The sequence below is a fragment of the Ranitomeya variabilis genome, chromosome 1, assembly GCF_051348905.1.
Source record: "Ranitomeya variabilis isolate aRanVar5 chromosome 1, aRanVar5.hap1, whole genome shotgun sequence".
Lineage (NCBI taxonomy): Eukaryota > Metazoa > Chordata > Amphibia > Anura > Dendrobatidae > Ranitomeya > Ranitomeya variabilis.
Genome location: NC_135232.1, coordinates 668,708,617 through 668,831,977, shown reverse-complemented (window position 1 = coordinate 668,831,977; position 123,361 = coordinate 668,708,617). Strand labels below are relative to the sequence as shown.

The 123,361-nt window shown below is 44.9% G+C and overlaps 1 protein-coding gene across 6 annotated transcripts; it reads right to left on the bottom strand.

The window, feature by feature from the left end:
* Positions 1-6,079: 6,079 nt before the first annotated feature.
* Positions 6,080-99,330, bottom strand: DPH6 (diphthamine biosynthesis 6). Of its 6 annotated transcripts, XR_013215671.1 has the most exons (16): positions 98,465-98,656; positions 98,015-98,109; positions 90,331-90,518; positions 63,526-63,599; positions 63,167-63,285; positions 60,571-60,632; positions 53,688-53,782; positions 46,429-46,516; positions 44,735-44,864; positions 41,548-41,664; positions 34,202-34,331; positions 31,463-31,640; positions 23,577-23,813; positions 21,451-21,823; positions 6,791-7,268; positions 6,080-6,648 (listed from the first exon to the last, which is right to left on the bottom strand). XR_013215671.1 is itself a non-coding variant. In XM_077263885.1 (15 exons), the coding sequence occupies exons 2-15, from the start codon at positions 98,082-98,084 to the stop codon at positions 7,150-7,152; spliced, it is 1,980 nt and encodes a 659-aa protein (XP_077120000.1). In that variant the 5' UTR covers positions 98,085-98,109; positions 99,225-99,330; the 3' UTR covers positions 6,080-7,149. The 6 variants fall into 6 exon arrangements, 5 of the variants coding, with proteins under 5 accessions (XP_077120000.1, XP_077119979.1, XP_077120021.1 ...); XM_077263885.1 differs by lacking the exon at positions 98,465-98,656 and adding an exon at positions 99,225-99,330 and having other exon boundaries at positions 6,080-7,268; XM_077263864.1 differs by having other exon boundaries at positions 6,080-7,268.
* Positions 99,331-123,361: the final 24,031 nt, after the last annotated feature.

Here is a 123,361-nt window from a genome sequence, read left to right as displayed (position 1 = left end):
TCAGGGATAAAAATTACCATTCTGCCAAATGATGCGATTCCCAGTAGTCGGATCCCTGCTAATTGACAAGTTATTACTAGTGATGAGCGAAAATACTCGTTACTCGAGATTTCCGGAGCACGCTCGGGTGTCTTCCGAGTAGTATTTTTTAGTGCTCGGATTTTTAGTTTTTCTTGCCGCAGCTGAGTGATTTACATCTGTTAGCCAGCATAAGTACATGTGGGGGTTGCCTGGTTGCTAGGGAAGCCTTCCCAAATTTAAGATTTACTATCGTGGATGTCAGGGATTAAAATGACAGCTAAAGGCAATACTGGCGAGTGGATTGTGATAGATCTTAGGCCGGTGTATTTATTTTGAAAATCGATGTCACCTAGCCCGATAGCAGCAGGAGGGACGCTGAGGAGCTGTCAAAGATCTCACACTGCTCAGTACAAGCTGCAGCTATCGGTCAGGCTGGGTGGATGGAGCCTGAATACACTTGGACTCATGAGCTATTTCCGTATCTATAGCTAGACAGATCATGCTCTCGATACCAGGATTTTATAGCTATTCTAACATCAATTTTAAAAGTGCAGCAGCCTCATCAGCTCTAAGATCTAATACATCTTAGACCTCTTAAACGGGAATCTGCCAGCAGTTTTTGCTATGTAATCTGAGAGTACCATGAGGTAGGGGCTGAGATACTGATTTCAGCAATGTGTCACTTATTAGGCTGTGTGCTGCTGTTTCAATACAATCAATGTTTTATCACCAGGAGATCATCACCGCCTGGACTAAGTCCCAGTACATCCAGGGTCAACTCCGCCACCAGCAGTAATTAGCAGCTTAATGTGAATATACAATATACACAGAATGCGGTTGTGTGGGTGGGGTTAGTTTTATCAGCTCTGCTACATGCTACATCTAAAAACTGTCAGAACTGGTGCACCCAGTAAACTAAGCAACATACTTTGGAATCAGGGTCTCTTTTTCTACAATATACTGCTCTCAGATGGGGTAACAAAAATCTGGTGACATTCCGTTTAAATTACACAGGTCAACAAAAAAAAAATTTTTTTCTGGTGTCCAAAATATTTTAATGAATTTGGGGTATTTTTGGGGTGCTGATTCTGAATATGTCATCAGTTTTGCCAGATTGGCTCAAGTTTTTGACATTTTTGGCATCTTATTTATAGCACTTGTTGGTAAATGCGACGCATCATCTCATTAATTTCTTTGGATTAGTACTTGAACTGAGCAGTTCTCAATATAGTTTTGTGTTAATTAGTGTTCTAAAAGTTTGTTCATAGCTTGATTTTTGCACTAACTTTATGTTGTTGTCTGTTTTCCAGTGAAAAGCATGAACTCATCAAGAAGAAGTTGTCTTAACGATCCAGACTCATTCTGTTACATTTGTGGTGAATACACACTGCCAAAACATAGAAGAAACATAACAGACTTCGTAAAAAAAGTGTATTTTGCCTATTTTGGGGTTATGCTTGGGGACCAAGACAAGTTTTGGGCACCACACATAGTGTGCAAAGCATGTATCGAATTATTACGAAAATGGAGCAAAGGACAAAGAAAAAGCTTCAAATTTGGTGTTCTAATGGTGTGGAGAGAGCCAAAAAATCATCATGATGACTGTTATTTCTGTGCAGTGCAAGTGCAAGGATTCAATAAGCATAAGAAACGAAAATGGGAGTAACATGGAATCTGCAAGAAGGCCTGTCCCTCATTGTGAAGATGTGCCTGTACCTGTGTTTACCATAAATAACAGTCATCATGATGATTTTTTGGCTCTCTCCACACCATTGGAACACCAAATTTGAAGCTTTTTCTTTGTCCTTTGCTCCATTTTCGTAATAATTCGATACATGCTTTGCACACTATGTGTGGTGCCCAAAACTTGTCTTGGTCCCCAAGCATAACCCCAAAATAGGCAAAATACACTTTTTTTACGAAGTCTGTTATGTTTCTTCTATGTTTTGGCAGTGTGTATTCACCACAAATGTAACAGAATGAGTCTGGATCGTTAAGACAACTTCTTCTTGATGAGTTCATGCTTTTCACTGGAAAACAGACAACAACATAAAGTTAGTGCAAAAATCAAGCTATGAACAAACTTTTAGAACACTAATTAACACAAAACTATATTGAGAACTGCTCAGTTCAAGTACTAATCCAAAGAAATTAATGAGATGATGCGTCGCATTTACCAACAAGTGCTATAAATAAGATACCAAAAATGTCAAAAACTTGAGCCAATCTGGCAAAACTGATGACATATTCAGAATCAGCACCCCAAAAATACCCTAAATTCGATGAAATATCTTTGGCACCAAAAATGCTGTTGACCAGTGTTATTTTCTACCTGCCATTCATCTTGTTTACCACCGGAGGTCAGCAAAGATACATTAAATTACATTGGGAATGCAGAAAGTAGAGCCCAAAAAATAAGGGTAAAATATCAATGTAAAGAAATGTAACAATACGTGAGCACCTGACAGTGGCGATCGCCATCTGCTCCAAGTATGCAGTATAATGACAACTTATTGACCCTTCCTGGAAGATTTGTCTTGCACCACAAAACATGCAAATTTTCCAAAAAGACATTGACCGCACACTGCTCTGAATTCACCACTGGACATGGAGCAGGAGAGGGCCCACAGCGGTCAGGACCAATTTTGGTGGTGACCTTTCTCTTGGCTCCAGTAACGCTGTAAGTCAACACTGTGAGTAATGTGGACAGTCCTCAAGATGTAGACTGGGCAGTGTATTGGGATAATGCTGGATTATTTCTCGCCTTGTGGATTTAAATGGCACAAACAGTGCCGGTGCCGACCTACTGTCCGCCATGTTTACCTGCGTTAATTCAATGGGAATAGCCTTGATCCATCTCATCTAGGGCAGGATGCCTCCTTAGCTATATTATTTTAGGTCTTTCCCTTCCATTTACCGCACCCCATTACCAATAGGAAAGTAACATTAGCAGCCATTCCAAAGAACCTGCACCCCATTCACCACTTATACAAGCACAGGATGGAAAAGTCGTTTTACTGTCTCGCAATTTCTATTTTTGTTTTTCATTTGTACATAATCTGGAAAGTGACAAAATCACGTAAGTTTAGGCACAAATCTTTAAGTAAAGTTTTAAAAGAAATAATTGGATTCTAGCCTGTATCTGATCCATCTCCTACAGGGGGTAACCTGAACTTTTTCCACTTTTAATGTCACCCATCATCTGTACAAGTCAATTGAGAAACAAAAACTCATTTAAAAGGGGGAAATAAAATTAAAATAATGTTTTTGCATAAGTGTGAACACTCTCTGATAACTGGGGACTTGGTTGTGTTCAAAATTAGTCAATCACATCTGCCATTATTTACAGTGATTCTGAATAACCCTATATAAAGTTTGGCTGCTCTAGTAGGATTTTACTGACATTTTCTTAGTGGCATTTCATATGAAATCCATGGTCAGTAAACAGCTTACAAGACAGCAAAGGGATCACATTGTAGAAAGTTATCAGTCAAGAGAAGGGCACAAAAAAGCTCCAAGTCATTATATATACTATGTAACATTGTTAAGACGGTCATCAAGAAGTGACTTAAATTTGGCAAAACAGTGACATTACCTAGAACTGAAAGTCCCTCAAAACTTGATGAAAAGACAAGAAGAAAATTGGTCAATGAGACTGCCAAGAGGCCAATAGCGACAGTAAAGGAGCTGCAGGAATTTCTGGCAAGTAATGGTTGTGTACCGCATGTGACAATCTCTCATATTCTTCATGTCTGGCCTGTGGGGTAGGGTGGTAAGACAGAAGCCTCGTCTTACAAAGAAAGCTAGGTTTTGACAAAACTTACATCCAGTCTGCCATAGCATGTGGGAAAACCTGGTATGGTCGGATGAGACCAGGTTGAACTTCTTGGCCATAATTCCAAAAGGTACAATCAGTGCAAAGCTAACATTGCACATCATTAAAAGAAAACCATACCCACAGTGAGGCATGGTGGAGGCAGGATTATGCTTTGGGGCTGCTTTTTCAGCAGATGTAAATGTGGCTTTAATCAGAATGAAGAGAATTATGAAGAGTTCTAAATAACAATCAATTTTACATCAAAATCTTCAGACCTCCGCTAAAAAAATCTGAAGATGAATTTCATTTTCAATTACAACGACGACCCTAAGCATGCCTTCAAATTGGCAAAAGAACAGTTTAGCCTGAAGAATATTGAAGGTTTTGAACCAAACAGAGCCCAGACCTGAATCCAATTAAAAATCCGTTGGGGACCAAAAGAGAGCGCTGTACACAGGAGATACTCTTACAATCTAATAGATTTGGAGCTAATACAAGGAAGAGTAAAGGTACCGTCACACTAAGCGACGCTGCAGCGATAGCGACAGCGATGCCGATCGCTGCAGCGTCGCTGTGTGGTCGCTGGAGAGCTGTCACACAGACCGCTCTCCAGCGACCAACGATGCCGAGGTCCCCGGGTAACCAGGGTAAACATCGGGTTGCTAAGCGCAGGGCCGCGCTTAGTAACCCGATGTTTACCCTGGTTACCAGCGTAAAATGTAAGTACATACTTACATGCGTCCCCCGGCGTCCGCTTCCTGTAATGACTGAGCGCCGGCAGTAGCAGGGCACAGCGGTGACGTCACCGCTGTGCTGTGCTTTCACTTTCAATTTGCGGCGCTCAGTCAGTGTGGGAAGCGGACGCCGGGGGAAGCATGTGAGTATGTAGTGTTTGTTTTTTTTTACATTTTACGCTGGTAACCAGGGTAAACATCGGGTTACTAAGCGCGGCCCTGCGCTTAGTAACCCGATGTTTACCCTGGTTACCAGTGTAAAATATCGCTGGTATGGTTGCTTTTGCTGTCAAACACGGCGATACACGGCGACCTAGCGACCAAATAATGTGCAGACCTTCTAGCAGCGACCAGCAATTTCACAGCGGGATTCTGATCGCTGCTGCGTGTCAAATACAGCGATATCGCTCCCTAGGACGCTGCAACGTCACAGATCGCTGGCGACGTTGCTTAGTGTGACGGTACCTTAAAGAAGGATTGACAATTCTAGCTGCGCCATGCTGATAAACTCAGGCCCCAAAACACTGAATGCTGTCAGAAACGTAAAGGGTACTTCACAGTATTTGTTTAAGGGTGTGCATATTTATGCAACCATATTTATGCAACCTCATTATTTTAAGTTTTTCCCACCCAAAATGGTTTTAGTTTATTTTTCAACTGACTTGTACAGATTATGGGTGACAGTAAAGGTGGGAAAAAATTATTCTTCTTTGTAAGATTTTTTTTTTAACATGACATAGATCTGGCATTTAATAGGGGTGTGTAGATTTTTTATTTCCTATGTAAGTTTTCCCTGCACAGCTGAGTGCAGTTAGTCCTATTCAGTTGAATAGAGCCATGTTATAGTTCTCTGCACAGCGGGTAGCCGGGGGCTCTGTGCAGTAAAAGGATGCAGTGCTGCACTTGTGCTGTGTCCTAAGGGTTGGACCCCTACCAAAGTATTAGTACATCATAGTAATATGTGGATATCTTTCAATGCCTTAATAAAGCTGGACTAATGTGATATAAAGGTTTTATAGGGTAGTAGTTATAACACAAGTGGAAAGTGATTACTGCTGGAACGCTGGAGATGATAAATGCCCTATGTCCAACGTGCGGCTGCCTTACATACAGTATGTCCATCTTTACTTATTGCTGCCCTCATGTGGCCACATGCAGTCATTGCATATTGTAAGAGCACTGGCGCAGAATTTGTCTTGCACCTGTCGTGCTGTGACCGATAAGATACAAAGAGTGCGTTCTACCTTTAATTACATGTTTCTGTCTAGTACTTATCTATTGTACAAAGCGATTTCTCAGGAGACACAAACGATGTAGAAAAAAAAAATATTACCGGTACTTTATTATTTCTTTAAAAAAAATAGAATAAAAAAAATGGAGTTTCAGACACAAATATTGAGTTTAATTTGAAATGTAAAAAGTCACAAACCAATAGAAATGTCATTACAGTATGTACTTAATTATGGATCTACATTCTCTAAGAAATAAAGTGGGAGCAGAGACGACAAAGCCTTGAATTCATTTTATTTGATACACAGATAAATCTGGAATTTTGCAAATAAAAGGAAACTTCTTCTTAGAGATGTCACCACATAACACCTCCGGGTGGTGGCCCCTGTAAAAAAATATGGCTGACATATATGGCGCTACATGCTGCCTCCCCAATTCTTTATTATGTATGGCCCAATTCTAAGGGCATGCTCACATGGAGTACATTTCTGAAACAAAATCTGTACGCATTTTGCCTGTTGATACTTTGAAAATCTTAATAATGGGAAAAAAAGAGATCTGTCATTTACGGGAAGGTGCAGAAATTACGGGGGGTAGCCATATGCTCCACTGAAAAGGCGGCTCCGCATTCAGATTTGCTGCACATCTGCCAGTGCTCCCCCTTTTGTATATCCTTGTGCTCCATTTTGTATGCCTTCACGTTATGTTATCTTTTATGCGTGGCGTTTCTTTTGGAGTGACGGCCAGACTTTCGTCATTCTTGGTATAACATGTTCCTTTGAGAAATGGTGGTCGACATTCAAGGCTCCATATGCAGAGGGGAGGGGGGCAAAGATTGATCAGACTCTAGAGAGTTAAAAATAACAGATTCTGCATTTAAGTTGATTTGTTTGCATTCGCCCATTGTGAAATTAGCTATGCGACTTCTTAACAATGTAAGAGTGTGCAAATCGATACAGTTTGGAGAATTCCATCCCTTTATTCTTACACCTGACCCCTGTAATTGTGCGCGTCATCTCCACGTTACTTACAGGGAACAGACTGCTGAAGACAAGGAACATCAAAAACTTTAAATCTGGGACAGAAATCCAAAAAGTCAATGGATCTGCATTTATCACCCACTCCGGGTTTTGGCTTACAAGTCAAATACTGATGTAAAATACTGACCAAATACTGATGGTGTGAACGTGGCCTTACACATAGCAATGAGACAATGATACAGATGGAGCCGTGAAGAATATATATACTATCTATCCATCAATATATGATGATACCGATATGTTCCCAGTGCTTTCCACCTGCCCGGAGTCCAATACTGCGGACACTTCCATGTCCCTTCCCATAGGATCAGGAGCTAAACCACATAGACAGGTGCAGATGTTCTGAATTGGACAGTTCTACCACCGGCACCAAGGCCAGGCAGGGGGAATTCTCTCCCCAAACTTCTCTTAGGATTTCCGGCAACTCTGAAAATAAAGAAATATGATTAATTACAAACATTTCCATGTATTCGCAACAACTGGCATCATTTTTTTATATATATATTTTTTTTAAATAATCAATGAAAAGAGAATTTTCAAACCATACAATCGAAAATGACTGTAAATGTAATGGTTCCCGTCTTCTATTTACTCCTTTGTATACATACGAGCACGTGTTAGATGAAAGACCCCCAAAAGTACTGATTTCAGTGATGGGTGCTATCAGCTTATCAAGTCCCCAAACAACAACCTATCCATTACAGTAAATGGCTGCCCACTCTCCCCAGTCCCACAAGCTCGCTGCGTCGGGGTAATCCTTGACACTGATCTCTCCTTCAAACCACATATCCAAGCCCTTTCCACTTCCTGCCGCCTTCAACTCAAAAATATTTCACAGATCCGTACATTCCTAAACCAAGAATCTGCAAAAACCCTAGTCCATGCCCTCATCATCTCTCGCCTTGACTACTGTAACCTCCTGCTCTGTGGCCTCCCCTCGAACACTCTCGCACCCCTCCAATCTATTCTAAACTCTGCTGCCCGACTAATCCACCTGTCCCTCTCCCCTCTGTCAATCCCTTCACTGGCTCCCCATTGCCCAGTGACTCCAGTACAAACCCCTAACCATGACATACAAAGCCATCCACAACCTGTCTCCTCCATACATCTGTGACCTCTTCTCCCGGTACTTTCCTGCACGCAACCTCCAATCCTCACAAGATGTCCTCTACTCCCCTCTTATCTCCTCTTCCCACAATCGCATACAAGATTTCTCTCGCGTATCACCTCTACTCTGGAACCCTCTACCACAACACATCAGACTCTCGCCTACCAACGAAACCTTCAAAAAGAACCTGAAGACCCACCTCTTCCGACAAGCCTACAACCTGCAGTAACCACCGATCCACCAAACCGCTGCATGACCAGCTCTATCCTCACCTACTGTATCCTCACCCATCCCTTGTAGATTGTGAGTCCTCGTGGGCAGGGTCCTCTCTCCTCCTGTACCAGTTATGACTTGTATTGATTAAGATTATTGTACTTGTTTTTATTATGTATACCCCTCCTCACATGTAAAGCGCCAAGGAATAAATGGCGCTATAACAATAAATAATAATAATAATAATAACAGATGGGGAAAAAAAGAAAGATCAGGCATGATAAATCTCAACATGCCCAATCCTCTCCAGCTGCAGGAGATAAGCCGCTAGAGGTGTCTTGGCAACGGCTTATTTCTATCTGACCATTGAGAAAATATACACACCCGGCCAAACCAACCATGAACAGATATGGGGGTGATGGAAGAAATAATAGCTGCTGGCCAAGCTTTCTAGACTATATGGCTATAGTTAGATCAGTCTCTCAAGGAAATGGAAAGGAACAAATAAGCTCTAACAAAGGTCATCACCCAGCTTTCCTAACCCCCTGAACGACAAATCTGCCTGGTCTTCCAGCATTGTGGGAACTAGTGTAGACGTCTGTATAAATGGGCAAACTAGCGATCATGCAGTGGGATCACCCCACAAGGAAACTCTGCACAAATACATAGAACCCAAACAGCTAAATAGAATATTACAAGATTAATATACAGGTGTCTATAGCTATAGGTCATGGGAGCGCTGCAGCCTTCTCAATTCTGTCCATGCCGACGAAACAATGACAGTGCCCAGACCAGAGCAATGGCACTGATCCAGGAGCCAAGGAGAGAGGTTTTCTATTATTTCACTATAGGGCTATGCAGTAGTAAACAACCACTTTACCCGACCATTTCTATTATGTCATTTAGTCCGGCTTCATAAGTCGGATTACGGACCGCGATTTCTGAACTGTCCGCCTCTTCAGCAAATATGAGGTTGGTAAGTTTGTGTCAGAAGAACCATAGCCAGTCTGAAAATGGAGGTTCATACAAGGACCATGAGACTCGGAAGTGTGAATCTGGGTTACTCATCATCACTGTCCCCGATGGGGCTCACAATCTACAGTAGATTCCCTATCAGTATGTCTTTGGGGTGTGGGAGGAAACCGGAGAACCCGGAGGAAACCCACGCCAACACGAGGAGAACATACAAACTCCTTACAGAAATTGTCCTTGGTGGGGTTTGAACCCAGGACCCAAGTGTTGAAAAGCAACAGTGCTAACCACTGAGCCACCATGCTGCCATATATAGTACAGTGCTACTCACCGAGCCACCGTGCTGCCCTATATAGTACAGCGCTAACCACTGAGCCACCGTGCTGCCCTATATATAGTACAGTGCAACCCTCTTAGCCACCGTGCTGCCCTATATATAGTACAATGCTACCCACTTAGCCACCGTGCTGCCCTATATATAGTACAGTGCAACCCACTTAGCCACCGTGCTGCCCTATATATAGTACAGTGCTACCCACTTAGCCACCGTGCTGCCCTATATATAGTACAGTGCTACCCACTTAGCCACCGTGCTGCCCTATATATAGTACAATGCTACCCACTTAGCCACCGTGCTTCCCTATATATAGTACAGTGCAACCCACTTAGCCACCGTGCTGCCCTATATATAGTACAGTGCTACCCACTTAGCCACCGTGCTGCCCTATATATAGTACAGTGCAACCCTCTTAGCCACCGTGCTACCCTATATATAGTACAGTGCAACCCTCTTAGCCACCGTGCTGCCCTATATATAGTACAGTGCAACCCTCTTAGCCACCGTGCTGCCCTATATAGTACAGTGCAACCCTCTTAGCCACCGTGCTGCCCTATATATAGTACAGTGCAACCCTCTTAGCCACCGTGCTACCCTATATATAGTACAGAGCTACCCACTGACTCACCGTGCTGCCCTATATATAGTACAGTGCAACCCTCTTAGCCACCGTGCTGCCCTATATAGTACAGTGCTACCCACTTAGCCACCGTGCTGCCCTATATATAGTACAGTGCAACCCTCTTAGCCACCGTGCTGCCCTATATATAGTACAGTGCAACCCTCTTAGCCACCGTGCTGCCCTATATAGTACAGTGCTACCCACTTAGCCACCGCGCTACCCTATATATAGTACAGCGCAACCCTCTTAGCCACCGTGCTACCCTTATATATAGTACAGTGCAACCCTCTTAGCCACCGTGCTGCCCTATATATAGTACAGTGCAACCCTCTTAGCCACCGTGCTGCCCTATATAGTACAGTGCTACCCACTTAGCCACCGTGCTGCCCTATATATAGTACAGTGCAACCCTCTTAGCCACCGTGCTGCCCTATATATAGTACAGTGCAACCCTCTTAGCCACCGTGCTGCCCTATATATAGTACAATGCTACCCACTTAGCCACCGTGCTGCCCTATATATAGTACAGTGCTACCCACTTAGCCACCGTGCTGCCCTATATATAGTACAGTGCAACCCTCTTAGCCACCGTGCTGCCCTATATAGTACAGTGCTACCCACTTAGCCACCGTGCTGCCCTATATATAGTACAGTGCAACCCTCTTAGCCGCCCTATATATAGTACAGTGCTACCCACTTAGCCACCGTGCTGCCCTATATATAGTACAGTGCAACCCACTTAGCCGCCCTATATATAGTACAGTGCTACCCACTTAGCCACCGTGCTACCCTATATATAGTACAGTGCAACCCTCTTAGCCACCGTGCTGCCCTATATACACTCACCGGCCACTTTATTAGGTACACCTGTCCAACTTCTTGTTAACACTTAATTTCTAATCAGCCAATCACATGGCGGCAACTCAGTGCATTTAGGCATGTAGACATGGTCAAGACAATCTCCTGCAGTTCAAACCGAGCATCAGTATGGGGAAGAAAGGTGATTTGAGTGCCTTTGAACGTGGCATGGTTGTTGGTGCCAGAAGGGCTGGTCTGAGTATTTCAGAAACTGCTGATCTACTGGGATTTTCATGCACAACCATCTCTAGGGTTTACAGAGAATGGTCCGAAAAAGAAAAAAAATCCAGTGAGCGGCAGTTCTGTGGGCGGAAATGCCTTGTTGATGCCAGAGGTCAGAGGAGAATGGGCAGACTGGTTCGAGCTGATAGAAAGGCAACAGTGACTCAAATCGCCACCCGTTACAACCAAGGTAGGCCTAAGAGCTTCTCTGAACGCACAGTGCGTCGAACTTTGAGGCAGATGGGCTACAGCAGCAGAAGACCACACCGGGTACCACTCCTTTCAGCTAAGAACAGGAAACTGAGGCTACAGTTTGTACAAGCTCATCGAAATTGGACAGTAGAAGATTGGAAAAACGTTGCTTGGTCTGATGAGTCTCGATTTCTGCTGCGACATTCGGATGGTAGGGTCAGAATTTGGCGTAAACAACATGAAAGCATGGATCCATCCTGCCTTGTATGGAGCATCTTTGGGATGTGCAGCCGACAAATCTGCGGCAACTGTGTGATGCCATCATGTCAATATGGACCAAAATCTCTGAGGAATGCTTCCAGCACCTTGTTGAATCTATGCCACGAAGAATTGAGGCAGTTCTGAAGGCAAAAGGGGGTCCAACCCGTTACTAGCATGGTGTACCTAATAAAGTGGCCAGTGAGTGTACATACAGTACATACATACATATTGTAGAATACCCGCTGCGTTAATACAGGCCACGCAGTATATAACAGTGGCCACGCAGTATATAACAGTGGCCACGCAGTATATAACACAGCCCACGCATTATATAACACAGCCCACGTACTATATAACACAGCCCACACAGTATATAGCAGCCACGCAGTATATAACAAAGGCGACGTAGTATATAACACTGGCCACGTAATATATAGCACAGCCCACGCAGTATATAGCAGCCACACAGTATATAGCACAGCCCCCGCAGTATATAACACTGGCCACGTAATATATAGCACAGCCCACGCAGTACATAGCAGCCACGCAGTATATAGCACAGCCCCCCCCGCAGTATATAACACTGGCCACGTAATATATAACACAGCCCACGCAGTACATAGCAGCCACGCAGTATATAGCACAGCCCCCGCAGTATATAACACTGGCCACGTAATGTATAACACAGCCCACGCAGTATATAGCAGCCACGCAGTATACAGTATAACATAGCCACATTAGTATATAGCACAGAGATGTAGTATATAACAGAGCCCATGCAGTATGTAACACAGCCCACGTAGTATATAGCAATGTGAGCACTATATGCGTGGTTAAAAAAGACTTAAAATAAAAAATAAACGTATACTCACCTTCCGAAGGCCCCTTGAAGTCCTGGCGCCTGTGTGCGGTGCACGCGGCAGCTTCTGGTCCCAGGGTTGGTATAAGCACAGGACCTGTGATGACGTTGTGGTCACATGACCGTGACGTCATGGAAGGTCCTTCTTGCATAGCATCCTTGGCACCGGAACCTGCCGCTTGCACTGCCGAGGACAGCGGGTGACATCGGAGGGTGAGAAAAACCATTTTTTTTATTATTCTTATTTGTAACATTAGATCTTTTTACTATTGATGCTGCATACGCAGCATCAATAGTAAAAAGTTGGTAACACAGGGTTAATAGCTGCGTAACCGGAGTGCGTTACACCGCGCTCCGGTAACGCTGGCATTAACCCTGTGTGAGGGCTGACTGGATGACTGGAGGGGAGTATGGAACGGGCACTGACTGCGGAGAGGAAAGAGCGGCCATTTTGCCCCCGGACAGTGCCTGTCGCTGATTGGTCGTGGCAATGGTCGTGGGCGTTTTGCCACGACCAATCAGCGACTTGGATTTCCATGACAGACAGAGGCCACGACCAATGAATATCCGTGACAGACAGACAGACAGACAGAAGGACAGACAGAAAGACGGAAGTGACCCTTAGACAATTATATAGTAGACTAGATGGTGGCCTGATTCTAACGCATTGGGTATTCTAGAATATGCATGTCCACGTAGTATACAGCACAGCCCACGTAGTATATTGGCCAGTTACGTAGTATATTGCCCTCATTCCTCCTGGTATCTATTTTGAACTGTGATTTCTGTTATGCTGTAATGTCTATTGTCTGTACAAGTCCCCTCTATAAATTGTAAGGCGCTGCGGAATATGTTGGCGCTATATAAAAATTATTATTATTATTATTATTATATTGCCCAGCCACGTAGTATATTGCCCAGTCACGTAGTATAAAGCACAGAGCCACGTAGTATATTGCCCAGTCACGTAGTATATTGCCCAGCAACGTAGTATATTGCCCAGTCACGTAGTATATTGCCCAGCCACGTAGTATATTGGCCAGTTACGTAGTATATTGCCCTCATTCCTCCTAGTATCTATTTTGAACTGTGATTTCTGTTATGCTGTAATGTCTATTGTCTGTACAAGTCCCCTCTATAAGTTGTAAGGCGCTGCGGAATATGTTGGCGCTATATAAAAATTATTATTATTATTATATTGCCCAGCCACGTAGTATATTGCCCAGTCACGTAGTATAAAGCACAGAGCCACGTAGTATATTGCCCAGTCACGTAGTATATTGCCCAGCAACGTAGTATATTGCCCAGCCACGTAGTATATTGCCCAGCCACGTAGTATATTGCCCAGCCATGTAGTATGTAGTATGTAGTATATTGCCCAGCCACGTAGTATATTGCCCAGCCACGTAGCATATTGCCCAGCCACGTAGTATACAGCACAGAGCCACGTACTATATTGCCCAGCCACGTAGTATGTAGTATATTGCCCAGCCACGTAGTATATTGCCCAGTCACGTAGTATATTGCCCAGCCACGCAGTATATAGCACAGCCCATGTAGTATATTGCCCAGCCACGTAGTATATAGCACAGCCCATGTAGTATATTGTCCAGCCACGTAGCATATAGCACAGCCCATGTAGTATATTGCCCAGCCACGTAGTATATAGCACAGCCCATGTAGTATATTGCACAGCCCATGTAGTATATAGCACAGCCCATGTAGTATATTGTCCAGCCACGTAGCATATAGCACAGCCCATGTAGTATATTGCCCAGCCACGTAGTATATAGCACAGCCCATGTAGTATATTGCACAGCCCATGTAGTATATTGCCCAGCCCATGTAGTATATTGCCCAGCCCACGTAGTATACAGCAATGTGGGCATCATATCCCTGTTAAAAAAAAGAAATAAAATAAAAAATAGTTATATACTCACCTTCCGGAGCCCCCGCATCCAAGTGAAGAGGTTACCGACGCTGCTCGTGCGCTTCGGTCTCTCGCGAGACCGCTACGTTATCATCTCGCGAGATCGCAGCATGGACCGGTTACAGGAGCGTCGCGAGCGGGAAAGGCCTGTTGTCGATCCGGGGGCCGACGGACGGCGAGTATATAACGATTTTTTAAATTATTTTTCACATTAGATCGTTTTATTATTCATGCTGCATAGGCAGCATGAATAGTAAAAAGTTGGTCACACAGGGTTAATAGCAGCGTTACCCGAGTGCGTTACACCGCGGTCAACGCTGCCATTAACCCTGTGTGAGTGCAGACTGGAGGGGAGTACGGAGCGGGCACTGACTGCGGGGAGGAAGGAGCGACCATTTTTCCGCCGGACTGTGCCCGTCGCTGATTGGTCGTGGCTGTTTTGCTACGACCAATCAGCGACTTGGATTACATGACAGACAGAGGCCGCGACCAATGAATATCCGTGACAGGCAGACAGACGGACGGAAGTGACCCTTAGACAATTATATAGTAGAAATCTCGGTACTCCTCTGGCTGAGCTTCACAGGAGGACCAAGATGGCAGCAATGGGGGCCTCCAGCTACCAAAGTAAGTCTTGGGTATCTTGTGATCACGATGTGGGGGGCTCACAGAAGCTACAGCAAGAGTGCCCAGCCAAACACTTCATTTAAATGCCGCTGTCAAAGACCAACAGCCGCATCAAAATGTAACCTGTCAATCGGCGCTCAGATATCAGGTGTGTAACATCACCAGCATCAGTGTCAGTATTAGAGTAGTGCATGCTGCGATGTTTTACATGCGTCCATCCACTCTGTGTGAGCCTACTGTTTGGTAGATGGTGGGCAAACCAGACCAAAAATATTCTTGTCTGAACAAGCTTGTAGACTTACTAATGGATAATTATTATCGGACCTTGCTTGTCACCTAGCGGTGGTCCAATCTGGCCTATACTCCAGCCCGTGCACAGGAATGTATGCCATGTGTGCCGTGCCATGCCGATGGGCACATACTGATACACAGACATTGCTAGAATGAGATGTCGACACTTGATGAATACGTCTTTAGCAGATTGGTGGCCATTCCCCTAGTGTCCTGTGGCCACTCAGCATTGCATACGGTTTTCCCGGTTGTATGGGACTATTTATTTCTGAACTGCAAAAAAAAAAAGCCTAAAAAAAATAATAAAAATAAAAATTGAAATGTGGCCCAAGAGCCCACAGCGGGAGTAGACATGGTGCTCAGCAGCCGCACTGACGATACCAGCTCCAGCGAGCGGGAGCAGCGGCAGAGGATCGCTGTGTAATGATAATCTCCTTAGAAAGAGGATTTTTGTGTTGTGCTTTATTAATTCAAGGCCTGATGGGGATATTAGCAGCTCTTGAAATTGGAAAGGCCGGGAACGCTGCAATTTGCTGAATCCCAAAATGTTCCAAATGAGCAGATAAACAGCAGCAATAATTGGGCTTTATTAAATCACGGAGTCGTTCATTACAAGTTTCCCAGCCGTTACGAGCTGGGGGGCGAGGAGGGAGTGCAGAGCTAAATGCACCATCTTGGAATGTAAACATGTAGGCGACGGACCCCCTAATAATCAATCCGGGCGTCTACGGTTCACAGCTGCCTGGCTGGGAGGGGTGCGCAGGTAACTACTGATATTGTCCATAGACGTAGATTCCTTCAATCTATATAATCGTCTAAGGGGCACTTCCGTCTGTTTGCCTGTCTGTCTGTCACGGAAATCGTGAGACCGCTAAGTCATCTGGGTAATTTCGCAATGCATCTCTGGGAACAGAAGCTGGCGGCAGCCTCGCCGTTCGTGCGCATCGGTGGACGCCGGAGGGTGAGTATATAACTATTTTTTATTTTAATTCTTTTTTTTTAACAGAGATATGGTGCCCACACTGCTGTATACTACGTGGGCTATGTTATATACTGAGTGACTGATATATACTACGTGGGCAGTGTTATTTACTGCGTGGGCTGTGTTATTTACTGCGTGGCTGCTATATACTACGTGGCTGTCATGTACTACGTGGCTGCTATATACCACGTGGTTGTGCTATATACTACGTGGCTGTGCTATATACTACGTGGCTGCTATATACTACGTGGCTGTGCTATATACTACATGGCTGTGCTATATACTACGTGGCTGTGCTATATACTACGTGGCTGTGCTATATACTATGTGGCTGCTATATACTACGTGGCTGTGCTATATACTACGTGGCTGTGCTATATACTACGTGGCTGTGCTATATACTACGTGATTGTGCTATATACTACGTGGCTGTGCTATATACTACGTGGCTGCTATATACTATGTGGCTGTCCTATATACTACGGGCTGTGCTATATACTACGTGGCTGCTATATACTACGTGGCTGTGCTATATACTATGTGGCTGTGCTATATACTACATACTACGTGGCTGTGCTATATACTATGTGGCTGCTATATACTATGTGGCTGTGCTATATACTACGTGGCTGTGCTATATACTACATGGCTGTGTTATATACTACGTGGCTGTACTATATCCTGCACCCCGAACCCCCGACATCCTGCGACCAATCAGCGACAGACGCAGTCCAGCCGCGATATTGGCACGGGATTTAAACCACGCTTTGCTGATTGGTCGCGGCCGGCCGTGCGCGACCAATCAGCGATATTGGCACAGGATTTAAACACCGCTTCGGTCATTGGTCGTGCCCGGCCGGCCGCGACCAATCAGCGACAGGCACAGTCCGGCCACGAATTGGCGCCAGATTTGAACCACGCTTCGCTGATCGGCCAGCCAGCAGCGACCAATCAGCGATATTGGCGCGGAATTTAACCCCCACTCACAGCGCGACGTACATACATACATACATACATATTCTAGTGTCTAATAATCGCATTAGATACCTACAAGACATCCACAATGAAAACAAGATTTGCACTTTTCACTGAAATTGGCATTTTTCCCCGTTAAAGTCAAAATTGAGTTTTTCCTCAATTTTTCAATCTTTTGTTGAGTGGAATGTTGGGAGACAAGATGGAGATTACAATGCCCCTAATTTACCAGATTATTTATTTCAGTTTTCAAAATAATAAAAAAAAAAACAACTTATAAAAATGTAACATTTGGTTTGTGCCGTCATATATGGTGACGCCTAATTGTTTTTTTTCTGGCATTTTTTTGCTGTTTCCTCATTCCTTGCCGTTTTTTTTGCGATTGGAGAAATAATGTGATATTTCAACATTTCAGACTTTTCTGGACGCGGCCATAATAAATGATCATTGGTTAGATTTTTTTTTTCTAAATGGATATAGAGTGGTCACTTAAATGTATTTTTTTTTTAAGTCCCCTCTTGGGGACTAGAATATATAGTGTCTTCATCACCTACATAGTACATAGCTGGCCATAGGCACTCTGAAGGGATAAAAGGGCTCATGGACATCTCAGTTGTGGAATCAGCTCCCAAATTCACTCCATTCACATGCACCAGACATTTGCCATACGTACCGGATACTGCGGATGTCGGGCAGGACATATTGGAAATGGTTATGACATCCCACTACTAATTCCATATTATAACAATGCCTAGTCTGGCACATGGGACTAAAGCATACATTCTGATTATATATAATATTTTACAGTTTACATTTACAAAAAAATGTTATTTTGTAACACCTTTCCATTTTTGCATCTTTGTGCCTTACATATACATAGGTACAATCTTCTGATGGCTCCTCTGTATGGCTTAAAGGGAATCTGTCACCAGATTTACACTACCGGATCTGAGTGCAGCATGATATATAGGCAGAGACCATGATTCCAGTGATGTGTCACTTACTATGCTGCTTGCTGTAGTTTTCAGATTATTGGTACTGCCGATTGCTGAAGATGCCAATTAGACATACGGTTTTATGCGATGGATTTCGAAGTCTAATACACTTCTTCCTCAGGTAAAAATACATCCAGGAACACGTGGACTGTTTTCTTTTACAAGTAGTTTGACGACCGGTGGATCCGCAGCAGCTGAATAATATTCTAGAACACACAACCCCATGGATCAGAAAAGCATAATCGGCTATTCTTAATTCTGAATAGTTATCGGATAATCTTCCTCAGATTGTGTGAGAACCTCTCAGAAGAACAATCGCCTCCTGCACCTCGCCTGCTCTGAGATCTAAGTTAGTGTCTAACCTACCAAAGAGAAGACCGGTCCGAGACTCGGACACCTATCTGCCTTCAGCCGACACTACGTGAAACTGAAGAGGCCTGGTGCAACAGGAGAGGTATCGTCTGCTGGGGAGCACCCAACGTTTTTATGAAGGCCATAATATCAACTAATACCTCACATATATTTATATGTGTTTTTTGCACTTTTTATCCTTCATGGTGCAGCTGAGCCCAGATGGCTCTGTAAACTGTGGCCTCTGTTCACACAGGATGCTTTTGGATAGCACTGGGCAACCCGCCGGATCTAAGAGTATGGACATCATTAATAGGCTGTAAGCCAGATGCTCTGCATTGCCTGTATGTGAACAACGCATACAGATTATTTTTTGTGCACTAATGTACCAGACAGCCACCCCCTCCATGGATTGGTAGGTTGAGAGTGGCTGTCTCATCGGTATTACTGCACCTGTGTTGCCGCCATCTTTAATTGGGTCCACTGCATTTGTTTGGAGGTCTTGGCAGGTAATCATCCCTGCCTTTTTTCTGGTGTTTTTATGAAGGTGTATTATTAGTGTCAGCCTCCAGGTAGAAGCAGACTAATCCATGATTCAATGCCCCCAATGAAGCAAACGAGAAATAACTTATTTTGCCTTTCATTAGCTGGTACAAATCAATTTGCAGAACCCAGTCCATCGGTCACATAGATAATCCCGTTTTTGCTGGACGGAAGCCCTGTAAACCGGCATCCGTGGCTCTTCTTTTGATTATCTGGCCTGGCGTGACATCACATATGCGACAAACCATTGTGATGAGGTCATGCCAGGCAGGATAATCAATAGAAGAGCAGCGGATGCCATCAAGTAGGAGGCAGCTCTCAGGTCTCCTGTCCAGGGGCCACATATTTCTGACCTGGCCAGTGGACTGGGTCCTGCATATTGATCCCACCATCTCTAGTTGTCATTAGGTGTTTTCAGATTAATAATCCGATCATCTGCCTGGTTATTCAGCCATATGCCCCATCTCACACATGGCTCTATAGTTTTTGTCCCATAGGACTCTGGACACATCAGCTAACAGATCAAAACTTAGATCTAACCCTATAGAAACTGTATCAGAAAAAGACAAAATGAAGGAACTAGATTTTATAGGTGTTTTTTCCCATTGCAAATATTTAGCGTGCTGTTTCTTTTGTAAAGGGATAAGTATGTGAAGACTTGGAATAAATCTGCATCTCATCAAAAAAGGTAATGGACGCACCTCAGTAGCAGGCACCAACTTATTAGTAACCTTTCCCAAAAAGATATGAGGTAATGATGTCTCCCCCCTTCACACGGGCACAGGGAGAGTGACATCAGCATTAAGTACAAATCCACACCCAGCCGATGGCGCCACACTGCAATACTACGTCATGCGGGAGAGTCAGCGCCCTCCAGACACTATGTTACATAGCTTACACACCTCCGCACAACAACCAGGGACCAAAACAATCCCTTCCCTTGTGCAAACAGGTGCTGTGTCGTCACCGATAGTACAATATGCTACCGATTTATAACTGACCGCTGCCTCCATCAGTGATTGATGGCCGCTAGGTGGCTGTAAATCAGCGATGAATGGCAGAGAGAGGCCGAGGTCTGGTACCACAGCCCAGGGGACCGGTCATGGCAATATATTGCCTTAAAAGCAGATCTGCAATCAGAATGTGGCGGCCGCCATAGTAAATACTAAGAAAATAAAGTCTAGAAGTGTTAGGATCAACAAGATTCAAAATATCCCATTTTCCCCTTTTTGCAATGCTAACAAAATTGCAAAATACTTAATTTATACAAAATGGCATTTCAGCCAGAAAAATCACTGCAAAGTGCTGTCTCTCTTATGTCTAGTCTGCTGGCTGCTGCCTGTTGTCAAGTGTCATCAGTCCCTAGCAGCAGCAGATGGCGAAACAGATAAGAGGAAGCGTGCATCTCTGCTCCTGCTCTCCTGTCTGTTATAAGCCATACAGGCGTGAGCTTTCAGTTTAGGGCAGGCATGTTGCTGTACAATGGCATAGCAATGCATGCTGGGAAGTGAGGGCAATAAAGCTCCAGCACCAATAGTGCTGGCAGTAATCTGATGAAGAGGAAATCACCTATTGAAAAAGTGTATGAGAATATAGACTGATCCTGGATGTATTACACTGGCATGCTAGTTTTAACTAATATTGTAAGAGGCAGAAACAACAATTTTTTCGACAGGTTTGATGAGAAAGGACAGGTAGGTTTAGGTATTTAGTAATATTACAAGTGCTCTTAATTAGACATCAATGAGGAGAAGAACTGGAGAGGGAACAAAAAAGCACAAATAGGGTGTTATCTGGGTATACAGAATTAGAGGTGATGCATAATGACGCTCACCTGGTATGTGCACACAAACACCGATATGAGATATAAACTGGACACAAATGGGTTAATCTGCACTGCCGTGAAGAAATAAAGGATACAAATTCCAAGTACAGGCGGTTTATTGTCAATGCGTTTCGAAGTTTTCAACTTCTTCATCAGGTGGTTTGTCCTGATGAAAAAGTTGAAAACTTCGAACGAATAAACTCTCTCCACTCTATTAGCAGGGACGGCATGACCCCATAATGTTACTGGCAAACTCATGGAAGTTCCACACAGAGCAGACCCCAGATGCCAGCCACTCTGTTTTGTAAGGCTGCACGGAGCTAGTCTGCTCCATCACATAAAGGATGAGTGTTGGTCACACATACATCGCAGAACACAGAGAAAAATAGGAAATAAGCAGGACTTTACATAATGCCGCATATAGCATGTTGGAGCATTCACTCACCTGCTATTAAGCTCTGCAAGTGTACAGCGTCACTACGGTGGAAAACTCGGCAGCATATTGGAATGACAGGGGAATTTTGGGGAAATTCATTGGATACTTCATGGAGGACAGTCTTCACCGTTTGGCGAACATTACACCAGTCCAAGGGATCAGCCCGAGGTGCGGGAACAGAAAGGGACAGTACAAGAGAGGCGCACGTTTCACAGCTGGATACAGAGCCACGGAGGGTGACCTGGAATCCGGGACTATTCTCGGTCACTGATATATTTCTTCTGCCGTTGGGATCACTGACAGCAGCGATGACATGCCACTCCACCACAGCGCCACGTGGGAGCCTGGGCACCACAGCCACCATAAGGGAAGTGTGGCCATCCTAAAGGGAGGATACAGGTGTACGATCAGTGGTTCATAGTAATATAATTAGAGAGTATAAAAGAGGCACAACTGCATAAATACGATATTATACACGATTTATGCTCTCGTTCCTCATAGTCACATCAGGTCCATTGCTATTGTACGCTGCTAGAAATAACAAATCTACAGACAATGACACTATAAGAATACGGCAACATTTGTCCCTTATTGTAATAAAAAAATATATATATTCTTGAGTATTTCCCACGCCTTTATATTAAAACGAGCAGCCTACTGCATTATTCCATATATCCCAAAAAACTCAAGGATGTCCTAAACAACGCTCTCTTGGCCTCCAGCTGGAGAACTGGGGCCTACGGTATAGAGATGGGCGAACCCGAACAGTAAAGTTCGCCGTCCGTATTGAACACCGAACCACAGACTTCACCAGGAAGTCTGTGTAACTGTTCGGGTTCGGCCACCCGAACACCGGGTGATTCTCGTTCTGTCAAACACTGCTCCTGATCAGCAGTAAAATCAATACCGCTGGTCAGACAGCTGCAGTTCCCAATTTATCAAAAGACAGCATGAGCTTACAGCTGTGATCAGAGGTAAAAAGTTTACCTCTGGTCACTGGCATCGGCTGGTGGGACTACTGCTCCTATCAGCCTATGCCTTCTACCGCAGTGAAAGCAGGCGATGGTTGATGGGAGTATTCATCAGCCAGCACTTGCACTCTAAATAAATGTAAAAAAACCTCATGAGTTCCCTAGTATTTTTGATAACCAGCCAGGCAAAACTCACAGCTGGGAGCTGCAACCCTCAGCTGTCAGGTTTAGCAAGGCTGGTTATCGAGAATAGAGGGATCCCCGGCCTGATTTTTTTTTCATTATTTAATAGCCAGTCAAGCTAAAGCAGACAGCTGGGGCTGGTATTCTCAGGCTGGTAAGTGGCCATGGTCATTGCCCCCCCAACCTAAAAATAGTCCACAGCCACCTGGAAAAGGCATATCCATTAGATGCACCAATTCTGGCATTTTGCCTGGCTCATCCCACTTGCCTTGTAGCTGTGGCAAATGAGGTTCATATTTGTGGGGTTGATGTCACCTTTGTATTTGTCTGGTGACATCAAGCTTTAGCTTGGCTGGTTGTTACATAATTAAAAAAAAAATGAGGGTGGGGACCCCTCTATTCTTGATAATCAGCCTTGCTAACAACTGTGGGTTGCAGCCCCCAGCTGTGAGTTTTGCCTGGCCAGTTTTCAAAAATGCAGGGGAACCCACAGCATTTTTTTCTTTTAATTATTTATACTCCCATCAGCCGCCTGCTCTTACTGTCATTAGCGGCAGCAAGGATAGGCTGGTGGGAGCAGTGGTCCCATCAGCCGACGCCAGTGACCGGAAGTAAACTTTTTATCTCCGATCACAGCTGAGGGCTGATGCTGTCATTGGGCAGCGTGGGAACTGCGACTGTCTGACTGGAGGTAATGATTTTATGGCTGATCAGAAGCAGTGTTTGCCGCGCTGTCATGCACATGACACCGTGGCAAACACTGGATGTTTGGGCCCCTCATTCAAGTGAATAGGTCTGGGTTCGGGTACCTTGAACCCAAACTTTTTTTTTTTTTTCTAACTATTTGGCGGGACCCAAACATCCAGGGGTCTGCCCATCTCAACTAGGGATATGTTTGCGGAATGTTCCAGGATCTTTTCCACAATCGGGCCTTGCAAAGTGCAATGTAAAAGATGTGCAATGAAAGTTTCTGGGCTTTACCTCATTTTCAGGAGCAGATTCCCATGCTTCCATAGTACGGCGTATGTAGGAGATCTGAGTCACATAGCAATGGGCAACCAGAACATGACTGATAGAAGTGCCAGAACTTATCGCAGCCAAGACCTTGCCAACATGGCGCAGGGAGAGATGGCTCTGCGCCACAATTCCTCCAGGAATAAGCTGCATCGTACACGGTATTAGCGCAATCTGTCCTGCGCAGAAAACCGCACCACCAACCTGAAATGGAAGCAGAAAATCAACTTTCAGAATGCCATCCACATGCCCGATTCACTGATCACCAATTCTGAGCAAAATCCAAAAGTGCAATCTAATATTTTATTTAGACAGCTAAGTCTTATTCAGTATATGCTCAGAAGCACATGGGCAGTCCCCTGTTAATCCGCGGGTCATCCTTTCTAGGGACAGGCAAACATTAGCAATTGGAATAAAACTCCATTTACAAGATTGCTCGTTCTCGATAATCATGTAGTGTAAGCAGGCTGCCGATCACTCGAGAAACGGGCAAAACGCTAATTGAATAGCTGAACATACGGTCATCGTCTTCAGCAGCACATTGTCCTACGTAAGATGTGTGCTGCCGAGAACAATGCCAGCCCATGCGCACTGGATGAATTACTACAGATTCAGCGAGCATTGCTTACCCTGGACTGCCTGTGCACACAGGATGTTAAACCACCACCAGATATGTTGGAGGGATCGTTTAACATTGCACTAAAAAGTTCAACATCCCTGAGCTGCAATCAGAGGAAGGTCTGTTGTTAAAGAGGTTTTCCAGTTTTGGAAAACCCCTATCCTCCAGATGCCATTTGTCTAAAAAAAAAAAAAAAAAACTACAACAAAGAAAACAAAATGAACCCTAATCACCCTCCCCAGGTCCAATGCTAAGTCTCAACCATTGCTTCTGGTGTTTGTTATCAGCAGTGCTGACGTCACGATGACAGCACTGCAGCCAATCAGTGAGCTCAGCAGTTCTGAGCGGCTTGTGCGGTCTACTGTGGCAGAGCTGCTGAGCTCATTGATTGGGTGCAGCCAATAACAGACACTAGGAGCAAGAGTGATAGACCTGGGAGGGTGAGTAAAGCAACATTTTGGGAGGCTTTTTAATTGAAGTGCAATTAGAGGACAGAGATTTTCTGATAATGGGAAATCTTTTTACGGCCGAAACGTCACCCATGAGATTATAAATAACAGCAGATCTAGTGAGCTCTAGATCGCTAACGTCGTGTTCACCCCCTGCATCAATAGCTGATGAATGGGACGGATGCAGAAACTCATACACATGTAGAGTCGCCCCACAAAGCAGCTCGTCCTCAGCCACTAATGCATTTATTAGGACTAGTAATTATTACAGCCATTGGGACGGGGATGTAGGTTACATCACACACACAATATACATGGTATTGGCTTCAGTCCCTGGTTCCCAGCCATGTCACAGATTTCATCCTTTATTCCTATTTAGTCTTCTCTATAGAAAAAGAGCAAAAAAAAAAGTATCCTAAATGTTAATTAATGTATCCATAACCATGAACTGCGGCCTTTATTTGCATATGTCCGCAATGAACGTCGTCCCTTCCAGCACAGCAGGGATTACCAATAGCAAATGCCACCTCGCCGTCCTGTTAGGACAGAAATCCTCTAATTTCTTCCTCGGTGTGACCCCACATAGATGAGCTGTCTGTAACTAAGGCTGCTCCACATCAATACCCAATAACCGGAATCCAGCTGATAAATGCAGCGCCGTGCCTGCAGAGCGTGCTCTTATCCGGGGGTCAGAGGGCAGCCAATACTCAATATGGAGGCCGGCACGTCCCCTTCATCTGGCTGCATCCCCTCCTACAGGGGACAGTGGGCATCTCTGTGCATACTGAGTGACACTGAGCCCGCTCCCTGCAGGGGGCCGTCATCTGATGGTGATGACAGGGGACAAGCACACAGTGCCGTCATGGGCTCCGCAGCCGCACAGGAGCCGATACCTACAGCAGACCACCAGCACTGACGCAGGGAGGCTTCATACCTAGATCCTAGCAGAAAATGACCTGGGTAAATATCAATGATGAGGTGGGGGCGGCATGTAAGTGGCTTCCCCCGGAGACCTAACCTCTGGCCTTGGCTCAAACCCAAATCAATAAAAGCTGTAACCTGCCGCATCAGATCCCTAACGGGATTAGGGACCTTCTCGTCTCACAGTGTGTGATAATCCTGCCGGTAATTAGACTAATAAAAGCCGTCCCTGCAGGGAGCGAGCCATGCCGAGTGCAGAACACACATGCAGCCGCTCCAGCCGGCACAGGGCACATCTGCACGCTGCGGCCACTACCAGCCAGAGGCCGAGGGGACCCTACAGCGGGATTACTGCACATAGTGTTACATAGTGGGGACATGTGCACTACATTTCCCTGCCGCCAACCATTTACCTGTACACACAGAAAGATAAAGACATATGTGTGAATATACACACATGAATGCACAGAAATCACATCATATACAACCATTTTCCCCTCAAAAAATTAAAGTTATTCCTACCATATGACATTTTAGGACTCAGACTAAATCAAATTATATTAATTGCCAGACTTCTGCAGATTGCCAATGGTTAAAATATAGACAGTATATTCATTGTCTTGGTGTTTTGTACATTACGTTGTCTCCTCTTCAAAGATGTGGGGTGTTTAAGGATATATATATATATATATATATATATATATATATATATATATATATATATATATATATATCAAAATATTCCTGGAAGTGTGATATATGAATATATGTATTTACAGACTTTCACGTATATATATATATATATATATATATATATATATATATATATATATATATATATATATACATATATATATATATTACCTGTACTACCCAGCTTCGCCTGGATTAATAACTGCGGTTAGCAAAATAGAATGTTTTAACAAAAATTTATTCTGCACACGAAAACCACAAAACAAATAGATAGAAATGTAATTATTAAAACGCAAAAACTAAGTTCATTGGCTCCTGAGGAAGCAGCTCTTGTTTTCATGTCTGCATGCCTCGCTTCACTCTCCTCAGAAAGTTCATTGGCCCTTGAGGAAGCTGCTCTTGTTTTCATGTCTGCAAGCCTCGCTTCCCTCTCCTCAGAAAGTTCATTAGCTCTTGAGGAAGCAGCTCTTGTTCTCTTGTCTGCAAGCCTCGCTTCCCTCTCCTCAAAAAGTTCATTGGCTCTTGAGGAAGCAGAAGCTGTTCTCATGTGTGTCAGCCTTGTTTCTCGGTCTTCACATTTTTCATTGGCCCGTAATGCAGCTTTTCTTTTCGCATCAGCTGACATTCGTGCCATGGAATTCCTTTTCTTATGAGGCATTATTGTGGTAAAAATAGTCTGTAACTGGCAGTTTCTATATCCTCTCAGATAGAGGTAATATGACTGACATCAGCCTTTCCACCAACACACCCTAACTGACATGCTATTACCTCACACAAGCTTTGTTATACTGAGAATGTCCTTTGTTGCCTATATTAACCAGTCAGAGCTCAGATTAATTAACTGTAGCAAAATAGAAGCTGAGCTGTGATTGGTTGCTATTGGCAGCCTGATAAATCCCCAGCCAACAGGAAGCCCTCCCCCCTGGCAGTATATATTAGCTCACACATACACATAATAGACAGGTCATGTGACTGACAGCTGCCGTATTTCCTATATGGTACATTTGTTGCTCTTGTAGTTTGTCTGCTTATTAATCAGATTTTTATTTTTGAAGGATAATACCAGACTTGTGTGTGTTTTAGGGCGAGTTTCATGTGTCAAGTTGTGTGTGTTGAGTTGCGTGTGGCGACATGCATGTAGAGACTTTTGTGAGATGAGTTTTGTGTGGCGACATGCGTGTAGCAACTTTTTGTGTGTAGAGTTGCATGTGACAGGTTAGTGTAGCAAGTTGTGTGCAGCAAGTTTTGCGCGTGGCGAGTTTTATGTGTGGTGTGTTTTGAGTATGTGCAAGTTTTGTGTGAGGCAACTTTTGCATGTGTTACAACTTTTGTGCATGTGGCAATTTTTCTGCATGTGTAAGTTTTGCGTGTGGCGAGTTTTCCATGAGGTGAGTTTTGCACGTGTGGTGAGTTTTGCGCGTGGTGAGTTTTGCGCGTGGCGAGTTTTGAGCGGTGACTTTTGTGTTTCGACTTTTATGTGGCGAGGTTGGTGTGTGTGTGGTGAAATGTGCGCTAAGGGTGGTATATGTGTTCAAGCACGTGGTAGTGTGTGGTGCATTTTGTGTGTGTGTTCATATCCCCGTGTGGTGAGTATCCCATGTCAGGGCCCCACCTTAGCAACTGTACAGTATATACTCTTTGGCGCCATTGCGCTCACTCTTTAAGTCCCCCTTGTTCACATCTGGCAGCTGTCAATTTGCCTCCAACACGTTTCTTTTCACTTTTTCCCCATTATGTAGATAGGGGCAAAATGGTTTGATGAATTGGAACGTGCGGGGTTAAAATTTCGCCTCACAACATAGCCTATGACGCTCTCGGGGTCCAGACGTGTGACTGTGCAAAATTTTGTGGCTACAGACACGGAAAGCACATATGACTCCTATAGCAAAAAAATGGCATAATGCCATGAAAAGAAGTCAAAATTGGAAATGATGTGTAGGACACACCAAAATATATATAAACCACAACAAAAAAAGTGTACTAGTCCAGATTAAATAGAAATATAAACTTTATTAAAGTACAACCATTTACAAAACAAGGCTAAAAATGACGAGGGGTAAAAAACCAACCCTCAAATTGCACATATAAGGGGGATCCAGCAACCCACATCCTACAAATGAATGTATGCTAGTCCATAAAAGCCCAAAAGATTCCACTGCTCATCCATATATATACACAAATCAACCTAACAGTGAGAGAATAGACAAATAGCAGCGGGCAGAGGCACAGCGGACCAACAGCATACCTGATGACAATGTAGACCGGATGTGAGATGCGGCGTCCCCCACCTCCCTACGCGCGTTTCGGATGTTCCTTCCTCTCCTGAGGAAGGAACATCCGAAACGCGCGTAGGGAGGTGGGGGACGCCGCATCTCACATCCGGTCTACATTGTCATCAGGTATGCTGTTGGTCCGCTGTGCCTCTGCCCGCTGCTATTTGTCTATTCTCTCACTGTTAGGTTGATTTGTGTATATATATGGATGAGCAGTGGAATCTTTTGGGCTTTTATGGACTAGCATACATTCATTTGTAGGATGTGGGTTGCTGGATCCCCCTTATATGTGCAATTTGAGGGTTGGTTTTTTACCCCTCGTCATTTTTAGCCTTGTTTTGTAAATGGTTGTACTTTAATAAAGTTTATATTTCTATTTAATCTGGACTAGTACACTTTTTTTGTTGTGGTTTATAAAAATTTTGTGGCTGTAGCTGCGACGGTGCAGATGCCAATACCGGACATACACACATACATACACATTCAGCTTTATATATATATATATATATATATATATATATATATATATATATATATATATATATATATATATATATATATATATATATACACACACACACACACATAAATGCACACACATGCACACAACATAAATATACACACATCTTTTCATCTGGTCAAACTAACTTATGCCAGTTACATAAGATGTCATCTCTTTTAGGAGAATGGTACCCGTCCCATATATAAGATGAAATCTGTGCAGATTTGTGGACTTGGGCAGCAGCTCAGGTGGAAGTAACCCTCGCTGTGTGTGCGCTGTTGGGTGGTGCTCAGTCTTGCTCTGTTTGCCTGTCTGAATGCTGAATGCCCCCGTACTGGATGTGCTGTGCAGGGCAGGCAGCGCTGTCACCTCCGCTTTGTCCACGGCGCGCTGATTACCCTCTTTTTTTTTTTTCCCTGCCGAGCTTCGCTTTGCGAATGCTATCAAGGTCAGAAGCAGTCGCTCAGAAAAACAAAATGAGACCCCCACCTTCCATTCCTTACAATCTGGGATGTGCCTCCCTCCCCTGCAGTGTTTCACTGGGTGCAATCTTCAGGAGAAAGGACCAATCTTCCTGTACGCAGACAGCACGGATTCTGTAAGAAGCATAAAGGGAACGCAGGGACGAGCCTTATATCAGATCTCATCTATAGGCATTTACAATTAAAGCCAAAGACGAGTCAAAAGAAAACTAATGTGTCAATAACCCTGCAAAATGCCCGCTGTGCCATCTGCTGCACTGTCAGCTGCACTGTCCACCACACTTCTCAGAGCCGCAAGATAACAACAAGCATGTGCTAGTGTGGAAATATTCATCTTCAAGCCACACTCCAAAGACGAGATCCGCCGGGCGACTCTAGACAACATACAACCCCATACAGTGGAAGGAAGCAAAAGGAGGGAGGGAATGGCACCGACACCTTGGATAGGGTGACCCCATAGAAAGCCTCCGTAGTGACCTGCCGTCCACAGATGTCCCATCCGGGGGCTCGAAATATCTGTTTATGCAATACCCAACTATTTAAGATTTCCTTCCAGCAAGGGGAACCCTGCCAATACTAAGAATGGGGTTTTTAATCACTCTGGGGCACAATTTTCATTCATTTTCATTTTTAGTTTTGGATTTAATTTTTCATCCTAAGAAAATGATTTATATCAAATGGTAAACGTCGATCCCCCCACAAAAAAAAACACAAAGCTATTCTTTCCATCTGACATTTTAGGACTACATGAAACCATATACTGGTCAGGTAGTTACGGTAATGGTTAATATAAGGACGATTTCTCCATTGCTTCGGGTGTTTTGAATATTACATCTTCTTGTTTCCTTCAAAAGAGGTGGAGGGTGGGGGGGCTTGAAGAAGGGGACATTATTTCTGCCAAGGTGCCTCCTGTGACCTGCCCGCCGGGGTCTCCTTCCAGGACACTGGAAATACTGACAAACCCCATCACCCCGCATTAAGCGCCTCACTCTAATACCCCTAATTCCAAGGAGTAGCAAGAGCGTCAGCTAAAGGGCACAGTGTCTGACTGACTGATGCTGAAGGGACAGTGTCTACCCAAGGCTGTCACATTCTTCTTCCCATCTATCCAGCCTTTATTTTCTTTTTTTTAGCAACCAAAAATGACGTGCAACTGCCGCATTCTACCACTAGGTGGCACTGTGACTCTGCCACAATGGACACGATGCGATATTTGGAGCCATTTCGGCAGCGGCCAGCAAATAAACACGCCTGCTTAGCGCATTTGTCATTCTAGCATCTCACTCTGCACTTACAAGAAAAGCCACCAAACGCACATTTTACATTTACTCTGACACCAAAGTCTCTGATCTGTGCATGCCAGGAACTTACTACAGTTCCTAAAAAAAAAAAAGTTTTGCAAGTTCTTCAGCGTTGATGCCTTTATTTGGGATAACTTTTCCCCTAAGGTCACGGACATATATACCGTAATTCTACATATGTATATATTGCTCGGACTCGCCCTACCGCACGGCATTCACCACGGACCCGTCTGAGTGACAAGATCTGATATCCAGTGACCTGGATAACGCGAGACCCTCTCACATCCACTGGCTAACCTCAATAATAATAATAATAATCACGGGGGATTTAAATAATCTGAAAAGATGTATTCGGAGTCAAGAGTTTGGTACGGCGCCACGTGATTAGCACAAAGTCCCTAGGGGGACAGAGACGTGTCACACTACATTGCACCACCTCCTCTGCTGCCGGCCGCTCTGCCCGGACCGCCCGTTCCCCTTCCTCCTGGATGTCAGATGCTGTCAGTAAGTGAATATTATTAATACCTCTGCACGGACGGGATTAATCAAGGTGCTAAGCGACACTAAGCTTATAGTAATGCCCCGCGTGTCTCGGCTACACGGTGCTGCTCACCCGCACGGCTTGGCTGTAGGGGCCAATGTTAGCAGGGGCCCAGTGGGAAATGCTTTGTACATGCATGGCTATCTTCTCTGGGGGGCAGTCTTCCCCATCAATGTCAGGTCTCCGCTGCCAAAAGAGAACATCCATCTTCAAGAGGGTATCCTGGGGGAGACAGCATTGCACACAAACCCTGCAAACACATACAAAAAAACTATTACGTTATGGAAATAATGGATAAAAAGTAAAAAAAAACAAAAAAAAAAAACATCTGCGATCTTCTGACGTCTTCTGCAATAAGAGAAAAAACAAAGGGATCCAAGAAGCTGAGATATGCAGAGCTGATTACAGGCTGCGGCATAGAGGGGGCTGATTTCGGACCAGTAACTAGCGCCGATCGACTATACTCGAGATGTTAAGCGCTCATTTACTGGTCTAACACAATGGGACTGTTACCATATACACAGCACATCATCTATTTACATGGGGCCATTTGCTGACCATAATGATTCTTTTTTGGGATTTTTCATTTGCAGATTATTGGCTTGTGTATAAGGGCCATACAATGAAAATAAATATCTGCACATTACATTCATTACAATTAGCAACAGCCCAAACCATAGCCGGCGCTCACATCTTTTTAAAAGAATTGCTTTATTGATCCAGTAGTATAAAAGGCACAACAAATGGTTGAACAAAAAGTAAAAAGGCAAAAAAAAAACCATCTGCTGCGCTCCCAGGGAACATGTTTCACACCTGCATGGTCCTTTGTCTAGCCAATGCAGGTCTGAAACATGTTGCCCGGGAATTTTTTTTTCTGCCTTTTTAATTTTTGTGTTGTTTGATACCATTTTTGTGCCTTTCATTTTACTGGATCGATGAAGCAATTCTTTTAAGAAAATGTCTGTGCCGGGTATGGTTTGGACGGTTGCTTTTACTGGAGTATTTTGCTGTGCACCTGGACAGGTGAGCTGATCGCATAACTAGTCACTCCCTATTGGGTAAAGGCCACTTGCCTGCATAGTGACAGTCATATGCAGTGGGGGCATGCATTACAGAATTGGGGGTAGTGACAATGCCATGGCAGGGATAGCTGTATAGATACACATACTGGTCTGCTAGCGTATGTGCATATGGGTCAGATATGCATCAGACTTTCCGGATAGAAAATCTGCTGTGTATTACCATAGTATCAGCACTGCAGGTGAGTGACCCATAAACTGCACATAAAATACAAAGCAGACCGGCGCAGCAGATTACAAATCCATATCACGTCAATCTGTGCTAAAGACTTCACTATTTGCAATGCAAACGCTCAGTGTTTCCAAAGCAGAATCCAAAGCTCCAAATTGGAAAGTTCATCGTTGCTCGTGTAATTTTTTTTTCTAGTTTTGTGCGTTTTGTATGTGTGTTTTTGCTGTATTCATCTTTTGAGGGTATGTGCACACGTTCAGGTTACATCAGGATTTCTTGCAGAAATTTCCTGACAAAAAAAACCGGACATTTCTGCCAGAAATCCGCATCGCGTTTTCATGTGTTTTTGCGCGTTTTTGATGCGGGTTTTTTTTGCGTTTTTCCCCCCAATGCAAGGAATAGAGGGAAAAACGCGAAAAAAACCGCAAAATTAATGAACATGCTGCATTTTTTACTGCGATGCGTTTTTTTTGCGGAAAAAAACGCATCATGTGCACAAAAATTGCAGAATGCATTCTAAATGATAGGATGCATATGTCTGCATTTTTAATGCGTTTTTATAGCGTTTTTATCGCGAAAAAAACCTGAACGTGTGCACATACCCTTAAAGTCACTTATACATTCGCTTCTTTTTTTTTTTCGTAGTTCCCCATTGTAGGCAGTCTTTAGGCTTTCCAGATGTTTTCGCCTGATTCTTCCACTTGCTAGTTTTCAATATCATGCAATGTTTTTTGGAGCAAATATCCGCTAGGAATTTCTGCAACATTGTACATTAAGATGTCGCAAAAGGTAATGTAAAAAATAAAGACCGATGTTGACTCCTTCCACAAAATTCATCAATCACATGCGCCATTTTAAAGAATTTGGTGCAAAACATAGCAACAAATGCCGCAAGACAAATAAGAAAAGCAACTTTAAAAAATAAATACATAAAAAGTGGAAACAATGAATCGGGGGGGGTCTGCGAGATCAGTAATTTTATTAGATTGAGTAAAATAGAGAAGAAAAAAAAAAAAAGAGACGTTGCCCATAACAATAGATCAGAGGACCACAGCATTAGAGCAAGTTCGCATGTATCAAAAATGCAAAAAAAAGTGCAAGTATTTGCTACATATTTTTCTCCGTCATATCCTATCTAATTAATGGGAAAATCTGTGTTTACTGGAGATTGATTTTACCCGTGAATTGAAAATTTTGAGAATGAAAGATCAGTTCAGGAGGCGAAAAGAAAGTGGATTTTCCTGATGAGATATATTACAAAAAGTTTCTTATTTTCACGTGTTCTATTGATTTATGGAAGAAACAATGGGAACGCCGTGACTAGCAGATTTGCATGTATCCCAGCTTCCAGCGGTATTATGTGAGGTGCTGTTATGCTGGGCATGCTAAGTGAAGTTTTGGCAATAGGTCGGCACTCGGGAGATGTCATCGCCTGGGAAGCTGCACACAAAGATACAAGTCGCTCACTTCTAGCTGCACCCAGTGAAGTACAAGCCATAGCAGCTGCAGTAGCTAAACTGGCATCTTCTGATTGCTGAAAAGTAAAGTCCGGGTAGTTACCGAGCAGGGGGAGCCGTAGGGAAGAGCGCTGCATATTCAGTATTGATAGAAGCAAAGTCATCCATGTTCCGGACGTAGACGTGAACCAGCGCGGCGTCGCTCATCTGGAGACCAATCTCATGTGTTTGTGCTGCGACAAAGAGCAAATGTACATTTAGTGAACACGTCTCCGTGATCAGTATCTCCCTGTCTGGGCCTCCGTGCAGCAATTGCACTGGCCTCACGCACAGTCACAGGCAGTCACAAGAACCCATCATTTCACAAACATTTTGCGACTTGACATTTTCACGTCAGTTTAAATCAGCTCCGAAGAAATGGGCAAAGCTGTGGCCAAACGGTCAGTCCGTTACATCAAAGTGACAGTGTTTTGTATGGCAGAAATGCTACTCCAGTCTCTGGTGAGAAGAGGAGCCAAATTCAATAAGTGGCTATTAATCGATTCGGTGCCTTCTACTCCGGCAACACTGAGGTAGTGCGAGCGTGTGGTGCACCAGTCTTAATGAATTGGCTCTAAAGTCCTACCTGTTACCTCGCCAGCAGCACCAAACACTGCAGAGCAGCACAACAGTCCTCCCCTGTAGCACCAAACACTGCAGAGCAGCACAACAGTCCTCCTCCTCTGTAGCACCAAACACTGCAGAGCAGCACAACAGTCCTCCCCTGTAGCACCAACACTGCAGAGCAGCACAACAGTCCTCCCTTGTAGCACCAAACACTGCAGTGCAGCACAACAGTCCTCCTGTGTAGCACCAAACACTGCAGAGCAGCACAACAGTCCTCCCTTGTAGCACCAAACACTGCAGTGCAGCACAACAGTCCTCCTCTGTAGCACCAAACACTGCAGAGCAGCACAACAGTCCTCCCTTGTAGCACCAAACACTGCAGTGCAGCACAACAGTCCTCCCCTGCAGCACCAAACACTGCAGTGCAGCACAACAGTCCTCCCCTGCAGCACCAAACACTGCAGTGCAGCACAACAGTCCTCCCCTGCAGCATCAAACACTGCAGTGCAGCACAACAACCCTCCTCTGTAGCACCAACACTGCAGAGCAGCACAACAGTCCTCCTCTGTAGCACCAAACACTGCAGAGCAGCACAACAGTCCTCCCCTGTAGCACCAACACTGCAGAGCAGCACAACAGTCCTCCCCTGTAGCACCAAACACTGCAGAGCAGCACAACAGTCCTCCCCTGTAGCACCAACACTGCAGAGCAGCACAACAGTCCTCCTCTGTAGCACCAAACACTGCAGAGCAGCACAACAGTCCTCCCTTGTAGCACCAAACACTGCAGTGCAGCACAACAGTCCTCCTCTGTAGCACCAAACACTGCAGAGCAGCACAACAGTCCTCCCTTGTAGCACCAAACACTGCAGTGCAGCACAACAGTCCTCCCCTGCAGCACCAAACACTGCAGTGCAGCACAACAGTCCTCTCCTGTAGCACCAAACACTGCAGAGCAGCACAACAGTCCTCCCTTGTAGCACCAAACACCGCAGTGCAGCACAACAGTCCTCCCCTGTAGCACCAAACACTGCAGTGCAGCACAACAGTCCTCCCCTGAAGCACCAAACACTGCAGTGCAGCACAACAGTCCTCCCCTGTAGCACCAAACACCGCAGTGCAGCACAACAGTCCTCCCCTGCAGCACCAAACACTGCAGTGCAGCACAACAGTCCCCCCCTGCAGCACCAAACACTGCAGTGCAGAACAGTCCTCCCCTGTAGCACCAAACACCGCAGTGCAGCACAACAGTCCTCCCTGCAGCACCAAACACTGCAGTGCAGCACAACAGTCCTCCCCTGCAGCACCAAACACTGCAGTGCAGCACAACAGTCCTCCCCTGCAGCATCAAACACTGCAGAGCAGCACAACAGTCCTCCTCTGTAGCACCAAACACTGCAGAGCAGCACAACAGTCCTCCCCTGTAGCACCAACACTGCAGAGCAGCACAACAGTCCTCCCCTGTAGCACCAAACACTGCAGAGCAGCACAACAGTCCTCCCCTGTAGCACCAACACTGCAGAGCAGCACAACAGTCCTCCTCTGTAGCACCAAACACTGCAGAGCAGCACAACAGTCCTCCCTTGTAGCACCAAACACTGCAGTGCAGCACAACAGTCCTCCTCTGTAGCACCAAACACTGCAGAGCAGCACAACAGTCCTCCCTTGTAGCACCAAACACTGCAGTGCAGCACAACAGTCCTCCCCTGCAGCACCAAACACTGCAGTGCAGCACAACAGTCCTCCCCTGTAGCACCAAACACCGCAGTGCAGCACAACAGTCCTCCCCTGTAGCACCAAACACCGCAGTGCAGCACAACATACCTTCCCAGAAGCACCAAACAGGCAGTGCAGCTCAACATGCCTCTCCAGCAGCACCAAATACCACACAACAGAACAATATACCTCTCCAGCAGCACCAAACATACCTCTCCAGAAGCACCAAACACTGCAGTGCAGCACGACATACCTCCCCTGCAGCACCAAACACCGCACTGCAGCACAACATACCTCCTCTGCGCACCAAGCACCGCAGTGCAGCACAACATACCTCCCCAGCAGCACCAAACACTGCACTGCAGCACAACGTCCCTTCCAGCAGCACCAAACACTGCAGTGCAGCACAACATACCTCCTCTGCAGCACCAAACACCGCAGTGCAGCACAACATACCTCCCCTGCAGCACCAAGCACCGCAGTGCAGCACAACATACCTCCCCAGCAGCACCAAACACCGCACTGAAGCACAAGTCCCTTCCAGCAGCACCAAACACCACAGTGAAGCATAACATACCTCCCCAGCAGCACCAAGCACCGCAGTGCAGCACAACATACCTCCCCAGCAGCACCAAGCACCGCAGTGCAGCACAACATACCTCCCCAGCAGCACCAAGCACCGCAGTGCAGCACAACATACCTCCCCAGCAGCACCAAACACCGCAGTGCAGCACAACATACCTCCCCAGCAGCACCAAAGACCGCAGTGCAGCACAACATACCTCCCCAGCAGAATCAAACACCGCAGTGCAGCACATCCCTCCCAGCAGCACCAAACACCACTCTGCAGCACAAGAGGAGGACCCCTTATGCGGCTGGAACAGAACCGCTGCACTTTTATAAGCTTTATCCCTAATGCTGCCCGATCTCCTAAATGACAAACTCACTAGGCTGAAAAAGGAACCCATTTCTGACTCCCACACACCAGATATTTATGGTATATTTTGTGGATATCCCATATTATACAAGATGGTAATACCCCTGGGCTGTATATGGGGGGAAGATACGCAGCCTTCATTGTGAGGTATTTTGGCATTTCTTTGCCCTCGAAACCTGGAATAAAGGGACTCCTATAGTATCTATAAAGACCGAAGCACTAAACATATTCCACCTTGGTGTCCCCTTATTTGTGGGGTGTCTGGAGTGTCTTGACTTCTTTTCTAGAGCTCCACGAACCATGTGTGCCAGGACCCCATACGTGTGGGTATAATGGGTCCCGGACAAGTAACGCTACGCAGGTGTTCCTATAGGTGCACACGGAGTTTTCATGCTCCGAAACAACACAAACAAGATAATAAAAGCTGATCTACATCAGGAACCTAAAGAATGAGAACAAAAACAGCGTCGCTCGGAAAAGTTACCTCACCTCACAGACACAGAGTGACTCACGGCCATTACACAATGAAAACCCTGCAGCCGCCACAGTGAGAACACACGTCTGTCATGAGTCACCGTTACACCTATGCAGGCGCTGTATAGTGCCACAGACAAAACATTAATCCCCCGAAAGTGCAGCATGTTGTCATTGTGTTTAGTGTTCTCACAGCGGCACACACCCGGATTACCAGATAACAATCACATCCAGCCTCCACAGACACTATGGTACCGCACCAAGTGGTGACAGATTACCGGGTGTCTCCCCACCATAACCCCTTATTAAAAAGAAACCCCTTCCCTAACAATCAGCAGTTTTTCTAGGGGGAAGCTGCATCTTGTCATACAGTCATGGTCGAAAGTGTTGGCACACTTGAAATTGTTCCAGAAAATTATTGCAATTACACATGTTTTGTTACACACGTTTATTTCCTTTGTGTATTTTGTAACAACACAAAAAACACGAAAAAAGTCAATTTGGACATAATTTCACATAAAACCCCCAAAATGGGCAGTACAAAATTGTAGGCACTCTCAACCTAATATTTGGTCACACACCCTTTAGACTAAATAACTGTGATCAGTCGCTTCCGATAACCAACAGCATGCTTCTTACACCTCTCAACTGGCATTTGGCCAATCTTCTTATGCAAACTGCTCCAGGTCTCTCATATTCAAAGGTGCCTTCTCCCAACAGTAATTTTAAGATCTCTCCACAGGTGTTCAATGGGATTTAGATCCAGACTTATTGTTAGCCACTACATAACTCTCCAGCACTTTGTTTTCATCCATTTCTGGGTGCTTCTTAAAGTATGTTTGGGGTCATTGTTCTGCTGAAAGACCCATGACCTAAGATGGAAATCCAGCTTTCTGACTCTGGACACTACATTGTGACCCAAAATACTTTGATAATCTTCAGATTTCATGATGCCTCGCACACAGTCAAGGCACCAAGTGCCAGAGGCAGCAAAGCAACCCCAAGACATCTTTGAACCGCCACCATATTTGACTGTAGGTATGGTGTTCTTTTCTTTGCAGGCCTCATTCCCCTTTCGATAAAAAGTAGAATGTGCTTTACCAAAAAGAACTATCTTGGTCTAATCTGTCCACAAGACACTTTCCCAGAATTATTTTTGCTTGCTCAAGTACATTTTGGTAATCCGCAGTCTAGCTTTTTTAGATCTCCGTGTCAGCAGTGAGTTCCTCCTGGGTCTCCTGCAATAGCGTTTCATTTCATTCAAATGTACAAGGACAGTTCGCACTGACATTGATACACCCAAAGCCTGCAGTTGGAGTTTGATAGTGGCTGCTTATCTACCATCAGGACTATCCTGCGTTGCAACCTTTCATCAATTTTTCTCTGCCGTCCACATCCAGGGAGATTAGCTATAGTGCCATGGGTTGTAAACTTCTTGATTATGTTGCGCAGCGTGGACAAAGGAATATCAACATCTCTGGAGATGAACTTGTAACCTTTAGATTGTTGATATTCTTCAACAATTTTGGTTCTCAAGTCCTCAGACAGTTCTCTTCTCCATGCATGGTGAGACACACACAGACACACAATGCAAAGATTAAGTCAACTTCTCCCCTTTTATCTGGTTTCAGGTGTGCTTTTTATATTGCCCACACCTGTTACTTGTGACAGGTGAATTTCAAGGAGCATCACATGCTTGAAACAAAGCTGGTTGTTTACCCACAATTTTAGAAAGGTGCCAACAATTTTGCCCAGCACATTTTTGGGGTTTTGTGTGAAATTATGTCCAATTTGCCTTTTTCTCTGTTTTTGTGTTGTTCCAATACACACAAAGGAAATAAGCATGTGCATAACAAAACATATGTAATTGCAATAATTTTCTGGGAGGAACACTTCATTCTTTGGAACAATTTCAAGAGTGTGAACACTTTCAACCATGACTGTATACACTATATGGAGTAAACTATTGGATCACACGTCTTATCACTGAATTCAGATTTCTCATTGAGCCCCATTGCCCCTGATGTATAACATCCAGTCCCACTTCCCCCAGTGTATAACATCTGACCACACTGCCCCCACTATATAACATTCAGCGATTCCAGCCTCTGGCCCCCTGGAATATAACATCTGGATCCATGTCCCCAGTGTTCAACATACTGACTTTCACCCCCAGTGTACAACATCCAACCTCTCACTCCTGATGTATAACATCTGGCCCCTCACCCCTCTGGTGTATAAAGTCTGGTCTCTCACCCCCAATGTATAACATCCGGCTCCTCACCCTCGGTATATAACATCTGGCCCAACACCCCCAGTGTACAGCATCCTTTCCCTCGCCCCTGGTATATAACATTTGTCTCCCAGTGTATACCATCCGGCCCAACAACCTCAGTGTACAACATCTGTCCCCTCGCCCCGCGGTATATAACATCTGTCCTCCTCGCCCCCAGTGTATAACATCCGGCCCCAAGCCCCCAGTGTATAACATCCGGCCCCAAGCCCCGAGTGCATAACATCTATGTCCCCCCCCCCAACATCAGGTCACTCACCCCCAGTTCATAACATCCGGCCTCTTGCCAATCTATCTACCTTTACTACCATGTGATAGAATGGCAGGTGGAAAAAACTCACTGATACCTGTGTGGCCCTGTAATAGGAGCCACCAGTTTAACACGTAAGGACATGAAATTTCTTCCCTCGTAAATATTCCTCCATCACCTGTGATTAATATTTAGAATTGAAGAAGCCGCAGCAACTCAGCCATGAAGTGGAGACCAATACATTTACAGAAAGAAGTCACCGAGAGCTGTGGAGCAGAGGGCAGAAAAGTCACCTACAACTCCACAAATGATGAATCCAAGCGTCCTCTGGTATTAACATCAGCATAAACACTGTGCCCCCACCAGGAGCTTCATGTCATAGGTTTCTATAGACAAGCAACCTTACATGATCAAGCACAATGCCAAGCGTCAGTTGGTGTGGTGTAAAGCCGCCACCGCTGGATTCTGGAGCAGTGGAAAAGTTCTGTATTTGTACAGTAATGGATCACACTTCTCTATCTGGTGGATGAGTCTGGGTTTGGTGAATGCCAGGAGAGCGTTACCTGCCTGTTGTATTTCAGGGGTCGGCCTCGGCCCCTTCATTCCAGTGAAGGGAAATCTTAATGCTTGAGCACAAGATATTTTGGACAATTGTAGATGCCAGCATTGTGGGAACAGTTTGGAGAAGGCTCTTTTCTGTCCCCCGTGACTGAGCCCAGTGCACAAATCAAGGTCCATAAAGAAATGGTTGGGGGGGTCTGGTGAGGAAGAACTTGTCCGGCTGCACAATGCCCTGATCCCAACCCCATCCAACACCATTAGAATAAACTAGAATGGAGATTGTGAGCCCGGTCCCCTCCTCCAACATCAGTGTCTGACCTCACAAATGCTCTTCTGGATGAATGATCAAAATTCTCCAGACATCTCCAAAATCTTGTAGAAAGGCTTCAGTTTTAGGTGCAGAGTGGAAGGGTAACCCCACATTAATGTCTATGGATTGAGAATATGGTGTCATAAAAGCTCCTATAGACGTAACGTGGAGGCTTCCCAATACTTGTGTCCATATAATCTAGTTTCCATTGTAAAGGAGCAACGCAAGTAAAAAGTATGTATAAGAGAATTGCTTAGTGTAAGTGTATAATTGATCACCATCTTTACAGCTCTACATTCTTACCTTTTAAAGTGGAGAGCGCAGTGAGAATAGCTTCATGGACAGTATGCCCTCTGCCGGTTATCTCGCTGATCCATCTGAATCCCCCCGGTGACTGGGATGACTGCCGGATTACAGCATCTACAGACAAGCAGACATTTACTATTATTTTGTATGTACGCGAGTGGGTCAGAAGTGCTGGGGTGTGCGGCATGAAGACGAGCCAGTAGCACTGCACCCGACAGACACACACACACATACACACGTGGTCAAAATTGTTGGTACCCCTCGTTTAATGACAGAAAAACCCACAATGGTCACAGAAATAACTTTAATCTGACAAAAGTAATAATAAATAAAAGATGTATGAAAATGAAAAAATGAAAGTCAGACATTGCTTTTCAACCATGCTTCCACGAATTAAAAAAAAGAATCAAACTCATGAAATAGGCCTGGACAGAAATGATGGTACCCCTGAAAATAATGTGACAAAAGGGACATGTTAAATCGCGGTGTGTCCACTAACTAGCATCACAGGTGTCTATAGTCTTGGAATCAGTGAGTGGGCCTGTATATAGGGCTACAGATACTGTGCTGTTTGGTGACATGGTGTGTATCACACTTATCATGGACCAGAGGAAGCGAAGGAAAGAGTTGTCTCAGGAGATTAGAAAGAAAATTATAGACAAACATGTTAAAGGTAAAAGTTATAAGACCATCTCCAAGCAGCGTGAGGTTCCTGGGACTACAGTTTCACATATTATTCAGAAATTTTAACCCCTTCCCGACATGTGACGGTATAGTACGTCACATGTCGGGACCCCCGCTTTGATGTGCGCTCCGGCGGTGAGCGCACATCAAAGTCGCGACATGTCAGCTGTTTTTTACAGCTGACATGTGCGCGCAATAGCGGCGGGTGAAATCGCGATCACCCGCCGCTATTAACTAGTTAAATGCCGCTGTCAAACGCAGACAGCGGCATTTAACTACCGCATCCGGCCGTGCGGCCGGATATGAGCGCATCGCCGACCCCCGTCACATGATCGGGGGTCGGCGATGCTCCTCCATTGTAACCATAGAGGTCCTTGAGACCTCTATGGTTACTGATTGCCGGTGGCTGTGAGCGCCCCCCTGTGGTCGGCGCTCACAGCACACCTGCAAATCTGCTGTGTAGCAGCGATCTTATGATCACTGCTGCATAGCAGAGCCGATCGGGCTGTGCCTGCTTCTAGCCTCCCATGGAGGCTATAGAAGCATGGCAAAAGTAAAAAAAAAAAGTTTTTAAAAATGTGAAAAAAATAAAAAAAATATAAAAGTTTAAATCACCCCCCTTTTGCCCCAATCAAAATAAATCAATAAAAAAAACCCCCAACCTACACATATTTGGTATCGCCGCGTTCAGAATCGCCCGATCTATCAATAAAAAAAAAGCATTAACCTGATCGCTAAATGGCGTAATGAGAAAAAAATTCGAAACGCCAGATTTACGTTTTTTTGGTCGCCACGACATTGCATTAAAATGCAATAACGGGCGATCAAAAGAACGTATCTACACCAAAATGCTATCATTAAAAACGCCAGCTCGGCACGCAAAAAATAAGCCCTCACCTGACCCCAGATCACGAAAAATGGAGACGCTACGAGTATCGGAAAATGGCGCAATTTTGTTTTGTTTTGTTTTTTGCAAAGTTTGGAATTTTTTTTCACCACTTAGGTGAAAAATAACCTAGTCATGTTAGGTGTCTATGAACTCGTAGTGACCTGGAGAATCATAATGGCAGGTCAGTTTTAGCATTTAGTGAACCTAGCAAAATAGGCAAGCAAAAAACAAGTGTGGGATTGCACTTTTTTTGCAATTTCACTGCACTTGGAATTTTTTTCCCGTTTTCTAGTACACGACATGCTAAAACCAATGATGTCGTTCAAAAGTACAACTCGTCCCGCAAAAAATAAGCCCTCACATGGCCAAATTGACGGAAAAATAAAAAAGTTATGGCTCTGGGAAGGAGGGTAGCAAAAAACGAAAACGGAAAAACGGAAAAAGCTCCGGGGGTGAAGGGGTTAAGATCCATGGGACTGTAGCCAACCTCCCTGGACATGGCCGCAGGAGGAAAATTGATGACAAATCAAAGAGACGGATAATATGAATGGTAACAAAAGAGCCCAGAAAAAACGTCTAAACAGATTAAAGGTGAACTTCAAGCTCAAGGAACATCAGTGTCAGAAAGCACCATCCGTCCTTGTATGAGCCAAAGTGGAGTTCATGGGTGACTACCAAGGACACCATTGTTGAAAAAAATCATAAAAAAGACAGACTAGAATTTTCCAAACTACATGTTGACAAGCCACCAAGCTTCTGGGAGAATGTCCTATGCACAGATGGACAAAAACTGAACTTTTGGGCAAGGCTGTATGTTCACAGCCGGAAAAATGAAGCCTATCAAGAAAAGAACACTGTCCCTACTGTGAAACATGGAGGAGGCTCTGATATGTTCAGGGGCTGCTTTGCTGCATCTGGCACAGGGTGTCTAGAATCTGTGCAGGGTACAATGAAATCTCAAGACTATCAAGGGAATCTAGAGAGAAATGTTCTGCCCAGTGTCAGAAAGCTTGGTCTCAGTCACAGGTCATGGGCCTTGCAGGATAATGACCCAAAACACACAGCTAAAAACACCCAGGAATGGAAAAGAGGAAAACATTGGATTATTCTGAAGTGGCCTTCTATATGCCCTGACCTAAATCCTATTGAGCATCTTTGGAAAGAGCTGAAACATGCCGTCTGGAAAAGACTTTTGTCAGATTCAAGTTATTTCTGTGACCATTGTGGGTTTTTCTGTCATTAAACGAGGGGTACCAACAATTTTGACCACGTGTGTATACGGTCATAACAATGATTTCATGCTCAGTGTAATAATTGTGTCCAGCATCCAAACAGATAACACACCAGATCTTTCTTGTGTGTTATAGATACATACTACAGTATTAGTGGCCATCTGCTGGACCAGGGGGCCAAAAGAAGCAAAATCATTTAAATTAATTTGGCTTTTATTCTCCCCCTTGTAGCCTAATGTAGCGGCTCTGCAAAGTTTCCGTAGCCTTGGCCTAAGAAAGCACAACTCCACCAATCCACTTTCACATCTGGTCCAGACGCATCAATCTGGTTTTACACCACAGGCAGCAACAGAGGGAATTTTGTATCTACCATACTTACCTGTAGGCCACAACTGGGGACTGAAATGTGTGGGTTGTGTTTCCAAATCTCCGTGCACTGCTGTCTCATCCGGGGGAAGATGCAGAGTATCACAGGAACATGGCTGTGCTGCAAGGGACAGACATCCAACCTGCAAGGAGAAGTTAATTTGGCATACATACACTTCTATGGATTCAGAGTATAAAAAGTGTCCTTTGGCCAGTATGCCTTGGCAGAGTATCTGTCCTTTCATCCACATCCAGTGTTAAAGCAAGGTCTTGCTTCCCTTACCCCATAAACCAAGGTAACACTGCATGTTGCACAATTCACACTAAAAAGGCCAGTAACTAACTTGTCACCCATTCTACTGAGTAGGTGGTTCATCTTGTTCAGTATTCTGCCAAGACTATAGGTGCTGGTACGTCCTTTCCTCCATATTTCCTTATAGATATTAAGATTGCGAGACGACCCCTCACTCCTCCTGTAACTTCTGAACTATGTGTAACTTTGTGATGTCTTTATTGTTTGTACATGTCCCTTATCAAGTTGCCTGAAAGAGCAGGGATAAGTATTCTGTATATTTTGGGGGTACTCTACATATCAATATGGAAAGTAGCAACCAACATAGGGTTGGATTATCATGGGAAGTCTTGTCATGAAAAATTTATTTGACTTTATTTCTCATTAGGTTATTGATATTTGTAGCTTAGCAGAAGTCTGTGAATGAAATGGTGAAACTGCAATCGTTTCCTGCATTTGATTAGGGTTTTGTCTATCTTTTAACTGTGAAAACCTAACAAAGAAAGCATGACAGCAACCATACATCAATACAAAAACATATGACTTTGTAAAAATTGATAAAAGCATGCTAAAATTACAATACAAGGAATCCATTCAATGTAAGGAAACAGAAAAGAGAGACGTGTGTTTCGCACAACGTGTTTCATCAGGGGGTGACCATAACCCACTAGAAAAAGATAAAAGTGCTTAATAAACTAAAAAAATTGAACAAATGCACCACAATGTAAAAACTATTTGATGTTCATATGTTCAGGCTTTTGACTATCTTTTAATCACTTCAGGTTTCTAAAAACGTTAAGCAGTTAAAATAAGTGACCAGACAATTCTTTAAGTGGCTTCCACTTGAACCAAGTCAATTCTTTATAACAAAAGGTAAAAAAACAAGACCAGAAAAAAAACGGTGAAGAGTATGCAAAAAAATACAGAAGAAATGATCATAAAGAATCCTGTAAAAGATGCTTTGGAACAAAAGACGTCCTGAATTATCTTCTTCCTGTAAAATTTGGTGAATATGCAAATGTCTAAAACATATTGTGTGCACATACCCTAATTGTTGATGTGGCTGCTCATATTTTTTGCAGACCAAGAGTCTGCAGTAAAAAAAAAAAAACGCAGACAAATCTGCTTTTGATCTGAGTCACAGCTCATACTCACCCTTACAAATTATTGGGTCTGTGAAAAAAACTAACCCCACAGACCAAAGATGGATGAAAATCAGATCCAGGTCACTGCTTAGTTCTCATATGTACAAAATTAAAAAAATAAATAAATGGAGGTGTGAATGAGCCCCTATGAGTGTTTCTTTATAAAAGTGAAACGTAACGGAAATGTTTGCAGAACTACAATAGTGGAATAAGAGCGCAGAGATGTGATGGGAGAATTCCAAGAAGTGGCTGCTGCCTCGTGTTACTCACTTTACCCTCCAAATGAAGCTTGGACACTCGGAGATAAGCCACAGGGGCAAAGGCATCATTAGAGTGCATCACCACCTCTGAGGAATCGCTGCAGAAGAAGAGACAGCAGGGTCACATCCAGGAGTGGACAGAGCAGAGACGTCACAGCACATGAAGGAGAGCAATGGGACAATCAGAGGCACTGACCACAATTTCACACTGATAAGAATAAATTAATGAAGCAAAATCTTATGACCGGAGCCTCCTGCTATTGTAATATGCTTTTTATATATGAGCGACAATCAATGCATAAAAAACATAATCGGAACACTAAACTCAAGGACGAAATACTCAGAAATCTTTCTTGTCTCTTCTAGGAATCATGATCATGCCAGAAATCTTTGGGTAATGCATATATGCTAGTGAGCAATGGCCGGGCATCCAACATAGGAAGACGACCTCACAGCGCTGTCGCCTGCAGCTATGATGGGAGCTTGTTAATAGTGCGGCTACAATTACCGGCAGGGGAAGGATGGAGAATTCACGAATAACTGTCTATAATTAGCTGGAGACCCATGTGAAGAACTCAGCAAATTACCAAGTTCTTAAGTGTCGCCCTCTTCGCCTAAAAAAAAAAGGAGCAAATTCTGCAATATCTTATATTGGAAAAATCGTGAAAGAACCTATGGTAACCGCAGTGCCACCCAATACCGGCAATTACTGCGGCATCAGTTACAATACGGCATTAATAATGACACAAAACAAAAAGAAGGGTCATTCCAAATCATTACCCGTCAGAAGTGCAAAATGAAAGATGGAGAATCGTTATCGTGCAGTCAGCGGTGATTGTGGTGAGATCGGTGATGGACTTTATTACATGCCAGTGACACCTCTGTGTGAATAAAGACGAATCATTCTATCTTGAAAAGTTTGGGAACTTTCTAACATCCTCTGTTTCAATTGTTCGTTATTTATTTTCAAAATGTCTGTTTGCTGTCAGTGAATTGGAACAAAGGCTCATTCTAAAATATAAATCCCTGCAAGCATTAGAACCAGCAATAAAATCATGAAATTACATCTATCCTTTCAGCAAAAGAGAATGTTTCTGCTATTACGTTATGTTTTTATTATTACATGGAATCTGTCAGCGGGATTTCATCCCTCAAACTTTTTATATGTGCCTTTAACTCTTTCAAAGACAAGTCCAGCAATATCGTTACATGGCTAGTTCGTTCACACGTTACTGAGAAATCAGCATTTGAATTGATATGCAAATGAGGCTGAAAAGCTATGGTAGATCTAAAGCCTCTGTCACTCCAGCTCTAATCCTCGCCCAGCTCTACCTCCTCCTGCTTAACTGCCAGCCTCTATACTGTGTTACTTCAGATAAAGAAGCCGTCAGTCAAGCAGGGGGGGGGGTGGAGCTGGGCGAGGATTAGAGCTGGAGTGACAGAGGCTTCAGATCTACCATAGCTCTTCAGCCTCATTTGCATACCAATTCAAATATTAATTTTTTTGTAACGAAAGAACGGACTGGCCATGTAAAGGTATTACTGGACTTGTCTTTGAAAGAGCTACATGGGCATATACATAGTTTGGGGAGTGAAATCCTGCTGACAGATTTTCCATTTAATGCTGTTATTATTGGTATGTTAATAAACAAATGGGCCAGTGGTTGTGAATGCCATTAAAAAAAAGAGGAGCATTGTTCTACATTAAGTCCCACAATTCTCCAGTGCTCCTCAACATTATCTTCTGGCTTAGACAAGACATGACTGTTCAGTAAAACATTGGCTGCAGTGGTCAAGTGACATCTCCAAAGGGAAGAGGAAGCAAGGAGACCAAGGTGGACATAGGCATGAGGAAGGAGAAGAAGGTGGACATAGGCATGAGGGAGAAGACCAAGGCAGACATAGGCATGAGGAAGGAGACCAAGGTGGACATAGGCATGAGGCAGGAGACCAAGGTGAACATAGGCATGAGGCAGGAGACCAAGGTGGACATAAGCATGAAGAAGGAGACCAAGGTGTAAATAGGCATGAGGAATGACTTGGATCCAGTAGTTGAGTATATTTTTTTTATTACTATTTTCATACCATTATGGCCATATATAGAGTTAGGAGACCCGCAGTCTGTTTGGATCCTATTCATAAGTGTTTCAAGCTGTATAAGTAACTTTTTATTTTTATTTAATTTTAATAAACTGAATTTCCATTTTTTTCAGGCTGACGTACATGAGGAAGGATAGCTTCTCTGCAGTCGAAACAGAACTACAGATAGGTCCATATATATTTGGACAGAGACAACATTTTTCTAATTTTGGTTATATACATTACCACAATGAATTTTAAACAAAACAATTCAGATGCAGTTGAAGTTCAGACTTTCAGCTTTCATTTGAGGGTATCCATATTAAAATTGGATGAAGGGTTTAGGAGTTTCAGCTCCTTAACATGTGCACCCTGTTTTTAAAGGGACCAAAAGTAATTGGACAATTGACTCCAAGGCTATTTCATGGACAGTTGTGGGCAATCCCTTCGTTATGTCATTTTCAAGCAGATAAAAGGCCTGGAGTTGATTTGAGGTGAGGTGCTTGCATTTGGAAGGTTTTGCTGTGAAGTAAACATGTGGTCAAAGGAGCTCTCCATGCAGGTGAAACAAGCCATCCTTAAGCTGCGAAAACAGAAAAAACCCATCCGAGAAATTGCTACAATATTAGGAGTGGCAAAATCTACAGTTTGGTACATCCTGAGAAAGAAAGAAAGCACTGGTGAACTCATCAATGCAAAAAGACCTGGGCGCCCACGGAAGACAACAGTGGTGGATGATCGCAGAATAATCTCCATGGTGAAGAGAAACTCCTTCACAACAGCCAACCAAGTGAACAACACTCTCCAGGAGGTCGGCGTATCAATATCCAAATCTACCATAAAGAGAAGACTGTATGAAAGTAAATACAGAGGGTTCACTGCACGGTGCAAGCCACTCATAAGCATCAAGAATAAAAAGGCTAGAATGGACTTTGCTAAAAAACATCTAAGAAAGCCAGCACAGTTCTGGAAGAACATTCTTTGGACAGATGAAACCAAGATCAACCTCTACCAGAATGATGGAAAGAGAAAAGTATGGTGAAGGTGTGGTACAGCTCATGATCCAAAGCATACCACATCATCTGTAAAACACGGCGGAGGCAGTGTGATGGCTTGGGCATGCATGGCTGCCAGTGGCACTGGGTCACTAGTGTTTATTGATGATGTGACACAGGACAGAAGTAGAATTCTGAGGTATTCAGAGCCGCCATACTGTGTGCTCAGAGCCAGCCAAATGCAGCCAAACTGATTGGTCGTCGTTTCATACTACAGATGGACAATGACCCAAAACATAAAGCCAAAGCAACCCAGGAGTTTATTAAAACAAAGAAGTGGAATATTCATGAATGGCCAAGTCAGTCACCTGATCTCAACCCAATTGAGCATGCATTTCACTTGTTAAAGACTAAACTTCAGACAGAAAGGCCCACAAACAAACAGCAACTGAAAACCACCGCAGTGAAGGCCTGGCAGAGCATCAAGAAGGAGGAAACACAGCGTCTGGTGATGTCCATGAGTTCAAGACTTCAGGCAGTCATTGCCAACAAAGGGTTTTCAACCAAGTACTAGAAATGAACATTTTATTTAAAATTATTGAATCTGTCCAATTACTTTTGGTCCCTTTAAAAACAGGGTGGCACATGTTAAGGAGCTGAAACTCCCAAACCCTTCATCCAATATTAATGTGGATACCCTCAAATGAAAGCTGAAAGTCTGAACTACAACTGCATCTGAATTGTTTTGTTGAAAATTCATTGTGGTAATGTCTATAACCAAAATTAGAAAAATGTTGTCTCTGTCCAAATATATATGGACCTAACTGTATGTGGGATTTCTAAGAAATCCTATTGGAATTGTACAACACGACTCATAACCTAAATAATTTTTGTTCTTAATGAGTTACTCCCATCTTTATTGATATTGTTGGATGAAATTTGTAAACACAAGCAATTTTGCAATTTACTGCTTATTAAAATTTGCATCCATTTGTGAGATATTAACTCTTGTTTACAGCGTATTGCCTTGGAGAGCGACCACTGCTGCTAGACATAAGCACAATGCATGTGTTCTGCTAAGATCCTGGAGGGCGCCGTTACCTCCTAATTCAGGCCAGCTTCAATGCAGTGCTTAGATAGCAGCGGTGGTCTGTTTCATAGTCAATGAGCTGTAAATAAAAGTGGTAATATCTCAAGAACAGCTGCAAATTTTAATAAGCAGTAGATTGCAAAAGTGTTCATGTTTTACAAGCAATATCTGAGAATATCCATTGATGAAGATGGGAATAACTCTTTGAAAGTTCAGAAAGTTACCTTTGTAAGAACTTTGAAGAATACATGTCACCAAGTAAAAGTGGCCAGTTTTTGTCCTCCTTTCATTACCTTTGCTACCCTGAGTTTTCTGGGTAGGGGGGTATTTTTTAATCTAATATGGTTCCAGAGATGATATGGACTTTTTTATTTTGTGTTAATTTTTATGGTCTTTACTGTGGGGACGTGGCTCTCTGTATCCTCGGGGGTGTGTCTTTATGCTGCTCAGCCTTATCACCCTGTGAGCACCGCCCCCTTTACAAAGACCATAAAGGTAACACCAAATAAAAAAGGGCTGTATCTCTAGAACAATATGGGGGATTTAAAACAAAAAACAAACAAAACAAAAACAGACTATTTAGTGGGAACAAAATAAGAGTAAAACATGGCCACTTTTGACCTGGTGACAGGTCCTCTTTAAAGTGGCCCGGTCACTTTCATTGACACATCCTGGGTACATATTCTGCCTTCTTAGCAGCCTCAATTCATCCTACATAGCTATTCTTGTATCCATTTACATCAGTTGAAAATAGCAAAATGTTCCTAATGTCAAGAACACGTCCTAACACTCAGGACAGCACAAGCAGCCAACATAAGAGGGACGGTATCCTGACTGAACGCTGTCAGGAGAGAATTATGAGCTATGATTACTGGGATTTTAATGTTAAAAAGTGAAAGCTCACAATGAAAAGCAAACAACTGCAGCCGGTAAGTGCCGGAATCACCGCCTTTACAAAAAATAAATTGTCGCTCTGGGTGATTTCTTCTCAGCGTGAACGCCTGTCACTGAATGTAGGAAGCCGATTGTCTGTGATCACCGCTGTGCCATGACGGCTGCGCCAATGCCAATCACAGTGTTCAAACACCTTATGGGGTCAGCAACTTAAAAATGATCTGCTGAAATAGTCTGCAGACCCAGACACAGGACCGGGACATGGTGCTCGCCTGTGGAAAGAACAGACATCTCTGCTGGTGTCTTATCTCTGACAGTCAATGCGGTCAGCAGTCTGAAATCGGATATACCCGATTGACATCTCTCCGGACCATCAGTTGTCCGGTGCCCCATGAATAGTAGACTAATGTGTTTTGGGGGCTTTACAGGATTTTTTCCACTCTTCCTTTATTTAAAAAAAACAGAGAACTTCCACGCTCTAAGATATTTTTTCTTAATTTTTCTTTTTCAAGTTATCTGACGCTGGAATAACATATCACTATAATAGCAGCTTTGGCACTACTGCAATAGTTATTGAAGAGCCAGAGTGGCTTACAGAGACAGATAAAATCTCTTCATTTTTGTATTCGACTATAATCACATAAATGTCCATCTATTTAAAGGAAACCAGTCACATTGTACATACAGTCCAATTTGTGGACACCACGGAGTAGAGAAGGAGGAGCTGAGCAGAATAATATGTACAGTGCGCCTTGAAAAAGTATTCATACATCATGAACTTTTCCACATTTTTTCACGTTACACCCACAAACTTAAATGTATTTTACTGGGCTGTTATGCGATACCAACACAAAGTAGTAAGTATTTGTGAAGTGTAAAGGCAATGATACATGGTTATATAATTATTTTAAAAATATAAATCTGAAAACTGTGATGTGCATGTGTATTCAGCCCTCTGTAGTCTGATACCCCTAGAAGAAATCCTGAGTGACCAACTGGCTCCAGAAGTCATATAATTAGTAAATTAAGACCACCTAGGTGTATTTCATTCTCAGGATAACCATATCTGTTCTGTGAAGGTCTCAGAGATTTGTGTGAGAAGATTAGGGATCAAACAGGATCATGAAAACCAAGGAACACACCAGATAGGTCAGGGATAAAGTTGTGTAGAAGAGTAATGCAGGGATAGGTTATAAAAAAAAATAGCTTAAGCTCTTCACATCTCGTGGAGCACTGTTCAAGCCATCATCCAAAAAATGGAGGGAGTATAGAACAACTGCAAACCTGCCAAGACATGGCCGTCCACCTAAACTGACCTCCCAAGCAAGGAGAGCCCTAATTACAGAAGTGTCTAAGAGGCCCTTGGTCACTTTGCAGGAGCTGAAGATCCGCAACTCAGGTGGGAGAATATATCCACAGGACAACTATTAGGGTATGCTCACATGGCTGTATATTCTCTCATGCGAGATAATGAGGCCAATGATGCTAATATTTGGCTCAAACTCTGTTAGAGTTTGATTTGAGTGTCATCCGAGTGTGCTCCCATACGAGTGTAATCCGATGTTTCACTTGAACCCATAGACTTGAATGGGTGAGAGCGATCTGATTATCGGATACACTCGCAGCATGCTGCGATTATTTTCTCATGCCAAATTGGCATGAGAAAATAATAGCTGATCTGCCCTGCCCCATACAATAATACTGAGTGCTCTTCAATAAAACATCAGATAGCATTTGGCCTCTGAGACCGACACTACATTTTAGAATGAAGTTCAGCAGAGCCCCGTCTAAATGAAGCGATGGTCGAGCATTTGTATTACGGCTCTATTCACTGTCTATGGGACTGTTGGAGATAACAAAGAGTAGCACCCGTAGGCAATACAAGAGTTGTAGCGCACATGCTCAGCTGCTGTTCCATATAGAAGGTGGTCTTCAGAGCCATGGTCCCGGGATGAGTAGGGGTTCTAGTAGCTGGAGCACAAGCTATTAGTAAGCTATCACCTATCCTGTGGATAAGTTACCGTATAACCCGAAACCCTGGTAAAAATATTTTAAACGTGGATGGGGGAACCAGGGGTGTGATGATATATGTAGATTAGGAAAGTAGGTGGTGGGAATATACCCATAAATACCAGTAAAATTGAAGGCAGCATTGCAAAATTATCTAAACAACCTTGTGCATACTGAGAAATAACACACAACTAAACTTACATAATTATTTTCTTCCTGAAGAGTGGACAGTCCAAAGTGAGAGTCTCATATTCTCCTCCTTCTCCGCATACATGGACCCCATACTGGGATGAAAGCTGAAACAAATGTAGACAATCTTTCAATTCATATTCTTTGCCTCTGCTGGAGAAACTCTGGGATTAAACATTTCCTCAGTCCCAAAATAAGTGCCCTTTTACACAGGTGACCAAAGCTGTTAAATGCCTGCTTATCAGCTACAAGTAAACAGATTAAAGGGAACCTGTCACCCCCAAAATCGAAGGTGAGGTCCGAAGGGCGTCGCGGTCCTGTGGGGCCTCCCATCTTCTTACGATGACGTCCTCTTCTTGTCTTCACGCTGCAGAGCAAAGTACTGCAGTGCGCAAGCACTGGAAAAGGTCAGAGAGGCCTGGCGCCTGCGAACTGCAGTACTTTGCTCTGCCCTCAACAGGACAGATAAGGTACGCCTGCACAGGAGCCACAGCGTGAAGACAAGAAGAGGACGTCATCGTATGAAGATGGGAGGCCCCGGACCGCACCGCGACACCCATCAGACTGCCCCTGGGTGAGTATAATCTAACCTCTCTTTCTCATCTTTCAGGATACATCGGGGGCTTATCTACAGCATTACAGAATGCTGTAGATATGCCCCTGATGTCGGTGGGCTTAGCTCACCTTTGATTTTGGGGGTGACAGGTTCCCTGTAATGGCCTGTTTAGTAGGCAGATTCCACTGCCATGTTCCCAGACTGATTAATACAATCGTTCTGTATGAGTAGAAGATCATGTTATCGGAGACACGACTTTTATACACAGGATGATGTATTGCCAAGAATGATAATTTTTAGGCCGGCTTAAAAATTATGCCACCAAATTAACAAGAGTTTTGCTCATCCATCAGGTGATTGGCGATCTCTTTAGACTGAGTGGTAATTAAGAAACAAGCATTCCCGATTATCTACTAGTGTAAATGGGTCCCAAAAGTTTTGGGATATGTGTTGGAAAAGAAGAATAGGTGTTTACATAGAACATTAGAATAGTTACAAAAGCTTGTGATCAATAAGACGGCGGCTCCTTTAATAAATGTTTAACAAAGAAGGTGAGATCTGCCTGCTGGTCATTACTGCTGATATCTTGGCAATCACAACTGATCCCAAGCTGATTATTTCCTTAAAAAAAAAAAAAAGAATTCATATGATGATGTACATAGAAATACAGGGATTAGTCAGCAGAACCTTCTGGAATATAGTGTCACTTCAAACTCCACTACCCTGTTGTGTTACCATACGGAACGTGTGCAGGCAGGTGAGCAGTGAGGAAGGAAGAATCAGAGGAGCGGAAGTTAACACAGTGTCCTTTCCCCTAATTACATTTATGGCTTATGGATGTGGACCAAATGTCAGACCCCAGCTCATGTAAGGTACAATGGTCATCCATTCCCGGAAGAGAAGTGACCGTGCATGTGCAATCACTCTGGTTTTATGCAAATAAAATGGTTAATGAGGTTGTGCGACACTGAAATAAATACATTTATTTTTTTAGGCCCTGGTGGTTTTAAAATGTTAAATGGAACTACTCCGACCCTAAGGGGGCACCAGAGAAAAAATTATAAAAAATCTTTTCAAAAGGCAAAAGGTGTATGGAGCGGAGCTGAATGTGTATGAGGTGTATGGAGTGGAGCCGTGTGTGTATGAGGTGTACGGATCGGAGTCGTGTGTGTATGAGGTGTATGGAGCGGAGCTAAATGTGTACGAGGTGTACGGAGCGGTGCCGCGTGTGTACGAGGTGTATGGAGCGGAGCGCGTGTGTACGGAGCGCAGCCGCGTGTGTAGGAGTAGCTATGTGTGGCCATTATACGGTACGAAGTATCATGTGCGGCCAATATACAGTATGGAGCATCATGTGTGGTCATTATACAGTATGGTTAATCATGTGTGGCCATTATACAGTATGGTTAATCATGTGTGGCCATTATACAGTATGGAGCATCATGTGTGGCCATTATACAGTATGGTTAATCATGTGTGGCCATTATACAGTATGGTTAATCATGTGTGGCCATTATACAGTATGGAGCATCATGTGTGGCCATTATACAGTATGGAGCATCATGTGTGGCCATTATACAGTATGGAGCATCATGTGTGGCCATTATACAGTATGGAGCATCATATGTGGCCATTATACAGTATGGAACACTGTGTGGCCATATTTTTTTGTTTATAATTATTCTTTATGAAACAGTGTGATCAGCAGTGCTAAATGGGTGTGGTTGGGATGTGGATATGGGTGTGGTTAGTTATGAATGGGTGTGGTCAGAGGCGTGGCCTAAAACTTGCCAAAGCGCACCGTAAACTTTGTCCCTCTTTCCCATCTTCAAAAGTTGGGAGGTATGTTAAAAGTAGTAGGGGCGCAACAAAATAGTTTTGCCTAGGGCGCCGTAATCTCTCGGGCTGGCCCTGACACCCACCGATCAGCACATCATCACCTATCCTGTGGATATGTGACAACTTTTCTTCACTGAACAGCCACCATTGCTGTGCACATGTTAAGTCTTATGTCACTTCTTTTAACTGCTCCAGGATTTGGAAGTCTTGCAGGGAACCTACCCATATAAATGTATGCTATCAACCCAAGAGAGGAGTCACATTAGGATAGGCTCAGAGCATAAGAAGATCGCCTTGTCATGGCTGCTGGACATACATAAATTGGCCAATTTATGAAATAAGTTTCTTGTTTTTTTTCTATTTTCTAGAGCAGTAATGCAACTCCAATTTCATGTTTGCATGCTATAGCATTACAGAGTGCTACTTTGCTAGTTATGTATGGATATGGCTACTATTAGTATGCACCTGTTCACACCTGTTTTCTGTTTGGAAGTGACAGTCAGTCTTTTGATACTCTTTCATACAAGCACATATCCAAACAGCAACTGGCACTATCCGCCCTGATAAGTGTTCAGTCCTAACCACAATGTCCCCCCTCCCAAAGAAGCACATTGCAAAACGCGCGTTGGGGTCTGCCTTTCCCACGTCTGTTTGCAAGTTTGTCCCTCTTGTCTACTTATGCCTTAGCATCTTGAATCTATTTGGTATGCCGGTGTAATACTTATGGTCAGATTTTTTTCCTATATCCCATTGCCTTATAACATTGAATGTCACCATTTACTTATGTGATACTCTATTTATATGTTTTGATATTCAAGCACTATGCACTTTATGTAAAACCTTATTTGTGAGTGTTTACACTTAACTCTTAGGGTATGTGCACACGTCAGGATTTCTTGCAGAAATTTTCCTGACAAAACCCGGACATTTCTGCCAGAAATCCGCACGCGTTTTTTTCACGTTTCTCATGCGTTTTTGACGCGTTTTTTGTGCTTTATTGCCTAATGCATAGAATAGCGGGAAAAACGCGAAAAATCCGCAAAATTAATGAACATGCTGCTTTTTTTACCGCGATGCGTTTTTTTTGCGGAAAAAAAACTCATCATGTGCACAAAAATTGCAGAATGCATTCTAAATGATAGGATGCATAATGTATGGGTTTTAAAAAGTTTTTATAGCGAAAAAAAACACGAAAAAACCTGAACGTGTGCACATACCCTTAATCTGACACTATTACTATCTACATATAGAATCTGTAACAACCCTGCCGGCATCACTGCATGGCCTCCCATCCCCCACCTGCCTGATACATCAACTTACTCACTCCGGGCCATGCTGTGAGTTCTGTCTGCTGCCCGCTCAATGCAGTGTTCCTCATGTCTACCTGCTCTGTGCACGCTTCCTGGCTGTGTGCATAGGGGGGCAGACCAGACAAATCCAGATTCTTACTGAGACTGTCTGCACCTCCCTAAGGTGTCCCCTGCCAATTGCCTAGAGGCCTCTGATATTTAAGGCATCCTCACCCATTGGAGGACGCCTGAGCAAACTATTTCCCTCAGTTAGTATCTTGCTACTGAGCTGCCATGTCCTGTCCTTATCTCTGGGGGCTGCAATACCCAGGCCTATATCTGTGTCCAGTTCTTGTGCTCGTGTCTGTACTATAGTCTAGGTCTGTTCCAGTTGTTCCTTGCTTGTTTTTCTTTCCCACTCTGCTGTTCTTACCTCTGTGTTCTCTCCCTCCTGCTCAGCTCGCCACCACCTGTGGCTCTGCGCCTCTCTGCTCGCCATCACCTGTGGTTCTGTGCCTTTCTGCTCTGCTCGCCACCACCTGTGGTTTTGTGCCTTTCTGCTCTGCTCACCACCACCTGTGGTTCTGTGCCTCTCTGCTCTGCTCGCCACCACCTGTGGTTCTGCGCCTCTCTGCTCGCCACAACCTGTGGCTCTGCGGCTTTGCTCTACTCTCGGCTCTGCACTCTGTGGTTTTGCTCTGCTCTAGGCTCTGCACTCTGTGGCTTTGCTCTGCTCTAGGCTCTGCACTCTGTGGCTTTGCTCTGCTCCCGGCTCTGCACTCTGCGGCCCTGTTCTGCTCTCGGCTCTGCACTCTGCGGCTCCCCTCTGTCCTGCGGCTCCGCGCGGTTCTGCCTTGCTCCGCTCCTATGTTTCTGCTCTTAGCTCTGCCTCCTGTGGTTCTGCTTTGCGTCTGTTCTTGCGGTCTTGCTCTACCTCCGTTCTCCTGTCTGAACAGGTTCCTACCTGTTTCCATATACTCTCCTGTCTGAACAGGTTCCTACCTGTTTCCATATACCTGCCTGTATTCCGGTACCTACCTGTCCTGTAAGAGTTCCAGTCCTGTCCATCAGTCCTGCCAGAGTGCCAGACGTAACAAGTGCAATAGTGCTAGTTAAAAAAAAAAAAAAAAGACCCAAAAACAGAAAACACCTGATGTGGCCATTTAATATCCCATAAAATACAATATCCTGAATAATCAAACTTAAATGGGCATCCTCAAGTTTGGAAGAATTCCCCAGATCTGGAGAAATGGGCTCTGAACACCTCCATGTGACTGGAGCAGAGGTCGATTTTTTTTTATAGGAGAGCCAATGACCAGCTGAATGTAGCACACGGCTATCTCTGGCGGTCTGATTACGAATGAATGGAGCGGTAATGTGCATGATCAACCAAATCTTCAAAGTCCTGGTTCTCAGGAATAATGGAAGTCCCGGTGGTCAGACCGCCAAATATCGGGAACTTACAGTGGCTACGGAAAGTATTCAGACCCCTTTAAATTTTTCACTCTGTTTCATTGCAGCCATTTGGTAAATTCAAAAAAGTTTTTTTTTCTCTCATTAATGTACACTCTGCAGCCCATCTTGAATGAAAAAAAAAACAAATGTAGAAATTTTTGCATATTCATTAAAAAAGAAAAACTGAAATATTACATGGTGATAAGTATTCAGACCCTTTGCTCGTAATTGAGTATAAGCACTCTTTTGAGCTAGTACAGCCATGAGTCTTCTTTGGAATAATGCAACAAGTTTTTCACACCTGGATTTGGAGATCCTCTGCCATTCTTCCTTGCAGATCCTCTCCAGTTCCATCAGGTTGGATGGTGAACGTTGGTGGACAGCCATTTTTAGGTCTCTCCAGAGATGCTCAATTGGGTTTAGGTCAGGGCTCTGGCTGGGCCAGTCAAGAATGGTCACAGAGTTGTTCTGTAGCCATTCCTCTGTTTTTTTTGGCTGTGTGCTTAGGGTCATTGGCTTGTTGGCAGGTGAACCTTCAGCCAAGTCTGAGGTCCAGAGCACTCTGGAAGAGGTTTTCATCCAGGATTTCTCTGCACTTGGCCGCATTCATGTTTCCTTCAATGGCAACCAGTCATCCTGTCCCTGCAGCTGAAAAACACCCCAATAGCATGATGCTGCCACCACCATGTTTCACTGTTGGGATTGTATTGGGCAGTTGATGAGCAGTACCTGGTTTTCTACACACATACCGCTTAGAATTATCATGAAAAAGGTCTATCTTTGTCTCATCAGACCAGAGAATCTTATTTCTCATAGCCTGGGAGTCCTTCATGTGTTTTTTAGCAAACTCTATGCGGGCTTTCATATGTCGTTGAGGAGAGGCTTCCGTCGGGCCACTCTGCCATAAAGGCTTGACTGGTGGAGGGCTGCAGTGATAGATGACTTTGTGAAACTTTCTCCCATCTCCCTACTGCACCTCTGGAGCTCAGCCACTGTGATCTTGGGTTCTTCTTTACTTCTCACACCAAGGCTATTCTCCCACGATTGCTCAGTTTGGCTGGAGAGCCAGGTCTAGAAGACTTCTGGTGGTCCCAAACTTCTTCCATTTAAGGATTATGGAGGCCACTCCATTTCTACATTTCTGTTTTTTTCAGTCAAGATAGGGTGCAGAGTGAACATTAATGAGAAAAAAATGAGCTTTTTGGAATTTACCAAGTAGCTGCGATGAAACAAAGAGTGAAAAATTTAAAGGGTCTGAATACTTTCCGCACCCACTGTAGAACTTCCAAACTTAAGACAACCCCTTTGAAGCCAGATGGTAAATGAAGGATGGTGGAGGGGTATCCAAATCCTAAAATGTATTGCCTTGAGGATTAGTGAAGATATACACATGAGGCTTTCGATACCCCTTCGCCATCTTTTACCATCTTTGCTTTATGGCACTTATTTTTATGATGTTATTATTATTGGGGTGTCCAACTCCGGTGTTTCTATGCCTTTTTAAAACATTTTATTGATATATTTTTTTGCTTTTGTATTACATGTCCAGTAATGATGCATTGGTCAGCCATGACCCATTACATATTTAGCCCCGTTTCTCTATTCTTTAATTTTCTATATTTTGGCTAGATAGGACACAGTACCTGCTTGGCTATTTATTGGTTGTGCTGCCTTTTACTATGCAGTCAAAGTAATAATAATTTGCAGAAAAAAATAAATAATAAATACATAAAAATTAATAAATAAAAAAACTGACCCGCATCAGGAGTGGTCTCATTTCTTCTAAGGATTTTCCAAGGTGTTTATCAGGATCTAACCCTAAAAATGAAAAGTAAAGTTCAACTTGAATGAACTATTAGGAAGAAAGGATAATCCTTTTTTTATTTTAGCATTTGTATAATAAGAAACTGATTAAATGTCTACAAAGTGAAAGATGGATTAGCAAAGATCATATTGGTAAAGTCTGATTTCTATACATAGTTTTTAGATATTTTTATTTGTAAATCTTTGTCAGTTTATAAATGAAAAGTAATACAATTTGTGAATACACCGTACTATGAGTGATCAATCGCTGTTGTTAAACAGCTTAGATGCCGCGGTCAATCGCTGACAGTGGGCTTTAAGGGGTTTAACCTTGACTGGAGGGGTGTATATATTCGCTCATGGCCTTTCCCTATGACAAGTTTTTAGGGTACCGATGGGTTACCGCCATATCTGGCTTTTACAGGAATATTAAAATTTTACAGCATTTATTACAAGTTTAGGACCCCTAGAGGAGGGGGGATGGGAACTATAAAATGTATTAAAAACATATGTTAAAGAAAAAAAAAAAGTAAACTTTTTCTAATAAGAAAAAAAGAAGCAGCATATTTGGGATCATTGCATCAGTATAAGATTTTTCAATATATAAAATAATTTAACCCATACGGTAAATGCCATAAAGAGAGAAAAAAAATCAAAAACACAAAATTGCAGTTTCCCACCCCCCCAAATAAAATAAAAAACTCACACATACTCCAAAATGGTATCAATAGTCACAATAGTGTGCCCTGCTAAAAGGAAAAAACTTGTACAGTGACATTAATGGAACAATAAAAAGCACAAACTACATTTTCTAAATTTCTGAAAGCAGCAAAATGTACAAAAAAATAATAAAAAGACATAAAAAATTTGGTAACGTCGTAAACTGCAGTGACCTGGAGTATATAGTTATCTGGTCATTTAACCAGAAAATGAATGACACAAAAACTCAAAAAATAATGTTAGAGCATGCATTTGTTCACTTTTTCACTCAATCTGGAACCTTTTTACTTTTTTTTTCTTCAATAATTTTGTAAAAATGTCAAGTCCTTATAAATATAAATAGTGATAGCTCTTGGAAGGCGGGAAGGTAAGAGGAGGAAATAGAAAGAACAACAATAAGTAGAGGTTGGCCTCTTTCTTTGCACCCACACTCTCCTTTCTGTCAAGGCTCAGCGCAGAGGCAGGCTTTCAGTTCAGGTTGGACAGGCTATTGAACAATGGTACGTATAGTGCATGCTGGCAACTGAGGGGAAATGACGTTCTAGGACATATAGTGCTGGAAAATTTGATGAAGATAAACCGCTAAAGCATGAAAGCCCCAGAATATAGAGTGATCCGAGATCCGGTAGATGCACGGAATGCAGATCTAAGTTGATGTAAGGGATGATAGCAGCAAGGCATGGCTTTTCCACAACGGCACGGTTTAGACAACACTGACATTTTGTAGCATTATTCATTCATTTTAACTAATAAGTGGCGGCTGCAGTCTTTAGATAAACAGTTAAAATAAATCAGTAGCGCTACAAATAGTTGCAGTGTACCCCAAGCCTTATTCCGGTGCCCGTTTTTCGCGGATAGCACAGAATGTAAGAATAGTGTGATCCGATTTTCTCAGCTAAGATGGAGAAAAAAACATTCTCCATCTTCTTCACTGTATCAGTCCAATGTTTTACTCAGACATATTCTCTTGACTGACCGAGTGCAATCTGAATATCGGCTCAAGCTGGGACACAAAAATACAGTGCGGTGAGCGAGTCCTTGGAGTGGAGCGGCAGTGCACGCCAACCATTCTCTATGGCACTCCAAAGCCAGAACTGAGCTTACCCTGGCAGCTCCATAGAGGATGAATGGATCGGTGGTCAGGCATCAAAATTTACTATTGGCAAACTAAATTGAGAATATTGATTAAAGGGGCTGTCTCACTGAAACTCTTATTAAATATGTTCAAAAATAATATTTTATGACATATATGATCCTGACCATGAGGCTATGTTCACAGTCTTGGTCTTTGCTGCGTTTTTTAATGCAAATTAAAAGCTGCTTCACAGTGTAAATAAAAGCTATGTGAGTTCAGAAATCTCACTCACACACATTGCTTTTTTTTCGGAAAACTGCTGTGATTTTGCAAAGTGCAGCATGTCACTTATTTCAGAGTTTTTGCAACGTTTTTTCACCCAATAAACAATAGGTAAATGCAAAAATGCAGCAAAAATCACAAGTATCAGATTTTGCTGCGTTTTTGGTGCAGAAAACTCAAACAACAGACACTAAACAGTATCAGCATGAAAAACACAGCAAAACCTGCTTTTTTAAGCAGCTTCTTTACTGGCAAAAGAGCAGGTTTTGCCAGCAGAAAAAAACGCTGCAAAAATGCAACGTGTGAACATAGTAGGAGAGTGGACAGCGGTACTACAGGAAACCTTGATGTGTCACCCAAATCCATTATAGACACGTGACATGTCAGACCCTCCTTGTAAAAATAGTTTAGTACATAGTTTAGTAAAGTACTGCCAATAATAATAATAACATAATGTACAAGTCCCTCTTACCAAATGCAGCTACCTTGATGAGAATGGCATGCAAGCCACTGGAAATCATTTCATTCAACAGATCCTCTTGTTTTCGGCGCCAAAGGAAAGCAAGTGGCTGAAGGCCGAGCCGCTGACACCTGGAAGCAAAGCGCACCTTGTAAATGGTTAAAAGTTAGCTTCAAAGTCTATGGCATGAGTACATGTAATAAGGACAATGCCACAACACATCACCCTCCGCCATTAGGGATAGCTTGGAGATTTACATTATGGGTGCACACTCCTCCTGGGCGGAGCACACTCCTCTTGGGCGGAGCACACCTCTTGGACAGGTTACTGCCTTCTTTTCTAATAAACTTTGATGAATAGAAAAGTCTTACACGTTTTCCACCCGTACCCGCTGGTAGTCGGACAGGATAGCGCCAACTGACACAGAATCCACGGCCTCCTTATCCTGAAAAAAAAAAAACACAATTCATGAGTGGATATCAGACCCAACGAACATTCAAACACATAGTCCAGAAATCAGAGAGATAAATAAATGGAGAGAAGACTAGACTTAAAAGACTGTAATATATCTAGCGTGGTATCTGGCCAAATAAAGATGACACAACCTTATATCTAAGAAGTATACAGCCAAAGAATGGCCACAGAAATCCATGCATGTTACATTAACAGATGAAAGGGGTCAGTCATAAGCTGGCAGATCGATATATAGGAGATCAACTATAGCAATAAGCTATTTATACACCACAACCATCATATCCTCAATACAGGTGTCCGGTTCCTTTATTGTGCAGGATTTTATTTTTCCTTACATACATCGAAAATGAATATTCATTTTCTAATTGTATTATTATTATTTATTATTATAGCACCATTTATTCCATGGTGCTTTACATGTGAGGAGGGGTATACATACTGTATTTTTCGGACTATAAGATGCACTTTTTTACCCAAAAAATTTTGGAGGAAAATCGGGGTGCGTCTTATAGTCAAAATATACTTACAAATACTGTGGCGGCAGCAAGAGTCGGGTGATTCTGCACCGGTCCCGGTCCGCCGATCACACTCCCTTCCCAGGCTGGTGCGGCAGGTTCGGCGGTGGTGCTCTGTGGTGCGGGGGGCTCCGCTGGCATTTTGTGAAAGCCCGGAGGTCCCCGCACATCTATTGTTGCGATGGTGGCCTCTGGGAAAATGGCAGCTGGGGGCAGGGCCTGCTCAGATTGAGATCTCGTTGCCAAGATCTCAATCTGCTGTAATGCGGTGGCCTCTGGGAAAATGGCCACCGGGGGCGGCGAATGCTCAGATTGAGATCTCGTCCCGAGATCTCGGGATGAGATCTCAATCTGAGTATGCGCCGCCCCCAGCTGCCATTTTCCTGGATGCCACCGCAGCGCAGCATTGAATATGCAAGGGCCTCTGGGCTTTCACAAAATGCCAGCGGAGCCCCCTGCACCACAGACCACCACCGCCGCACCTGCCGCTCCAGCTTGGGATAGGATTTCCCGGAGGCCGCCACACCTTCCTCACCAGCCTGAGACAACCAAACACCCCCTGTGACCACGCCCCACCAGCGCTGCCGATCCCCCCTGGTAAACTGAATTCGGACTGTAAGACGGACCCTCATTGGACACACTAATATTTTTCCCTTATTTTCCTTCTAAACATTTGCGGTGCCTCTTATGGACCGGTGCGTCTTATAGTCCAAACAATACGGTAATAAAAAACAAGTAATCTTAAACACGACAAATCATGACTGGTACTGGAGAAGAGAGGACCCTGCCCACGATGGCTCACAGTCTACAAGGGATGGGCGAGGATACAGTAGGCGAGGGCAGAGCTGGTCGTGTAGTGGTTTGGTGATTGGGGGTTACTGCAGGTTGTAGGCTTGTCGGAAGAGATAGGTCTTCAGGTTCCTTTTGAAGGTTTCCACGGTAGGCGAGAGTCTGAAATATTGGGGTAGAGAGTTCCAGAGTAGGTGGGATGCACAGGAGAAATCTTGTATGCGATTGTGGGAAGTGGAGATAAGAGGGGAGTAGAGAAGGAGATCTTGTGGGGATTGGAGGTTGCGTGCAAGTAAGTACCAGGAGACGAGGTCACAGATGTATGGAGGAGATAGGTTGTCGATGGCTTTGTAAGCCATGGTTAGGGTTTTGAACTGGAGTCTTTGGGTAATGGGGAGCCAGTGCAGGGCTTGACAGAGGGGAGAAACCAGGGAATAGCCCCGAGGGGACAGGTGGATTAGTCGGGCAGTTAGTTTAGAATAGATTGGAGGGGTGCAAGAGTGTTAGAGGGGATGCCACAGAGCAGAAGGTTGCAGTAGTCAAGGTGGGAGATGATGAGGGCATGGACTAGAGTTTATGCAGATTCTTGGTTGAGGAATGTACTGATCCGGGAAATATTTTTGAGTTTAAGTCGTCAGGATGTGGAGAGGGCTTGGATATGTGGTTTGAAGGAGAGATCAAAGTCAAGGACTACCCCAAGGCAGCGAGTTTGTGGGACTGGGGAGAGTGAGCAGCCATTTACTTTAATGGATAGGTCCGATGGGGGGGGGTCAAGTGAGATGGGGGAAAGATGATGAATTCTGTTTCTGTTTGTCCATATTAAGTTTTAGAAATCTACTGGAGAAGAAGGATGAAATTGCGCACAGACATTGTGGGGTTCTGGTTAGTAGGTTGGTGATATCTGGTCCAGAGAGGTAGATTTGTGTGTCATCAGCATAGAAGTGATACTGAAAACCATGAGATTCTATGAGCTGTCCGAGGTCGAAGGTGTAAATGAAGAAGAGCAGGGGCCCTAGGACTGAACCTTGTGGGACTCTGACAGATAGGGGGCGAGGTGAGGAGGTGGGGTGCGAGTGAGAGACGCTGAATATTCGGTCTGTTAAGTATGACGCGATCCAAGATAGGGCCAAGTCTGTGATGGCAAGGGTGTAAAAAATGCAGCAATAATAAAATATTTATGGAGACCTCCCACTTGTACACCCCTTTTCCTTATACAACATTATGATGCTCTATTTTCACCAAAAGTAGAAAGCCAAGGGAAACTCAACCGTTCATGTGATCACTGATGAGCGGGAGTCCTATTGTCTATGGAACAAATGAAGATGGCGGAGTACAGCGCTTGGCTACATCCATAAGTCCCACAGACAATGAATGTGCAAATAAGTGACCAGTGGTATCAGACACACATGCAATGGGACCCCCAGGAAGCATACATTCAGATATTTCCCGGGGCTAGATAGGTACAGGACCTATAATAAATATTAATAAGAAGCTATTTAGATTAACCCCTTAGTGACAGCGCCAATTTGGTACTTAATGACCGAGCCAATTTTTACAATTCTGACCACTGTCACTTTATGAGGTTATAACTCTGGAACGCTTTAACAGATCCCGCTGATTCAGAGACTGTTTTTTCGTGACATATTGTACTTGATGATAGTGGTAACATTTCTTCGATATTACTTGCGATTATTTATGAAAAAAACAGAAATATGGAGTAAATTTTTAAAATTTTGCAATTTTCAAACTTTGTATATTTATGCCCTTAAATCAGAGAGACATGTCAGGAAAAATAGTTAATAAATAACATTTCCCACATGTCTACTTTACATCAGCACAATTTTGGAAACAATTTTTTTTTGTTAGGGAGTTATAAGGGTTAAAAGTTGACCAGCAATTTCTCATTTTTACAACACCATTTTTTTTAGGGACCACATCACATTTGAAGTCATTTTGAGGGGTCTATATGATAGAAAATAACCAAGTGTGACACCATTCTAAAAACTGCACCCCTCAAGGTGCTCAAAACCACATTCAGGAAGTTTATTAACCCTCTTTGCGTGCTTCACGGGAACTGAAACAATGTGGAAGGAAAAACATTTAACTTTTTTTTGCAAACATTTTACTTCAGAACCATTTTTTTTTAATTTTCACAAGTGTAAAAACAAAAATTTAACCATAAATTTTGTTGTGCAATTTCTCCTGAATAAGCCGATACCCCATATGTGGGGGTAAACCACTGTTTGGGCGCACCGCAGAGCTTGGAAGAGAAGGAGCGCCGTGTGACTTTTTCAATGCAGAATTGGCTGGAATTGAGATCGGATGCCATGTCATGTTTAGAGAGCCCCTGATGTGCCTAAACAGTGGAAACACTCCACAATGACACCATTTTGGAAACTAGACCCCTTAAGGAACTTATCTAGATGTGTGGTGAGCACTTTAAACCCCCAAGTGCTTCACAGAAGTTTATAAAGTAGAGCCGTGAAAATAAAAAATCGCATTTGTTTACACAAAAATGATCTTTTCGCCCACAAGTTCTTATTTTCACAAGGGTAACAGGAGAAACTAGACCACAAAGTTGTTGTGCAATTTCTCCTGAGTACGTCGATACCCAATATGTGGGGGTAAAACACTGTTTGGGCGCACCGCAGAGCTTGGAAGAGAAGGAGCGTCGTTTTACTTTTTCAATGTAGAATTGGCTGGAATTGAGATCGGACGCCATGTCGCGTTTGGAGAGCCCCTGATGTGCCTAAACAGTAGAAAGTTTTTGGAAACTAGACTCCTTAAGGAACTTATCTAGATGTGTGGTGCGCACTTTAAACCCCAAGTGCTTCACAGAAATTTATAAAGTAGAGCCGTGAAAATAAAAAATCCTTTTTTTTTTCCTCAAAAATGATTTTTTTAGCCTGCAATTTTATATTTTCTCAAGGCTAACAGGAGACATTGGACCCCAAAATCTGTTGACCAGTTTGTCCTGAGTATGCTGATACCCCATATGTGGGGGGGGCACTGTTAGGGCACCCATCGGGGCTCGGAAGGGAAGGAGCGCTGCTTGGAATGCAGACTTTGATGGGATGGTCTGCGGGCGTCATGTTGCATTTGCAGAGCTCCAGATGTACCTAAACAGTAGAAACCCCACACAGGCTACCTTATTTTGGAAACTAGACCCCCCAAAGAGCTTATCTAGATGTGTGGTGAGCACTATGAACCCCCAACTGCTTCACAGAAGTTTATACTGTAGAGCCATGAAAATAAAAAAATCATATTTTTTCCACAAAAATGATCTTTTCACCCCCAAATTTTTACTTTCACAAGGGTAACAGGAGAAAATGGACCCCAAAATTTATTGTGCATTTTAGGCTGAGTAGGCTGATACCTCATATGTGGGGGAGACCACTGTTTGGGCACATGGCAAAGCTCGGAAGGGAAGGAGTGCCGTTTTGGAATGGAGACTTTCATAGAATGGTCTGCGGGCGTTATGTCGCATTTGCAGAGCCCCTGATGTACATAAACAGTAGAAACCCCCCACAAGTGACCCCATTTTGGAAACTAGACCCCCCAAGGAACTTATCTAGATGTATGGTGAGAACTTTGAATAACCAAGTGCTTCACAGAAGTTTATAATGCAGAGTCGTGAAAATAAAAAATATTTTTTTTTTCCACAAAAAAGATTTTTTAGCCCCCCAAGTTTTTATTTTCACAAGGGTAACAGGAGAAATTGGACCCCAAAAGTTGTTGTCCAATTTATCCCGAGTACGTTGATGCCTCATATGTGGGGGTAAACCACTGTTTGGGTGCACGGCAGAGCTCAGAAGGGAGGGAGCACCATTTGACTTTTTGAGCGCAAAATTGGCTTTCGTGTTTGGAGACTCCCTGATGTACCTAAACATTGGAAACCCCCCCAATATTAACTCCAACCCTAACCCCAACACACCCCTAACCCTAATCTCAACCCAATCCATAATCCTAATCACAACCTTAATGATAATCACAACCCTAACCCCAAAACAACCCTAATTTCAACCCTAACCATAACCGTAATCAAAACCCTAAATCCAACACACCCCTAATCCTAATCTCAACCCTAACCTCAAACCTAACCCTAATCCCAATACACCCCTAACCCTAATCCCAACCCTAACCTTAACCCTAATCCCAAACCTAACCCTAATCCCAAACGTAACCCTAATGCCAACCCTAACCGTAATACCAACCCTAACCCAAGCCCTAACTCTAACTTTAGCCCCATCCCTAGCCCTAACCCTAGACCTAACCCTAAATTTAGCCCCAACCCTAACCCTAACTTTAGCCCCAACCCTAACCCTAGCCCTAACTTTAGCCCTAACCCTAGCCCTAAATTTAGCCCTAACCCTAGCCCTAACTTGAGCCCCAACCCTAACCCTTGCCCTAACCCTACTTTCACACTTGCGTCTTGTGGCATCCGTCGCAATCCGTCGTTTTGGACAAAAAACGGATCCTGCAAATGTGCCAGCAGGATGCGTTTTTTGCCCATAGACTTGTATTGCCGACAGATCGCGACGGATGGCCACACGTCGCGTCCGTTGTGCACTGGATCCGTTGTGTTTTGGCGGACCGTCTTCACAAAACAACGTTCAGTGTAACTTTTTTTTGTACATCATGCCCACCATTTCCGACCGCGCATGTGCGGCCGTAACTCCGCGCCCTCCCCCAGGACATAGACTGGGCAGCGGATGCATTGAAAAACTGCATCGGCTGCCCACGTTGTGCACAATTTTCACAACGTGCGTCGGTACGTCGGGCCGATGAATTGCGACGGTCCCGTACCGAAGCAAGTGTGAAAGAAGCCTAACCCTAGCCCTAACCCTAACCCTAAATTTAGCCCCAGCTCTATCCATAACCCTAAATTTAGCCCCAACTCCTCTAGCTGCCGGCCGGCAGATCATGGTGGGCGCACTGCTCATGCGCCCGCCATTTTCTTAGCAGATGAAGAAGCCAGCGGGCAGGAGAGGACGCAGGAGGACCCAGGGACACTGGTAAGTATAACAGGGTCCCCAAATCCCCCCTATTTCTCTGTCCTCTGATGTGCGATCACATCGGAGGACAGAGAAATTAAATGGGAAATCACGTTTTTTGTTGTTGTTTTTTTGCGACCGCCGGTAAACGGTTAATTACCAGTGATCGCAACCCGGGGGTCGGTAAAAACCCCCCGAATCATGTTATCTGGGGTCTCGGCTACCCCCGGCAACCGAGACCCCAGAGAAAATCCGACTCTGGGGGGCGCTATTCACTTTTTCCACAGCGCCGTTAATTAACGGCGCTATGGTTTAAGTACCCTTAACTGCCGCAGTTAAAAGGCGTATTGGAGGTCGTTAAGGGGTTAAACCTCAGATAAAAATGAAAATATATACGGTATATAAAAATGTTTTATTTAAAAAAAAAAAAAAAAAACTGCAAAATGTAATTATATGATAGATTGGTAAACTGCTACTGCCTGTCTGTCTACTACAAACCTCCTGACCACAGCGGCAGTGCAGCATCTCTAAGCACTAATGCCTCATGTGTTATTGCAGACCCTAAATCCGGTGATCTCTGGAGATGGACTTGTAACCTTGAGATTTGTTGATATTTTTCAACAATTTCAGATCTCAAGTCCTCAAACAGTTCTCTTCTCCTCTTTCTGTTCTCCATGCTTAGTGTGTGTCATGGGGTCCTTCTCCGGTATCACATAATCAACAGAGCTAGAGTATATTATATTATATTATAACAATTCCAAGACATTTATTTAGGCAAAAATACGAAAGGTCCATATATGATCCACCACACAATGGATAAAATAGTCCAGAACACGAATGCAGTTCAGTAACAGGATAAAAGTCCAACAATCCAGCAGAGAGAGGATCACATAGTTCATATACTCTTTCTTTCTCTCTGAGGTGCTGTGAACCCACCATCATTCCACACAGGACTGACTTCCCAGCTAATGTCCTCCCCAGCCCCCTCCTTATGTCCAGGGGTAGTCAGACAGGTTGGGGTGGTTTTCAGGCCTCCCAGACCTGACAAAGGTGCCTTGGGGATTAAGGCATTACAGGGGGGGTCATTGTTTCAACAAGCTAGTTCAATATGTCATTAGCATATTAGCAAACATGTTTATTCACTGACCCTGTGAGAAGACAACAATACAGTACTGTGGGGGCTGATATCAGATGGCAACCACAGCCATTCATCAATTAGCAAATAACTCATTCTACAAGAGAACACCATGAAAATAAGTAAAATAGAAATTTACACAAAAATGATACCCACATAACATATCACACCATCACAGTGTGGCACACAGACACAATACAAAGATTGAGTGAACTTCTCTCCTTTTATCTGGTTTCAGGCGTGATTTTTATATTGCCCACACCTGTTACTTGCCAAAAGCGAGTTTGAATGAGCATCATATGATTGAAACCCACAATTTTGGAAAGTTGCCAGCAATTTTAAGAACCATTTTTGGGGTTTAGTGCGAAATTGTGACCAAATTGCCTGTTTTTCCTCGTTGTGTCCCAATACACACAAAGGAAATAAACATCTGTATAAAAAAAAGTGTACCGTATTTTCCGGCATATAAGACGACTGGGCGTATAAGACGACCCCCCAACTTTTCCAGTTAAAATATAAAATCTTCTTAAAAGTCGGGGGTCTTCTTATACGCCGTATGTCATCTTATAGGGCCGGTGAATATGTGCCTTTTGGCGTGGGGAGTGGTCCCGATGACGAAGAGAGGGGGCGTCTCACAGTAAAGTGTGAGTGGAGTATATCCCCCATTACCTCATTGCGGCAGCGTGGGGGGTCTCTGTGCTGGGAGCGGCAGCTCCTCTTCGTGCCGTGGGTGCTCTGTGCTGTGGGGCGGCGGCGCATCTTCGTGCTGTGGGGCGGCGGCGGCACATCTTCTTGCAGCGTCGGGGCTCCTCCGGCATCTCCTCCAGGCCCCCATTGCTCTGATGCGGTGGCCTCCGGGAAAATGGCCGCTGCTCAGATTCAGATCTTGTCTCCCGAGATCTTGGGAGACGAGATCTGAATCTGAGCAGCGGCCATTTTCCCGGAGGCTGCGATGCGGTGGCCTCCGGGAAAATGGCTGCTGGGGGCGGCGCATGCTCAGATTCAGATCTGAATCTGAGCAGCGGCCATTTTCCCGGAGGTCACCGCATGGGGCTGCCGGTGCCTCCGGGCCTGGAGGAGATGCCGGAGGAGCCCCGACGCTGCAAGAAGATGCGCCGCCCCACAGCACAGAGCACCCACGGCACGAAGAGGAGCTGCCGCTCCCAGTACAGAGACCCCCACGCTGCCGCAATGAGGTAATAGGGGGATATACTCCACTCACACTTTACTGTGAGACGCCCCCTCTCTTCGTCATCGGGAACACTCCCCCCCCCCCCCACCCACCATATGCACATTTTATCTGTACCCGGCGTATAAGACGACCCCTGACTTTTAAGAAGATTTTGAGGGGTTAAAAAGTCGTCTTATACGCCGGAAAATACGGTAGTTGCAATAATTTTCTGGGAGAAATACTAAATTTTCCAGAACAATTTCAAGGGTGCCAACACTTTCGGCCATGACTGTATATATTGTACATGCTCTGATGAATGATTCCAGTAGTTCTGGACAAACAGCCTGAACCTTGAGAAACACCGAATATAAAAATCTATCATAAAAAACTTTGCAAGTACCGTATATACTCGAGTATAAGCCGACCCGAGTATAAGCCGACCCCCCTAATTTTGCCACAAAAAACTGGGAAAACTTATTGACTCGAGTATAAGCCTAGGGTGGAAAATGCAGCAGGTACCGGTGAATTTCAAAATTAAAAATAGATACTCCATACCGTTCATTATGGCCCCATAGATGCTCCACATAAAGCTGTGCCACATATAATGCTCTGCACCGTTCATTATGGCCCCATAGATGCTCCACATAAAGCTGTGCCATATATACAATGCTCTGCACCATTGCCCCATAGATACTCCACATAAAGCTGTGCCATATATACAATGCTCTGCACCGTTGTCCCATAGCTGTGCCATATATATAATGCTCTGCACCATTGCCCCATAGATACTCCACATAAAGCTGTGCCATATATACAATGCTCTGCACCGTTGCCCCATAGCTGTGCCATATATATAATGCTCTGCACCGTTGCCCCATAGCTGTGCCATATATATAATGCTCTGCACCGTTGCCCCATAGCTGTGCCATATATATAATGCTCTGCACCGTTGCCCCATAGCTGTGCCATATATTGCTCTGCACCGTTGCCCCATAGCTGTGCCATATATATAATGCTCTGCACCGTTGCCCCATAGCTGTGCCATATATATAATGCTCTGCACCGTTGCCCCATAGCTGTGCCATATATATAATGCTCTGCACCGTTGCCCCATAGCTGTGCCATATAGTGCTCTGCACCGTTGCCCCATAGCTGTGCCATATATATAATGCTCTGCACCGTTGCCCCATAGCTGTGCCATATAGTGCTCTGCACCATTGCCCCATAGCTGTGCCATATAGTGCTCTGCACCGTCCATTATTGCCCCATAGCTGTGCCATATAGTGCTCTGCACCGTTGCCCCATAGCTGTGCCATATATTGCTCTGCACCGTTGCCCCATAGCTGTGCCATATAGTGCTCTGCACCATTGCCCCATAGCTGTGCCATATAGTGCTCTGCACCGTTGCCCCATAGCTGTGCCATATAGTGCTCTGCACCATTGCCCCATAGCTGTGCCATATAGTGCTCTGCACCGTCCATTATTGCCCCATAGCTGTGCCATATAGTGCTCTGCACCGTTGCCCCATAGCTGTGCCATATAGTGCTCTGCACCATTGCCCCATAGCTGTGCCATATAGTGCTCTGCACCATTATTGCCCCATAGCTGTGCCATATAGTGCTCTGCACCGTCCATTATTGCCCCATAGCTGTTGCTGCTGCTGCAATAAAAAAAAAAAAACATACTCACCTGTCTTGCTTGCAGCTCCTCGGCGCCATCTTCCCGGCGTCTCTCTGCACTGACTGATCAGTCAGAGGGCGGCGCGCACACTATATGCGTCATCGCGCCCTCCGCCTGAACAGTCAGAGCGGAGAGACGCCGGGAAGATGGCGCGACGCCCGGCGTGTGGAACGAGGACAGGTGAATATGCGATACTTACCTGCTCCCGGCGTCCCGCTCCTTCCCCCTGCCTGTCTTCGGTGCCGCAGCCTCTTTCTCTATCAGCGGTCACCAGCACCGCTTCATTAGAGAAATGAATAGGCGGCTCCGCCCCTATGGGAGGTGGAGCCGCCTATTCATTTCTCTAATGAGTGGTCCCACGTGACCGCTCAGGGGAAGAGGCTGCGGCACCGAAGACCGTGTGACAGGCAGGGGGAGCGCCAGGATCGCCGGGACTAGGTAAGTATATGACAGTCCTCACCCGCCGACCCCACCACCGATCATGACTCGAGTATAAGCCGAGAGGGGCACTTTCAGCCCCAAAATTTGGGCTGAAAATCTCGGCTTATACTCGAGTATATACGGTAAGTACTCTGCCCACAATATGGTTGTAAAAAGAAACTAAGGCCTGAAATGTGTAACAGAAGCTAAATTATCAACTTCAGGGACATACAGTTAGGTCCATATATATTTGGACAGAGACAACATTTTTCTAATTTTCATTATAGACATTACCACAGTGAATTTTCAACAAAACAATTCAGATGCAGTTGAAGTTCATACTTTCAGCTTTCATTTCAGGGTATCCACACTAAAATTGGATGAAGGGTTTAGGAGTTTCAGCTCCTTAACATGTGCCACCCTGTTTTTAAAGGGACCAAAAGTAATTGGACAATTGACTGCAAGGCTATTTCATGGACAGGTGTGGGCAATCCCTTCGTTATGTCATTCTCAATTAAACAGATAAAAGGCCTGGAGTTGATTTGAGATGTGGTGCTTGCATTTGGAAGGTTTTGCTGTGAAGTAAACATGTGGTCAAAGGAGCTCTCCATGCAGGTGAAACAAGCCATCCTTAAGCTGCGAAAACAGAAAAAAACCATCCGAGAAATTGCTACAATATTAGGAGTGGCAAAATCTACAGTTTGGTACATCCTGAGAAAGAAAGAAAGCACTGGTGAACTCATCAATACAAAAAGACCTGAGCGCCCACGGAAGACAACAGTGGTGGATGATCGCAGGATAATCTCCATGGTGAAGAGAAACCCCTTCACAACAGCCAACCAAGTGAACAACACTCTCCAGGAAGTCGGCGTATCAATATCCAAATCTACCATAAAGAGAAGACTGCATGAAAGTAAATACAGAGGGTTCACTGCACGGTGCAAGCCACTCATAAGCATCAAGAATAAAAAGGCTAGACTGGACTTTGCTAAAAACATCTAAAAAAGCCAGCACAGTTCTGGAAGAACATTCTTTGGACAGATGAAACCAAGATCAACCTCTACCAGAATGATGGAAAGAGAAAAGTATGGCGAAGGCTTGGTACAGCTCATGATCCAAAGCATACCACATCATCTGTAAAACACGGCGGAGGCAGTGTGATGGCTTGGGCATACATGGCTGCCAGTGGCACTGGGTCACTAGTGTTTATTGATGATGTGACACAGGACAGAAGCAGCCGAATGAATTCTGAGGTATTCAGAGCCATACTGTGTGCTCAGATCCAGCCAAATGCAGCCAAACTGATTGGTCGTCGTTTCATACTACAGATGGACAATGACCCAAAACATGAAGCCAAAGCAACCCAGGAGTCTATTAAAGCAAAGAAGTGGAATATTCTTGAATGGCCTAGTCAGTCACCTGATCTCAACCCAATTGAGCATGCATTTCACTTGTTAAAGACTAAACTTCAGACAGAAAGGCCCACAAACAAATAGCAACTGAAAACCACTGCAGTGAAGGCCTGGCAGAGCATCACAAAGGAGGAAACACAGCCTCTGGTGATGTCCATGAGTTCAAGACTTCAGGCAGTCATTGCCAACAAAGGGTTTTCAACCAAGTACTAGAAATGAACATTTTATTTAAAATTATTTAATCTGTCCAATTACTTTTGGTCCCTTTAAAAACAGGGTGGCACATGTTAAGGAGCTGAAACTCCTAAACCCTTCATCCAATTTTAGTGTGGATACCCTGAAATGAAAGCTGAAAGTCTGAACTTCAACTGCATCTGAATTGTTTTGTTTAAAGTTAATTGTGGTAATGTCTGTAACCAAAATGAGAAAAATGTTGTCTCTGTCCAAATATATATGGACCTAACTGTAAAACATGCCTTGATAACTATTGGCTGAATGTTTGTTCCGCTATCTCTCCTGACAACCCCATTAGTGATGAAAAGGCATGCTCAGATAAGGCGTTAACTGAGCATGCTCATGTCCTAATCGAGTATTTTCAACGTGCTAAAAAAAAAAAAAAATGTTCGAGTTGCCAACCCTGCTACATGGCTACAGTGCTAACCACTGAGCCACCATACAGTGCTAATCACTGACCCACGGTGACCTTCAAAAGGCTTTTTGTTTCATTTCTTACTTCTAAATATCTGCAGGATTGTCTCAGAATGCCTGGGCAATACTGCAACAATGTGACAATTTATGAGACAGTAATGCAATTATTAGCCAGAGACGCCACTCCCCAATTACGTGTCCCTCTAATTCCACGCTCTCTCCCAACCATGAAATTGTCCATGGGAGAAATTAGCTGCAATACTTTAGAGTTTAATTGGCAAATAACACAACCTGTAATTATAGGCAGAAATGTAATATTAATGAGAAATAAAGAAAAAAAACTTTTAACAGTAAATTACCTTGCAGCCATTATCAATTTCCTTAAACTGCGGGTCCTTAGGATAAACTCCTTCCCCCCTGCAGAGAAGTAGGTAATTTTTCTCTGCCTGATAAACACAGCCATTAAACGTGGCGTGTATCACAAACCTCCCCACTTTCCTTTAAATGAAAACGTCGTGTAGCCTCGGGGGGCCTCTGTCTGACTTGATCCCAATGTGTCAGTTAATCAGATAAAAAAATAAATAAATGAAATAATCATCAAGTCAGAACCACAAACAGCCCGAGGGAGGCGGGAGACGGAGGAGCGAGGGAGGGGGCAAACTTATTAAGATTTGGAAGCGGCAAACAAAACAAGACATCCGGATGATGTTACAGCATGTGTAAAGGTTACTGATCGGCCGGGGACCACGCTGGCGACTCTCCCGGCTGCACACCTTCCACTGGGGCTGCCCCTCTTCCTACCCCCAGCAGGGGTTAGACAACCACATTAACCTTTCCGCTGCTGGTCAAATCTCAGGGTTTTGTAACAGTGTTTTAGGCCTTTCCAACAAAGCTACAGCAGATGCCTTTATTCTGGCATTTTGATGGAGGATTTGGAATTCTATACCTGAGATTACAAACCCAGAAGACTTCTTTGCAAGGTGGATCTATGTACCCATAATTATCCCATCGCCGCCAACATTTTATTCCTACTAGTGATGAGAGAGCGTGCTGGAATAAGGTGTTATCTGAGCATGCTCGAGTGCTAACCGAGTGTCTTTGGCGTGCTTGAAAAATCTGTTTGAGTCCCCGAAGCTGTATGTCTCGCGGCTGTTCGACAACCAAAACACATGCAACGATTGCCTGTACAGCAGCCCTAACACAGAACCACAGCGCTAGCACAGTACAGCAGAGCTAACAGTTCAGCAGCGCTAGCACAGTACAGCAGAGCTAACAGTACACCAGAGCTAACAAAGTACAGCAGAACTAACAGCACAGCAGACTGGCACCGTTCAGCAGCGCTAACAGTACAGCAGAGCTAACACAGTACGGCAGAGCTAACAGTACAGCAGCCCTAACAGTATGGCAGAGCTAACAGTACAGCAGAGCTAACACAGTACAACAGCGCTAACACAGTACAGGAGAGCTAACACAGTACAGCAGAGCTAACACATTACAGCAATCTCCCTCTTTCTAAACTCTCCCATCTCTGTCCTGAATGCAGCAGCCACGATCATATTCCTCTCCAACCACTACACCGATGCCTCTACCCTTTGCCATATTTATTATTTATTATTATAGCGCCATTTATTCCATGGCGCTTTACATGTGAGGAGGGGTATACATAATAACAAAAAGTACAATAATCTTAAACAATACAAGTCACGACTGGTACAGGAGGAGAGAGGACCCAGCCCGCGAAGGCTCACAATCTACAAGGGATGGGTGAGGATACAGTAGGTGAGGATAGAGCTGGTCGTGCAGCGGTTTGGTTGATCGGTGGTTACTGCAGGTTGTAGGCTTGTCGGAAGAGGTAGGTCTTCAGGCTCTTTTTGAAGATTTCGATGGTAGGCGAGAGTCTGATGTGTTGTGGTAGAGGGTTCCAGAGTAGGGGTGATATGCGAGAGAAATCTTGTATACGATTGTGGGAAGAGGAGATAAGAGGGGAGTAGAGAAGGAGATCTTGTGAGGATCGGAGGTTGCGTGCAGGAAAGTACCGGGAGACGAGGTCACAGATGTATGGAGGAGACAGGTTGTGGATGGCTTTGTATGTCATGATTAGGCTTTTGTACTGGAGTCTCTGGGTAATGGGGAGCCAGTGAAGGGATTGACAGAGGGGAGAGGCCGGGGAATAGCGGGGGGACAGGTGGATTAGTCGGGCAGCAGAGTTTAGAATAGATTGGAGGGGTGTGAGAGTGTTAGAGGGGAGGTCACAGAGCAGGAGGTCACAGTAGTCGAGGCAGGAGATGATGAGGGCATGGACTAGGGTTTTTGCAGATTCTTGGTTTATGAATGTACGGATCCGTGAAATATTTTTGAGTTGAAGGGGACAGGTGGATTAGTCGGTCAGAGCCATTCATTGCTCTGGTTGCCCATCTGCTATAGGATACAATATAAATGTATAATATACAGAATCTCCCACTCTAATCACCAAGACTTCTTGCAAGATGCACCACTTCTCTAGAATGCATTACCCTGGAAAATTCGATTGATCCCTAATACACAGTTTAAAGCGTGGCCTAAGAACACATTTCCTTACACTGACCTATCGCCTCACCTTAGTTATCTAACCACTACCGTTTTGCCCTTACAAAATTTTTCTCAGAATCCAGTCCCTTGTATCATTTGTCTCCAGACCCTCCATACACTTAATAGCCCTCTGTGTCTGTACTGTACAGATCCTGGCTGGTGACCGGTTCATGCAGTGTTACGTGAATACCCTATTTATTATATTGATGGCTGCATCGTATAATATCAGCACTTTTTACCATTTACCTTTCTCATCTCCCCTATTTCCTCCTAAATTGTAGCTTGCAAGCAGGTCCCTCACTCCTCTTGGCATCTGTTGAATTATGGGTTACTCTTATCTTTTTATTATCTGTACAAGTCCCTCGGCAGAATACGTTGGCGCTATAGAAATAAAATTAATATTATAGCAGAGCTAACAGAGTGCAACAAAAGTACGGTAAGTTTTGTCTGATTTGAAACATCAGCAGTTGTCCTCCCATAGTGCTGTCAGCTGTGATGCAGAGCTGTGCTGGATTATAACCAATACAGTACAGCAGAGTTGACCTTATCTCTTTACAAACGTAACAACCACTTTTGCAGTGGTCCTCTCACAGTGCTGACAGCTCTACTGTACTCCCCCCCCCCCCACTGCCTGTTAGATGGAAGCTGAAGCAATGTGATAGGACACCAACAGTGCAAATGTGTTTGTAATTAGACAAAGTTCAGTTCTGCTGTACTGTGTTAGTTCTGATATCACTCCAGAGCTGTATGTGATTATGAGATCAGACTGTCAGTCATTACATGTCTCACACTGGTAACGCCTCCTTTAATTTATAATAATCTCTGGAGGCAGATTCTCAGGGAGATCGATGTCTGGACGAGAGATCTCAATAGTTCATTTGCACATAAGAAAAAAGTGGCTTTCTCACGAATAAGACATTGGATCGCAGATATCAAGGTATCTATTTATTCAGCTTCCTATGACCCGCTGTGTTAGTACTGCTGTACTGATCTCAATACAGAGCTGTAGGTGATTGTGAGAGCAGACTGTCAGTCATTACATGTCTCACACTGGTAATACCTCTTTCATGTAAAATAATCTCTGGAGGCAGTTTCTCAGTGAGATCCATGTCCGGCCCAGAGCTCTTAACAACTCATTTGCATATCAGGAAAACATGGATTTTTCTGGAATAAGGAAGATCGCAGGTATCAAGATAGCTTTTTATTCAGCTCTCTATGATCTACATGCCCATATAGATGGATTAGGAGGGTAGATACTACAGACAGATTCCCTTTAAACAGCATGAAACCCCACAACAAACAGCATCAAAACTAAGGCCCCGATGCCCCAAGCAATTTTATGCCAAAAAGAGGAGAAAAACTTCTTGAAAAGTTGCAAAATGTTTTTGCAACTCACAGTTCATCTCCAGTTTCTGATGGGATTACATTTCTCATGGAGGTGAATGGCAGCTGAAAGATGCACCACATTCATTAAGAGGTGCACACATTCCTCCAGCCTTCGTTAAGGCTAGATGGAAAATGCAAGTCTTCATAAATTAGAAACATAAAGCAAATCTGAGAGCAGAATGATGTAGGGGCAGAGAGCCTGATTCCAGGGATGAGTCACTTTCAGGGTTGCTTGGTGCAGTTTTGACAGAATCCAGTTTTCTCCCATGCAAAAGTAGCAGTGGTCATAATACTGAACTGTGTGTAAACCCGCCCAAGCCCACTGATTGGTACACTGTCAGCAAGCTGCCAATCAGTGGTGGGGGCGGGGTTACACTTATTATTGACTGCTGTGCACGTGACACCTAGTCCTGCAGTGATAATCTCCTACTGATAAAACACTGACTGTATTGAAACTACAGACAATGAGTAACATTTGCAGAGAGATTGTCTAGTCCCTCAGTGGTGACAAATATTACATGATTTCAACCACTGTGTGTGAACAAAAATTTCTCATTCACTGACAACAAGCAGAATTTCTGAAAATGGTGTTGAATAGAAACCAAAAAAAAAATCACCTAACTCTTCTTCCATCTTTATTTCTAGAGGACCGGATAACCTCTTCAATGTCTCCTCCATCTGCGTATTTGGTCAGCATTGATGGCAGAAGGAGTATAAATTCCAAAGTAATTAAAAAAACGTTCTTTGGAGGAAAACAACTAAAGAAAATGTAAATTAAAGATTAGATTCAGCTTCAGACATGTCATCCTTTCACTTGATCTCTAAGTAATAATCCAGTGGTCCAATAGTTAAGGGCTTGATTGGATCGGCTTTCTTCTCCTTAAAGGCAGCATGTACGCTAATAGAGCATTTCCTGTAAGTGTCAGGAGAGAAGACGGTCGGCGGCCTGCTACTCAATTCTTGTAATTATAGTCTGTCCCCAGCCAGAGAGTGGCTGTATTTTACTGTCTGTGTTCCATGCAATCTGCATTCATCACTATTTTAATTAAACCAGACTTTAATTTAGTGATTTCATCCCAAAGAGTAAGAGGGGGGTGTGAGAAAAAAAAAGGATGAAGGAACAGAGTGAGACTGTAATGAGAGAGGGAAAAGGCCAGAAAAGAAATGAAAGGACAAAATGAGAAGGGAGGCAGGGCTACGACACGGCGGGAGAAGCCTGGGAGAGATAATTAAAAGTGAAAAGGAATATGAAGAGGTAAAAACAGTCGCACACTGGAAGGTATGGACACAGCGCCCAATTGTCTCAGCAGGTACAAATGTCTCACAATGTATGAGAGCAGCAATCTGATCTCACACAACGACTGGCACGTAAGACGGAGGGCACACAGCAGGTACAAATGTCTCACAATGTATGAGGGGAGCAATCTGATCTCACACAACGACTGGCACGTAAGACGGAGGGCACACAGCAGGTACAAATGTCTCACAATGTATGAGGGGAGCAATCTGATCTCACACAACGACTGGCACGTAGGACGGCGGGCACACAGCAGGTACAAATGTCTCACAATGTATGAGGGGAGCAATCTGATCTCACACAACGACTGGCACATAAGACGGAGGGCACACAGCAGGTACAAATGTCTCACAATGTATGAGGGGAGCAATCTGATCTCACACAACGACTGGCACGTAAGACGGAGGGCACACAGCAGGTACAAATGTCTCACAATGTATGAGGGGAGCAATCTGATGTCACACAACGACTGGCACGTAGGACGGCGGGCACACAGCAGGTACAAATGTCTCACAATGTATGAGGGGAGCAATCTGATGTCACACAACGACTGGCACGTAGGACGGCGGGCACACAGCAGGTACAGATGTCTCACAATGTATGAGGGGAGCAATCTGATCTCACACAAGGACTGGCACGTAGGACGGCGGGCACACAGCAGGTACAAATGTCTCACAATGTATGAGGGGAGCAATCTGATGTCACACAACGACTGGCACGTAGGACGGAGGGCACACAGCAGGTACAAATGTCTCACAATGTATGAGGGGAGCAATCTGATGTCACACAACGACTGGCACGTAGGACGGAGGGCACACAGCAGGTACAAATGTCTCACAATGTATGAGGGGAGCAATCTGATGTCACACAACGACTGACACGTAGGACAGAGGGCACACAACAGGTACAAATGTCTCACAATGTATGAGGGGAGCAATCTGATGTCACACAACGACTGGCACGTAGGACGGCGGGCACACAGCAGGTACAAATGTCTCACAATGTATGAGGGGAGCAATCTGATGTCACACAACGACTGACACGTAGGACGGAGGGCACACAGCAGGTACAAATGTCTCACAATGTATGAGAGCAGCAATCTGATGTCACACAACGACTGACACGTAGGACGGAGGGCACACAACAGGTACAAATGTCTCACAATGTATGAGAGGAGCAATCTGATGTCACACAACGACTGGCACGTAGGACGGCGGGCACACAACAGGTACAAATGTCTCACAATGTATGAGAGGAGCAATCTGATGTCACACAACGACTGACACGTAGGACGGAGGGCACACAACAGGTACAAATGTCTCACAATGTATGAGAGGAGCAATCTGATGTCACACAACGACTGGCACGTAGGACGGAGGGCACACAACAGGTACAAATGTCTCAATGTAGGAGAGCAGCAATCTGATGTCACACAACGACTGGCACGTAGGACGGAGGGCACACAACAGGTACAAATGTCTCACAATGTATGAGAGCAGCAATCTGATGTCACACAACGACTGGCACGTAAGACGGGGGGCACACAGCAGCACACAAATGTCTCAACGTATGAGAGCAGCAATCTGATGTCACAATGTGATTTGCACGTAGGACGGAGGGCACACAAATGTCATTAGTCAAAAGCCAAGACTGGACTGGGACATTTGTTATCACAGACCCTTATTATACACCTGTATGGTGCAAGAATACTTAGGAGACAAGGATCCTAAACCAACATTGTGTTAAAATTAATCTTAGGCCAAGTTCAGACGAGTGTATTTTCAGCCCAGAGTTGACTCAGTGATATAGCAGAGCTGAGTTTGTCACAGAGTCCAGTGCAGATCAGATAGTAGTATGACAGTGTACTCACAGAAAATAAGGTAGAGCTAGTTAACAAAATGATAGAGCTGAGTTTGTCACAAGGACCAGTATAGCAGAATTGGGGTTGTCACAAGGACCAGTACAGTAGAGCTGGATTTGTTACAAGGTCCAGTATAGAAGAACCGAGTTTGTCACAGAGTACTGTGCAGATCTGACAGCAGTAAGTCAGAGCGTACTCGCAGAAAATGCAATAGAGCTAGTTAGAGGAATAGTAGAGCTGGGTTGGTCACAAACACCAATATAGAAGAGCTGGATTTGTTACAAAAGTGTAATATAGGGGAGCTAAGTTTGTTACAGAGTCCTTTTCAGATCTGACAGCAGTAACAGAGTACTGGCAGAAAGTGTAATAGAGCTAATTAGAGCGGAGTTTGTCACAAGGACCAGTATAGCAGTGCTGGATTTGTTACAAGTTTCAGTATAGCAGACTTGAGTTTGCTTTAGAGTCCAGTTCAGAGCCAACAGCAGTATGGCAAAGTTGATTCAGCAATATAGAAAAACTGAGTTTGCCAGGTGGACCAAAAAAGCATTGGCACAGGGAATTGGGGTAGATGCCAAGTACTTGAGCAGTAAAGAGGTGACCCACCACCTGCGCCGGCCAATAAGGAATGTAAACAAACCAATGATCAGAGAGCCATTGGCAAGAGGATGAAGCAGCAGTCATTGTTGGACCCATGTGTGTCAATTGCAAAAATCAGTTGGATCTTGTTACACACAGACAAGCGGCCGATGGCAAAATACTGCAGCACTAGTCAAGTCCAATTTGCAGACAAGACTCACCCAATGGCTGTAGTTAAAAAAAACCATAAAGATACTATCTATATGTCAGGTGTTTTTCACAGATTCATTACAAAAATGACGCAGGAAACCGAATGTGTCCCTTTTTTATTGCGGTCAGATACTACAGGCACAGAGTAATAGACTGCATAGACTCCTGCTAGTGTCAAAACCCGCAGCCCAACAAGCTAATGTGCTCCACTCATGGCGATGGTCGAGCATCTCACCAGACATGTGCACTACTAGTCAGCAGGGGGCGCTGCTGCATCATGTTTGATAACGAACATGACAGCTACTTCCAGCACAAATGCAGGGGATGCTGGACACCTCCAATGCTTCAGTAATAGCAGATCACGGATCTCTGAAGTAAAGGTGGGGACCCTCTCCTGATAAAGGTCAAGCACCATAGAATAAATGGGCAGCCTCCTGGTTATAGCATTAAACTTTGGCTTTCCATCAAAGATGGCACCTGCCTTAATTTATAATGCTGAATGTGCAAGTGCCCGAGCGACGAAAGATGGCCGTGTTCACATCAGCATTGGGGGCTCAGGCAGATCGTCAGATTTACCAGAAATAATAGTGCAGCATGTGGTGCTTTTTATGGTAAAATGACGAGTGCCATGAAGGAAGTGAATGGCCCCTATGCAGGTGGCGGATGTATAACGGATCCTGCGACAATTTTACTATTCCTATGATAGAACACAACAACAAATTTGACAAAGGCGGATGCGAAGGGGGCGATCTTCTGCATTTTCATCTTTTCCATCCAATGTAGCCAAGTCCTGTAGGATAGGTCGCTTCCCATCCGACCACATCATGCAGCCTGGTCAGGCCTCCTTGCACCGGGCACTTTTGCAATATTTTTGTCCATGAGTGTTTTTTTTTTTTTTTTAAAGGGTTTATCCAGGACTATTTTATCTTTTACTATAACAGACAGGTTAGCCAGCTCAGAGTGGTCACCAATCGCTCCTGCCAGCTATTCAGCTGCTCCACATCAACAGAACAGCTCTTCTTCTTCTGCTCTGCTGACAATCATGATGATTGACAGGTGGCTTCCTGCAGTGAGGCAGCGGAGAGCCAGCAGACAATCAGCAGTCATGCACCATCAATAGAGCGGAGCGGAAGAGATGCTGATGCTCTGTAGATGTGACATCAGTGGAAGCTGCTGAATCGCCATCAGGAGCGGCCTGTGACCAATCTGTACTGGCAGAGATCGGCGCAGGGCACAACAGGGAGCTGGTTAGTACCAAAAAATTATTAGTCCTGGATAACCCCTTTAAGCAGTTTTCCAGCATGAAGATCATGTGGCGTCTCAGTTACTGGCATTTTTCTGATTTTTTATTTATTTTTTTTTTAACTCCATTCAACAGTGGAAAGAAAAAGCGAGATATTTTGGAAGCAAAAAATTCTGGCAGGATTCTCAAAAAGACACCAGGGTACCATCTTGGCGGCGTCTTTTGAGCCTTCCCATTCATTTGTATTGTTACTACATAACATCTTCAGAGTAGAAAACACCTGCAGAATGGTCGGGTCACTTCTTTTAGGCAATTGGTTTCTTTGGCAACCTCAAGCAGTTAAAAGACGTCCAAAAGCCTGAATATGTGAACAGTAAGCTGTTCTTCCATGGAGATGCGTATGTCCATTGTTTAGAGCATTTTCTGAGCGATTTTTCAGGTGGGTGTTGGAGCGGACCTGCCTGGAAAAGATGTTGTATCCACAAAAGTTTTATAATCCGTTTTTGGCTACTAAAAAAAAAAAAAAAAAAAATCAATCAGGCTACCAGGGTCTATCGTAATGTGTCCATCCCTCCGGCCTTTGATGCTTGCATGAAGCAAGGTATAATTACAGATGAGACTAGAACGGAGAACATGTGCGTCCTGCGCTCAACAAGCCACTAACGGCTGCAAACCTGGACCACATCCTTTATGGAAGGGATTAGTGGTCATTACTGTTAATTAGCACTCATTTGGCTTTCATTTGGGTTAGCGGTTCTGACCCCAGGGAGAAAAATGGAGTCTCTGATGTTTCGGTCACTTAATGTGTGCCATGCTGATGTAGCGAAAATGAAGGAAAGGACTTAAAGTGTCTGACACCATCCAAAGTGTTGTGCCCCGACGCTAAAAACAGGGTCTAATCACTGCGAGTACGGCATGCAGGACAGGAGACATGTACAGCACCAGATCTGGACATGGAAAAAGATCGCATCCAATGAGAAAAAAAGTTAAGGATACATTCACACAATATTTTGTTTGCATTTTTGACAAAAAGTTCTAAAAGATGCCAAAAATTAGCAAAAAAAATACTTTTTTAACAACATTTGACATATTGACATATATGTAAAATAGAATTTCAGAATCTTACAAATTAGGCTCACTTAGGTTATGTTCACACATTGCATTTTTTTGGCTTTTTTTATTGCAAATTTAAAGCTGCGTTTTACAGCACCAGCACAGCCTAGGAGATTTCAGAAATCTCATGCACACACATTGGTTTTATTTTCCTGACTGATTTGGAAAACTGCTGTGTTTTTGCAAACTGCAGCGTGTCACTTCTTTCACCATTTTTTTTTCTGCGTATTTGCAGCATTATTTCACTCAAAGGAAACAATGGGTAAGTGCAAAAACGTAGCAAGAATCCCAGGTATCAGTTTTTTACTGTGTTTCTGGTGCAAAAACATAAGGAAGTTAAACAATGCTTATTTGGGGCCTCTAAACTTTATCAACATGTACAAGAGACAACAAAAACATAGCAATAAAAACACAGCATAAAATTTAGCAAAACCTGCTTTTTGTAAGCAGATTCTTTACAGCCAAGAGAGAAGGTTTTTCCTGCAGAAAAAAGCCTATTCTAGGGATTAGCTGCAGTACCCAGGTATGACCACTACATGGTGTACAGAGCTGTGTAGTATCAGCGCCGCACATTGCTGATCAGTGGGGGTGTCAGGTCCCAAGAATCAGACAGTCATCGATATATCAGTCCTGGACATCCCTTTTAACCAGTTGAAACCATATACTGAATTTAAGTAAAAAAATAAACAGGAAGCTATTTGCCACAAAATTACACAAGAATTTTTATTGATACAATATTAAAAGATTAAAGGTAAAATCAGTCAATATGGGGACAACAATATGCAAAAAAAACAGCCCCCCCCAAAAAAAGGGTACACAAATTACAGGTGAATCATCACCTTTAAGAATGGAGCCGTTACTAGATTTAGAATAATAATTATATATTTATAAATTTGTGGAGCAATGAAGCTTCCCCCCAATTTTTTTTTTTATATATCATACATAGTAAAGCAGTCAAAACATAAGCCCCATAACAATGCGTGTAACATCTTTATAAATATCCCATAATTAATCAATATATCATTAATTGCCTCCACATGATTCAGCCACAAAAATGAAAAAGTTTTCAATTAATGCCTAATTGTGACATATGCAGCAAAAGGTTCATGAGAAGGGGGCATGATGGTGAGGAACAGGGATAAGGAACCTTAAAGATGGAAATGGAGATAAACAAGTACTGTACCTTTAAGCGTCTGTAACACCCCGACGCGCGTTTAAGCTTTTTCCAAGGGGAGTGTACTAAATTTACAGCACCTGGTCCTGAACTTAAACCTCACAACATTATAAAGTGACATCGCATCATTAAGGGTATGTGCACACGCTGCGGATTACTCTGCGGATTTTTCCAGACTGATTTTGGTAAATCCGCAGGTAAACCGTACTGTGGATTTCCTACAGAATTGCCACGGATTTACTGCGATTTTGTTGCGGATTTCACCTGCGGTTTTACACCTGCGGTTTTCTATTATGAAGCAGGTGTAAACCGCTGCGGAATCCGCACAAAGAATTGACATGCTGCGGAATAAACAATGCTACGTTTCCGCGCGTTTTTTCCACAGCATGTGCACTGCGGATTTTGTTTTTCATAGGTTTACATGGTACTGTAAACTCATGGAAAACTGCTGCGAATCCACAGCAAAATCTACAACGTGTGCACATAGCCTAAAGCTCCTGCAACAGCTGTCAGATACATCAGGAGACCGTAAAGAGGAAACAGAAGCGGTTTATTACCACTTCTGTCTTTCCTTTTTCTGAATACATAGCCTTCAGTGAGTGTTAGGCTTTATTCACACATCAGTATTTGTATACCAAAAACAGAACAGTCCCCAAAATACCGAACAGGAATCAATCTATAGTTTTTGCTCTGGAAGTTCCACTCGTGGTTTTGGGATACAAACACTGGTGCAAAAGTACTGACGTGTGAACATGCCCTTAGGCAGTGAACAGAAGCACAGGCATTGCTAATGATTGTGGAAGATATAACAAAGACATGATCATTGGGTCTCTGCCGGCAAAGCTAAGATCCCGAGTACTAGTAGACCAGGTCAGTTCTGCCAGTGACTTCTGTCAACAGAGGGATCTGTTTTCCCCTGTAACTGGGGAAAAAAATAAACCATTCACCCCACAAAAAAATGCATTTTTAAAAAAAATATATTTTATTACCGACTTATGCAAGAAAAGAAAGAAAACCTACAAATGAGGAATTCATACAACTACTAACCTATATTATAAAAATAATAATACATATATATGGGATCCAAAAGTGGAAAAAAACTATAATTCTAAAGCACATTGTAAATATCAGACAATCCCTTCATGCCCCGTACAGGCTGGGTGGCTCTGGGGTTAGACATCTCCTAGGCCAGGGCTACAAGGTCCCACACTTATGGCGCGTCACCTGTTCTCTGACAAAACCCTTGAGCCCCTTGTCTGTGACTCGCTGCTGTTACACGAGGATTTTAGAGTGGATTTTGCTACAAATGCTAAGCCAAGACTCGCATTAAGCCTACGGCAAGTGAGTTACACGCAACTTGGGACACATTGGGAAAGGTGCGATGATGATGGTGCAAACCATAGGAAAGCATTAGATGCAATGTCGCACCGTGACACGGCGGTTTCAGTGTCGTGCGATGCATCGTCTCGAAGCCTAAACCTTAATTAAGCTTGTGTGAACTAGTAACTCAGTTTTGTAGATCGTCCCCATTTGCTTCACAGCAGCTCTGTTCACACAACAGCAATTGTGAGTCACACCATGAAAACCGGTTGTGTGACCTGCTGCTGTGTGACTACTTAAGAGCTGCGATTAGGGTGTAAAACCCACCAGGTCACAGACAGGTCATGTGCGATTTATGCTAATGTCTATTTGGGCAAACAGTCTGATTTCTTGAGACCCAAGTGACAGGTATGCTCTTACATACATTACACTGCCACCTGGAGGCCAAAGGGTACGACTGGGGAAGCGCGCACACCGCCACAATTCAACTGAATGCTGTGACGGTCAGTGACTTTTGTCCAAAGCCTGGACAACTCTTTAAAGGGAGTGTCACCCTTAAAATCAATATTAAACAATCTGTACAGTGATGAAGTGGTCTTAGCACAAGTAATCATACTACCACTGTACCTGTTAGTGGTACACTACTCAAGAAACATACAAATGAGGGAGCTCCTGTGGACTATTGACGTGACCAAGTGCACCGTCACCACCACTCGTTTTGCATGTTGAGGTCCTTCCCCCACTTCTGATTGACAGTGCTCTCTTCATAGAGCGAGCACCGCCTGAACTCAGCTCGCGTGTGAATTGCGTGAGCCAATACTGACCCTGTAAGTGGCTGGACTCGGGCAGTGTCAGTGCCTCTGCGAAGGGGTAAAGCCTTCAATTCAACATGCAGACCGAGGGGGCGCAACGGTGAGCAGAGCTCTTGGCTATGCCTAGAGAACGTGTAAGCTCCGAAGTCACATGCAAATTCATTGTATTATTCCAAGGCACCAGTAACAGGCGCAGGGCTAGTGTGACTCCTATATGAACCCAGTCCCCACTATCACTGTATAGATCACTTATTACTGATTTTGGGGGTGACAGACTCCCCCTCAGGTATTAGATTGCTCTACTCTAATGATTGTGGTGTTTTCTGTATCGCCATCTTTAGCATGCAGTGCAGATAAGATGAAGGATGACATACTTGCCTTAACTAATTTCAGCAAGCGGTACAGATCTTCAACCTCATCTCCTTCTCGTGGCGTATACCCCCTTCCCGTATCTAAGCTGGAGCCGCTGAGTGTGGCACGGTACAGGGGCAGTGCCATGGCTTCTGCGTAAAGGTCCAGGGCCTGGTGGCCCACCGTCTGGTACATGTAGCTGTCCAATTCATCCACTGCACAGACAGAAGCACAATAAGGGGTCACATTGGAGGGGAGCAGTGGCCGGATTTCTAAAGCTGCACAAATCCAAAAAATATTTTGGCAAAATGTGCACTTACAAGTTTTTACACGGGAGGGTTAAAGAATAGGAATCGTTTACCAGGATTTAGAGTCTAAGATAAGCCGTAAATAGCAGATTGGTGGGGTGTGACTACTGGTACCCCCACAATCAGCTGATAAATGTGTGGGGGCACACCAGAAGTGAAGAGGTTGTCATGGTCACTACACAAAATTAAGAAGAACACTGTAGGTCAGATCCACAGACTGTTCTCTATGCCCACTTGGCCATTTGTCTGGGGCTTCCATGTAAATAACCGTATTCTGACAGTTACCAGATGCAGCCATTCACTTCAATGGGGGAAAAAATACTTTATTGTCCAGTTAAAAAAATAAACACAGCAGGAATGGAGTCCAAAGTTTCATATTTTAGACTGCCTCATTAATTTAAATGACTACATAGGAGAACCCTCAGAACACCGTTTTTCAGCTATTCAGATGGAACCCCAAAGGGCTGAGCGGAAGGAGGAACAAGGTGTAAGTAGCCAGTGTAAAAGATTAATTAGTCAGAAATGTACTTTGGAAACAGTGGAGTACTTCTAATAGCGACAGACCAAGTGGCCACTCTGGGGCCTGGGGGTCTTGAGTGGGAGATGAGCTGCCCTAACTTTCCATCAGGAGTCTCAATGCTAACGGTAACTGCATCCTTAGGAAACAGATACAGTTGAGTAGACAGGTGGAGGAGAGAGCCATCAGCTCCCTGCTCCACCATTCAGCCTGTGCGTCTGAGTCTCAGAACAGCAGGAGCTAAGATGTTATTAGATGGCACCTGCACAGTGTACTAGCTGGAGCACGTGATTGTAGGAACAGGGGAAGGCGAGTCGTTTTTAAGCTTGTCAGTACTTGTGGTGTCCATGATACTGTATATGGGGAGGCTGTGGGGTTCACGATACTGTGGTGAGGGATGCTGTGGGGTACATGATACTGTGGTGAGGGATGCTGTGGGGTCCATGATACTGTGTGGGGGATGCTGTGGGGTCCATAATACTCTGTGTGGGGGATGCTGTGGGGTCCATGATACTGTTTGGGGAATGCTGTGGGGTCCATGATACTGTCGTGGGGGATGCTGTGGGTTCCATGATACTCTGTGTGGGGGATGCTGTGGGGTCCATAATACTCTGTGTGGGGGACGCTGTGGGGTCCATAATACTCTGTGTGGGGGATGCTGTGGGGTCCATGATACTGTGTGGGGTGCATGATACTGTGTGGGGGATGCTCTGGGGTCCATAATACTCTGTGTGGGGGATGCTGTGGGGTCCATGATACTGTGGTGGGGGATGCTGTGGGGTCCATGATACTATGTGTGGGGGATGCTGTGGGGTCCATGATACTGTGTGTGGGGGATGCTGTGGGGTCCATGATACTCTGTGTGGGGGATGCTGTGTGTGGGGGATGTGTGATATGATAATGCGTGTGAGGGAACTATGGGGATATCGTACTGAATCAGTGCACAGCGGCTCATTCTACTGTTATGGCATGACACTGTGTATGTGGGGGTATTGTGGTGGCAATATGTGTGAAGTAATTCAATGTAGGGGCATCATACTCTATCGGGCCACAAAAGAAGTAATATAGTGCATGAGAACATTAAGGGGGCACAATTTCTGTGTTAGTACACAACACATGGTTTATTCCCTGTCTTTAAAAGTTGGGAGGTATGCCGTCCTCTGACTGCGTGTATGCATTGTGACTACAACTACTCTGCCAAATATTGTTTTGTTTTTTTATTTGACCCCATAAGTGTAAGCTGTGGCTGTTGAATCCCTAACTAAGCTGTGCTAAAAGCTACATCTTAGGATAAAGCTGGCGGACAATTATCCTCATGGGAAGGTCCACACTATATTACAGGCATAGTCCACTTGTGGATACCTGCGGCAAGCTTGGGACCAGACTTAACCCTAACAGTGGAGTAATCACTTCGTAACATACTGCAATTCTCTGACACTGTGTATTCTGGGAGGATATTTGTGCCAGGAATAACTATACTTCCTGTAAAGATGTGTCCCTTGTATGATTTATTAAGGTACGTTCACATCTGTGATCACAACAAACTGCACATACGACAGCAGTCTGAGCAATTGTAACGTATGTGCTAGGGTACAGGCACCTTCCAAACAGACCCCAGGTCCACATGGGGGGGGGGGAGAAATCACTCTATGGGGCCGATTCAGCAAAGTTTTATTAACAAGAAAACTGGCACAGAAACCTTGAAAAAACACCCTTTTTGCACAATTGTGCAATTTTTGTCAGTTTTTAGCCAGTTTGACTCAGCTCTGATGAAATAAGTGAAGCTAGGGAAGAACGGGGTATGGTGACACCCAACTATCCAATCCAAAATAGCTGCACTTTGTACGCCAGAAACACTACTCCAGTCCCTGATTTGGGTAGCATTCCTGGCGCAGTGCATGGAGGTGTGCCTCACTTAGAAGAGGCGCCAAATTCCTGAGATGACGTGTGCCACTTAATACATTTCGGCACCTTTTATTTCAGCAACACTTGGCGGAGCGAGATTGTGCGTACTGCCAGTCGTAATGAATCAGCCCCTATGTGCCTGTCAGGTGCTAGTGCATGTAATAATAGTCAGCTCCTGCATCTGTCCGGTAGGTGGACGAGCACATGGAGCTGCACAAGGACCCAGACTTGTTTGTAGTTTGCAGATATGACTGGTCTGCAGCGTTCAGCGCTCTTCTGAACTTAGCATTGTACAAAAAAACAACAGTTTAATTTTCATCCAGGAAAACTTGATGTTTTCTCATCTGTTTTGTCATCCGCATGGCAATCGTTTTTATACATCAGCAGATATTTAGATGTACTAGCACCGGGCCCCCGCGGCGTCGGCACTCATTCTCCCGGAGCTCCCGTGCGGTGTTGTGACACGTGATCCTGGTGCCAATCAGCACTGGTGTCACTGTCCCTGCATCCTGCCGAATTGAACAGGAAGAGGAAGTCTGAGATCAGCTGCAGCCCGGACTTCCTCTTCATGTTCGGTAAGTCCGAAGGAGGGGACAGTGACGCCAGTGCTGATTGGGTCATAAAAACCGCACGGAAGCCCAGGGAGAGAGTGAGTGCCGACATCACAGGAACAGTATCGGCACGGGAGGGGAGTTTAAGCTTTAATACTTTATGGGGGCCAAACATTTTAATGAAGAAGGGGTTGTCCTAGTAGCGGACAACCCCCTTAAAGAATTGCAAAGTATCAATAACAAATTGGATGCCATATGGATGACCCATGTGAGATCAGATTTCTGCGCACCTATAGACTTAAATAGTCGAGTCTAATTTGACATACGAAAGAAACTATTGCTGCCAGTTTATTTTTTATACAGTGAAAATAAAGACAAAAAAGGGCATCTGAAAAGCCGTACTAAAATCCATTAGTCGGATTGTTATCAGTTTTTTTCATGGGCAGCACTCAAACCAAAAATAAGATCGTGTGAATGGAACCGGACTAATATTTTGCCTCCAAAGGTGTCCAGATCTGAAGAGATGACACTCCTGAGCTCTGCAGCTTCATCTCCAGCCCGGAGCTCAACAATAAGAATAGTTTCTGGTACTGGCACATCATTAGTGATCTGTGAGAAGGGGGCTGACTGCTCATTGCAATAGCCGATCCAGCTCGCTTCTCTGTCCTTGTATTGTCCATGGCAGAGAAGACGACTGGCTTATGTGTTGAAATAAGGACATCACCTTGTCTCCTTCACAATTAGCACCAATGATGTTCCAAAACAGAAAATGCTAGAAAATCCTAGGCCAGAAATGGAGCTGCCGGACACAGGACCGATGCCAGCATCTTTAATCCAGACACCTGTAAAATAAAAATATATCTGTAATCTTTACATAATCAGAATGAAACCCCCTCGGTAAGTAATTATGTAGAAGTAGACTGCCCCTATTTGAGGCTCTGTTCACATGAAGTAAAGAAATGTTCATACAGGCATAAGCATTTCATATGTCGGCTAACACTAATGGCTTGTGCACTAGAAGCCCATGGTTATATCTTGGTCAGTTTTTAGAGCAAGACAGTTCAGATGCCCATATTTCATGGTCCATATTCTGACTGTAATACATGGACTGAATGCAGGTCTCCTGACCCAAACTTAAAGCCTCAGAAATGTCTATAACACAGTAAATTAGGAGACCAACATTCAGGCCTTGTATTGCAGTCCGCAAACATACAGTCAAATATGGCCGTCTGGACTGTGAAAGAGATATAGCCATAGGCTCTCAGTGTACATATAAAGGGTAGGGGATACAGGCGCCGCATGCTGAGGGCCAGAACTTAATTCTGGCTGCCCTGAGACCCCCTCTTCATTCACATGTCTGAGTCATGGACCATGATGGGATCACAATGCCCTCATAGGTGCAGATGATGCTGTTAGCTCAGGTCTGGCAGGTTCTGCCAATCAGGCCAGAGACATAGTAACAAACTATTACTAACAGCATGGCTGTGCAGTCCATTTCTGTGGAGTCGTTATAAAATGGACCGACTCCTAAAATACATAATAAATTGGGTACAGTAGTACAATGTAGGATGTGCTGTAAATGTTATCTTAAGAATTTGGGAAAGTTTTGAAATGTCCTAAAAATGTCTGTTCTGTTCCTGATTTAAGGATCTCGGCTTTCAGTTGAAATGAATCTGTGCTGCACATTATGTACATGCTCAGTAGTGACCAGTGCTGTAGGGTCGTAGATGAGATGAATCAGTGCTGCACTTTATGTACATGCTCAGTAGTGACCAGTGCTGTGGAATCATAGATAAGATGAATCTGTGCTGTACTTTATGTACATGCTCAGTAGTGACCAGTGCTGTGGATTCGTAGATGAGATGGATCTGTGCTGCACTTTATGTACATGCTCAGTAGTGACCAGTGCTGTGGAGTCATAGATGAGATGAATCTGTGCTGCACTTTATGCACATGCTCAGTAGTGACCAGTGCTGTGGAGTCATAAGGCCCCGTCTCACATAGCGAGATCGCTAGCGAGATCGCTGCTGAGTCACAAGTTTTGTGACGCAACAGCGACCTCCATAGCGATCTCGCTATGTGTGACACGTACCAGCGATCAGGCCCCTGCTGCGAGATCGCTGGTCGTGTCAGAATGGCCTGGACCTTTTTTTGGTCGTTGAGGCCCCGCTGACATCGCTGAATCGGTGTGTGTGACACCGATCCAGCGATGTCTTCACTGGTAACCAGGGTAAACATCGGGTTACTAAGCGCAGGGCCGCGCTTAGTAACCCGATGTTTACCCTGGTTACCAAAAAAAACAAACAGTACATACTCGCCTTTCGGTGTCCCTTGCCGTCTGCTTCCTGCTCTCACTGACTCCCGGCCGTACAGTGAGAAGTGAGAGCACAGCAGTGACGTCACCGCTGCGCTCTGCTCTCAGTGTACGGCGGCTCAGTCAGAGCAGGAAGCAGACGGCAAGGGACCTGGACACCGAAAGGCGAGTATGTACTGTTTGTTTTTTTTGGTAACCAGGGTAAACATCGGGTTACTAAGCGCGGCCCTGCGCTTAGTAACCCGATGTTTACCCTGGTTACCCGGGTGCTGCAGGGGGACTTCGGCATCGTTGAAGACAGTTTCAACGATGCCGAAGTCGTTCCCCTGATCGTTGGTCGCTGGAGAGCGGTCTGTGTGACAGCTCCCCAGCGACCACACAGCGACTTACCAACGATCACGGCCAGGTCGTATCGCTGGTCGTGATCGTTGGTAAATCGCTTAGTGAGACGGGGCCTATAGATGAGATGAATCTGTGCTGCACTTTATGCACATGCTCAGTAGTGACCAGTGCTGTGGGGTTGTAGATGAGATTAATCTGTGCTGCACTTTATGTACATGCTCAGTAGTGACCAGTGCTGTGGAGTCATAGATGAGATGAATCTGTGCTGCACTTTATGCACATGCTCAGTAGTGACCAGTGCTGTGGGGTTGTAGATGAGATTAATCTGTGCTGCACTTTATATACATGCTCAGTAGTGACCAGTGCTGTGGAGTCATAGATGAGATGAATCTATGCTGTACTTTATGTACATGCTCAGTAGTGACCAGTGCTGTGGAGTCATAGATAAGATGAATCTGTGCTGCTCTTTATGTACATGCTCAGTAGTGACCAGTGCTGTGGAGTCATAAGGTACCTTCACACGAAACGACTTTACAACGAGAACGACAACGATCCGTGACGTTGCAGCGTCCTGGATAGCGATATCGTTGTGTTTGACACGCAGCAGCGATCTGGATCCTGCTGTGATATCGCTGGTCGGAGCTAGAAGTCCAGAACTTTATTTGGTCGTCAGATCGGCGTGTATCGTCGTGTTTGACAGCAAAAGCAACGATGCCAGCAATGTTAAACATGGAGCTAACGACCTGTGAGAACGATAAGTGCGTCACCGCTACGTCACAGGATCGCTCCTGCGTCGTTCTGGAGCTGCTGTGTTTGACATCTCTACAGCGATGTAAACAGCGACGCTGCAGCGATCAGATCGTTGTCGTTCTCGTTGTAGAGTCGTTTCGTGTGAAGGTACCTATAGATGAGACGAATCTGTGCTGTACTTTATGTACATGCTCAGTAGTGACCAGTGCTGTGGAGTCACAGATGAGATGAATCTGTGCTGTACTTTATGTACATGCTCAGTAGTGACCAGTGCTGTGGGGTCGTAGATGAGATGAATCTGTGCTGTACTTTATGTACATGCTCAGTAGTGACCAGTGCTGTGGAGTCGTAGATGAGATGAATCTGTGCTGCACTTTATGTACATGCTCAGTAGTGACCAGTGCTGTGGAGTCATAGATGAGATGAATCTGTGCTGCACTTTATGCACATGCTCAGTAGTGACCAGTGCTGTGGAGTCGTAGATGAGATGAATCTGTGCTGTACTTTATGTACATGCTCAGTAGTGACCAGTGCTGTGGAGTGGACCACTGACAGGAGGGATGGTCAGCAGCGGGAGACCACTGACAGGAGGGATGGTCAGAAGCATGAGACCACTGACAGGAGGGATGGTCAGCAGCATGAGACCACTGACAGGAGGGATGGTCAGCAGCATGAGACCACTGACAGGAGGGATGGTCAGCAGCGGGAGACCACTGACAGGAGGGATGGTCAGCAGCGGGAGACCACTGACAGGAGGGATGGTCAGCAGCGGGAGACCACTGACAGGAGGGATGGTCAGCAGCGGGAGACCACTGACAGGAGGGATGGTCAGCAGCGGGAGACCACTGACAGGAGGGATGGTCAGCAGCGGGAGACCACTGACAGGACAGGAGGGATGGTCAGCAGCGATTGACCATGGCCTTACCCTAACCAGTGTATGAGCAGCAGCGATGATAGCGGGGTCTGGATGGACCCTCCCATACTGATCACTGCGGATAGGCATGGTGACGGTCTCCCATCTTACCTGCACTGTCCGGGGGTCGCAGATTGGCGAGGGCGACGATCTGGTGGCCGGCGGTGACGCACTGCATCATGTTGTAGCAGCTGTCCTTCCCTCCACTGAAATACAACAAGAGCCACAATGACTCCGTCCACTGACACGTCACTCACATAGTGACACAGGCAACCTGTAGTACTACAGATCCCAGAAGTGCACAGGGAAAAAAAATCACCGACGTCATGTATGATGTAAAGGGGAACTACAAGTCCCAGAGCAGCTGACACAGATCCTTAAGGGGGGAAAATGCACTCTTCCTACTGCCGCTGGAAGGTTACATAGCATATGGACGGGGACTTAGCTGCGTGTCACTTTACAGTTTGCGGGTCACGCTGGGACTTGTAGTTCTTTAGGTGACAAGCTGCACCGAATGACTGCCGCAGAGTAACGGGTGTAGGTATGTATTGAATGAATCACCTGATCAGCGCCACCACCCTCATATCGGACACCGGCGGCTACAAAATCACAAATGTCTGAACATGTGGTCTCAGCAGCTACAGGAAAATGTTCTCCTCCTCACTAGCAGGACCTGCGTGACGTCACGGCCCCATGACCGCACCACGTGATCGCTCAGTAGACTGTTCGGACGGTGAGCGCGAGGCTCAAATGTAGAGAAAGTTTTACCTCAGAAAGATGTATGAGAGAGGGCGCGTTACTATGTCATCTATATACGTGTCTGTGTGTAATGTGTATATATTATTACCTGTAGGCGCACAGTACACAGGTATTTACATTATACAGGGGATAATTGTGTGTAATGTATATATCCTGACATATCCCCCCCAAGCCTGCCCACCCCCTCATACATCCCACTAATCCTCACCCCTATCCTTCTCACACTTAAGGCTGAGTCACACATAACGATATCGTTATCGATATCGTTGCAGCGTCACGCTTTTGGTAACGTAAGCAACGATCCCGCTAACGAACTCGTTATGTGTGACAGCGACCAACGATCAGGCCCCTGCTGGGAGATTGTTGGTCGATGGGAATGATCAGGACCTTTTTTTGGTCGCTGATCACCCGCTGTCATCGCTGGATCGGCGTGTGTGACGCCGATCCAGCGATGTGTTCACTTGTAACCAGGGTAAACATCGGGTTACTAAGCGCAGGGCCGCGCTTAGTAACCCGATATTTACCCTGGTTACCATTGTAAAAAAAAACACTACATACTCACATTCTGATGTCTGTCACGTCCCCCGGCGTCCACAGGGTTAAAACTGCTTTCGGCAGGAGCGCTGCTAATATGCACGCGCTGCTGCCCAGAGCTTCCCTGCACTGACTGTGTCAGCGCCGGCAGTAACGGTAACGTCACCGCTGTGCTCTGCTTTACGGCTGGCGTTGACACATTCAGTGCAGGGAAGCTCTCGGCAGCAGCGCGTGCATTACTAGCGCTCCTGACGAAAGCAGTTTTAACCCTGTGGACGCCGGGGTAAGTGACAGACATCAGAATGTGAGTATGTAGTGGTTTTTTTTTACTTTTACAATGGTAACCAGGGTAAATATCGGGTTACTAAGCACGGCCCTGCGCTTAGTAACTCGATGTTTACCCTGGTTACCCGGGTGCTGCAGGGGACTTCGGCATCGTTGAAGACAGTTTCAACGATGCCGAAGTCGTTCCCCTGATCATTGGTCGCTGGAGAGAGCTGTCTGTGTGACAGCTCCCCAGCAACCACACAGCGACTTACCAACGATCACGGCCAGGTCGTATCGCTGGTCGTGATCATTGGTAAGTCGTTTAGTGTAACGGTACCTTAAGAGAAACTACCTCAATCCCTCACACAAAATCTGTGCCACTGACCCCCACCCCCCTGCTTCCTCTCTCTGGGGCACTTTGGAATGCCCTCTCCATCTGCAACAAGCAACACGTGATCCACGATCTCTTTACTTCCCGCAACCTTTCCTTCCGGCTCTCACTGAGACCTGGCTGACGCCCCCTGACACAGCCTCCCCTGCTGCATTGAGTTACGGTGGCCTCCAATTTACCCACACTTCTTGCTCTGGCAACAGACATGGTGGACGAGTGGGTTTCCTTCTTTCTAAAAACTGCTCCTTCAACCCTATCCAACCCCAGGGCCGCCATCAGGGCATTACTGCCCTGACTGGCATGTGGGGCCCAGTGGGCAGAGGAGGCCCGCATTGGGCCCCGTCTCATCTGCTCACCGGTCTCCTACCGGCAGGCTAAACCGGGCCCTTAGCGGCACTGCAGCAGCAAAGCTATTGTATGTGCGGGCCTGTGCCCGCATGTCAATAGTTAACAGCCACCAGCCAATCGGAGGCTGGCAGCTGACATCAGCCGCAGCGCGCACGAGGGGCGAGGGGCAGAATGCTGGAGACATTGGGGCACAATGCTGGACACACTGGGGCAGAATGCTGGAGACACTGGGGAAGAATGCTGGAGGCACTGGGGAGCAGAATGCTGGAGGCACTGAGGGCAGAATGCTGGAGACACTGGGGCAGAATGCTGGAGACACTGGGGAGCAGAATGCTGGACACACTGAGGGCAGAATGCTGGAGACACTGGGGAAGAATGCTGGAGACACTGGGGAGCAGAATGCTGGACACACTGAGGGCAGAATGCTGGAGACACTGGGGCAGAATGCTGGAGACACTGGGGAGCAGAATGCTGGACACACTGAGGGCAGAATGCTGGAGACACTGGGGTAGAATGCTGGATACACTGGGGCAGAATGCTGGACACACTGGGGGCAGAATGCTGGATACACTGGGGGCAGAATGCAGGAGACATAGGGGGCATAATGGAGATACGGGGCATGATTGGATCATGGGGCAGGATGGATACTGTTATGACCCCAATGGCAGAGGGTCTCAGAAATAATTACTAAGTCTGCAAACACAAAAAACCAGCTCATAGGGCAGTGGTAACTGAGCTGACCATATATCTAATCCTAGCACCACAAATAGCAGCAGCCGGGGAACGTGCCTACGTTGGTTCTAGACGTCTCGTGCCAGCCGGAGAACTAACTAACCCTAGAAGGGAAAAGAAAGACCTTTCTTGCCTCCAGAGAAAAGACCCCAAAAGTTGGATACAAGCCCCCAACAAATAATAACGGTGAGGTAAGAGGAAAAGACAAACGTAAGAATGAGCTAGGTATTTAGCAAAGAGAGGCCCACTAGCTAATAGCAGAATATAGTAAGATGACTTATATGGTCAGCAAAAACCCTATCAAAATATCCACGCTGGATATTCAAGAACCCCCGAACCGTCTAACGGCCCGGGGGGAGAACACCAGCCCCCTAGAGCTTCCAGCAAAGTCAGGAATCACATTTAGTACAAGCTGGACAAAAATAAGAGCAAGCAAATAACCAAAAAACAAAGAAGCAGGACTTAGCTTAATTTTGCATGAACCAGGACCAGCAGACAGGAGCAAACAGAAAGGATCTGATTACAACGATGCCAGGCACTGAACTAAGGATCCAGGAAGTTTATATAGCAACACCCCTGGACTAACGACCCAGGTGGGTGCAAAACTGAGGAAAGACAATCCCAGAGTCATATCACTAGTAACCACAAGAGGGAGCCAAAAAGTCTAATTCACAACAGTACCCCCCCTTAAGGAGGGGTCACCGAACCCTCACCAAGACCACCAGGGCGATCAGGATGAGCAGCGTGAAAGGCACGAACTAAATCGGCCGCATGCACATCAGAAGCAACCACCCAGGAATTATCCTCCTGACCATAGCCCTTCCACTTGACCAGATACTGAAGCCTCCGTCTGGAGAGACGAGAATCCAAGATCTTCTCCACCACGTACTCCAACTCGCCCTCAACCAACACCGGAGCAGGAGGCTCAACAGAAGGAACCACAGGTACAACGTACCGCCGCAACAAAGACCTATGGAACACATTGTGAATGGCAAACGACACCGGAAGATCCAAGCGAAAGGACACAGGATTAAGGATTTCTAATATCTTGTAAGGACCGATGAAGCGAGGCTTAAATTTAGGAGAGGAGACCTTCATAGGAACAAATCGAGAAGACAGCCATACCAAATCCCCAACACGAAGTCGGGGACCCACACCGCGGCGGCGGTTGGCAAAACGCTGAGCCTTCTCCTGTGACAACTTCAAGTTGTCCACCACATGATTCCAAATCTGCTGCAACCTATCCACCACAGAATCTACCCCAGGACAGTCAGAAGGCTCCACATGTCCCGAGGAAAAACGAGGATGGAAACCAGAGTTGCAGAAAAATGGCGAAACCAAAGTAGCGGTACTAGCCCGATTATTAAGGGCAAACTCAGCCAACGGCAAGAAGGTCACCCAATCATCCTGATCTGCCGAAACAAAACACCTCAAATAAGCCTCCAGAGTCTGATTAGTTCGCTCCGTTTGTCCATTAGTCTGAGGATGAAAGGCAGACGAAAACGACAAATCAATGCCCATCCTAGCACAAAAGGATCGCCAGAACCTGGAAACAAACTGGGATCCTCTGTCAGACACAATATTCTCAGGAATGCCGTGTAAACGAACCACATTCTGAAAGAACACAGGAACCAGATCGGAAGAGGAAGGCAGCTTAGGCAAAGGCACCAAATGGACCATTTTAGAAAAGCGATCACATACCACCCAGATGACAGACATGCCCTGAGACACCGGGAGATCTGAAATGAAATCCATGGAAATGTGTGTCCAAGGCCTCTTCGGGACAGGCAAGGGCAAGAGCAACCCGCTGGCACGAGAACAGCAAGGCTTAGCTCGAGCACAAGTCCCACAGGACTGCACAAATGACCGCACATCCCGTGACAAGGAAGGCCACCAAAAGGACCTAGCCACCAGATCTCTGGTGCCAAAAATTCCCGGATGCCCTGCCAACACCGAGGAATGAACCTCGGAAATGACTCTGCTGGTCCACTTATCAGGAACAAACAGTCTGTCAGGTGGACAAGAGTCAGGTCTACCAGCCTGAAATCTCTGCAACACACGTCGCAAATCAGGAGAAATGGCCGACAAGATAACTCCCTCTTTAAGAATACCAACTGGTTCTGCGACTCCAGGAGAGTCAGGCACAAAGCTCCTTGAAAGAGCATCAGCCTTCACATTCTTTGAACCTGGTAAATACGAGACCACAAAGTCAAAACGGGAGAAAAACAATGACCAGCGGGCCTGTCTAGGATTCAGGCGTTTAGCAGACTCGAGATACATCAAATTTTTGTGATCAGTCAAGACCACCACACGATGCTTAGCACCCTCGAGCCAATGACGCCACTCCTCAAATGCCCACTTCATGGCCAGCAACTCCCGATTGCCAACATCATAATTTCGCTCAGCAGGCGAAAACTTCCTAGAGAAGAAAGCACATGGTCTCATTACCGAGCAACCAGGGCCTCTCTGCGACAAAACGGCCCCTGCCCCAATCTCAGAAGCATCCACTTCGACCTGAAAGGGAAGTGAGACATCAGGCTGGCACAAAACAGGCGCCGAAGTAAACCGGCGCTTCAACTCTTGGAACGCCTCCACGGCTGCAGGAGCCCAGTTAGCAACATCAGAACCTTTCTTGGTCATATCCGTCAAAGGTTTAACAACGCTAGAAAAATTAGCGATAAAACGACGGTAGAAGTTAGCAAAACCCAAGAACTTCTGAAGACTCTTAACTGACGTGGGTTGAGTCCAATCATGAATAGCTCGGACCTTGACTGGGTCCATCTCCACAGCAGAAGGGGAAAAAATAAACCCCAAAAAGGGAACCTTCTGTACTCCAAAGAGACACTTTGAGCCCTTAACAAACAAAGCATTCTCACGCAAAACCTGAAACACCATCCTGACCTGCTCCACATGTGAGTCCCAATCTTCAGAAAAAAACAGAATATCATCCAGATAAACAATCATAAATTTATCCAGATACTTCCGGAAAATATCATGCATAAAGGACTGAAACACTGAGGGAGCATTAGAGAGCCCAAAAGGCATCACCAAGTACTCAAAATTACCTTCGGGCGTATTAAATGCTGTCTTCCATTCATCTCCTTGCTTAATGCGCACAAGGTTGTACGCACCACGAAGATCTATCTTGGTGAACCACTTGGCACCTTTAATCCGGGCAAACAAGTCCGACAACAGAGGCAAAGGATACTGAAATTTAACAGTGATTTTATTCAGAAGCCGATAGTCAATACAAGGTCTCAAAGATCCGTCCTTCTTGGCCACAAAAAAGAATCCCGCACCAAGAGGGGAAGAGGATGGACGGATATGCCCCTTCTCCAGAGACTCCTTGATATACGAACGCATTGCGGCATGCTCAGGTACAGACAGATTAAATAGTCTTCCCTTAGGAAATTTACTACCTGGAATCAAATCTATGGCGCAGTCACAGTCCCTATGAGGAGGCAGAGCACTGGACCTGGACTCGCTGAATACATCCTGATAATCAGACAAATACTCAGGAACTTCCGAAGGAGTAGAGGAAGCAATAGACACCGGCGGGGAATCAGCATGAATTCCCTGACAGCCCCAACTTGACACAGACATTGCCTTCCAATCCAAGACTGGATTGTGGGTCTGTAACCATGGCAGACCCAAAACGACCAAATCATGCATTTTATGCAGAACAAGAAAACGAATCACCTCCCGATGTTCAGGAGTCATGCACATGGTTACCTGCGTCCAAAACTGCGGTTTATTTTCCGCCAATGGCGTAGCATCAATACCTCTAAGAGGAATAGGATTTACCAACGGTTCAAGAACAAAACCACAGCGCTTGGCAAATGACAGATCCATAAGACTCAGGGCAGCACCTGAATCCACAAACGCCATAACAGGGTAAGAAGACAATGAGCAAATTAAAGTCACAGACAAAATAAATTTAGGTTGCAAATTACCAATGGCGACAGGACTAACAACCCTTGTTAGGCGTTTAGAGCATGCTGATATAACATGTGTAGAATCACCACAGTAAAAACACAACCCATTCTGACGTCTATGATTTTTCCGCTCATTTCTAGTCTGAATTCTATCACATTGCATTAAATCAGGTGTTTGTTCAGACAACACCACCAGAGGATTAGCGGTTTTGCGCTCCCGCAAACGCCGGTCAATTTGAATAGCCAGCGCCATGGAATCATTCAGACTTGTAGGAATGGAGAAACCCACCATCACATTCTTAATGGCTTCAGAAAGGCCATTTCTGAAGTTTGCGGCCAGAGCACACTCATTCCACTGAGTAAGCACGGACCATTTCCGAAATTTTTGGCAATACACTTCAGCTTCATCCTGGCCCTGAGAAATAGCCAGCAAGGCTTTTTCTGCCTGAACTTCAAGATTGGGTTCCTCGTAAAGCAATCCGAGCGCCAGAAAAAATGCATCAATATTTGCCAATGCCGGATCTCCTGGCGCTAGCGAGAAAGCCCAATCCTGAGGGTCACCCCGTAAAAAAGAGATAACAATTTTAACTTGCTGAGCTGAATCTCCAGATGAACGGGGTCTCAGAGATAGAAACAATTTACAATTATTCCTGAAATTCCTAAACTTAAATCGGTCTCCAGAAAACAGTTCAGGAATAGGTATTTTAGGTTCAGACATTGGACTACTGGTAACAAAATCTTGTATGCCCTGCACACGAGCAGCAAGCTGGTTTACACTTGTAATCAAGGTCTGGACATTCATGTCTGCAGCAAGCACAAGCCACTCAGAGGTAAAGGGGAGGAAGAGAGGAAAAAAAAAAAACTCAGAATTTCCTTTCTTGTAATCCCACTTCTGCAATGCATTAAACATTCAATGTTGGCCTGGCATACTGTTATGACCCCAATGGCAGAGGGTCTCAGAAATAATTACTAAGTCTGCAAACACAAAAAACCAGCTCATAGGGCAGTGGTAACTGAGCTGACCATATATCTAATCCTAGCACCACAAATAGCAGCAGCCGGGGAACGTGCCTACGTTGGTTCTAGACGTCTCGCGCCAGCCGGAGAACTAACTAACCCTAGAAGGGAAAAGAAAGACCTTTCTTGCCTCCAGAGAAAAGACCCCAAAAGTTGAATACAAGCCCCCAACAAATAATAACGGTGAGGTAAGAGGAAAAGACAAACGTAAGAATGAGCTAGGTATTTAGCAAAGAGAGGCCCACTAGCTAATAGCAGAATATAGTAAGATGACTTATATGGTCAGCAAAAACCCTATCAAAATATCCACGCTGGATATTCAAGAACCCCCGAACCGTCTAACGGCCCGGGGGGAGAACACCAGCCCCCTAGAGCTTCCAGCAAAGTCAGGAATCACATTTAGTACAAGCTGGACAAAAATAAGAGCAAGCAAATAACTAAAAAACAAAGAAGCAGGACTTAGCTTAATTTTGCACGAACCAGGACCAGCAGACAGGAGCAAACAGAAAGGATCTGATTACAACGATGCCAGGCACTGAACTAAGGATCCAGGAAGTTTATATAGCAACACCCCTGGACTAACGACCCAGGTGGGTGCAAAACTGAGGAAAGACAATCCCAGAGTCATATCACTAGTAACCACAAGAGGGAGCCAAAAAGTCTAATTCACAACAGGATACGATGGAGACAGATGGGGCAGGATGGGGAGATCATATGGGGCAGAATGGATACTCATGATGGGAGAACATATGGCTGACGCCAGGAATGAGACACACGGGGGCCAGGATGGCGAATATTATTCCCATAGGGGCTAATTAAGGGATATTATTACTGCAGTGATGTATTTATTTTATTTTTTGAGTATACTGTTTTAAATGGGGGACGGTCCTGTTACTGTGTAGAGTGATACTATGTTGCCTTTTTTTCTTCATGTGGTGTAATGTAGAAGTTGTGAAAAATTAATGTGTTCTACAAGCGGAGCTCGAGATAACTGTTATTTCCTGCAGAGATGAGCCCTGGCTGGAAGAAGTGATGGTGGTCTGTGCTGGATGAAAAGCAAAGATGAAGGACTTCACCTAGAGACGTCACTGGTGAGTCAGTGTGTTACCTATACACTGACACTATACACTGTATACTATATACAGAGGTACTATGTATAATGTCACCAGTGATCACTGTATTGCCTATACATTATATACAGAGCTCCTGTGTATAATGTCACCAGTGATCACTATTACCTGTACACGGACACTGCATACCAAGTACAGATCTCCTGTGTATAATGGCACTGATGGCGATAGTATTGTGTTTTTTTATTACTGATCAGTATTGTAGTATTCAGTCACTATGTAGTGGTAATATGTGGTCTGGACATGGTGTTGCGGTATTTGTCCCTTGTATGTGCTATTTGGTCACTATATGGTGGTAATATGGTGCCTGGTCATGGTGCGGTGGTATTTGTTCCTTGTATGTGATATTATTCGGTCACTGGTGGTAATATGTGGTCTGGTCATGGTGTTGTGGTATTTGTTACCTGTATTTGATATTATTCGATCACTGTGGTGGTAATATGTGGTCTGGTCATGGTGTTGTGGTATTTGTTCCCTGTATTTGATATTATTCGATCACTGTGGTTGTAATATGTGGTCTGGACATGGTGTAGCGGTATTTGTTCTTTGAATGTGATATTATTGGTCATTTTAAAAATTGAAAAATAAATAAAAATACACCTAAATTGTATTACATATTTTAACAAATATTTAATAGGTTACAGTAGAGTAGGGCCCGGCCAAAAGTGTCTACCGTGTTATGGTGTCGGCTTAAAAAATCTTTTGGCCAAAACAAAAGCTGCCGGCTATATGTGTGATCTGGTGATGGGTATTGTTAATGTGTGATAGGTGAGAAGTGGAGTTTTTCCAAGAGAGATCAGTGGGACTGTGGACAGTTCAAGGGGTGTAGTGTGGAGGCAGGACTGGGGTGGAGCCTGGGTGGAGTTTCAAGGGGGCCCTGAAAATTTTGCCAGTATGGTGCCCCAAAATTTCTAGTGGCAGCCCTGTCCAACCCCCACCCTCCCTTATCCTCCCTTCTTTCGAGGTCCACTCTGTCCGTATCTACTCTCCCTCTAGTCTCCAAATGGCTGTCATACTGACCACCGGGCTCAGCCACCGCCTTCATTGACCAATTCTCCATCTGGCTTCTTCACTTTCTCTCTGCTGACATCCCCACCATCATAATGGTCGACTTTAATATCCCTACTGACACCCGCCAGCCAGCAACCTCCAAGCTCCTGGCCCTTACTTCATCCTTTGGACTCACTCAGTTGTCTGTTGTGAATTTGCTTTTTGCTCCCTCTAGTGGTTACTAGTTTTTTGACTCTGGTTTTTCTGTCATTCCTTTTATCCGCACCTGGGTCGTTAGTTAGGGGTGTTGCTATATAAGCTCCCTGGATCTTCAGTTCAATGCCTGGCAACGTAGTTATCAGAGCTAGTCTGCTGTGCTCTTGTCTACTGATCCTGGTTCCAGTTATATCAGCTAAGTCTGCCTTTTGCTTTTTGCTATTTGTTTTGGTTTTGTATTTTTGTCCAGCTTGTTCCAAAACTATATCCTGACCTTTGCTGGAAGCTCTAGGGGGGCTGGTGTTCTCCCCCCGGACCGTTAGACGGTTCGGGGGTTCTTGAATTTCCAGTGTGGATTTTGATAGGGTTTTTGTTGACCATATAAGTTACCTTTCTTTATTCTGCCATCAGTAAGCGGGCCTCTCTGTGCTAAACCTGGTTCATTTCTGTGTTTGTCATTTCCTCTTACCTCACCGTCATTATTTGTGGGGGGCTTCTATCCAGCTTTGGGGTCCCCTTCTCTGGAGGCAAGAAAGGTCTTTGTTTTCCTCTACTAGGGGTAGCTAGATTCTCCGGCTGGCGCGTGTCATCTAGAATCAACGTAGGAATGATCCCCGGCTACTTCTAGTGTTGGCGTTAGGAGTAGATATATGGTCAACCCAGTTACCACTGCCCTATGAGCTGGATTTTTGTATTCTGCAGACTTCCACGTTCCTCTGAGACCCTCGCCATTGGGGTCATAACAGTTTGCCAGGCCAGTATTAAATGTTTAATGCATTGCAGAAGAGGGATTATAAGAAAGAAGATTCTGAGGTTTTTTTTTTTTTTCTTCTTCCCCTTTACCTCAGAGTGGCTATGCTTGCTGCAGACATGAATGTCCAGACCTTGATTACAAGTGTGGACCAGCTGGCTACTCGTGTGCAGGGCATACAAGACTATGTTATCAGAAATCCTAGGTCAGAACCTAAAATACCGATTCCTGAACTGTTTTCCGGAGACAGGTTTAAGTTTAGGAATTTCGTGAATAATTGTAAATTGTTTTTGTCCCTGAGACCCTGTTCATCTGGAGATTCTGCTGAGCAAGTAAAAATTGTTATTTCGTTCTTACGGGGCGACCCTCAGGATTGGGCTTTTTCGCTGGCGCCAGGAGATCCGGCATTGGCTGATCTTGATGCGTTTTTTCTGGCGCTCGGTTTACTTTATGAGGAACCCAATCTTGAGATTCAGGCAGAAAAGGCCTTGCTGGCTATGTCTCAGGGGCAGGACGAGGCTGAAGTGTATTGCCAAAAATTTCGGAAATGGTCCGTGCTGACACATTGGAACGAGTGTGCACTGGCCGCTAATTTTAGAAATGGCCTTTCTGAAGCCATTAAGAATGTTATGGTGGGTTTTCCCATTCCCACAGGTCTGAATGATACTATGGCACTGGCTATTCAAATTGACCGGCAGTTGCGGGAGCGCAAAACCGCAAATTCCCTCATGGTGTTGTCTGAACAGACACCTAATTCGGTGCAATGTGATAGAAAAACCGCAAATTCCCTCATGGTGTTGTCTGAACAGACACCTGATTTAATGCAATGTGATAGAATCCTGACTAGAAATGAGCGGAAAATTCATAGACGCCGGAATGGCTTGTGCTACTACTGTGGTGATTCTACACATGTTATCTCAGCATGCTCTAAACGTATAGCTAAGGTTGTTAGTCCTGTCACCGTTGGTAATTTGCAACCTAAATTTATTCTGTCTGTAACTTTGATTTGCTCACTGTCATCTTATCCTGTCATGGCGTTTGTAGATTCAGGTGCTGCCCTGAGTCTCATGGATCTCTCATTTGCTAAGCGCTGTGGTTTTACTCTTGAACCATTAGAAAATCCTATTCCTCTTAGGGGTATTGATGCTACACCATTGGCTGCAAATAAACCGCAGTATTGGACACAGGTTACCATGTGCATGACTCCTGAACACCGCGAGGTGATACGTTTCCTGGTTTTACATAAAATGCATGATTTGGTTGTTTTAGGGCTGCCATGGTTACAGACCCATAATCCAGTCCTGGACTGGAAGGCTATGTCAGTCTCAAGTTGGGGCTGTCGTGGTATTCATGGGGATTCCCTGCCTGTGTCTATTGCTTCTTCTACGCCTTCGGAAGTTCCGGAGTATTTGTCTGATTATCAGGACGTCTTCAGTGAGTCTGAGTCCAGTGCACTGCCTCCTCATAGGGACTGTGACTGTGCTATAGATTTGATCCCAGGCAGTAAATTTCCTAAGGGAAGACTGTTTAATCTGTCGGTACCTGAACATACCGCTATGCGTTCATATATCAAGGAGTCTCTGGAGAAAGGACATATTCGTCCGTCTTCTTCCCCTCTTGGTGCGGGATTCTTTTTTGTGGCAAAAAAGGACGGATCTTTGAGACCTTGTATTGATTATCGGCTTTTAAATAAGATCACTGTCAAATTTCAGTATCCTTTACCGCTGTTGTCTGACTTGTTTGCCCGGATTAAGGGTGCCAAGTGGTTCACCAAGATAGACCTTCGTGGTGCGTACAACCTTGTGCGCATTAAGCAAGGTGATGAATGGAAAACCGCATTCAATACGCCCGAAGGTCATTTTGAGTACTTGGTGATGCCTTTTGGTCTCTCCAATGCGCCTTCAGTTTTTCAGTCCTTTATGCATGACATTTTCCGGAAGTATCTGGATAAATTTTTGATTGTTTATCTGGATGATATTTTGGTTTTTTCTGATAATTGGGATTCGCATGTGGAGCACGTCAGGTTGGTCTTTAAAATTTTGCGTGAAAATTCTTTGTTTGTCAAGGGCTCAAAGTGTCTCTTTGGTGTACAGAAGGTTCCCTTTTTGGGGTTCATTTTTTCCCCTTCTGCTGTGGAGATGGACCCAGTCAAGGTCCGAGCTATTCTTGATTGGACTCAGCCCTCGTCAGTTAAGAGTCTTCAGAAGTTCTTGGGCTTCGCTAACTTCTACCGTCGTTTTATCGCTAATTTTTCTAGCATTGTGAAACCTTTGACGGATATGACCAAGAAGGGCTCCGATGTAGCTAACTGGGCTCCTGCTGCCGTGGAGGCTTTCCAGGAGTTGAAACGCCGGTTTACTTCGGCGCCTGTTTTGTGCCAGCCTGACGTCTCACTTCCCTTTCAGGTTGAGGTGGATGCTTCGGAGATTGGGGCAGGGGCCGTTTTGTCGCAGAAAGGCCCTGGTTGCTCTGTTATGAAACCTTGTGCCTTTTTCTCTAGGAAGTTTTCGCCTGCCGAGCGAAATTATGATGTGGGAAATCGGGAGTTGTTGGCCATGAAATGGGCATTTGAGGAGTGGCGTCATTGGCTCGAGGGTGCTAAGCATCGTGTGGTGGTCTTGACTGATCACAAAAATCTGATGTATCTCGAGTCTGCTAAACGCCTTAATCCGAGACAGGCCCGCTGGTCATTGTTTTTCTCCCGCTTTGATTTTGTTGTCTCGTATTTACCTGGTTCAAAGAATGTGAAGGCCGATGCTCTTTCTAGGAGCTTTGTGCCTGATGCTCCTGGAGTCGCTGATCCTGTTGGTATTCTTAAAGATGGAGTTATCTTGTCAGCTATTTCTCCGGATCTGCGACGTGTGTTGCAGAGATTTCAGGCTGATAGGCCTGAGTCTTGTCCACCTGACAGACTGTTTGTCCCGGATAAGTGGACCAGCAGAGTCATTTCCGAGGTTCATTCCTCGGTGTTGGCAGGTCACCCGGGAATTTTTGGCACCAGAGATCTGGTGGCCAGGTCCTTTTGGTGGCCTTCCTTGTCAAGGGATGTGCGGTCATTTGTGCAGTCCTGTGGGACTTGTGCTCGAGCTAAGCCTTGCTGTTCTCGTGCCAGCGGTTTGCTCTTGCCCTTGCCTGTCCCGAAGAGACCTTGGACACATATCTCCATGGATTTCATTTCTGATCTTCCGCTATCTCAGGGCATGTCCGTTATCTGGGTGATATGTGATCGCTTCTCCAAGATGGTCCATTTGGTTCCTTTGCCTAAGCTGCCTTCCTCTTCCGATCTGGTTCCTGTGTTTTTCCAGAACGTGGTTCGTTTGCACGGCATCCCTGAGAATATTGTGTCTGACAGAGGATCCCAGTTCGTTTCCAGGTTCTGGCGATCCTTTTGTAGTAGGATGGGCATTGATTTGTCGTTTTCGTCTGCTTTCCATCCTCAGACTAATGGACAGACGGAGCGAACCAATCAGACTTTGGAGGCTTATTTGAGGTGTTTTGTCTCTGCTGATCAGGACGATTGGGTGACATTCTTGCCGTTGGCTGAGTTTGCCCTTAATAATCGGGCTAGTTCCACCACCTTGGTTTCACCTTTTTTCTGCAACTCTGGTTTCCATCCTCGCTTTTCTTCGGGTCATGTGGAGCCTTCTGACTGTCCTGGGGTGGATTCTGTGGTGGATAGGTTGCAGCAGATCTGGAATCATGTGGTGGACAACTTGAAGTTGTCACAGGAGAAGGCTCAGCGCTTTGCCAACCGCCGCCGCGGTGTGGGTCCCCGACTACGCGTTGGGGATTTGGTATGGCTTTCTTCCCGCTTTGTTCCTATGAAGGTCTCCTCTCCCAAATTTAAACCTCGTTTTATTGGGCCTTACAAGATATTGGAAATCCTTAATCCTGTATCTTTTCGTCTGGATCTTCCTGTGTCGTTTGCTATTCACAATGTATTTCATAGGTCCTTGTTGCGGCGGTACATTGTGCCTGTAGTTCCTTCTGCTGAGCCTCCTGCTCCGGTGTTGGTTGAGGGCGAGTTGGAGTACGTGGTGGAGAAGATCTTGGATTCTCGCCTCTCCAGGCGGAGGCTTCAGTACCTGGTCAAGTGGAAGGGCTATGGTCAGGAGGATAATTCCTGGGTGGTCGCCTCTGATGTTCATGCGGCCGATTTAGTTCGTGCCTTTCATGCCGCTCATCCTGATCGCCCTGGTGGTCGTGGTGAGGGTTCGGTGACCCCTCACTAAGGGGGGGGTACTGTTGTGAATTTGCTTTTTGCTCCCTCTAGTGGTTACTAGTTTTTTGACTCTGGTTTTTCTGTCATTCCTTTTATCCGCACCTGGGTCGTTAGTTAGGGGTGTTGCTATATAAGCTCCCTGGATCTTCAGTTCAATGCCTGGCAACGTTGTTATCAGAGCTAGTCTGCTGTGCTCTTGTCTACTGATCCTGGTTCCAGTTATATCAGCTAAGTCTGCCTTTTGCTTTTTGCTATTTGTTTTGGTTTTGTATTTTTGTCCAGCTTGTTCCAAAACTATATCCTGACCTTTGCTGGAAGCTCTAGGGGGGCTGGTGTTCTCCCCCCGGACCGTTAGACGGTTCGGGGGTTCTTGAATTTCCAGTGTGGATTTTGATAGGGTTTTTGTTGACCATATAAGTTACCTTTCTTTATTCTGCTATCAGTAAGCGGGCCTCTCTGTGCTAAACCTGGTTCATTTCTGTGTTTGTCATGTCCTCTTACCTCACCGTCATTATTTGTGGGGGGCTTCTATCCAGCTTTGGGGTCCCCTTCTCTGGAGGCAAGAAAGGTCTTTGTTTTCCTCTACTAGGGGTAGCTAGATTCTCCGGCTGGCGCGTGTCATCTAGAATCAACGTAGGAATGATCCCCGGCTACTTCTAGTGTTGGCGTTAGGAGTAGATATATGGTCAACCCAGTTACCACTGCCCTATGAGCTGGATTTTTGTATTCTGCAGACTTCCACGTTCCTCTGAGACCCTCGCCATTGGGGTCATAACAGTTGTCCTCCACAGCCACCCACACAGACGGACATACACTAGACCTCATCTCCACCCGCCTCTGTTCCCTATCTAATCTCACAACCTCTCTCTTCCCCCTATCTGACCACCATCTACTCACCTTCTCATCCTTGTCCTCCTCACCCGCCCTCCATGTCCAGCCATTACCACATCCTCGCAGAAACCTTGCACACCTAGACATTCACAGACTCTCAGACTCTCTACTACCCCTGTGCTCCATATCTTCACTCCACGACACAGACAGCGCCACCTCTTTCTATAGCGCTACCCTCACATCAGCCATAGACTCATTTGCCCTTCTCATGCATGGCAAAGTGCAACGAATCAAAAGGCAACCCTGGCATAACAATCTCACCAAAAAACTTCAACAAGCATCTAGAGTGGCGTTAGAAGAAAACACACCTGCCAGACGACTTCACTGCTTTCCAACAAGCTACACATGCCTTCAAATTAGCCCTCACCTCTGCTAAACAGACCTATTTCACAAACCTTGTATCTTCATTATCCTACAACCCAAAACAACTGTTCAGCACATTTAACTCTCTCCTCCTCCCTCCACTGCCACCTCCAACTCCCCTCATCTCTTCCGAGGACTTTGCCACCTATTTAAAAAACAAGATCAACCAAACAAGGCAAACCTTTACTGTTCCACCACCCCAACCACTCCATATACCAGACCCCTGCCCTTCCCTAATAACCTCCCCCTCCAACATCACCGAAGGAGAGCTTACTCACCTCCTTTCCAAATCACACCTCACCACCTGTGCACTTGACCCCATCCTTTCCCACCTGCTCCCCAACCTCACTAACATGCTCATTCCAGCCCTAACCCATCTCTTCAACCTATCGCTATCTTCTGGCATCTTCCCCTCTGCCTTCAAACATGCCACCATCACACCCATCCTCAAAAAAACTAACCTTGACCCAACTGCTATGCTCAGCTATCGCCCCAGATCACTGCTCCCGTTTGCTTCAAAACTCCTTGAGCAACATGTCCATGCTCAACTTTCCTCCCACCTCTCATCTGACTCTCTCCTTGACAACCTCCAATCTGGCTTCCGCCTCCACCACTCCACCGAAACTGCCCTGACAAAAATTACTAATGACTTACAGCCAAAGCTAACAGACAGTTCTCCTTCCTCCTCCTTCTCGACCTGTCTTCTGCCTTCGACACAGTCGACCACTGCCTATAGCTACAAATTCTTTCTTCCCTTGGCATCAAAGACTTTGCCCTGTCCTGGATTGCCTCAAACCTTTCCGATCGCACATTTAGGCTGTGTGCACACGTAGCAGATTTTTTGCATTTTTTTCCACGGTTTTTCGCCATAAAACTGCAAAAAAAAATGCTCACATTAAGCATCCTATTTAATAGAATGCAATCCGCATTTTTTGTGCACATGCTGCGTTGTTTTCCTGAGCGGAATCGCATTCCAGAAAAAAACGCAGCATGTTCATTAAATTTGCGGAATCGCGGGCATTCCGCACACCTAGGAATGCATTGATCTGCTTACTTCCCGCATGGGGCTATGCCCACCATTCCCTATTATTACAGACCCTCTCATCCCTTGGCATCACAGACTTGGCCCTATCCTGGATCTCATCATACCTAACAGACCGGACATTCAGTGTCTCCCACTCACACACCACCTCATCACCTTGCCACCTATCTGTCGGAGTCCCACAAGGTTCAGTCCTTGGGCCCCTGCTCTTCTCCATTTACACCTTTGGCCTGGGACAGCTTGTGATAGAAATATATATATATCATGTAGATCTCACTTGCATGTATACTGCTCTATAATTATATATACTCATATGCTCACAGCTAATATATACATTATAATCAATGGCTTAAAATGGCTGACATGAACTGATATAAGCCAGACAGATTGTATGGGGTTTTCAATCTCAAAAGCGGAACAACGCCAGATGTATTAAGTGCTGATCAGATGTCTCAACTTTGTCCTAGATGCAGGGCTACATTTTAGTTGCTTAATCAGCAGTCATATGTGCATTAATCACAATATTCCATATATGTTTAGATAACCAATGACAGAGGAGCTAGACAATATGGTAATTAACTAACCACCCTAACAACCCCTAACCACTCCTTTCTATATGAAAATATAAAACTATGTATGTACAATAAAGTTTCAGTTTTGATGGAATGTTATTGACAACAATGGTGTGCAGTCTCATTCCTTGAGCGCTCAAAATACTCAGTCTTATTGGGAGCGGCCGCAGCACACACAGGGATAAATTTATCCAACCCAAATTTCCATATCAAGCTCATAGAATCTCATGGCTTTCAGTATCACCTCTATGCTGATGACACACAGATCTACATCTCTGGACCAGATATCACCTCCCTACTAACCAGAATCCCTCAATGTCTGTCCACTATTTCATCCTTCTTCTCCGCTAGATTTCTGAAACTTAACTTGGACAAAACCGAATTCATCATCTTTCCCCCATCTCACGCGACCCCCCCAACGAACCTAACCATTACAGTAAATGGCTGCCCACTCTCCCCAGTCCCACAAGCTCGCTGCCTCGGGGTAATCCTTGATGCTGATCTCTCCTTCAAACCACATATCCAAGCCCTTTCCACTTCCTGCCGACTTCAACTCAAAAATATTTTACGAATCCGTTCATTCCTCAACCAAGAATCTGCAAAAACCCTAGTCCATGCCCTCATCATCTCTCGCCTTGACTACTGCAACCTCCTGCTCTGTGGCCTCCCCTCGAACACTCTCACACCCCTCCAATCTATTCTAAACTCTGCTGCCTGACTAATCCACCTGCCCCCCCACTATTCCCCTGCCTCTCCCCTCTGTCAATCCCTTCACTGGCTCCCCATTGCCCAGAGACTCCAGTACAAAACCCTAACCATGACATACAAAGCCATCCACAACCTGTCTCCTCCATACATCTGTGACCTCGTCTCCCGGTACTTACCTACACGCAACCTCTGATCCTCACAAGATCTCCTTCTCTACTCCCCTCTTATCTCCTCTTCCCACAATCGCATACAAGATTTCTCTCGCGTATCACCCCTACTCTGGAACCCTCTACCACAACACATCAGACTCTCGCCTACCATCGAAATCTTCAAAAAGAACCTGAAGACCCACCTCTTCCAACAAGCCTACAACCTGCAGTAACCACCGATCAACCAAACCGCTGCATGACCAGCTCTATCCTCACCTACTGTATTCTCACCCATCCCTTGTAGATTGTGAGCCTTCGAGGGCAGGGTCCTCACTCCTCCTGTACCAGTTATGACTTGTATTGTTTAAGATTATTGTACTTGTTTTTATTATGTATACCCCTCCTCACATGTAAAGCGCCATGGAATAAATGGCGCTATAAAAATAAATAATAATAATAATAATAATAATAAAAAAAAGAGATATACACACCTTCTGATGACCCCGAAGTCTTCCCGCCTCTCAGCGGTGCACGCGGCCGCTTCCGTTCCCATGGATGCTTTGTGTGAAGGACCTGCGATGACGTTGCGGTCACGTGACCGCGATGGCATCGTGGAAACGTGACGTCATCACAGGTCCTGCACACAAAGCATCTATAGGAACGGAAGCCGCTGAGGAGATCGGCTGCCTTCGGAATGTGAGAATAACCATTTTTTTTATTTTTTTTAATTATTTTTAACATTATATCTTTTACTATTGATGCTGCATAGGCAGCATCAATAGTAAAAAGTTGGTCACACTTGTCAAACACTGTGTTTGACAAGTGTGACCATTACTATTGATGCTGCATAGGCAGCATCAATAGTAAAAAGTTGGTCACACTTGTCAAACACTGTGTTTGACAAGTGTGACCAACCTGTCAATCAGTTTTCCAAGCGATGCTACAGATCGCTTGGAAAACACTAGCATTCTGCAAGCTAATTATGCTTGCAAAACGCTAGTTTTTAGCAGGAATATGCATGCCAATTCCGCAGGCGATATACCTGTGGCAGGAGTTGCAGAATTGCCGTGGAAATTTCCGCAGCAATTGTGCGACGTGTGCACTTAGCCTTAGCGTTTCCTACTGCCACACTACCTCCTCATCCTGCCCTCTCTCTGTTGGAGTCCCTCAAGGATCTGTCCTAGGGCCCCTACTTTTTTCCATCTTTACCCTTGGCCTAGGACAACTCAAAGTCCCATGGCTTCCAGTTCCACCTGTATGCGGACAACACTCAGATCTACCTCTCTGGCCCAGATGTCACCTCTCTGTGTCCAGAATCCTGGAGTGTCTATCAGCCATATCCTCCTTCTTCACCCCTTGCTTCCTAAAACTCAATGTAGACAAAACCGAACTCATCATCTTTCCCCCATCTCGCGTATCCCCCCTACCTGATCTACCGTACAGATCAAAAGTTTGGACACACCTTCTCATGTAAAGATTTTTCTGTATTTTCATGACTATGAAAATTGTACATTCACACTGAAGGCATCAAAACTATGAATTAACACATGTAGAATTATATACTTAACAAAAAAGTGTGAAACAACTGAAATTATGTCTTATATTCTAGGTTCTTCAAAGTAGCCACCTTTTGCTTTGATGACTGCTTTGCACACTCTTGGCATTCTCTTGATGAGCTGCAAGAGGTAGTCACCGGAAATGGTCTTCCAACAATCTTGAAGGAGTTCCCAGAGATGCTTAGCACTTGTTGGCCCTTTTGCCTTCACTCTGCGGTCCAGTTCACCCCAAACCATCTCGATTGGGTTCAAGTCTGAAGACTATGGAGGCCAGGTCATCTGGCGTAGCACCCCATCACTCTCCTTCTTGGTCAAATAGCCCTTACACAGCCTGGAGGTGTGTTTGGGTCATTGTCCTGTTGAAAAATAAACGATTGTCCAACTAAACGCAAACCGGATGGAATAGCATGCCACTGCAAGATGCTGTGGTAGCCATGCTGGTTCAGTATACCTTCAATTTTGAATAAATCCCCAACAGTGTCACAAGCAAAGCACCCCCACACCATCACACCTCCTCCTCCATGCTTCACGGTGGGAACCAGGCATGTAGAGTCCATCCATTCACCTTTTCTGTGTCGCGTGTTGTGAATTTGGATTCTGGGCTCCCCCGGTGGCCGCTTGTGGAATTGGACTTGTCATCCTCTTTCCTGTTTCACCTGGTTCCATCAGTAGTGGGTGTCGCTATTTAAGCTCATTTCTCTGGTGGTTTCTTGCCGGTCAACAATGTTATCTGATGCCTCTCAGTGCTTGTTCCTGCTTCTAGACTACTACTAGATAAGTTGGACTTTTGTCCATGTTTTGTTTTGCCTATTTGTTCCAGTTCACAGCTGAAGTTTTGTTACTGTGTCTGGAAAGCTCTCGTTGATCAGGGATTGCTACTCTGGCGTTATGAGTTAATGCCAGAGTTTAAGGTAATCTCTGGATGGTGTTTTGTTAGTGTTTTTCTGCTGACCATGAAAGTATACTATCTGTCTTCTGCTATCTAGTAAGCGGACCTCCAATTTGCTAAGACTATTTTCCTGCTGCGTTTGTTGTTTCATCTGAACTCACCGTCATTATATGTGGGGGGCTACTGTCTTCTTTGGAATATTTCTCTAGAGGTGAGCCAGGTCTTATATTTCCCTCTGCTAGCTATTTAGGTCTTAGGCCAGAGCTGGGCATCTAGCGATAAATAGGAAATGCTACCTGGCTATTTCTAGTTGCGCGGCAGGCTTAGTTCATGGTCAGTATAGTTCCATCTTCCGAGAGCTTGTCCCTCTATAGGCTTGCTATGATCTCTGCCTGCAGAGATCATGACAGTTTGACCGGCCCATAAAGTGTTAAAGACCCAGGTTGAGAAAGGAGAGTTATAAGAAGTCTGCTGGAATTTTTTTTTTTTTTTTTTTTTTTTTTCCTCCAGTCTGCCTTGCTGCAGTCTTTTTTCTCTCTCCTCCTAATCTCTGTATGGCTCTGTGTGCACCTGACAATAATGGATCTCCAGAGTGTAACTACGGGTTTGAATAATCTCATCACGAAAGTACAAAATTTACAAGATTTTGTGGTACATGCTCCGGTATCTGAGCCGAGAATTCCTTTGCCGGAGTTCTTCACAGGGAATAGAGCTAGCTTCCAGAATTTCCGAAATAATTGTAAGCTTTATTTGTCCCTGAAGTCTCGTTCAGCTGGAGACCCTGCTCAGCAGGTTAGGATTGTGATTTCCTTGCTCAGGGGTGACCCTCAAGATTGGGCCTTCTCATTGCCAGCAGGGGATCCTGCGTTACGCGATGTGGATGCGTTTTTTCTGGCCTTGGGCTTGCTTTATGAGGAACCTCATTTGGAACTTCAGGCAGAAAAAACTTTGATGGCACTATCTCAGGGGCAAGACGAAGCTGAAGTTTTCTGCCAAAAATTCCGTAAATGGTCTGTGCTTACTCAGTGGAATGAGTGCGCCTTGGCGGCAACTTTCAGAGAAGGTCTCTCTGATGCCGTTAAGGATGTTATGGTGGGGTTCCCTGTGCCTGCAGGTCTGAATGAGTCCATGACAATGGCTATTCAGATTGATAGGCGTCTGCGGGAGCGCAAACCGGTGCACCATCTGGCGGTGTCTATGGAAAAGACGCCAGAAAGTATACAGTGTGATAGAATTCTGTCCAGGAGCGAGCGACAGAATTTTAGACGGAAGAATGGATTGTGTTTCTATTGTGGGGATTCTACTCATGTTATATCAGCATGCTCTAGGCGTACAAAGAAGCTTGATAAGTCTGTTTCCATTGGCACCATTCAGTCTAAGTTTATTTTGTCTGTAACCCTGATTTGCTCTTTGTCATCCATTGCCACGGACGCCTATGTTGACTCTGGCGCCGCTCTGAGTCTTATGGATTGGTCCTTTGCCAATCGTTGGGGTTTTGATTTAGAGCCTTTGGAGACTCTTATTCCTCTGAAGGGGATTGACTCCACCCCATTGGCTAATAATAAACCACAATACTGGACACAAGTAACCATGTGTATCAATCCGGATCACCAGGAGATTATTCGTTTCCTGGTGCTGTATAATTTACATGACGATTTGGTACTGGGATTGCCATGGTTGCAGTCTCACAACCCAGTCTTGGACTGGAGAGCAATGTCTGTGTTGAGCTGGGGATGTAAGGGTATTCATGGGGACTTACCTTTGGTTTCTATTTCGTCGTCCATTCCCTCTGAAGTCCCTGAGTTCCTCTCTGATTATCAAGATGTCTTTGACGAACCCAAGCTTGGGTCGTTACCTCCGCACCGTGAGTGCGATTGTGCCATAGATTTGATACCGGGTTGTAAATATCCCAAGGGTCGTTTGTTTAATCTGTCTGTGCCGGAACATGCTGCTATGCGGGAATATATAAAGGAGTCTTTGGAAAAGGGACATATTCGTCCATCTTCTTCTCCCTTGGGAGCTGGGTTTTTCTTTGTCTCAAAAAAAGACGGCTCTTTGAGACCATGTATTGATTATCGGCTTCTGAATAAGATCACTGTTAAGTATCAATACCCATTGCCATTGCTTACTGATTTGTTTGCTCGTATAGAGGGTGCTAAGTGGTTCTCTAAAATTGATCTTCGTGGGGCGTATAATTTGGTGCGGATCAGGCAGGGGGATGAGTGGAAGACCGCATTTAATACGCCCGAGGGCCACTTTGAGTATTTGGTCATGCCTTTTGGTCTTTCTAATGCCCCTTCAGTTTTCCAGTCTTTTATGCATGATATTTTCCGCGATTTTCTGGATAAATTTATGATAATATATCTGGATGATATTCTGATTTTTTCTGATGACTGGGACTCTCATGTCCAGCAGGTCAGGAGAGTTTTTCAGGTTCTGCGGTCTAATTCTTTATGTGTGAAGGGGTCTAAGTGCGTTTTTGGGGTCCAGAAAATTTCCTTTTTGGGGTATATTTTTTCTCCCTCTTCCATTGAGATGGATCCCGTCAAGGTGCAAGCTATTTGTGACTGGACTCAGCCCTCCTCTCTTAAGGGTCTTCAGAGATTTTTGGGCTTTGCCAACTTTTACCGCCGATTTATTGCTGGTTTTTCGGATGTCGTTAAACCACTGACTGATTTGACCAGACAAGGCGCTGATGTTGCTAATTGGTCCCCTCATGCTGTAGAGGCCTTTCAGGAGCTTAAGCGCCGTTTTGCCTCTGCCCCTGTGTTGCGTCAGCCTGATGTGAATCTGCCTTTTCAGGTTGAGGTTGACGCTTCGGAGATCGGAGCTGGGGCAGTGTTGTCGCAGAAAGGTTCCGACTGCTCCGTCATTAGGCCTTGTGCCTTCTTTTCTCGCAAATTTTCGCCCGCAGAGCGGAATTATGATGTTGGGAATCGGGAGCTTTTGGCCATGAAGTGGGCGTTTGAGGAGTGGCGCCATTGGCTCGAGGGGGCTAGGCATCAGGTGGTGGTATTGACTGACCACAAAAATTTGATTTATCTTGAGACTGCCAGACGCCTGAATCCTAGACAGGCGCGCTGGTCTTTATTTTTTTCTCGCTTTAATTTTGTGGTGTCATACCTACCGGGTTCTAAGAATGTTAAGGCAGATGCCCTTTCTAGGAGTTTTGACCCGGACTCTCCTGGTAATTCTGAACCCACAGGTATCCTTAGGGAGGGAGTAATTTTGTCGGCCGTTTCTCCTGATCTGCGGCGGTCCTTGCAAGAGTTTCAGGCGGATAGACCGGATCGTTGTCCGCCTGATAGACTGTTTGTTCCGGATGATTGGACCAGCAGAGTCATCTCTGAGGTACATTCTTCTGCATTGGCAGGTCATCCCGGAATTTTTGGTACCAGGGATTTGGTGGCAAGATCCTTCTGGTGGCCTTCCCTGTCACGAGATGTGCGAGTCTTTGTGCAGTCATGTGACGTTTGTGCTCGGGCCAAGTCTTGTAGTTCTCGGGCTAGCGGACTGCTGTTGCCCTTGCCTATTCCTAAGAGGCCTTGGACACACATCTCGATGGATTTTATTTCAGATCTGCCTGTTTCCCAGAAGATGTCTGTCATCTGGGTGGTCTGTGACCGTTTCTCTAAAATGGTCCATTTGGTTCCTCTGCCCAAGTTGCCTTCTTCTTCTGAGTTGGTTCCTCTGTTTTTTCAGAATGTTGTCCGATTGCACGGTATTCCTGAGAATATTGTTTCTGACAGAGGTACCCAATTTGTGTCTAGATTTTGGCGGGCATTCTGTGCTAGGATGGGCATAGATTTGTCTTTTTCATCTGCTTTTCACCCTCAGACTAATGGCCAGACCGAGCGGACTAATCAGACCCTGGAGACATATCTGAGGTGTTTTGTCTCTGCTGACCAGGATGATTGGGTTGCTTTTTTGCCATTGGCAGAGTTCGCCCTCAATCATCGGGCCAGCTCTTCCACCTTGGTGTCCCCGTTTTTCTGT

Coding starts and splice junctions, on each gene's coding strand:
- DPH6 (XM_077263864.1), bottom strand. CDS start 98,487: ATGAGGGTGGTGGCGCTGATCAG. Junction 60,633..63,166: donor CATCAAGGTAGCTGCATTTG/GTAAGAGGGACT, acceptor TTTCATTTTTAG/GGTTAGATCCTGATAAACAC. Junction 44,865..46,428: donor AGCTTCATTTGGAGGGTAAA/GTGAGTAACACG, acceptor TTCTCCTTGCAG/GTTGGATGTCTGTCCCTTGC.